This window comes from Anguilla anguilla, chromosome 4 (genome assembly GCF_013347855.1).
Source record: "Anguilla anguilla isolate fAngAng1 chromosome 4, fAngAng1.pri, whole genome shotgun sequence".
NCBI classification, from domain to species: domain Eukaryota; kingdom Metazoa; phylum Chordata; class Actinopteri; order Anguilliformes; family Anguillidae; genus Anguilla; species Anguilla anguilla.
The window spans coordinates 14,723,480-14,835,353 of record NC_049204.1 but is presented as its reverse complement, the minus strand read 5'-3'; the positions used below and the strand labels follow the sequence as shown (position 1 = coordinate 14,835,353).

The 111,874-nt window shown below is 40.2% G+C and overlaps 6 protein-coding genes and 2 long non-coding RNA genes across 16 annotated transcripts; 4 read left to right on the top strand and 4 right to left on the bottom strand.

Annotated features, from left to right (window-relative positions):
• Positions 1–739: 739 nt before the first annotated feature.
• LOC118224738 lies at positions 740–19,637 on the top strand. 2 transcript variants are annotated; one of them, XR_004764692.1, is made up of 4 exons: positions 740–921; positions 1,879–1,993; positions 17,785–17,990; positions 18,138–19,637. It is a non-coding gene; the product is annotated as an uncharacterized LOC118224738 (long non-coding RNA). The 2 variants fall into 2 exon arrangements; XR_004764691.1 differs by having other exon boundaries at positions 17,785–19,637.
• Positions 18,477–31,799, bottom strand: LOC118224737 (divergent protein kinase domain 1C-like). Its single transcript, XM_035412399.1, has 4 exons — positions 31,189–31,799; positions 21,771–22,514; positions 20,636–20,800; positions 18,477–19,063 (listed from the first exon to the last, which is right to left on the bottom strand). Exons 1-4 carry the CDS (start codon positions 31,375–31,377, stop codon positions 18,806–18,808), a joined length of 1,356 nt encoding a protein of 451 aa, XP_035268290.1. The 5' UTR covers positions 31,378–31,799; the 3' UTR covers positions 18,477–18,805.
• A 1,617-nt stretch (positions 31,800–33,416) lies between these two features.
• On the top strand, positions 33,417–47,474 carry LOC118225635 (AFG3-like protein 2). Its single transcript, XM_035414368.1, has 17 exons — positions 33,417–33,652; positions 34,916–35,018; positions 36,540–36,608; positions 37,558–37,688; positions 37,823–37,975; positions 38,252–38,326; positions 38,794–38,918; positions 40,352–40,625; positions 40,935–41,072; positions 41,399–41,552; positions 42,624–42,731; positions 42,923–43,048; positions 43,388–43,498; positions 43,856–43,971; positions 44,966–45,166; positions 45,472–45,666; positions 46,450–47,474. The coding sequence occupies exons 1-17, from the start codon at positions 33,560–33,562 to the stop codon at positions 46,690–46,692; spliced, it is 2,415 nt and encodes an 804-aa protein (XP_035270259.1). The 5' UTR covers positions 33,417–33,559; the 3' UTR covers positions 46,693–47,474.
• A 1,049-nt stretch (positions 47,475–48,523) lies between these two features.
• On the bottom strand, positions 48,524–52,066 carry tubb6 (tubulin, beta 6 class V). The gene is made up of 4 exons (XM_035414369.1): positions 51,874–52,066; positions 51,192–51,300; positions 50,750–50,860; positions 48,524–49,858 (listed from the first exon to the last, which is right to left on the bottom strand). Exons 1-4 carry the CDS (start codon positions 51,928–51,930, stop codon positions 48,795–48,797), a joined length of 1,341 nt encoding a protein of 446 aa, XP_035270260.1. The 5' UTR covers positions 51,931–52,066; the 3' UTR covers positions 48,524–48,794.
• A 1,257-nt stretch (positions 52,067–53,323) lies between these two features.
• cidea (cell death inducing DFFA like effector a) lies at positions 53,324–58,051 on the bottom strand. 3 transcript variants are annotated; one of them, XM_035414371.1, is made up of 5 exons: positions 57,904–58,051; positions 56,530–56,668; positions 55,405–55,557; positions 54,754–54,926; positions 53,324–54,352 (listed from the first exon to the last, which is right to left on the bottom strand). In XM_035414371.1, the coding sequence occupies exons 2-5, from the start codon at positions 56,647–56,649 to the stop codon at positions 54,250–54,252; spliced, it is 549 nt and encodes a 182-aa protein (XP_035270262.1). In that variant the 5' UTR covers positions 56,650–56,668; positions 57,904–58,051; the 3' UTR covers positions 53,324–54,249. The 3 variants fall into 3 exon arrangements, with proteins under 3 accessions (XP_035270262.1, XP_035270261.1, XP_035270264.1); XM_035414370.1 differs by lacking the exon at positions 57,904–58,051 and adding an exon at positions 57,556–57,738; XM_035414373.1 differs by lacking the exon at positions 57,904–58,051 and adding an exon at positions 56,969–57,054.
• A 2,538-nt stretch (positions 58,052–60,589) lies between these two features.
• Positions 60,590–67,857, top strand: eci2 (enoyl-CoA delta isomerase 2). 2 transcript variants are annotated; one of them, XM_035416214.1, is made up of 10 exons: positions 60,590–60,745; positions 62,171–62,333; positions 62,582–62,680; positions 63,476–63,661; positions 64,114–64,183; positions 64,486–64,588; positions 64,750–64,870; positions 65,253–65,342; positions 65,731–65,874; positions 66,286–67,857. In XM_035416214.1, the coding sequence occupies exons 1-10, from the start codon at positions 60,693–60,695 to the stop codon at positions 66,439–66,441; spliced, it is 1,185 nt and encodes a 394-aa protein (XP_035272105.1). In that variant the 5' UTR covers positions 60,590–60,692; the 3' UTR covers positions 66,442–67,857. The 2 variants fall into 2 exon arrangements, with proteins under 2 accessions (XP_035272105.1, XP_035272106.1); XM_035416215.1 differs by lacking the exon at positions 60,590–60,745 and adding an exon at positions 61,555–61,750.
• Positions 67,858–69,392: 1,535 nt separating this feature from the next.
• Positions 69,393–95,124, bottom strand: LOC118226187. 5 transcript variants are annotated; one of them, XR_004764980.1, is made up of 7 exons: positions 94,823–95,114; positions 89,629–89,698; positions 89,438–89,537; positions 71,850–77,852; positions 71,183–71,230; positions 70,898–70,964; positions 69,395–70,489 (listed from the first exon to the last, which is right to left on the bottom strand). It is a non-coding gene; the product is annotated as an uncharacterized LOC118226187 (long non-coding RNA). The 5 variants fall into 5 exon arrangements; XR_004764978.1 differs by having other exon boundaries at positions 69,393–70,489; positions 70,898–77,852; positions 94,823–95,116; XR_004764979.1 differs by lacking the exons at positions 69,395–70,489; positions 70,898–70,964; positions 71,183–71,230 and having other exon boundaries at positions 74,078–85,123; positions 94,823–95,124.
• LOC118226185 (inhibin beta A chain-like) lies at positions 91,145–104,065 on the top strand. Its single transcript, XM_035415592.1, has 2 exons — positions 91,145–92,053; positions 101,467–104,065. The coding sequence occupies exons 1-2, from the start codon at positions 91,621–91,623 to the stop codon at positions 102,258–102,260; spliced, it is 1,227 nt and encodes a 408-aa protein (XP_035271483.1). The 5' UTR covers positions 91,145–91,620; the 3' UTR covers positions 102,261–104,065.
• The last annotated feature ends 7,809 nt before the right edge of the window (positions 104,066–111,874 follow it).

Genomic DNA, 111,874 nt, shown 5'->3' with positions numbered 1-111,874 from the left:
ACAATTGAGCAATGGCAAAAAAGTCTCTGTGTCTTACATAATGTTACATATAAGCATACACTGCTAACTTCAGTCGTAAACCCTATTAGTGTTCATGGCACTATTTCACAGTTGTCTTACCCTGAACATTTTTCTGTGTGGACATTAGTTGTTGTTTTTTTTTTTTTTTAAAGAATGACATCAATATTTCCTTGGGCCTTGATTTGTTTATTTTCATAATTATTCACTGTCTTTATCAAAGTACAAGTAAACAGCTACAATGGCAAGGAGACCAAGCAGTGCCACAGCCCACAGGTGCAACAATATTTTACATATTTTTCTAAAGAAGCAGGCTGATTATTGCAGACACCAAACATCAAAATTAAATAAATTAAAGAAACAGTCGCTAAGGATTTAACGTTATTGAACTGCTACTTTTTGGCTGCTTCTTCTGCATCATCCATTCAAGATCCCATGGTTATATTTCAGTTCAGATTTCAGAAAAAAAGCTTAAATGTGCATTATGTTATGCCTTTCATACAAAATGTAATTTGTGTGTGTGTGTGTGTGTGCGTGTGTGTGTGTGTGTGTAGTGAAAATCTGAATTCTGCTTCCTAAAATAGATTTTAAAATGTACAATCTTAATACTTTATTTATCCAAAGAGCAGAGTCACCACTTCATGGTCTCTGGCAGGCTGCTGTTGCACTACGTCCTTGGCATAATAAGTGGGCTGTGTCTAAGCAGGTTCAAAGTGAATGCTTCCTTTGTTGCTTTAGTCTGCTTCTGCTTCATTCTTCACTCGGAAGAACAATCAGAAATGGGAATGCGAACTGAAGGAAGAAGCTAAAAAGTGCCTTTGTCTCCATCTTTCTTCTCTGAACCTGTTCCACATTGTTTTCTGTGGCATGATTTGAAAAACAATATGAAGAAAGTGTTACAAGGTGGGTCCTTCTAAAGCTCATGATTTCAGCCAGTTTTTCAATGAACAAAGTGTACTTTTGAATATGAATATCTGCATAGTCTTTTTCAGTTCAGTTCATTAGAATGACTTGGTTTATTCATGTGTTTGTCATAAAGTCTCACAGAATAGACTCGGTCAACAAGAATGCAAGATTTTTCATCTAGGGCCCTGTGCTAGATGTGCATTACATCAACAGGCCAGATTTTTTTTTTTTGCTCTGCAGATTTGAAACATGCTTACTCCTATGAATAGCAGACTTCACTTTTTATTGCTGTCATTGTTTTAGATATAGGATGCTGACTTGACATAATAACATAACCTTCACGAATAGCATCTGGGAAATGCTTATTTCTTCATTAAATGAAAGTTGTCAGAGCAGCAAGGTGAAAACATTCTACTGGGACTCTGTGCTGTAGGAAATATCCTTTTGATTTCCTGATTTATAGCTTTACATTACAATTTCATATGAGCCAAACCATATTTGATATATTAAAAAATAAATATTTTGGCGCAGTGATGGCCACCAGCCTGACAAATGGTTAAAATGTCCCATTGGTTGTTAGAATTATTTATTTTTTTATTTCTGATGCTATAGAGACTGATGGTATAACCTATAGGTACATTTCTACAGAAGGCTGTAAAGACCATGGTATGTGTTCAGTGATTCCATATTGTTTTCTTTCTTTCTTGATTGGCTCTGTACTCCCCAATTTTAGATTTGAAATCAAACAATTCACTTGTGGTTAAAGTATACATTCCTTATGTCAGATGTGTTCAATTATTTCCTTAGAGCAGGTATAGGGGAGCTTTCAGTATTTAGTTATGATTCTGGCCTGTTGATTGCCATTGATGCCGTTTGTCAACATGAGGAGAAGAGATTGTCCCAATGAAAGTCAAGGAAGCCATGATGACACAGAGAAACCTTCTGTGTCACCAGGCTAACCAAAATCAACTGTTTGGAACATCATTAAAAAGAAAGAAAGCACTGGTGGGCTCAGAAATCACAATCAAGTTATCTCTCAACATGAAGATCAAAGAAATGTCAATGACAGGTAAGTAGGCCATCATTGGGTGGAAAATCTGAATAAATGGGAGACCATGGTAAACCACTGTAGTGGATGAATGGATGAATGTAGTGGATGAGTGGATGAAGAATACTTTCAGTTGGATCCAAAGACCCCCCCCAACCCCATTTATGTGCTATGGTTTGGTGGGGATGCTATGCTTTTGGCATCTATGGCTGCCACAGGTACAAGCTCAATTCTCTTCAGCAGCAGAATGAATTCTGAAGTTCAAGAGCATCTTATCTACTCACATTCAACCAGATGCCTCAGAAATGATTGGACGGTGCTTTGCCTTGCAGCAGGACAATGACCCCAAACACACTGCCATAAATTCAAATGTTCGGGGCCATAAAGCCAAATGTTCTTGTCGGGTCAAGTCAATCACTCAACCTGAATCCAATTAATATACAGTACGTTTCACTTGCTGAAGACAAGACTGAATGCAAAAATCCCCGCAAAACAAACAGGAACTGAAAATGGCAACAACACAGGCCAGGCATCACTAGGGAAGATATCCAGTTTCTGAGGATGTGAGTATCCTTAAATTAAAACTGACAGTCTGCACTTTGACCTCATATTCATTCTTACATTTCAAATCCAATGTGCTAGACTATAGAGCCAAAACAACAAAAATTGTGTCACTGTCCAAATACTTCCAGATTGCACTGTAAGTTGATTGATTACTGATTTGTAGATAAATCTATATTTTACTATAGATCAGTGAGGCAACTATGCACTGAAATAGCTTTAAATGCTTTTCTTGCCAGAGCTTGCCTGGTAAGTTGAAATCGATTGCAAAAGTACAAGTCCTGGCCGTCTGGCACCCCAGGCAGGCACAGTCAAGCCTCAAAGTATTTTAAATGATTTCAAGATTATCTGAGATGGGTCTGCTAAAAACTGTAAAGAATAACATTCTATTGACTTCATCAATAATCTATTGATCCATAGAGTAATGCTGTGCTACCTCCCAGTCCATCACATGCAATCACTGTGCATTCAGATTGTAGAGGTTTTCTCATGATCATGAGAAAACAAATTTATAACATGTACACATATACATTATATGCTGTTATGTAAAATTCACATAAACTGTACTATAGAGGTTTCAGCAAGTCAGTGTCAACTTTTCATATTAGAATATTGAACTATTGAACTATTGAAGCTCCCACTGAGGGCAAAGTGAATTAAATTAAAGCTTAAGATTTTACGGTCCATTTTTGTGCCTCACCCCATGGAGCATCTTGCATGCTTATGAAAATGACACAGGGACAGAGAATGGCTCAGTTCACCCCCAGCCCCCCCTTTCCCCAAACCCTGAAGTTCCTGAACAGTAACATATTGTCTCTGCATGGATTCTTTCACTCACTGACGACCTTTCAGTGGTTAGTTTTGTAAAATACATTTTGAGTTCAGATGCGAGTCATACTGGTTGTTCCATGCAATACAGTTTTATTGCTTGTGTCTTGAGGTTCAACAGCTACTCAAGGACAATTTCTCTACAGGTTTGAACTTAAAACATGATGACTTGCTTCCTTACAAATGCATTAAAATGTGAATTGTCTCAAAATACCAAATGGGATCATATATTTTAGATATGTGAAGTAATGTGATAATTTAGAAAATGTTATTTTATGTTATATTCAGTATGTCTTGTTTGACACCTCCTTGTACTGTATGTGCTGTGTCAATTAGCCCTATTAATTAATTAACTTATCATAGAAATGTGCTCATCTGAAGCTTAATCAGTCAAATAGTTTATACTCTATGTAATAACTTACATTGATTCTACTAGCCTCGCTTACAGTAAATGACTGTGCTGCTAGGATAAAACATCTATCGGCGAGTTAATTAAGTATCATTAAATCCATTAGGAAAAACTTCAGCTCGGGAACATTTCTCGGTACACCCCTCTTAGTAAAAAGGATAATCTATCTTGTTCTCAAAATAGTTCTCGACAGCCACTGCATTGAAATATATTGAAAAATCATTAGGGATGGTCATTTCGGTAACATAAACTGGACTTTAATGCAGATTTTCAGCTCATGCCTATTTTCCATTCATTTTAGCTTTCTGTACCTGTATTCATTTTGTAATTTTCTTGTTACACGTTTAATAATTCCTGCCATATCAGCTACGTAAGCTTCCTTGGATAAATAATATATCAGACATACTGATAAATGTAGACTTGAATCTTTAGTGTAGCATGATTCAGAACATATTGTGCTGGAATAAAGAGGTTAGAACAAAAGCACTTTGGTGTTGAAAAAGGAATACATCACTTCTGGCGAGCTGTGCTTCTCAGGTGAGATGAGTCTGACCTGGGGTTTTCCTATCATTAGCAACCTGTCAGCGCCTCCATTCCCTCACAATCCCCCTCTCCGCCCCCTCGGCTGCGGCTATCTCAGCCGAAACCTAATCGCGCCGGTGCTCAGGGAGATAGCCGGCCAGATGCGGAGGCTGCCAAGAGATACTTTCCTAATCAAGAGATGTCCCCTGTGCCACATTTTACCCTTCCTCGCAAATTTCCCCCTTGGGAGGGGGGATGGAAAAGCTCTCACTGCCTAAAGTAAAGAAGTGTAGGCCTGGGATTTGCGCAGAAATGCCTCCTGTCATAACTCAGGTATTTCTACAGAGGGTTTGTCCTGAGAAACAGATGATGGCATGAATTATGGAGCAGGGGGTCAGGGAAATAGCTCATATCCCACACCGCCTGACATTTTTGAATATTTCCAGACTAAGGAGTTCCAAACTTTGCACTGCAGATATGTGGTAACCTTCAGAAAGGCATAGAAAAAGAAGAGCAACTGGGCACTTCTAGTTAGTTTCCCCATGGACCTCAGGATGCTCTTCTGCATAGGAAAGGGTAATGAGCTGATCTGCTTCGAGGAACATGTTAAAATAAGAAGAAGGAAAAAAAGACACTCTGCATGATTTATTAAAGCTTTTTCTTCTGAGTAAGTTCTTGGGGTCATTTGTTCTAATCAAGCTGAGTCTACCCTCTGTCATGACTAAGGGCCTTGTGAGCTCCACGCTACTCAGACCGAATCTCATCAACACACCTCCCCCTCCCTCATCTTTCCCACAGAATGGAGAGGCAGCACCACAGATAGTGCTGTCAGTTGAAACGGTCTCCGGCCTATATTCCCTGTTAAATCTGATGGAGGCGAAGGTCTCGGATTTCTCCCACAGCTCACCGGGTTCCACTGTGTTCAGACTCTGGAAGAATAGCAATGCGCAGGGATGTTATGGGTCGAGGAATGTGGAAAAAGGAAGGTCAGGTGAAAGAAACTGCTGTTCTGTAGTTGCTGCAGTGTCTGAAATTTTCAGTGTCAATCTCACTGTAAAAAACTCAGTGAGGATTGGCGAGGGTTAATCAAATTCAGGTAAATATTAAAATAGAACGGCTGTGTAACACAGAAGTAAATAGGCTTGCAATTAAAGAATCTCAGGCGATGAACATGGTTCATTACTGCGGTAAAAAAAAAAAGTACTTTTTGGAGCCACAGAAATGTCACTCCAGGCTTTCCTTCACTCTGTTGGAATCTGTACACGTGGAAACTCGCAAACCAAAAATTGATGGATTTATTTAGAAGTGTGCATTATAATAATCTCCTGCTATATTATGTTGAATGCCTAGGGCTTGTTTTCGATTCCAAGGCAACGTTCATTAACCATTAAATGATTTGTCTCTGACATCAAAATCTTCTGCCTGTTTGAAAAGTGATAGAAAGCAGGCCCATTATAAACTGGGCTGTTATCAGGCAGTTGTCCTTTTAAAGCTGAACAATCAAATATATTCTGCACTATCAGGATAAATCATCAACCAGATGTTAAAGCCAGATATTCACAGAACTGGCTTGTTGTAAATCCAGCAGACCTGGCATCTGGAATGCTGAGCGATATGGCATAATGGTTAAGTTGCATTTTGATGAGATTTATTTTAGCTGCCCTGACTCAATAGGAACTGAGTTTGTATTAATTAACAGTCGGTCTGATTTGACATATTGAATGTGACCCAGTTACACTCCCTTAGAGAATGAAAAAGCCAGAAAAGCCATTTTGCCTTATTAATGAAATGGGAAGGGGAGGTGAGGGTCATACAGTTTTCACAAGTCTACAAGTCACTTCATTTCATCCAACCATTTTCACACCAATGGCTATGGCTGACTTGTAGATTCAGGCCCTATAGTAAACAACACATGTTCCAAGAGAATCTTAAGTCTCGTTAAATTATGAACATTTTTGTAGTTTCTTTGAACAGTAGTAGACATTAGCCTACAACCTACAACCTCTCCAGAATCTAATATTTTGTTAGCACCTTCCCATTTAGATAACTTTGTAAAACACAAATGTATGTCTTTCATTAAAGTAGTTTTTGAATAAAAATTTAATGTATTAAATTTATTGTGTTGGTTAAGGGGAAAATATGTCAATGCATTAAGATTTATGATGAAAAGTGGGGTGGTGGTGAATACTTTTTGAAGTATGTGCACGTGTGTGTGTGTGTGTGTGTGTTTGTGTGTGCGTCTGTGTGGACATGTGCGTGCCTACTCTGTGAGACACAGTAGAAACCTCAGACATTGAGTGTTACAAAATTTTCCATGGTTTTCAGACAACTGTGTGTGTCCATGCACACAAGCTGTTCTTTTCTTTTGTACATTTCTGAACAGAATACAGCATCTACAGTTAGGTTAGGTGAGTTCACACACACACACACACACACACGCACACACATTGTGTGTGGGGGGGGGGGGGGGGGGGGGGAGAGAGAAGGAGAGATACTTCATTTGTTGCAGTGATTGAAAACATTGCTGTGTTCACTACAATTGGCTCCATTCTTATTTCTGAATTAGGTTACTTATTGTTTTCTTTTCAAACCAGATGGAGAATAGCTATTATCCACATTAGTAGCACAGTAGGTATTTCTTTCCACATAAATCTGTCCCAATGATTTCTAGGAAACACCCCACGATGCAATGTGTTCAATTCACATGCAGACCTTATGCAAACAGACACAGGATCACAGGAAAGCTCTCTCTTAAGAGGAAGTACTGCACTCTAATACCACACATTATAATGAACAACATATATTTTTGTTCAATCCAAGATAAAATCTTTAATCCACTGCCCAAACCATTCAGATACAGTTTTGTACAGTTTTCATATAGGTTTTTTCACACTCCATCGAAGATAAAGCAAATTTAAGTGAAAGTTTTTTTCAGAGATAATAATTGACCCCAGAATTTGGGTCCATTCTTTTTGCCAGCATTAATGTAATTCAAACATATCACACATTCTGTCATGGGTGTCCCTATCCCTATATTGGCTCCTAAACAATATCCTTCTGCCATTTGAAGAAGGAAAATGCATTTAGTGCAAGTAAAAACTTTATATCGAACGATGGCAAGGACACTGAGGTTCCACCCTGGTTCTAAGTGCACAAAGCCTTTGCTTGTGCCTTTGTTGTGGGGCGACATTTCTCCTACATCGCTTGAGTGGGTTGTCCGGGAGACTCACTGTTTATACAATGAGTCAATTGTTGAGTAGAAGACCATCCCCTCGGAATAATAAATCAATTTTTGATTTGATTTTCTCCCCTTTTCTCCCTCTGCAATGTTTAACGCCCTCCATCTTTGCCAGAGAACACTTGTTTATTGCCTGTAGAGCCTGTATGTTGTAGCAGCGAGGCATGCTTTTCTCATTTTTTTATATTTAGACGGCCAGCTTGAGATTGCTGGGATAGTTACTATCAAAGGAATTGGCAGTGTTGCGCTGTTTCTCTTCATTCCTTTAAAGGGAAGGCTCTCTGGTTCAACTTTCAAAGGAAAACCTTGATGAAATTTTCAGTACCTTTTCAAGTATTTTTTTATTTATTTTTCTTGTCAATCTTTAATGGCCCCCTGCTTTGCCCTTCCTGGAAATGGTTGTATACTTTTACACATTTTCTGCCAAGAAATATCATTTTCTTCTGAAATCTGAGAATCTCACTTATCCTTAAAAATCCTCTCCTCTTGTCTATTTTCCTGCTCCTTAAAATGATTTTCTTGACAATGTGAGCATTGCAGGCAGAAGGAACAATTGGCTGGGGAAAAGCTATGAACTGAATGCTGAATTCTTGGCACCAATATTGCATGGAAAATAAAAAAACTTGTGTTCAGCAGGTCACCCAGGACAAGTGATTAATCACACATCCACAATTATCTTAATTAAGTTGTCAATAATGTGCTTTTTTGTGTTGATTTGCATTCTCTTGTTCACTCCTTCATTAATCACACCACCATCACAACTGATTGGCAAGAGGACTTAAACCGGCTGCCAGTGTAGTGCCAGAATGCCTGCTGCATACGCACTTGTTGACATGTGTCATGACCTCATTAATCATGAATTTCCCTTTGTTGAATGCTCCTGTTCATTGTCATTTCAATTGGTGGGATGTTTATGTATTACCCAGGATTAACCACACCCCAAAACAAACAAGCCCCAATGATGACACTCTCACACATTCCAGATCCTCCCTGCACATTCTGCCAATCCCTTTATCCCACAGAAGTACAAAAGAACACGTCTTCCACAGATTCCCTGCACCATCTGTTTGTCTTGCCCATCCTTCTGAAATCTCTGAAAGATATGTCTTTTTTTAAATACAGCATTCTAATGGCCTTTAATGGTTTGCTGCTCAATTAAAATATGTAGTTGATAATCAAACTGAATGGTAAAAGTAAAACTAATAAAACTCATGAAACAGGAAAATGATGAATTATCAAAACATTTTCTAAATTGGAGGAAAAAATAGGGCAATAATCGACATTACTGTACTGCCAAGGCTAGGAAGCTATATGGTGACCCTCAACTGACTACCAGTTTCACAAATAATTTCCCACATGTCAACAACAGTAACACAATAATATATTTAAATTACAGTTCATCAGTCCTTTCAAGTGTTGGAGTCATTGCTTGTTAGCTGGAGGTGATGGGCCACGGCTTGTTCCCAACTGCATCTCAAGCCTTTGACAGTAATACACGCCCTTTCATGCATTATTACATTATTTGTGTTAAATTCTTTGATACCCAGAGAAGAACCAAGATAAGAATTAAAATGTTAAAAGCTTTCCGAGATCTGAAATGTTTTCAGACATGTTTTGTTCTGCTGTTTCTCTAGAAGGCTGCTGTGACTTTGAAGTGGAAAAAGGTCTGACACATAACAGAAGCTCCCTGCATAACTGTGTCATTTCTTGCACCCTGAGGCACTCAATGCTGTGGAATGACACAAGTGTTTACCGAGATGCTGAATAATTCAACAAAGCTGCTCTACAAATTACCCATTTTCAGGATGTCCTTCAAGTGCACAGCTGTCACACATTATCCCATGAAGTTCTTTGAGAAGTGGCACGAAATGGTCACGCTCAGGAGCTTCAGCTAATTCAGTGATATTTTCTCACCTCGGGAAAACAAAAGGGCATTAGGCAGCCTGCACTGACCTTCGGAATGTGTTCCTGCTGATCCAATGGCACTCCCAGAACACTGCCGGTGACCAGGGAGCTTCCAGATCCAAAGTCATTGTAATATACAGATTAGTTCTACGCACAGCTGCTTAGTTGCTTATTCCTAACCCTTGAACCAGTGTCCCCCTGGAACTAGTCTTTTACCGGTAAAAAAAGGGAATATATTTTTTCCACATCTCTGTGGATCAATATCTATGAGTTTTGACCACTGAACTCTCAAATGTTCATTTGTTTTTGTACAATAATATCCCTACAATAATATCCCTCTCTATGTAGTTGTGGATGGACTCCTCTTGCTGACACAGTCTGATCATATCCTGCATTGACATTCTCAGTCACTTGAGGAAGAGCTACTCTTCCATTTTTCCTCATATATCGCACTAATGCATGGGCATCACGGTCATCGAATGTGCACTGTCAACAACAATTTCCTGATGTCTTTCCCATAGATCTAACTGCAGATGTCACCTTACTCAGTGTTCCTATTGAAACACGAGCCTGTTGAGCTGTCTTTGTGACTGAAGCACCTGTCATCTGTGCCCTATTATAGGATGATAGCATGATAGGATGTTAATTGCTTAATTGTATCATGCAGTAAACCTGTACGGAAGCATCAACATTTGTTTGCTTCTCCACTCATTTATTGGGGTTTTTGCTGTAATTTGTCACCCATCTGGATGTTACTCTAACTCTTAGGTCCTTTGTAAAGTCCTAACAGGCTGAATAAGAAGTGGCAGCTCCTTCAGGGGTCTGTTGTCTTTACAGCCTTATGCTGACATGCTGTGCAATATTTTGTACCAAGTAGTCTGACTGAATTATTTTAATGCATGGATTACTCTAACGATTATGGATTGTTAAAGTTATATCTGTTTTGATGCCATGTGTTACTGCTAAGGACCAATCATGAGGAATGTAAGTTTTATTTATTTGTTCCTTTTCAGCCAAAAAAAGTGTGTAAACGGCTTTTGAGAACAAAAGTTCTACTTGTCTACACAAAAGCACAGCAAGGCCATCATAAAAGGAGAGAGTTTATCAGTCAAACCACAATACAGAACATAAAAAAATAATTTATTAAAACAAGTACATGCATGAGTTAAAAAGCATTCATTTGACTATTAGAGTTGGCATACTTCTAAAACTTCAAGGCTTTATTCATTGTGTTCTAATCTGTAGCAGCTGCAGACCAAAAGTTTTTGTTGCCAGGAGAGCTTGGGGACTTTGGGAAACAGAGAAACAAGGTGTTGAATCTGAGATTGTACGATGATAGGGAGACTTATGTTTTTCCTTTTTTAGTGTCTTAAAGATTAGTGCATGCCAATGGGCATCCTGTCTATGCTGGAGTGAGATCAGTTAAATAGAGAAGTATGTGATGATGGGTAGAGGAGGGGGTTCATGAAGAAAATCTTTTTGCTCAGTTCGTCCAGTCCAAGGCTGTATTTGGAAGCCTTTTTTATGGATGGCATCAACAGTCTTGGGTTGGCAGGATTCAGTTTTGACAGATTTGCGGCTTTTTAAACAATGAGCTGAGCAACGTTTTTTCATTTAGAGAAGGCTTTATCTGGCTTTGGAATTTATTTAATTAATTTATGAATTTAAAGGGAGTCATGTAGCCATGGCAATATATTTGCAGTGGACAAACTTGGTAAATGGCCAAAATGGTCCGTGTGAGTACTGGAAAAGGAGTAGTGGGCACTGTTTGTCAGATATCGTTTAACATGAAAGAACCTAAGGCATTAGTTGTTGTTGGGTTACAACATAACACACAGCTCTGTGCTGGATTTCTTTGAACTTTAATTCTAATCTTATGCAGCATGTCTAATCCTAACTAATGAAAAGACAGTAACAATCAGGCTAAAACTTGAGAGTGAATATAGTTTCTTAGTGTTTAAGTGTTTTTGAAGTTAACAGAAAGAAGACTGTTGATTTCTAAAACATTTTCTATTCATTTTTAAATTCTTTGCTTTTTGTTCTGGGTGGTTCACAATAACCATTAAATAATTATATGCTTTGGCCTTAGAACTATGATGCAATCTTTCGAAAGAATAAGCAATCAGTAAACTAATAATTGAAGCCTTGTGCAAGACAGCACCTCCAGGATAGTAAAATCACTGCACTTCCAAGCCAAGACTAATGATTTTCTGGCTTAACTCAATCCCCCTTCTCTCCATTAAGGAGAAGTGTTCTCTCAGTGGGCAAACATATTGTTTTCACCACTGCTGGGAAGCAGTGTGGATTTGGAGCCTGTGGATTTAGCTAATAATATTTTAGAAACTGGCATCATATTTATTGTATTTTATGTTTCTTCAACAAACTCCAGGTTCATGGTCATTTTTAGATGAAAGTGCAAGATGTTAGCATTGTAATTTTTAAACTATTTATTTCATGCCCGTTAATGGTTATATACATATCTGTAGTGATGATGTCAATTTCTAGTCATTTTAGACAAGAGTCACTACCTCAGTTGATTGAGGCCGCATCGGAGCACAAAGATAAGAGGAAGGACAGTAGCAGTCTCCCCCCTTTTTTGACCCTACAGCCCTATGACCAGAGAGATGGGGAGCGATAACCTTTGGCCTAGACTTAAAAGAGGTCGAGGACATTATGGAAGAGTGGTGAGTTGTGCGATCAAATAACATTTAATGACCAGCTTCTCAGAGAAGGCATGCTGTTTCAGCATTTGCTGTGCTTCAAATAAAAAATTGAAACAAGTAAGAATCACAGTTCAGCAATTCTACCTCTTGCATACAGAAACTCTAACAGGAACTAGGTTATATTATTCCAGGTGCTTCCGTTACTCGAGGGCATTTATAGGCTATGCTTTCAACAGCTGGGGACACCTGATTAAATCTTACATTTTATGATATCTTGTGGTATTCCTTTCCCTTTATTTTGCTTATGGCTGATTTTTAAGATGATACAGAGACATGATTTTCAGGTCTTTGCCGGATTGGTGTACTTGAACAGACATTGAGCAATGTATCTGTTGAATTGGGGAAAGTGGAAATCAGTGACCTGGATTCTCTGCTGGACCTGACCCATAACTCCTTCAGATACATTTTTTCCCAGGGGGTGAAAAAAACCTCTCAGAAGCTGATCGTAGCCTGTCCTTGGCTGAAAGAGCGAGTGGTGCATGAACCGTATGACAGTACTGATGGTAGAGAATAATTTCCAACCCCTGTTAAGAGATTCCAAATCGTTAATCTCTTATTAATCTCACTCAACTTGCTTCCAGAGTAAACAGGTACTAAAACACTCATGTGCATGGGTTACTGCTGCCCCCTGCTTTTCCTGGATCTGGCTGCAGTGTAAAATTCTCAGGCCTGATTAGTGCCCATCTGGACCGACCCCTGGCCCATTTATAGTCCCACTTGAGGATTGAAGGAACAAACCCTCGCTGGAAATTCAAAGAAGCAGAGTTAACGTGCAGCTGCTGCTGGCAAAAAGAGAGGAAACTCATGGTGGCAATTTGGCCAGCCACAGCATTTTATTGGCACATGTAGCCATATCAACGATGTAAAATAAATAAATAAAAGGATCTTTAATAAACTATAAAAAGCACATAAGATCAGACTAAAGGTCAATACTTCCCAGAATGATCTTTTTAAAAACATTATTTATTATTTTATTGATACTTTAATTGTTTATTAATATGAATTGAAATTTATGCAAACATTTAAGATAAAATCACGAACTAGAATGTTAGGAATCATCTAAACATGTTTTCATATTAGACTCAGAAATCCCACAGTTCAATTCAAGTTACTGCAGATTTAACTTGTGCCATCACATAAGAACATCACAGAAAGATCCTTCCTTGTCGTAAAAAGAGAAGAACAATAGTCTGTGCCTTGTGTTCTCTGATTCTCTCCATTTCCAGGATTAATTGGTATTCAGTCAAAAAAAAATACAACCCCTTGTCCAAATGTTTCTAAAAGTCTTTTCCCAGAAACAATTCTAACCAAGTACATGCAATTGAACACAATTATACAATCATTATCTTGAGCCCCAAGGGACTCTCTCCCCCCTCTCTCCCAGTCTCTCTCTCTCTCACTTTCTCTCACTCGCTCTTACCATCTCTGGCACGCACATGAAAGGTATTAATTAGGGAAGTTAGCTATTTCATTTGAGACATAAATTACTTTGGCAAAAATTCAGCTGAATGAATACGTATCATGTAGAGAAATATGCTTTGTGAATCAGTCCAGATTAGCTGTCTGAAACATAAATGATGACACAGAGATATTCACAGCAGGGAGCAAATAGAGTGGAAAGCCTGCAAAAACATCTTGCTTCGTTTCCACTGGCCCATCTTAGTGTAGTGTATGTGTGTGTGTCGCTATGGTACACACTTTCCGACTAATGTTGTAAAGAAATTATGATTGCCTGTAGCTGAAGTGTTTCTGAATCTGGGATATCTCTTTTCCTGTACTGCCTATGCTTTCCTTCGGTCTGGTTTCAATCAATATGTGTTTTTAATTTGTATTAATTAATGCAAGTGTTCTGTTTCCTTTCATAAACAATTTTGGTGATCCTTAGCAGTTTTTTTTTTTTTTGACAACGAAAAAGTCGTATTTAATTGTGAGACAAATTTAAGGTCAAATGTTAATTAAAACCAGGATTTTCTCATTGGTACAATTGTTCCCTAGATATTGGCTGAAAGAAATCCTGATGCTTACAGTTTTTTTGTGTTCATATAGAACAGACCATTTAAAAATGATTGTTGAATTTGACACTAAATACAAGCACATCTTGCCTTTTAAGGAATGTATTTTCTTACGCATTTTTTAATTGGTAATTATACATAGACTTGGTGTACAGCTCAAGAGACACATGTATTTTTCCTGGGATGAACTATTGATAATGCATAAAAGGACCATACTACCTAAAAGGGAGCAAGCACTGAAAGTCATTGCTGGCTATGATCTTTTACACAATGTAAACATGCCTATTTCAGCTTGGCTTCCTTGGGCTGCAGGCCAATGTGCTGCAGTATGGATAGCTGGCCAACTTACTGTCGGCTCGTGTCATTTTGCTGTGGAAACGCCTCTGACTTCCCTCAGGTAGAGCTACTCTATGCAGCAAAAACAGGTCATTGAGAATGCCTTGGAGGAAGGGTATGAGGCAGTGACAAAATTCAGGCTGGCCTTTCACATTTTGGCTAGGTTTCACAGCTGCTCTCAGCTACATTAATTACCTTAATCAGTGTCACAGAATGATAACCGTTTCTATCCTCCATTTTGTCCTCTGTCACTCTCAATCAATCCAGAGATTTAATGGACAGTAAAATAAAAATAAGAATATTGGATTTTAGAGATCATATCTGATAAAAATGTTAATGTTGACATTTGACATTAACTTTCTTCTCCTTACAATTTCGCATTCAGTACAAGGAGGCCTAATTCATCACCACCTCTGGTTGATGGAATGCTGGGTAAACAGTATACTATCTCCAAGGTCATGTGTTTATTTAAGAAGACCCTGCCAAAGGGCATGGTGAAAGGCAGTTAAAGTGCCCTTAGATCATGTTCTCCATTTTTGAAACCCATTAAGATCATATGGGTCATATAGCTAACTTCTGCCCTTTTAAATTGAGAGAGTGCAATGAAGTAACAGAGAGACAGCTTCGGGCAAATCTCTTGAATGGCTAGCATTGAAGGTGAAAGGGCAGAATTTCTGACATAAAGGTGAGGATGTATTATGGTGAGTCACGGTGCATTATGGTGTATTAAGTTGCAGAAGCTTTAGACTTCAACGTGAAATCGTCCGATTTTGGAAAATGCTTACATTGCTTACATTCATTGAGGTCACTTTATATGTAGACAATATAGCTTATTCATTTTTATAAGCTTTAAATGAAATGATTTTAAACCAGTTTTCCGATTTAGCACTGTAATTAATTTATTAACAAGAGTTTCATCAACATCTCTGATTGTTTTTTTAAATTAAACGATTACCTGTTTTTCTTGGGTAAAATTTAAAGTGTTTCCAAATTAATTTGGCTGGGTAATAGTGGATTCAGGTATACTGCACAGTAAAACTTGCTTCCTTATATTTTAGTGTTCACTGGAAAATAAGTTCCCTTTCTGAAATGTTTCTGCTGAGTCCACCTTTTTCACTGTCAGTAGTTCAGAAATATGTGGTCATTCTACTCATGAAAAGCCACCGTGTACAAAATTATACAGACCAACTGGGAAATGATTTAACACAGTGCTTTGGAATCCAGGTACGTACATCCAGGTTGACTACTAAATACATACAGTGTAAAAGATTAATCCTACTCTCCACAAGATGAGTTTTAATTATAGGGCTTTCTTTTTTCCTGAGCAATTAAGGAGTTCTGTTTCAGTGAGCTGGGTGTTCTGCATAGACTGTCTTCAGCACTTCCAACATTTCCTGTCTAATAGAAATTATACATAAAAGGCTGTGAAGGTAATAGAGTACTGAAGGTGATAACACACATTGACCACACGGAGGTGGTCGGTCATGTGCTGTGACTCATTGACTGAATTAAAAACATTGGCAGTATGTTCACATTCATTTTATCTTTCGCCTTTAAAAAACCTTTCCAAGCTACATTAGAGTATGGTTTTTACAGGTATGTGGATTAATGAATTAGCCGGAGACCTTATCTCATTAAGAATTTCTTTTCATCCCTGGAGGTAAATTATGTGCAAGACCAGACAAATTTGTCTTTCACCAAGACAGCTTGTTCAGCTCATCAGGGATTTTCCTTCCTTTTTGAGAAACCAGGCTAAGCTTTCTGAGTGCAGTACTTGATGAAACCTTTCAGGTGAATTATATTTTCTTTCATTCTGATGATTTAGCTGTCACCAGACAAGTGAACTTTAGCTGCAGTGCCAAAAGAGAAAAGCGTATTGATATCTGATAGGTCTGGTGGAAGGCATGATTATATCAATGATTACCCATTCATAACTGTGTTGAATGCTGAAACAGTGCTGAAGATCTTTATGTTCATATACAAATATTGTACACAAAAAAGAAATTCAGATATTTTGAGCTTCTCTCATGTGTTGAAAATTTTTTATAGCATGATAAAATAATTTTAAAAAATATTCCTGGCTCTTCTCTAACTGAACATAAAAAGATCCTTTCAGAAATGATGGACTGCTTGTAATCCTTATGACCAATCATATTTCTGTTTTGACATCGGCATTCAGATGGTATTTATTATTGATAAATTGCATGAATTCTTCAAACACCATTTTACTGACTGTTCTCATCTCCCATTGGCTAAATGCCTAAATATGAAATTTAGATCTAAAGAAAGAATTATAATTGTAAAGAACTGTGCAACTCGCATGTTCTGTCACGTTTCAGTAGCAGTCATTCTGTTTGAGAAAATAACCTTGCTTCAGGGTATGGTAACATTATACCACAAATGTTCTGAACGTTTAACCTTCGGGCCAAGGGTCCAGAATAATTGTTACTTCGTGCTTCTACCCCAAAACAGACAGTGTTTCTTAAGTGTAAACACACTACTGCAATGATTTACATCTTTGGTTATTTACCTTAAAACTGTTTGCTTTTTAGAGAAACAGTTTTATTCTTCCCACACCTGCACTGGAGAAAATTAGCATGACTATTGTACGACATGTATGTTATAAATATGCTACAAAAAAAAAAAAAACATGATAATTTCACATTAAATGTATTGGTCTGTAGTGCACTGGTAACCTTTGAGTGTTACTTACCGGTGGCACAACAGTGCTAACATGCTGGCTTCAGTTTCCTTCCATAAGAAATAAAATCTATGTCTAACGCAATACAGTTTGTTTTTAGATTTCCTCCTCTTTGTTTTCATTCTGTTCCATACCATGTTTTATATTGTATGTAATATCAATATAATAGTAAGTTAGATTTTTTCTTCTGTTGACTTTCTTCTGTATTAATATCCTAATGTCGGAAATATCCAGAACTCAGTTAGTGATTTGTGCTAGCCCCAATCCAAAGGAGCTATAATAAAATATGATCACTGTTGCTCCCTTTAGATGAACAGTGTATGTCATTCAGGCCTATTTAAGCAATTATGCAGTTCGTGCAAACTAATGCAATTTTGGCTGATTATGACATTTAAATAGTGAAACAGTATTCTGGGTTATTCTGAATGGACTGTATGGCAAGATGAAGGCAGAAATGTGATGGCCTCTCCTTGCTTGATCTCCCATTTACAAGAGGAGGTGGTATAAAGTAGGCAGTGAAGCCCACAGTACTTTGAATCCAGGTTCGGCCTGTACTCTCATCTTCCATGCATGACAGTGACCTAGCTGATGACCTCCGCGCACACCGAAATGCACTCCTGGTGAGAGGAACCCACCGCCCACTCCAGCAAGCCTCATCCCCCTCGGGGCAGATCAGAAGCCATCATTACCATAGAGACTGCTAGTCGGGATCTCCGAGAGCTGCGAAGAAAACTGGGACAAAAGGATGTAAATCACAAGTAACAGGCCGAAGTTCATCGGCAGGTGAGGAGTCCACTGTCCCTTGTCACATTGCCCTTGTGATGTGTTTAGTCTTCCCTTGTTGCTTAGTCTCTACCCCTCCCAAACCCCCCCTGCTGCCCCCTCCTCCCAACCTCCCCGCCATTCCCTTGTCTGGGAAATGAGCCACAGGGCGGTTGGAACCGGATCTCAATTTCGCCCACTTTCCTGAACCTGTGAAATGAGGGAGAAGAGAGGATCGACATGACCCCTTCGGTTTGAGGAGCCCAGCTGTGAAGAATGCAACACAGATGCTAATCTTTGAATTTCCTGTCCATTCCCCCTGGAGGGCTTTGAGACACTGTGTCAAAGAAAAGGTGATCCGACTGCAAGTATCTACGGTTATTGGTAGCTATACAACTGAAGGCATGCTAACGGCCGAGGCTTAAATGTCAGCATTATGAAATGGTTAAATGAGTGTATTTTGGATGTCCAATAATATGGCTGAAGCACAATAGGCAGGAACCCTGATGATTCCCAAAATACATTTTATTTGTCTCAAAGGTTTGTAGTGGTGAGCATGTTATCAATGGCAGAACAAAATATGACATAACTCTTTTATGCTCATTTCTCGACTACTCCATTTTCCAAAATACAAATTCAGTTATTGAACCCATATAGTATCTATCAGCAGTTCTATAATGCATTAATGCATATCTCCATCACTGTCCCTGTTTTCTTCAACCAAACTCCAAATGATGCATTGAAATATGCCGTAAAGTCCCATCCTTCTTCTGTCTTAGCAGGCACATGTCAAGATGTATGTCAGCCCTGCAGTCACAGGGAGGCTGGTTAGTCTGTTAGAAGTTTAGTGCTGTGTGGGCATGTCCCTCTGCATCCCCCTGCCCGTCTCTCTGTCTCAGGCCGTCCCGGAGGAGCTGTTTTAGGAGGGTGAGCAGGCGATGCTGGATTGTGCGGCTGTGGTCCACCTCCTCGCCCTCCGCTGTCTCGGCACAGTCCTGCACCGCCCGCTGCAGCGCCACCTGCAGGGGGAACCCGGCTCTGGCACCCAGCAGTGTGGGCGAGAACCAGTGTCTGAAAATCTTGTCACAGATCACCTGGGGAATGGAGGGGAGAAGAATGAGCTAACTGAGGAAAGCTAATGTATTACAATGCCTGTCTGAAAAGTGAGGGATTTATGTCATTCTGTGGGGATGGTGCAATAAGAACTAAAAATGGGTAGAGCTAGCATGTGCTGTCAGAGAGGAATGCTACTTTTTTTTGCTAAAGCTGGGCAAAGACTTTTGACTGGCTCATGCAAGTCAGTGTGCATAGCACACACTACAGTAGCTCCATCGATTTCTGAGTTACTGAAGCCTCCCTTTCCAAACACTGCATTTTCCCCCATCGCATATCTTGCTTTTGAAGCACTATGCTGCTAATAAATCTGCGATGTCAGCTCCTTGAAGTCTAATAAATGTTACTCCAATGCAATTCAAGGTCACTCGTCTGTCCTTTTTAAATGTATTTTCTGCCTGCTTTAAGAAGCTTATGCCATGCAATATTCATGTGCTTTCAATGTAAATTATTTGTTATTGTTGCCATCAGCCATACTGATTATATACTGCTGAGAGTCTGAGTCACCGTTTCCCATTCTCCTTGTTGAAGACAAATAAACAGGGCTTGCTGAGAGTTGTGATGAGTGTTTCAATTCCACATACCTGTGGTGCATAAATGGGCCTTGTCAAGATGTGCCTCACAATTAGCTTTGCCCCCTGGGCTTTTGGAAAATAGCAAAGAATGAAGCAAAGGGAAGAGTTTGTGCGCTGTTGCCCTGAGAAGTAGATTAGGCACTCTTTCTGCGGACAGACTGGAAAATTGCAGAGTTCCACTCTATAAATCCAGTATCAGTGTTTGAAAGTTATCTGCTGCATAAAATTTCAAATTCAATTATGCTAATACTTAATCAAGTGTATGACTGGCATGAAACCTTTCAAATTTAATTATGGGAATACTCAATCAAATTCAAGATTGTAGTGGCATAACTGAAGTGATTGGTCCCAAGATTCTTGTCAAATAGTGATGTGTCTCTTAGGACATTGCTATATGGCAAATTAGGAAATGATAAAATGTATATGCTTTGAGTGTATTAAATTACACCCATCTGATTCAGTTTAAACTTTGAAAAACAGTTTCTACACCAGATACGCATTCCTATTTTCTCTTCTGCTTATGAAATGTCTTATTGTAATGTTCAAAAGCATCAACACAAACACTTCTGACACTGACCAGAAGATCAGCATTGTTGTAAACAAAGGAAACTTTACTGAAGTCTAATTGTTATTTTAAAAGTATAATAAGGCTGAGTATAATGACAATTTGTGTCAGTTTCATAAATCACTTTAAATATAGTTTTTTTTCTCATCATCTGCATGCACACATGGGCTTCATTATTTTATGTTCTTTGTCACTGAAGCCAGACTTTGATGAAAGTGTTTGATGAAATATATTTGTAGACCCAGCTGACTTTATAATGACGATAATTATCATAATCAAAACAAACAACAAGGGGTTCAAAAACACCTGCACATGATAAGAATTGAGCAAGAGAATCGGCAGGACTGATTATATGTATCTGAATTTTAAGACACACACTTTCATTACACTGTTTCACTGCCTTTATTGCCTACCTGGAGGTTGCTGTTAATTCGTTTTGAGCCGCACTTGTTTTTATGCACATCGCACTTCGAGATGCAGTCAAAAAAGTTGCAGTCATCGTCACTGGTGCAGTTCTGCTCTAGAATGTCCTGCATTTTGGGCTCAAAGAAAGCCATGTCTACATCAATGGCCACTACCTGCCCAACAGCAAAGACAAAAGGGGATGAATATAAAAAACATGTAAGGCCAAGCCATAGCCAAATGTAAATGCAATTTACAGTAATACAGAAACCCAAAGAGCATGGAGGCTTCCCGTCTAATGTTGAGCACTTGCTCAGTACATAATGAAGGGCTACAAGCATCTGGGACATGCATTATGAAAAATAAGCCAGTGCATGACACAGTATCTGTCAAACATGTTTCTAAATTGGATGCTATAAAAATTTAATTAATACTTGAATATAAATCAGGCCATTATTTCTATGTGCCCTTAGCAAAATCCCTCTATATGACAGCCCACAGATACACCAGGTGGGAATCTATCCCTATGAACTGAATGCAAGATAAAAGAATAAATGTTATCGTGACATTACCACACTGATGTCAACAAACATGGAGGAAAAGAGAAAAGAGAGTCATAAAATATGAATGCAAACATATTTTACTGTAATTACATGGCACACAATGAGGCTGTGAGCCAGGGTTTTGGGCTTGTATTGATGGAGCCCTCTGGGTATTCATTTTGTAATTGTGACTAATTGTGACTTTGTCAGCTTTTATAGTAAATAATTCATAATTATGAATAATGGCACCATATGCTGTGCCTGTACCTGTAAATTTAAAAAAATGTATTTTACACGTTCATTTACACGGAATATGCATGCAAAATTGCCAGAACAAGAAAAGCAATCACATGTTTATAGGTGTGGCTGTGTGTGGAAATAATAATAATTTGTAATATATCATTGATGGCACTGATAATATTTTCAGCTGATGTATTATGCTATTTTATCTTTGGCAATAAAAAATCTAAGTCATCTTTTGAATTATCAATGTGAGTAATCCTTGTGATGGCCCTGTATGTGAATGAACAGAATGAAAGCTAATACATATGACTGATGGTGGTGAATGGGTGGAAAGCAGAGTATCACTTGGCCCAGCCCTCACCGTGAGATCCTTCCTGATGGCAAAGTTCTCTGGCTTGATGTCGCAGAGGTGGAGGCGGTGAGAGAAGTCATTCTCGAAATGCCGCACCATTTCAAGGAAACTGAGGGCAATCTGGTGCACCATGTCCCTCTCCATCCAAAACCCATGACCTGAAGAGAAGGAGCTGGAGAAGGAGGAGGAGGAGGTTCCATCCCCTGCTGACCCAGACAGGCCTGAAATCTCCTCCAGGGAGAAGAGGTTCTGGTTCCAGGCGTGGCCGGCGATGAGGTACTCCACAGCGTAGAAGTGCCCGCAGGACCCCAGCACCTTCACTACATGCCGACTGAGGTCCTGCAGGATTTTGAAGAAGGCGTACTCCTCCTGCTGGAGCAGCGACCAGAGGGAGGCCAGCTCGGCGCGGGAGTAAGGCCGGCCGCGCTCCCGCAGGCGCTGGCTCCACAGCTGGGGCACCGTGGTGTTCCGCACCTCCAGCCCCAGGGAGCTCTTGATCTCCAGCATGGCGTAGAACACGATGTCCATGGGCGAGAGGTCGGGGGCGTCCTGGTACTCCAGCAGGCTGAAGCTCTCGTAGGAGGAGAAGTTCTCCAGCTTCGACTTCAGCACGACGGGCACGCCGCGCCACTTGGCCTCAATCACCTTCTTGCCGTTCTCAAAGTACAAGCAGCGCTTGTACTCAAGCTGCCTGGTCACACACAGGTCCTCACAGAGGTCTCCTGTCAGGACGCCCTGTTTGTACTCCTCGCACTGGAAGGGAGACAGTGAACAGAGGCCAGCAGCACGTCAGCCTTGGATTGTATTATTACTTGTATCATATTACATTACGACCTGATGCTATTTAAAATGCATATGCTATCAATTTTGAGCAAATGTTTTGCGTTTTCATACAGGTACTGCCAAAAACTACATACTACTTTTCAAAAACCATGGTTTTTAATTTACTCAAACCTCAGGGTCAGTATTTTATGCTTTCAGGGTTGACACCGAAAAGATCTGGTAATCGTTTATCTATTTATTTGAAAATCCCATTTTTCTTTATTCCCAAATAAAGAAATTTGCTTTCTTGCGTTGGAGCCACAATCTACAGGGCTCAGTTTGTGTTCACTTGATCACAAAACCTGGTAAGGAAAGTGTCATAGAAAAGCAGTTTGGCAGTTATTTACCATTTACATTGTTGCAGCTGTTGCTTCAGAAGAGGTTAGTCTGGCATAAAACAATAGTTATGAGATGATCTCATCAGCATCTTTGATGATCACATCAATTCCAGAATTTCTTTAAGATCTCAAATTGCCCTTGGGTATGAGTTTGTCTCTTTAATCGGTTCTTTCTCACATCCTATCGAACAACATTTCAAAAATGCAGCCCTCCCAGTAACTTCAATAATCTTGATAATGGATCTTTTCATGGAAACTGGAAGCATTTACTTCTTTTGATTTTCAAAATACTCTTGGCCTATAATATTAAGACTCTTGGGTTTAAACTATGGCAGCAATCACTAATAATTTTTTTCTGGCCCCGGTGACTAACTTAGACTTCTTTTATATGTTATGGTAACACCCTTCAGTGAAGATCCTAAGGGGAGGTAGATAGTAAGGGAGGGAGGGAGGGAGGGAGTGGGAGCTAGAAATGATTTGTGTTTGAGGAGGATTACATTAAAATCATTTTCAGCCACATTCCAATGTAAACAACTGTCTTCATGAGTCCAGAAGGATGGCTAATGGCTTTAACTATGTAGCATTAGCACGTTAACAAAATGTATGTTTTCCTTGGCATGATCCATCATGATGTTTTATTAGCAGAGATCCTTCATTTTGCTCCCATTCTTTTCTACTCCTTCCACAGGTTAGGTTACATAAGCACAGACAGAGGAGTGTTTATTCTAGAACTAAAACCACAATAATTCAAGTTATTACACGGCTTTGTTGAATGCTCTATTATGATCGGTCACTTCTGGTATTCTATGGTAAAATATTTCTGAATGATGACTGCTGCTATGAGTAACAGACTGCTTTAACTTACAAATCACTTTGCAGAAAGAAGTGCACTTAATTTACAAATTAAAAGACAGTACTTCACCGTTAACTTACTCCAGTACTCCTGTTTGCCAATACTCCCGCATAGGTCTATATTATCTACAAGAACACAATAGTAAATTTTTCAAAGAAATTTTTCTTTAAAAAAATAAATAACTCTATTTTGTGTCAAATTGTTGACTGATTTCTTTCAAAAGGAAATTAGTCCTGTGACATACGGGATAATCCACTTTGAGGTGGTCAGCTAATGTGTAATGTAATCTGTTTTTGACTATATGCTCTTCTGTCAAATTCTAGACATCAGCTGTGGTTTTCCTAGGCACTATATTTGACAGCTGTCTCTCGCTTCTGTTTCGCCTTCATGTGAACTTTGAATACTTTTTTTCTATCCACAATGGCATTTTAATTGTATTTTCCAAGTAAACAACTATTATGATATCCATATAGTATATTTTACCTAATGAATGAGACCAGTTACCTAATATAAGACATTATATAAGACCAGCCACCAAATATAAGACATTGGAACATTGTTTGTCTACCATTCAGGGTAGGAATGATACCTCTTCCAGAAAGAGGCTATAAAGTTAAAATAATTTTAATAGCCTACATTCATTGCTGGCATTGTTTTTTTCAGATTTTTATGGTAAATCATTAGTGCCATATCTGAACAAATTACCTTCGTGGTTGGTTCATGTGAAACCATTTCAATGTTTGGAGTATTACAGGAATTGTATGAACTTAGGGATGACCTGAAAAGCAACATAGCAGTGGCACCGCTGTAAAGAATTTGCGAGCTGACATTTAAAAATCATTTGGTTTTGTGCTTGTTGTAAGTAATTTCCCAAAAGGCCACATGGAAGACAAAGTTAGTCTTTCTTATCAGATGCAGTAATCTACTTGCGGTCAGTCGGAATCAAAAGAGGTCTTTGTTGGACAGGGCCAGGCATCGAATCAGAAAGAGACACATTCCATATTCTTTCAGCTCATATATATTCAGCATACAGCGAACAAAAATACCTCTTCACACTCAATATAATTATGAAATTTCAGTTGACATTTGCCAAAATCAAGCAAAGCACATTATGTATGGATTTCTGATCTCGAGGGCAATTGTAGTTTAGACTAACTTGCACAGAGGTGCATTTCAGTTTTGATTAATAATTGAACCTGAAATATATTTACAGCTCGCCCTTCATCTTCTCAGAGAAAAATGTAATATCTATATGTGTTGCTCATATGAGTAATATATAAAGAAGGACTTCATATTTGGAGACTTTTTTTAAAAATTACACCCTGGGCACTCTTATTCTTATAAAAGATACTGTTTTTTTCTTTGTTGTGAGATTTTTTCTTACACATCCAGCATTTGGAGTTCAACAGAAGAAAGCTTGTGACTGCTACTTATTGAAAAAATAAAGGGCTGCCCAAGAGCTGGTCAGTGTTGGCATGCAAAGAATGTCCTGAAATGGTGGTCCAGGGTCTTAAATTTCTCACACAGTTCTGGATAAAATGAGTGAGTGTTGAAATGCAAAACTAAGAATAGACCCTTTGTGTCTGACAACTGTGTGACTATTAGCATAAAAACATATATAGACATGCAAATATGGCTTAATATTCTTCTACTTGGAAAAAAAATGAACAATCCAGGGATTATTTTCAATCTCCAAATACCAGTTGAAGTTTCTGCAATAGAGGACTGCTTCAGAAATGCTCTTTAATTGTATGGAATGCAACTGTGAAGTGGCATTTTGAGTGGAAAAAATTACAATTAAATGCATTCATCCCTAAGATGACAAAAAAGAATTGTGAGTAGCTCGCTTTATCATGGTTCAAGGCCGTATCTTAGAGTCGAGTCAGAAAATCCCCCAATGATACTATCCATTTATACTGTAAATTGTAGTGGGGAAAGAGACCCAAATATAATCTTGATGAGAAACAACTTTCCAAAGAGACAAGTTATGAAGGGCTGGGACACTGAAACACTACCAATGTGTACTCATACAGTACAGACAGAGGCTTATCTTGCTGAAGCTTTTCTTTAACAATGGTATATGTTCATCTTTGGTATATTCATTTTATGAGCAATATATTTAATGGAACATTTGAGAAACGTAATCTAGCAGTGCTTGGGATAGTCTCCCCTTTGTTTATTTATTAACATTAAACAATTTGCATTACAGTTTTCAGTAAAAGTGACAGAGTTAATAATTTGTTCCCCTTCTACCACACTTTTTTTGCATATGCAAAATTGTGCTGAAATTATCTTTCCTCAGTCTCCCTTTGATTCCCTATAATTCTCATGCTGGGAAAAACATGCTCTTTGTACCTTCTCAAAGCTTCTTGAGCTAAACCCCAGCATATTTATTTTTTCTGAAAATGTCTTCGTGGAGCTGTGTAGCGGAAGATCCTGCCTGTTTGCTTGTCCTCCATTACAAGCAGTTTGCTTTACCACTCGCTCTGTTTCCTACAGTATAACACAGAAGTTTACTTCACTGTGGCCTTTCATGCATCACACTGTAGGTCAGAGAATAACCGCATAGCCTGTTAAGTTCATTACCACTGATTGGTTGTTTCAGGGAAGTTTGAAGAAAGTGAGACTTGCACACTTGCTATCGTGCTCCGAAAAACAATAAAGCTTCAATGCAGCACAGTTAACATTTCGGCTCAGACACTGTTCTGATGAAGGCTTGCTGGCTGACATGATGTTAACTGTGCTGCATTAAAGCTTTATCATATTTTTGGAGCACTATACTAAGTGGGCGAATCTCACTTTGTTTAAGTTTTAACACTCTTTTGACTATTGGGCTGGTGTGCATGCATTTAGCTACTAGGCTGGTGTGCATGCATTTCTTTGGACATTACAATTGTTTCAGGGAAGGATGTTTAACTAGCCTTTATACTTCATAATTTGATTATTATAATGTTATAGGGTTGATTCAAACATTTAAGAAATGACTCCAGTCAGAAATGCATGTATGTGCTCTAGACAATAAAACATCTGTCAGGCTATTGCAGGGTCTCATTCCTAACTTGATACTCTTGAGATTGTATTTTGAAAAAGGAAAGGAGTCCAGCCTTGCATTTCTTTCCAGGTTTAGACAGGTTTGTGACAGATTAAAGAATCACTGGCTCAGAGTTTGACAAGATCCTTTTCCCCGTGACTAACTTCATGAACGATGGAGTCTAACTAAGAAATGATGTCATGTAGATCAAATACTCTACAGGCATTTGAATTTGCACACCCCTGGTCACTTCAAGTATCTGAGGAGATTGATGAACTATTCTTTGCCAAGTCATAAATATTAACATGCCAGCACACAGAGTTAGGTTGGGTCAATGTCCTGACAACTAACAGATTCTGACGGGGGAAGGACTGTATTTTTTCACTAAATGATTTCCACAGACTCCCTGTGGTTTGGCAGCCTCACCCACCATTACTGCATTCAGCAGACCTGTCGCAAATACAGAGAGGAATTCCAGTATAAACAGACTATTTCTGCCTGTGTGGCTGCACTTCACCTCGAAACATAATGCATTCAAATTACAACTGAAATATAATAATACCCAGGTTAATAACATCTATTCAGAACTCCACTTTTGGGAATGGCAATTCCTACATTGCGAATAACAAAAGAACGAATAATGAGGTATTACAGTCAAAGGAAAAATAGCCTATTGAATCCGTCTAGAATGGCTTCAATCCATGTACTGTTTTTACTGTCCGTGGTATATAAATGAAAAATACAGTAGCCCTACAGCAGCCATACATTAACGTGCCAGGAAAAAAGCTCTGTGCCATCCATAACTCAGGGGTAGAGAACGGTAGCTGAGACCTGAGAGAACAACGCTGGGTGTGCGCACAACAGATGGCGTGATCATTAAAACAGGGACAGGCTGCCCCTTAGCTCCGTCATTTAAAAATTAGGACATTGATTGTACTCCGAGCAGAACTCCAAATAGGCTATAAATATACTTTGAAGCGACATGTGTGCACTGCTCAACTACAAGGGTGGCTTGCTCCCAGTTTCACCGGATTACAGTCTAATGAAGGTAATATACTGAGCCGGTGTCCTCACCCACTCCCTGGCTCCCGTGTCTGTCTTTGTAAAGGAGATTGCCCGAGGCTCGTCTTTGTGTGTGGGGTAAAAACAGGCTCAGGTTGTGAAGAACTCTGACTGCTTTTTGTTGCACATCACAAAAGGGGCGAACTGGCGGTTACAGCATGAAAAGAAAACACTTAAACGGAAGTAAATAATACAATAAATAGTATGTATGGGTCGGAAAAGAAAAATCTGATAATGTGAGAAAAACAGGTGTGTGACATGCAACGCTCTACTGTAATTATAAAATCAACCCAAAACATTGGAAACCTAGCTTCCGAGGCAACTGCTTAATTTTGAATTTAATTAAATTAGTTAATTAATTTACATTCTAACACTCAGCATTTACAAATCCATTACATTGTTTTTTGGCTAATCTGTGGTGTGATATGGTGTTAAAATTGATATCATCAGAGATTCAATCCAAGGCTACTTGATGTATACTTCACTGCATTACTGGGACCACAGATTTAAAAGTGTATCTTGGCAGATGAACAGTAGAAAAAGGTATTTCCATTTCCCCAAGCAAGTTCCTGTTATCTGAAGATATGCTTACTTAAAACTCAAGAAACCATGGAAATGTGAATGGAACCAAACTGAATCACATTACTTTTTCTTCATCCAGCTATGACAGAGTGCAGCTGTTTGCTCTCTCTCTCTTTCTCTCTCTCTCTCTCTCTCTCTCATTTTTACCAGCTGTTGTTTGGATTTGTCTTTTGGCACAATGCATGGGAATCAAAAGGGGTTTTAAGGGATTTTAGAAACATATATTAAGGTGAAAAACACTTCTTTAAAAGGAATCCAACATTGATAAGCAATGTACAGTACAGTACACAGAACCATTGTAAATAGAATTATGAAATTAAAACTCAATGCACTGGAGTCTGCCATATATCTCCACATATTAAGGATTCATATGAAGAGGAACTGATACATTTGACAACTCCACTACTCTCATTTTTTTATTCTTTCATGCAATATTGTACCAGGAAAGTTTGTACACCTGGGAAAGCCACTTAATCTTGCCTGAGTGCAGTCACAGCTGGCTAAATGTCTTTCAGAAGGTGAGAAAATATGGGCAATGGGAATCACTCCGAATAGGAATGCATGCCGAGCAGACAGGAAAAAAAACATTACTGCATGAAGTAATATATACAGTAAGCAATGTATATAGAAAAACAGTAACATATAAAGTGATTCCTTGACATTTGTGATGACAAATCTTGCCCAAATTTACTGCTCAAAATTAAAAATGAAGCCAAATGCAGCCTTCATAGGTCATTTGAAGCTGTGGTATCATTTCACTGTCACTGGTTACTGCACCCACATTTGCCTACAAGACCAACAATAACACACATGAAGCCAGCATTTATATTGTGTTAGTTTTGCGAAAACATACTTTTACCACGGTCAGCGTCACACCACCAGTTTATATCCTGGAATAGGTGCACAGATTATGAAAGAAAAACAACCCCAGATTTAGTTACGTCTCGCCACGGTAGAAATTACAACATTCCCATGCAGTAAATTCCTGGCTGGTTGACCGACACTGAGGAGATTTGACAGTGGTTTGAGCTTGACAGCGTTGAGGTTATGTGTGGGAAGGCCAGCTCAACTGCAGCTCTGTTGCTCTAGGCATTGAGCCAAAAGGAGTCACAGAAGCCCGAGTCTCGGTTTGCAGTTTGACCCATTTGTCTTTTCCATGCAAATTTGTCATCAGAACATATTACAGTATGATCACACTCTGAATGCAGTGGCCAGCTGGTGGAAATAGTTTGAGATCAGTTAACACATGTGCGAATGCCCATTTGAGTGATTCATATAACAAGTAATAAGAACATTAATTCTCTGTTTTGTTTGCTGATTACTGCTGGCTCAGTTCAGCTGGTCACTCCTAATTTTTTTCTTCACTTTTTTTCCCCCCCAATCATTTTGCACCTGCATTACAGAAATGTAAACCCCAAGGGCTAGGTTGTGCAAGCTTTGAATCTTTTTTAATTACTGCGTGTTCCTGGCTCCTGAATTAGTTCCCTCCACCTATTTTCTGATGACATCATAATATTCTGCTTGCAGTTTCTAGCTTAAGCTCTTGCTTTTGTCGTTAGCCTAATCTTTTCACCCATGGTCTTCGAGGTGGAACTTTACCACATTTCCTAGTGGATTGCAGTGTAAGTGACTAGTGTTAGGCATTACCCTACAACCCTTCTCTTTCTCTTCTTTGCTTTCTCTGTCATTTTCAGATTTTTGTGGCTTTTAGTGGAAAGATATATTTTTTTTCCCCTCTTAAAATTCTGTTGCCATGTTTGGGATTTCATATAGCAGGGAGTCTTGCGCTTATAAGCTGTGGTGCACAACAGAGTCATTAGCTTGTTTCTGCTATTTCGTGCTAATGTAAGAACAGATGTTAAAACTGTCAGTGCACAATAAAAAAAACACACTTGTCATTATGCATTCAGCTGAGGCATCAATCAATCATTTTAATATTGTGTGCTATAAGGTAAAATTCCTAACAAGGAAAAAAAGGTGAAATTCCAATATCATTTCACCATGACTTTTTCTCTGGACACCAACCTACAGCTAATCCACAGGATGTCCATCTGAACACTCTGTTGATTGCATTATTTCAGGTTTCAGTGCACCTTTTTCACAACTAAATTTACTGTCCATTAACCCGCTTGACAGGCACATAAAGATGCTGTTGTTAAACCTAATGCATGCATAATTAGAAGACTGTAGCAGACAATAAAAACAAGTCCCCTTAGTAAACATCACAGGAGCGCCTTGTTTCTCCTGGTTTTTGAAGCAACTTGATTAAAGACATAAATCTCACATGTGCAAAGAGGAAATACAGAGGCAATAGTCTGTTTCTACCACCTCTGTTTTCATTGATCATTTAAAAGGAACAGTGCATTAAGTTTTTGTACAAATTAAATAGATTCCTTCTTGCCCTCAATTGTTACGGTTTCCTGAAAGCTATCTGTAGTAAAATTTTATCAAGCAATGTCGGAAAGAATAGTGTGTGAATTTGACCTCAGTGTTCTCACTTGAAACTGTTTTTGACAACCTGAACATGATTTTTGTGAGAAACAGAAAGACTGCATGAGGTTGTGTGAGTGTTTTTAAATGTTTCTGTGCATGAATATTCTAAGGAAATTCATGTGTAGAGAGGAGTGCACATGTATATGTGCATGTACAGACAGTACACACAAACACACACACACACACACAGACACACACATATTTGGTTTTTAAGAAGCATAATAAAAAATAATTGAAAGCCCCTACCACTCTCTGAAGGACCTGCTTGCTCTTGTCGTCGGTGCAGAAATCGGAGAAAATGGTCCTGTGTACAAAGACCAGGCCATTGAGAAACACCCAGAACCCGAACCAGAAGAGGGCAAAGAGGAGTGTGGTCCTCCGGAAGACCCTCAGACCCAGTCGCCTGAGGATGCAGCCCCGTCTGGGTGGCCACATTGCCCTCTGGGATGACCCACCCTGGCTGTGCTCCCACCCCTGCCCCGGCAGCTGCCCTGGCTTCTCAGGAGCGAGACGGCACCGGCCTCTCCGCAGCCACTGCTGGCATCTTTATGAGAAGTTGCCATCCAGCCTCCCGGAGTTGAGGTGCAGTGGCTTTCTGCTCATAGAGCTGGCTCTCTCTTCTCTCTCCCTGCCTGCTTCTCATGCCTGCTCGCACTTGCCTGCACACACACGCACACACACACACACACACGCACGCACACACACTCACACACACACGCAGGCACACACACACACAGTGGCGTCCACTCCCACCCCTTCAACTCCTCCTCTCTCCCTGTGCTCCTTCCCCTTCTGCTGAATGGATGCGGTTCCCTGGGCGTGCTTCAGCCACTCTCTGAGTACTCAGCCAGTGAGCTGGAGAAACGCATGTTTTAAAAAGTAGTCTCTCCCCCTGCTGTCTCTCCCCTCCCTCTCTTTCTCTCATTCTTTCACACACATACACACACACACACACACACTCCACCATGCTGGTCAGCCTCCCTCCCCCTCTTTTGGGTTGCATGGACAGCCCCTTTTTGTTTCCAAGGCATCGGGTACTTTACTTTGGCTTTCCCTGGCACACTCTCAGCCCTGTGTGCTTGCCAATGTTCACTGAACTCTCCTTAACATTTTCTCTATTTAGGTGTCTTCAGTGAGGGAAATAATGGTAAGAAGACTGTTCTGTAACTGGGCCTGTTGACAGAATTTCATTTGCAAATGGAAAAGTAATGGTCAAGACATTTTCACACTTTCAAATGAAAACGAATTTCATAGTCACCACATAATCGCTCTTGGGTGCTCAAGTTACACTTTGCGTCTGAACTAATAAGGAAGTGCATCCAAAAATGATGAATGAAAAAATAAAAAGTGCCACTCTTTTTGCATTTTTGTTCAGGTCTCAAAATAATTAGAACAATAACAAGGAACGTACTGTTTGTGTGAATGATAAACTACTGATTAGACTTCTAATCATTTTCCAAAGAATAAACCAGCGACATACCAAATGAATGTGAATATTTATACATTTTTTAGCCCTCCAACTTTAATTGCCAATTAAGTAGCCTAGTCCCATGTATTTCACACAGCTATTTGCCAGAGGATGAAACATTCAGCTCTTTGGTCTAATTAACAATATCACCTCATCAGTGATTCTGGAGGTGTTAATGATTTGACACCACTAATTGCTGAATTAGCATAGATTTAAAATGTCCTTCCCCATCCATAACTAACCTTGCAAAACAGAATGTTTTCTTTAAGAACAAAATGATCACTTGGCAAAAACAAAAACATGGATGTTCAGTTAATATTCTCTGTAATACACTGTTACGTACTGTGTGTGCCTGTGTGTGTGTGTGTATATATATATATATATATATTCAAACGCCATGACGTACATTTTGTATTATACATTCTATTTAGCAATAGTTATTTTTATAAAGGCTGCGTGATTAATTAACATGCACTAGAATGTGGCTGATGCAATCACGTATATAAACCAATTTTAACACTGAGTATGTTATAAAATGTTTTTTTTATTTATTTTTTTCTTTGTGTGTGTGCGTGTGTGTGGAAAGTAGCCTACCAATACTAGTTCTACATTGTGCAACTCATTGTATGATAACATTACAATATTGCCATCTAGTGGTAGCTCTATGTGTACTTAAATAACAGGTAAATGTCATAAATATGAATGTCTGTCCGAAACAAGTTATTCCAGATGCCCTTAAATAGGACAACATTAACAATATCAGACCTATCATTTAAAACTGCCATCGTTAAGTTGGCAAGTAGGCTTATCGCTTGATGACGTTTAAAAGGGGATTGTAGTAGTCATTTTATTGTACGAATAACGCACTTTCTTTTAATACACCTATTATATGTCGTGCCGTGTGCTACTGCAACCCATTCTACCTAAAAATTGTCATACAATTGTATATATACAAGTCGCTTGCCTGGAGAGAGGGGCGGAGATTAGGCTTTACAACGTGTGTCAGTTTAGAACAAACGTGATGACGTTTGGAGAACAACATGGCTGAGGGAGGCAGAAGTAGCTTTCATAATATTAATACAATAATAGAAAAGACAGACGATTCAGATGTAGACTTTAGTGGGATAAATACCACCGCGTAGTGTAAAGATGGCCCATCGTTATCTCTTTCTGTCGAGGGGCTGTGGGAATTTGTTAAAAAGCATATTATCACCAAATAGCGTCAGACAAGCACGGCTTGTGGTAAGTTCAGTGCAAGTGCAGCTTTACTCAGTTTTACTAGCGTTAGCTAACAAGTTAACTTATCCTGATAGTTTACTGGATAACTATGTAGATCCGTTTTTTTTTTTTTTTGACGATTTACTGAGTATTGTGACATTTTAAGGTGTTAAGCCTATGAGTGTTGTATTATTTGCGTGCATAGTCTGCCTATTTGCTGATTGCATTTAAATGCCAATGCAATGGTTGGGTGCAGCTAGTTAGCTAGCCAGATAGTGAACGCAGGCAACGACAGGCTTGAAATGTTGTCCTGTGTAGCAGTTACTTGGCTAACGTTAAAGCTTGGTATAAAGACATTTCAACCAGAACATCGATGGTAGCTTAATATAATTTTGCTAGCAATCTGAATCTTTCTTGATCAGTATTTTTCCATAAGTACTTTATGTTGGATCGTGGTTAAGAAAGGTTTTGCAAATAAATCTAAATGTTTGATTTGAAGTTGGCTTTGTAACCATTTCTGGTTGATATCTCGGCCCCAGTTTTGCCAAATGTCATTACGTGGAAGAATGACCTGATATAAGTCTTAGATGCACAGCCTATTGAGCAGACACTTTATTACTCAAGTGAGGTCATAAAATATTGCTCCATTTGTGCATTTTCGGATTAAGATGGTGTTCAATTTGTAAATGCAATTTAATGTAAACAGCCACATTGGCTTGCAAAGTTGAAGGTTTCTAACGAAATTAGGTCCAAGCAAACGTTATTGTTCATTAAAAAAGTCATTGTCATCTTATTTTATCCATGACTGCAGTGGCAAACTTGGTTGGGTCCTGAATTAAAAGTTTTTTTCCTCTTTAAGAACATGACCCACCGTTTCTGAAATGTAATGCAACTGTGCTTATTATCTGTTTTAGTTATGTTAGTCTCATTTTTGATTGTTACAATTCAAGTAATAATGGTAAAGATTGCATATCATATGAATTTACATTTACATTTTGACACTGCATCCTTAATAGTCCTGCCACTATGTTAGGCCTATGTGATTATTGGGCCGCATGTTATTGACATTGCTTGAAGAAGTCATGAAGTACTGCAATTAATGGAATCTGGAAAAAAATGTTCTGCAATGTTCCTTGAGGTCAAATCAATTTAGTTCAGAAACAGCCATACCATTGTGATTCTATGGCTTTGTGAAATAGTGCACTTCTTAGCTTGCTGGTTGATACAATTATTTTTTTCTACAAAACTTTGTGACTTGGAAACATGTTTTGTGTTTATTTTTGTAAGGTCTCAGGACATGCTGACAGTCTGCTTGCTGTGAAAAGGGGAGGGGTGATTACCAATGTCTTAGGTGCACATAGAAGATTCTTGTGTTCAAAGCCTCCTAAAGGTATATCAATACATGTGTATCCTCTTTCCAACCCCACCTGTAAGAGCCTGACTTTCATCCATGAGAGTCATTATTTGTGTGATCACTTGCATATGTAATCTTAATATCAGTGTTTGTGATGAACAAGTCACTAGCTGTCATTTACACAGGGATAGCACAAAATATACAGAAAGTGGTATGTTCAAGAACGATTCTGCAAACATACATTACAAAATTTAAAATAAATGTGCGTACTAGAGGAAATTATCGCAAAACTTTCTCATCATGCAAATATTGTGATTGGTACTCAAGATGCAATATATAGCCTAACTAGTGAAAATTTAGAGATTTCCCAGCAGCCTGAGTCCAGTTAAATTTAATAAACAATAATATAAGGTACATTTAAATGTTTTTAATCTAGCCAGTATGGAATGAATATAAGTAAGTTTACACAGACATTAATTAATGTTTGTGTGTTATGCAAATTTGCAACAATGGGAAATAAGCATAATAAGTAGTAAATAAGCTACTGCAAAAACAAAACAGAACATTTTATTTGAAAGGTTTCTGTCATCATTCTGAAAACATCCAGGCCTATTTGTTTCTAGAAATGATCTTCTTGATTGTAAGTCAATGCATTAGGCTATAATTGACATTGCTTTGTCAGAAACGGGCCCCTTGTGCCATGAGGACTTGGCTGTCCCATGTTCAAGCTTCAATCTAGCCCTGTCAAATCAGAAGGGACACCAGGAATGGGCTCTGAAACTGTAACTCACTCCATTTGTAGAGCAGAAATATAAAAGGAATCTAGGGAATCCCTTATAGTGAAATACAGCACATTTTCACTGCTGGAAAAAGCAATAATGAGAAAATTAAAATAAAGCTTAATGTTTAAATAACAAGGCCTTCCTCTGCCAAGTGTATATTTTCTGTTCTGTTGTATTCAAGGGGCTTTTAAGCATCAACCGGCTGACGCCTCCATTAACTGTTATCACAATACCTTTCACATTTAAATTTGAGGAATGGAGCCATTCAAAGTGCAATTAAGCTGCAGTTCAATTTAAAGAAATTCATTTAGGCTAATCAAGACTATTTTTTCCTTAATTTATTTGACACATTTTTCAATACTTTCACCAAGGTGAACTAATAAAATTTGAAATAAATGAATAAATATGAAGGAGGCACGATGCTGTTTAGGTTAAAACAAGCGGGTATGCTTTTTTATGTGACTTCTCACTCCTGGAGTTTATGTAATTTGTGTAAATGATTACTAGGATTTGTGATTTTAGGAATGGCATTGACTTTTAACCAGGAGCTAAGCCAATTTAGTCCTCCTTTGCTAGAACAGAGGATGAGTTTGTTTGCTTGTATGGTTGTTTGTCTGTTGCTGGTTTGAGTGTGCACAGGATAATTAAGTGGATGGATTTTTGTCGGAAGCTGGTTACATGAATATCTGTAACACAAGGCACTAAAGCTTTTCAGTTCTCATACAAGGAGTGTGCAGTGTGTTGGTTGAGTTTCTCATTTTGGTTATTTCCCCAGGATTCGAGAAGTACTTCCCCAATGGAAAAAATGGCCCCAGAACCAGTGAGCGCCAACCAGAGGCTAAAGGTATTCATATACTCTATACTGCCCTCTTGCTTTTGAGGCTGCAACTGCCTGACTGATTAGCTGTGCTGCAATCCAACTGTCACCGCAGCTTCTGAAGTTCTCTGTAGACTTTTCATCCTTTTTGGCAGTCACTGTTTGTTTACATAGTCTGGCTATGAACTGAACAGCAACATGACCAAGAGGGCTTTTAAGAGCTACCCAGAGACAGCGATAAAAACAGACATTACCACTTCTTGTTCGTCTCCCCAAAGTAAATGAAAGCTTCAAGAACAGAGCTGTGTTTCTGCTTCAGTTACCTTTTTAAATCGCTTTTTGTATTTCGGAACAGAAAGGATGAATAAACATTATGGTTCAGCCATCATTTTGGCACAAGGCTTGAACATGCCACTGTCCCGAGTGCAAGAATCTGACTTTATTGTTAGTGCTGGCTGAAGACAAGCTGCTGGTGTGGGTTTACGAAAGGATAGTGCATTGAAATGTTTACACCACTGCCAAGTGCACATTCAACTGGGCTTGTCTTACAGCTGGCCTGGTGACCTCTCGCCACAGTGCTTCAAACGCCTCTTACACAGGTGCATTAATGGAGCTGTAGCGGATGGCTTATCTGGAGGTTCCCCTATGTCCGGAGTGTTTGTTACTCTTGTGTCTGGTATTTTCATCATGCATCATTTCCTAACATCATGAACCTTCACCATTTCCCCCGAGCGGTTTTTGTTTTCCCCAGTCCCATCATAAACCCACCAGATGCACACGTACTTGGACACAGTCTTTAGTTTTGTTTTGGCATGCTGTACTCTTCTTCCTAATTCATTGTACATATCAAAGAGTCTTGTTTACTTTAAAATAGTATTTCAGAGGGACAATTTCCTCTCAATAAAAATATGTCCTTACTGAAGCTGCTCCTCAGAGATTTGATTGGCTGTGTCTGTGGGGTTTTTTTTCTTTCCAGAGGCCACTCCGACAAATGGGCATAGCGCCAATGGGAGATCGGCTAAAGGCGGAGGCGGAGGCACTTCAGGAGGCGGAGGAAAGAAAGGGGAAAGGAAGGAGGACTCTACCTGGTGGAGTAGATTGCAGAAGGTTAGCCGTAAAGCCAACCACAGTACTGCCAAATTCAGCCATGACACTCGGCATGAATTTATGAATGCAGTTAATGAGTTATGTCATTAGGCTTGCCACACATGCTCTGAGCACACGATTAATCCTTTGTTTAGGGGGATGTGCCTTGGGACGATAAGGATTTCCGGTTCTACTTTCTCAGTGGGGTAGCCTTCTGGACAGCGGTCAGCTACTACTTCATTTTCCGAAATGCTGGCAGTGAGGTCACCTGGAAGGACTTTGTCAATAATTATCTCTCCAAAGGAGTTGTAAGTGTTGAATCTCAGCCCTGAGTTTAGTATCTCTCATACTTTTGTTCTACTGTTGTGTGCCGAGTAATCAGTGTCTTGATGTTTTCAATACTTTTCAAAGGCCAGTTTAAATAAGCTCACGTTACCTGGTTAATATGTGTATTTCTCTGTCCCATGCTTCACTCCGAATGCATCCTGAGAAAATGATTGATTTATTGCTTCTGGTAGTTTTGTCCAGGACCAGTGATACCTGCACTTGTATTGCTAAAACTCAGACAATCCATCTTTGTTCAGGTGGACAGACTGGAGGTGATTAACAAACGCTATGTCAGAGTAATCTTCCCCCCTGGAAAGATGCCAGTTGATGGAGTAGGTTTGTTGTTTGACCCTTTTAAAATGTTTCTATGACAGGTTCAACAATCTCACATTATATTTGCAACCACACAGCCATAGCACCATGTTTCCAGCTACTACCATACCACAATATACCAAACTCCTGCCAAATGGCTGAAGCTAAGCAGGTGTGGTCTTGGATAGTTCTTCAGTAGGACACCTCCAGGGAAGAAATAGAATTGGTGGGCCAATAGGTCTTTATACCAAATAGAACCCCAATGCCATGCATCATCATCATCATCATTAGATCTTCCATTTCATTCAGTGCCCATAGAAAGCAAACTGTATGGTCATGCAAATTTTGTTTATAATTGTTAAATCTAAATGAGTGGACCTGTTTGAACATAGCTGAGGGCTCAGGGAGCTGAAGGTCACCTCAGCTGTTGATATCTTAGCAAGCCTACTAATTTACACAGCGACCTTCTGAACTTCTCCTTGTTCAGCAATACGTGTGGTTCAACATCGGCAGCGTGGACACGTTTGAGCGCAATCTGGAGACGGCACAGGCTGAGATGGGCATCGAGGGAGAGAACAGGTTGCCTGTGGTCTACTCTACAGAGAGCGATGGGTAAGACCAGACTGTGCTGCGCGGTGCACATTGGCGCAGCCTCTATCATCAGTTGATCATGTGGCTCTGTGCGGTTTGCATCCAATCACCAAGAGCAGAGTGTAGCATGTGGCTCTGTGCCCTGTACTATTCGTTATGAACTTTACTTAGTGAGAGAATGTAGCATCTGGGTTTAGAGGGCTGGTATTTTGGCTTTTTTAATCTGAGACTACATTACTGCTCACGTGATGAAAGGCTGTTTTAACAATTTTATATCTTTTGGTTGAATGGGCAAAGGTGGGAATTTAAGACAGTCCAGTATGTTTTTGTTGTTTAATTTTTTTGTCAGAGATTAATATTATCAAAGAGATCATTTTCTGTATATTGTGAAATTCTAGAAGAGAATGTGAGTGTTTCCAGTTTGTACTCTAGAGGGCGCAGTGTCTGTATGAAATGAGTTGCTGCCCCAGTGCACAGTTTCCATTCATCACATTTAGTGGGTCAGCGTCTCCCTTACAAGGCAATATTTCCATAACCCCAGTCTGGGATTCAGCACACAGTCACGTTATCTAAAATCCCATAATAGGTAGCAGGTCCTCTAGTAAAGAGGATTGTGGGAAGTTCATATTTTACAGCTAGCGCAGTTTCTAATCATCAGAGGTTATTTCCACCAAATGTATTTCTCTGAATGTTTATCTTACTTTCCAGGGCATTGGCTAAAGTGAGCAAGCACTAATTATAACTACAGCTTCATTATACATTATAGCTGCTTTATACACTGTCTTACAGCCCCAGTGAGTTGCCTTGCTCCACCACTTACAGTACAGAGCCTGCTCATGTGCTTGTAACTAAGCAAATGTAAGACTGGAACTGTTGTGCAATGCGAGCACAAAGGGGGGGGAGTAGTGTTTCAGTGTGGAAAAAACAGGAAGGATAAAAGAGATTGGCTAGAGAAATAGTGATGTGACTGCAGAGGCATTCTCAGAATGTCTGCCCGGCGCATTTTGGCTGCTCGGCCTGGCGGAGGAGGGTTGTGGCAGACCGGGAAAACGAGGTGGTCTCGCGCCGCTACCCAGGCTAAGCTCTTAGCCCTGAGAGTCTGAGCTGTGCACTGCGCTGTGTGCATCGTGCGGCCCTGTCCCACCCACATATTTTAACATCTGTCATGTAAAAGTGCATGTCCGCTTCAGACCTGTGGGGGCAGAGAAACAATAAAGAGCACCATGCAGTCTAAAACCTAAAACTAGTGTTACACTGCTGCTAGTACTGCTTGTACTTGCGGAGTGGATTGGAGAATTAATGTGATTTTCCAAATCCAATGCCATGACGTGTAAATAGTTGTGCTCAACATTACAGACATGCTTAGTTGTGCCACTTGGTCACATCCGTTCACACAGCCTCTGCTTCTGATGGTTGTTCCGTCCACTTTGTAATGGAGCTGGGTGCCCTGACAGGTCATTTCTGTTGAACATGCTCCCCACGGTGCTGATCATTGGGTTCCTGCTGTACACGCTACGGCGGGGCCCTGCGGGGGGCGGGCGCCCTGGCCGAGGCATGGGCGGGCTCTTCAGCGTGGGCGAGACCACCGCCAAGGTGCTGCGCAACGAAATCGACATCAAGTTCAAAGACGTGGCGGGCTGCGAGGAGGCCAAGCTGGAGATCATGGAGTTCGTCAACTTCCTGAAGAACCCCAAGCAGTACCAGGACCTGGGGGCTAAGATCCCCAAGGTGAGAGACGCGGAGACACACACGCACACACACATCACACACAAAACACACTCCCAGACAGAGTCTGCAGGACAAGACATGCTAACAATTTATGTATGCTTGTTAATATAAAATGTCTGTTAATATAAAATATGGACATTATCCAGGTAGCGTAAACCCAGCGCTACACGTACAAGTGAAACGGAACTGACGGAAAGCAACGGAAAGAACCTGCTTTCTATCCCCGTCACCATGCTCCTGTTTACTGAATAATGTTTCCTCCTGCATAGACTTCCCCCTCTCACCTCCCGTCTCTCCTCTCCCCATTAGGGAGCCATTTTGACAGGACCTCCTGGCACCGGGAAGACTCTGCTAGCCAAGGCCACCGCCGGAGAGGCCAACGTCCCCTTTATCACTGTTAATGGCTCTGAATTCCTGGAGATGTTTGTGGGTGTGGGGCCAGCCAGGGTGAGGTGCCATGCAGCGGCATAACTTATACTCATAGTGCTGAAAGTTGCAAAAATATGGCACTTTATTTTTTCCAACTTCACTATTAGGAGAAATATATACAATTTAGTGTGGTTTATTGCTTATGTAAGCTATATAAGATATAAATTTGAATGAGAGCTATATGCATGACTGTTCATATGCTGAACTTTTGCTGGAGTTTTTTGTCTAATGCTTTTATGGGGAAAAAACTGTAATAAAAGAGGCTTAAAGGAAATGAATAATTTGATGAAGCAAGAATTTGAGCCCTCTTCAACTGAATAAACCCAGCTTCCCTTGGTGCCCAGGTGCGGGACTTGTTTGTGATGGCCAGGAAGAATGCCCCCTGCATCCTGTTCATCGACGAGATCGATGCGGTCGGGCGCAAACGGGGGCGGGGCAACTTTGGGGGCCAGAGCGAGCAAGAGAACACCCTCAACCAGCTGCTGGTGGAGATGGACGGTGAGCAGGGGGGTGGGCGACGTTTGAGGGAGGAAGGGACTCAGTGACGTTTTAGTTAGCATTTCAGACATTTAATAGAGGGACAGCATTCCACACTAAACAATGAAGACCCACCACTGCTGTCTGTGTGTCCAGCGCAGTCCAGGATTCAGCTGACTCCTCTGTCTTTCCCAGAAACCTGTGCTCATCACTACTGTTGTCTAGGTTAAATCTCTCTAAATCCATCTCTCTGTTTTTCATTCTCTTGCTCACTCTTTTTCTCCATTGCTACCTCCCTTTTAGCAGTCTAAAATAAAGTCTTTACATTGTTTGTTATTGATATTTTTTTATTGAAATCTAGCTAAATTGTATGTATTGTGTTTTGTTTTTATGTAGTCCTCCTATAGATTCCCTAACAGGCTTATCTAGTTTACAGTTAATTTTAGCTTTTCAGTTACTGTTGTGCCTTACCCTATTTTATGCACTTGCCTTCTCATCGTTAGTATGTCTGGATAAAACGTTGGCCGCAATATACTCTACATGGCCAAAAGTATGTGGAGACTTCACATCCAACATCTCACCCAAAATTATGGGCATTAATACAGAGTTGGTCCACCCTTTGCTGCTATAACAACCTCCACTGTTCTGGGAAGGCTTTATATTAGATGCTGGAGATGTTGGGGCATTGCTGCAGGGATTTGCTTCCATTCAGCCAGAAGAGCAGGCACTGATTGAGTGATTAGGCCTGGCTCGCTGTTGGCTTTTTACAGTTGATCCAAAACGTGTTGGATTTGGTTGAGTTCAGGGCTCTGTGCAGGCCAGTCTAGTTCTTCCACACCATTCTCAACAAAACCATTTCTATATGGACCTCGGTGTGTGCCCGGGGGCATTGCCATGCTGAAATAGGAAAGGGCCTTGGGGGAGGACAGAATTGTCCAGAATGTGATTGTATGCTGCAGCATTAATATTTGTCTTCAGTGGTACCTAGGGGCCTTCCCAAACCATGAAAAACAGCCCCAGACCAAGGCACGTCCAGATATTTTTGGTCATATAGGGCATTTCATTGTGGACCACTCTCTTCAACCCACCCAGGGTTCAACACAACTACAAACGTTGTGGTGCTGGCAGGGACCAATCGGCCTGACATTCTGGACCCGGCGCTTATGAGGCCTGGGCGCTTCGACAGGCAAATATACATTGGTACAGTCACAGTCTTTTCCTTCACTTTTCTGCTCTGTCTGTCTTGTACTGTACTAGAAATAATATAGTGCATTCTGTTCATATAGAGCCTTTCATGATCTCAAGGGTCTTCACAGTGAAATGATTGTTGCTGTCATTGTCAGGTGTTTTAGTTTCTCTCTTCCCTCACCTCTTCTTTTGGTTTTTCGCAGGACACCCTGACATTAAGGGTCGGGCCTCCATATTCAAAGTGCACCTTCGGCCCTTGAAGTTGGACGCAGCCATGAATAAGGACTCGCTGGCCAGAAAGATGGCTGCCTTAACCCCAGGCTTCTCTGGTGGGCAGTGCGATGGACAGTTTCTGGTTTCTTAGCTTCATTATCTTTTCTCACAGTTTGGCTACCATGTGTTTTTGTTATTTAATTATTTAATTACTTATTATTTCATTACTTAACTGTTATTTAACCGGTTAGGTTTTTGGTGTAATAGCACATTACTGTTTGCTTCAACCTGGCCGGCTCTGATCTACGTTAAATTTAAACGTGCAGTTTTACATAGTTACTGAAATCTCTGCTGCAGGCCTTATTGAAGTAGCACTGTGATTCCTCAGTTGTCTTTTGTTTCTCAGGATTTTTTTGTAACAGATTTTTCTCCCTTTTTCCCTTTAACTTTACAAGGTGCCGACATTGCTAATGTCTGTAATGAGGCCGCGCTGATTGCAGCTAGACACCTCTCAGATGCCATCTGCCAGAAACACTTTGAGCAGGCCATCGAACGTGTGATAGGAGGTGAACACATTTAAGAGCCTTGTGCACCAGGTCTCATTGTATACAGCTGTAATTTTGATATTTTGAGAACTGGCACCAGAATTCCCACTGTGGGGAAGTTACAGGGATGGAAATTGCATTTCCAGTGCATATCTGAAATGCTGCAGGCCTTATAATGCAGTTTTCTTACCCTTCCTTATGTAACAACTGGGACAACTCCAACTGCCATGTGTAGGGAGTGCTGTTTTCCATTCCTTGAGCTGGTACACTATTAATGATCGACTCATAGCAAACTGGTATTTAATAACATGATGTCAGTTGGTATGACCTGGTGAAATGGGTGCACACCAGGCAGTCATCTGCATTATGAACATGCAGGTCTTGAGAAGAAGACTCAGGTCCTTCAGCCCGAGGAGAAGAAGACTGTGGCATACCATGAGGCTGGGCATGCAGTCGCAGGCTGGTACCTGGAGCATGCAGACCCCCTGCTGAAGGTTGGAGCGTCAGTGTACCTCTCTCCTCCCCCCAATGTTTTTATTCATATTCCTACTGGTAGACCCATAATCTGATGAAGGTCCCCATGAAATCAAGGTTGACAGATGAAAATAATGTGGTGTATTTGGACTGGTGTTTCCAGAGTGGCCCAGTTGACGAAGTTGTTGGGATATAGCTGTGTAAAGATTGGTTATGTCTAGTGATACCTTACTTTGTTGCAGTATTGTTTGTATGTTTACATTACACTTATTATTATAAATGGTCAGTAACACTGATGCTACTCTTTCCTCTACTGTATGTCGCTCTGAATATGATTGCAATGCATACTGTGCATTGTTTTCTTGAAAAAGAGCTGGGTGAAGTACATTGTGGCCTCAGTTTGGCTCTGACTGAGAATCTAATTGAGGTGAAATGGCAGACAGTTCTTTAACAAACTCCCATGTTACGCAACCTGAGTTTATCTGTTGAGGTTGAAACCTTGCCTGAATGTCTGGTCTTTCTCATGCGGTTTAGTCTTCCCTCCAGAGGCACACTTTACTGCCCTCTGCTTAGGCTTCTTGAGTGAGTCCTTCAAAGCATAAACATCTCACGGCTAATACTTCAAACAAAACAAACCAACCAGTAAGGGGACACATTCTATCAACACAATACGTTTCCAATAGCAGCAGTTCAAATATTTAAAATAGCTTTTACCTTATATGTGAATGCTGTACATTTATGTGAAATTCAGGAATGTCAGTGAGGAGATTGGCCCATCCCCGTCTGGTGTGACTGGTTTCAATGAGTTTTAGAGATATTTGTTGCCAGATTTGGACCTACAATACTTGGGTAAAATATCCAAATAAAATAAAAATATCCAAATAGTGGCCAAAATAATTTGACAGATAATAACTTGTGAGCTTTTGTTTCAAACACTTACAAACAGGAACTACCTCCCAAGTTTTTTGAAATGCAAAAGTCCCCCCCCGACCTTATTCCCATTGGCTCCTCCAGGTGTCTATCATTCCGCGGGGGAAGGGGCTAGGCTATGCCCAGTATCTGCCCAAGGAACAGTATCTGTACACGAAGGAACAGCTGCTGGACCGCATGTGCATGACATTGGGCGGGCGTGTCGCTGAAGAAATATTCTTTGGCAGAATCACCACCGGAGCACAGGATGACCTGAGGAAGGTCACACAGAGCGCCTACGCTCAGGTAAGGGCATTATAGAACTCCTTATAGAATGAGCACTTGTATAAGGGTACCAAAGATGCAGACTTGTAGATTTGTTCCAAAATTAGGCGCAGTATGGACCTCAGGTTGGTTGATGTCCCAACAAATTTGTTATCCATTTTCAAGCCTTTTTACAACATGAAAGAATTGTGATCTAACACCCAGAAATCAATGCCTTATCAGGATGGCCCAAGAGAAAGAATATCCTTTCTCTTAATATGTTTGATGATTGCCAATATTGTTATCACCCAAAGTGCGGTCTGACTCGTTCGTGTGGCTGTCCTCAGATCGTCCAGTTTGGGATGAATGAGAAGGTGGGTCAGGTGTCATTTGACATCCCACGGCAGGGCGAGATTGTGCTGGAGAAGCCCTACAGCGAGGAAACTGCACGTCTCATTGACACAGAGGTGCGCCACCTCATCAACACTGCCTATGAGCGCACCCAGGCCTTACTCTCCCAGAAGAAGGCTGAGGTGGAGAAGGTAAGGAGACGTGCTCCTCGCAGGTCATGTAAAAGTATCAGTGTCATGTGCACTTGCATGCACATAACTATTTTTCAGCAACATTGACTGTGTAATGCGTCGTCTTTTTTTGATAGTGATTTCTCCAAGAATGGTAGATTATAAGCATCTGTCCGTGCATTCAAGCCTATAATTCTCTTCTTGCAGTAAGTCATTTAACAGAGTTTGTGCATTAAAAATAGTGAATTGGCACTGAAGCGATCTGTTGGGCATTTGTGGGAGTTGTAGTTCATCTTTCTGACAGCATGTAGTCCACATGCCCCTTTGGTTATGAGGCAACAATGAGCAAAATGTGGGGTGAAAATGCAGAAATCGAGAGCTATTATTAAATCTTAAAGTCCACAGCCTTTTCACATTTTGCCATCACTTTTTGCCATCTCCTTCATCCTTCACGTCCAGCAGTTGTATCTCACAATTTAAACGGCAGTATTTATGTAGTTATCACATTCAGTCCATAAAATCACAACTAATGAAGTTTAAAAGTGTCAAGATATTATTAAAGACTTTTAAAATGAAGTGATGAAGTTACAGTGCAGTTTTTCTGTTCAAAAGTGCCCTCAGGTAGTCAGCCAAACACCTGCAGACCTGGACAGGAAGTCCCATGTACACAGGAATGTCGGATATATTTTTTGTTATGGACCATGAAATGCACTTTTTTGTACGTCGCTTTGGATAAAAGCGTCTGCCAAATGAATGTAATGTAATGTAATGTTATGGTCAATCATGTAACCTCCTGTCCCCTAGGTGGCTCTGCGACTTTTGGAGAAAGAGGTTCTGGACAAAAGTGACATGGTGGAGCTTCTTGGGCAACGTCCATTTGCAGAGAAGTCAACCTATGAAGAGTTTGTGGAGGGCACGGGGGGTATGGAGGAGGACACCACCCTGCCCGAGGGGTTGAAGGACTGGAACAAGGAGCGCGAAACGGAGAAGGAGGAGAGCACAGAGGAGCAGATCGCTCGACAGATCACCGGCGGAATGCCCTTTTGAACTCCTCCCATGGCCCAGGCTGTGGGATAGGGCATGGCTTCATCTTCTCACGGAAGCCCAGACTCAGGGTATATCGTCACTTGATAAGTGTTTATGTTTACTTTCATGTTGTGGAATACAGATAAAATATTTAAAATGTTTGGCTGCTTTGTGGAAAAATGTGTCATTTGAAGAACATTTTTTTTGCTAATTTAATCTGCTTCTGTGAAGTAGACAAGTCTGTGAATGCCATTGTATAACTTTGAGCTATTACTATAAACACACAAATGAAGTGCATTCTTCAGAACGAAGAAAGCTAGTTTAATGTATGATATGATACAAAGCATAGCTTGCCCGGCAGTGGAGCAGTTGCTGTTTTTAAGCAGACATCAGTCCTTAGACATCATATTGTATGCGAGTGATCGTAATGGCTAATGCATCATTGTGCAGGTAATATAACGATTGTGATCATTTGACAACACGACAACACAGACATGCTACCCTGCTTCTGGCACATCTCACTGCCTTGCTGTACAGACTTGGCTCTGACCTGAGGACAGTCATCAGATGTCCGTCATTCAAATCTACATCCCGAACGTTCCCTGTTCCTTGAAGGGCAGAGTTTAAGTCTCACCTGCTATAGGAAGCCTGTCTGTTGTTTTAATTAGTTAAATGATGCACTAATTACATCACTGGTTGTATGGATTTGGATGTGATGTATGGATTTGGATTAACGCTATTTCTTGGAGGAATAAAAATCAACAGGCCTTCATTAAAGCCAGATTTTCTGTCCGTCTTAAGTATTTTTCCATACTGATATACTGTGTAAATTTTGTTTTGTTCTATTGTGTAAATGTTGTTGAAGCTTTGTAAAAATATATTTGGGGAAAAAAAAGATGAAGAAAAAAACAATTGAATGAGCATCAGCAGTGTTCCACTTGTTATTTTCCATCCATTTCAGCATTCAGCACAATAGAAACATTGTTAGCAGAAATATCCTAAATATCCTCTGCATTGTTAATTGAACAGTACTAAGCACAGAAACCCTTACTCAGCAGTTGTAGTTAATGATGGGGGATTTTGTCCTGACTATTGAGGTCTCTATGGCCTCATGGGCAAAGGACCAAATGAATGTATAAAACGTACTTTGCCTTGAAAACGAAGCCATTACTTTTCACACTTGTGGTATATCAGTGAAATGGTGCACTGATATACCAGGATATGACATCACACAACCAAGTTTAAACATTTTAGAGTCTTCAAAAATGTGTCACCAATAACAAAACTACATAAGACAAGGAAGCAAGAGGAGCAGTATATTGGTTTCCTACAATGAATTTGCTCTTGAAGAGCACGCCTTACATTTTATTTGTCTGATGGATCCTTACATGTAAATACTTTTGTTTTTGTTCATTAAAATGGCGATCTGCCTTAGATCATTTTACATTTTAATAAGATGGATGACCACACGAGGGCTTTTCCACCTGTAAAACACATATCAGGCTGTTCAACAGACAGCAGTAGCATTTTCACCTAAGCACACACATAATTGCCTTGTTCTGTATTTCAGTGTTGTTTGGTTGAAAATAAGAAGTGAAATGAACTGTGTCAGCTGTTAATATTAGTACCATGTGTGAACCAAAACATGAAGCAAGTCGGTGCTTGAGTAGCTGTTAAAATTTGAGGAACATAGTTTTCTATTATATTTGGTTTGACTTTTAAAAATGTGTTTTGTGCTCAGATTCTCTTTGTTTAATATTAGCATTTTGTTTAAATATCTGAAACAATTCAGTGTGACAAATATGCAATAATGGACGAAATCAGGAATGGAGCAAATACTTTTTCACGGCACTGTATTTCATCGGCAAAAATTTATTTGGTTAATATTGTTCTGGTAGGAAAATGCCTCAGATCGCATGACAAGTTTGTCTGCCTTTGCAGTGGTTTTATTTTGCATAAGTGTTCATGTTGCTGCGTTGAACAGTCATTATACATTCTAAACTTAAAAAAAAAAAAACATTCACAGCTTTTAGACACGCATGTCACAAAAAAGAAAATCTGTGTATTCTCATAGGAAAAAATGCCTTTTAGGAAAATGAAAAAAGTCATGGCTCTTCTTAGCTTCACTCATTTACTTCCTCCTCATCATCGTCAAATGTCTCATCTCCATCATTGGCAGTGGCCTCCTGGTACTGCTGGTACTCCGACACCAGGTCGTTCATGTTGCTCTCTGCCTCCGTGAACTCCATCTCGTCCATGCCCTCCCCGGTGAACCAGTGCAGGAAGGCCTTACGGCGGAACATGGCGGAAAACTGCTCGGAGATGCGCTTGAACAGCTCCTGGATGGCCGTGCTGTTGCCGATGAAGGTGGAGGCCATCTTGAGGCCGCGCGGTGGGATGTCGCACACGGCCACCTTCACGTTGTTGGGGATCCACTCCACAAAGTAGCTGCTGTTCTTGTTCTGGATGGCCAGCATCTGCTCGTCTACCTCCTTCATGGACATGGGCCCGCGGAACACGGTGGCCACCGTCAGGTAGCGGCCGTGCCGCGGGTCGCAGGCCGCCATCATGTTCTTGGCGTCAAACATCTGCTGGGTGAGCTCGGGCACCGTGAGGGCGCGGTACTGCTGGCTCCCGCGGGCGGTCAGGGGGGCGAAGCCGGGCATGAAGAAGTGCAGACGGGGGAAGGGCACCATGTTGACGGCCAGCTTGCGCAGGTCGGCGTTGAGCTGGCCGGGGAAGCGCAGGGAGGTGGTCACCCCGCTCATGGTGGACGACACCAGGTGGTTAAGGTCCCCGTATGTGGGCGTGGTGAGTTTGAGGGTGCGGAAGCAGATATCGTAGAGCGCCTCGTTGTCGATGCAGTACGTCTCATCTGTGTTCTCCACCAGCTGGTGGACGGACAGCGTGGCGTTGTAGGGCTCCACCACGGTGTCCGACACCTTCGGGGAGGGCATGACGCTGAAGGTGTTCATTATGCGGTCGGGGTACTCTTCGCGGATTTTGCTGATGAGAAGGGTGCCCATGCCAGAGCCTGTGCCACCGCCCAGGGAGTGGGTGAGCTGGAAGCCCTGAAGGCAGTCACAGTGTTCGCACTCTTTCCTCACCACATCCAGCACAGAGTCCACCAGCTCTGCCCCCTCTGTATAGTGGCCTTTGGCCCAGTTGTTCCCAGCACCTGTCTGCCCTGCAAGCATCGAAACAGAAAGGAAACTTAATATTTCACCTCCCACACCTTCAGCCCCGCTCTGCCCCACCCACAGCAGGTGGAGGACATTTATCATGACCAGCTGCAGTCTAGGGTTGAAGTGAAGTCATGTAATCCTAGTGAGTAGGTTAATTCATTTCATCAAGGAAATCTCAGCTCTCTTAATGTGTTTCAGTATTTCAAGTCAGCTTAGCATATGCAACTTGGTTCTGTGCATAAGGATTATTTCTGAAACATGGACCTCTTACATATATTCACATTAATGGTTGACCCAATATGCATTGTCACTTACTGATTGTGCTCAGTGCCATACTGCCTCCTAGTGCATTTGTATTCATTTCCTGTATGTGTAAGTGTACTTGTGTTAAGTGAACTAGTGAAACCACAATATGTGTGAGATAAGGTGTATTTTTGTTACTTTTCTAAATATTAGACTGATTTCTTTCCAATGCTTATGTCGACACACTTCCTAGGCTACAAATATGTCATTTGTAGCCTAGTTGTCTGTCTGCTAATTTAAGAATTTTTGTTGTGGTTTGTCTATCTACAATCTGTTTTACTATATCCTTTGTTGGGTGAAACTGGTTTTACATATAGAAATCTGTTTGATACGTTTTTATATCTTTTGTTAATCTTGCTAAATCTAAATTGTATGTAACAGGAAATTATTCACTTAATTAAAGATTTAATTAAGCTATGCAATGTTCAATATCATCGGTATGTGTCATTAAATGACATTAGTAAATAATGCAACCTTGAAGTACTCGGTCAGATATACATAAATTAAGGCTTAAGTGAACCACATAGCCTACAATAAAGCCAAAATTATAGTAGGACTGCAGGGCTGATTCTGTCAAGGACTGTGCTTACCAAAGATGAAGTTGTCAGGTCTGAAGAGCTGGCCAAATGGACCAGATCGGACGCTATCCATCGTGCCTGGCTCCAGATCCACCAGAACTGCCCGCGGGACATACTTGTGAGCTAGCACAATTACACACAACAACAACAAAACAAACATCATTATTAATTTACTGAGAACATTAGGGCAAGACAAAGTGAGAAAAAGACTGCAAAGACAGAAAAAAACATTAGGCGAATCAATTCCAACCCATGAAACTTTTAAATGCTATATAACCCATTAAAAACTATATAAAAAAAACTATATAGCTGAAATACACTAAATATAATTTTCTTTTTTTCAGGGAAGAGGAACTTATCATGCGAACAGGCGAGGAGAGAAGGGGGTTACAAGAAAGATGATTCACACACTCTGACCAATGAACAGTTCAGTGACTGTGACACACCAACTTACACGATGCCTCGTTGTAGTACACATTAATTCTCTCGAGTTGAAGGGCTGAGTCACCGACATAATTTCCTGCGGGATCAATGCCGTGTTCATCGCTGATAACTTCCCAAAACTTCAGAGGAACAAAACAAGAATAGTGACAATTTTTCAATGTGAATTTGGACACATATAGTACACTATCTAAATGTTTTTGGGAATTAATGATTCATCGACTGCCTCCTCTAAGAATAGACGGGTGAAACGTCCAGCTGCTAAAAATTCTTGAGATACTCATACTAAGCTGCATGCAGTTTTTGCCACTCCCTAAAGAAACTCAGGGAACCGTTACAGTCTTCCGATAAATGAATACGGTCGTTTTTCATTATTGTCATAACGTTAACATTTAATGAAGTAGGCTAAATTATTATAAATGATTGAATGTATTATTAGTACGGCAGTTATTACTCAGAACTAATGAAAGTACATATTATACATGCACACAAATACAGCCTATGTACATAATTTGACACTATTATCAGTTAAAGTTAGCTAATAATTTAATCGCAACAGTAACTCTACTATGAATTCTATAGGCTACCCCAGTTTACATTTATCCAAGTAATACAAAAACGGTCCTCATATGACGAAAAATATCTTAATAAGGAAACAATCAAATAAAGTTTATTAAGAAAAAACCAAAACTTGCCTTTGTTCCGATTTGGTTGCCACATTGACCCGCTTGTATGTGAACTATTTCCCTCATTTTCCTTTGTGTGTTGTTATCCAAGTCCAAAAACACAACTGGAAAAGTGCAATTTCGTCTGATGTGCCCGACTTGTTAAATGAGACCGCTCAATTCTTGTGCTCCCCGGTTCAACTTAGAGTCCACACCCCGAAAGAGAGGGCCGAACCTGTAAATGACTGACAAGCCTCCTGTGCAATCACGAATCAGCTGCCGTACGTCTACATAGCTACGTCTGTCTCTGAAGTTCTTCTAAATTTCCGCCTCTGCGTGCGATAGGCATAAAGAGACAGGATATGAATAGAAGTTGATTCAGTTTAATTAAGTGGGATATAGGTATATTTGCATACAGCATATACAGCCTGGGTAGGAAAAATGAAAATTTATGAATCAGATATTCATATTCCCTATGAAGCATGACTTGTCTTTACCCCTTAAGAGTAATTGTTTATATCACTATAAATTAATGTGAGCAATACACAATACATTCTGAGGGTTCAAGAAAGGTAAGAAACCTTTGACAAGAAATCCAGCCCCTTGTTGAGGAAAGGAGAGCAGGACAGTTGAGGAATGGCAGAGCTTTTGAATATAACCGTGGCTCATGAGAACCATTTCACAGGTCAATTAATTAGTGCCAAGATGTGACAGCTATGTAGATATTTTCACTTTACAAAATAAAGCATGCAGGATTTTACTGCCTTCATAGATGACCGCTTGCCTCTGTAAGAAAGGATGAAACATTTTGACAGCTAATATAATCAATGTCTCCACCATGTCAATGTCATGTTTTGTCTTTTTTGGTAATTATGAAATGGCAATTCTTAAAATACTACTTTGAGTAATTTTGTGAAATGTTGATTTACTTTGGAATAGTTGTAGGTGTTGGTGTACAGGTGACTAACACAGAGTAATGACCAAAAGTCAAAACCTGCAGTGTCAAATGTCAAATCAAGCCCTACCTTTTTTTGGCTTCTCTCTATAGTAGAAAAGCCAAAATATGTTTGCGGAAAAATAACTGAACTTCAGTCACCCCTCGTGTAATTAGAATACTATCCCATATATCAGATCAGTTTATGGATTGATTTTTATGTCACTTCAGGCCATGGTGCAGTCTGCTTCATGCACAGTGTCGCTGGGAATTTAAAAAAAACTGTACGCAGCCACCATTCCCTATTGTTTGTGCATTCATGCCACTTCATCAGGGGGATTTTAGTGACTGGCCACACACTGCCTGTCAGTAGATGCTCAGATTACAGTGATAAGCAGCCCAACACTAAGAAAGTAATTTCTGTGTCAAAACAAGTGTGTTAAGAGTTTCAGATGAGATTCTAGGGACAAGATTTTACAGTTCCATTTTAATGGGGAATGCAATACCATCTGCTGAGAGCCAAGAAAGACCAGGGAAGCAATCCAGTACAAGGTCACAGGAGAGACAGGCCTGCTAGGATAACAAACTTTATTCAGATTTATGGCGCAGCACACTACAGGGGTGTGTTTGTGTTTAGTACTGTGAATGGAAAGTGCATTCCATTGTGATGTTAATAACATCACAAAATAAATGCAGGTGCAGAAACACTCAAATTGGTCTCAAGCCAGCTTTACCCTTAAGAGGGTTTAGAGGCCTTAGGCGACCTACTATTAAACACTTTTGTGCTTAAATGCTCAAGTTTGGCTAAGAGCTCTGTAAAAACACCAAATACAACAGTGCAGTCAGACCAGTGCAAACATCCTTCCCAGACAATTCCAGACATATACCCCCAACCAATAACACTTTTTTAAAAATAGATGACATAATTGGACAGTAACTCTGGTTGGTATAGCATAAAAACCTATTCAAAACACTTCATCTACTGTAAAACTAAGCAGGTCACTCCTCGGTCAGGAATGCATGTAACAGCACTTTAAAACAGCACTTAAAGACCATCTTCATCTTTAAACACTATCATGACACTATCATCACATCATCACAACACTGACATGGATATATAATTCTGTTCCTCTATTCAAAGACGGGCACATTTAAAATGCAGTGTGCCAACTACAATGTGGTTTCACTGACTGCAACTGAGCTGTGACTTCAAGGGGTGGATATGAGCGTTGGATTCATCTTCATCCCAGTCACAAAGGAGTCGTGGCAGAAAAACAACAAATTGTCAGCTGGACTGCAATACTCCATGAAAATGGCTGTTTGAGGTTTTAAATCATTTAAAATTTCTTACTTAGGGAGACAGTACACAATGTTCATTGGCAGCCAGGCTCAGTGTATTCCTTTGTGTAGTCCATGGTGCTTCAGAGTCAGAGAAGCTTGGTTTGGGCCGACAGTCATACCACGATGCCACACTAGTACTCATCTTCACCGATGCACTGTAGAATGTAGGAAGAGCCACACAGAAGTGTATGGCCTACTACACGTGCCACTTGTGTCAAGAATCGCAATAAGCACCTGGAAAAGATACAGCCATGAAACTGTATGTCATATTAGTAATATTTTCAAAATGATCGTCATCTATTCGTTTATTTCAACTTATTTAAAGAAGGCAAAGAGGGTTTGTGGTTATAAAAAAAAAAAAAATAAATAAAAAAAAACATACATAAACAGGTCTCACCTGGGTAAAGATTATTTTTTTCAGCCAAACTCAACTATTTTAACCAATTAACTAAGGTTAAAGGTTCAAAATTTTGAGTTTCATTCTAATAATAAAACTATCTGGATAGGATTCAATCAGTAGCTAAACTTATTATAAACTGAACTTATTATGCTTGTTGATCTTGTTGAACTTATTATGCTAAAGCACAGCATGACACACCCAGTCTGTTCAATCCTGAGAGCAACCAATTACTCACTTCAGAATGTGCTTGGCCCCCATGCACTTTATATCATATGACAGTGTGTAGATCTCATACAGCGTAGCTCGAATGGTCAGGCAACCAATGAAATCCCTCGGGTTCAGCTTGTACAGGTCAAAGCTCAACTTGGCGATTCCACTTCTTTTGGGCCGTCTGAAACTTGGGAGTCCCTGTGATTAGCAGGGTGAGGTTAGTATCCTGAATGCAAATTTAAATTTAAATAAACAGGGTACAGATATGGCAGAGTAAGCATCACTGGCTCTACAAGACAAGGGTTGTTTTCTTACTATCCCCTGATACAGACTAAACCATACAGGTAGTCAATTTTAAACGTGACAGTTTGGACCTCTTGTGGTGGGATTAGGAATGACAGAACATGGTAGGGTTTTTTCCCTATTGAAGTCAAAGTATTGCAAAAGTTTTTAGTCAGGAACACAAATATCAGCCAGCCACTTTAACTTTAACGTTCAATTAAGAGCATCATTATCAGTCACACAAGTTAGTGCTGAGTATCTGAAAAGGTTTGTTCTTTAAAATTGCTGAATGGTGCGACAGAAGGAAATGGAAAACCAATCAGTTGATCCATCATTTGAAGAGAGGCACAATGAATGAAGATATACTAAGGCGTATATCAGAGTCTTCCATTACCTTGCTTTGTGTCCATATCTGCCCTTTCTCCAGCACCATTAGCAGAGTGTTAGCAGGAAGGGACTGGAAGAAGGCTTCTGTGTCCACCACTGTACCGTCCTCCTCAAGCACCAGCGTCAGGAACTGGAACACCACCAGCAAGCTGTTTGCCGCCTGAAGAGAAGAGAAAGGGCACCTTTAGTTCATGCACCACTGACCAAACATATGGGCCTCCAATGATGGTTTGACACACTCTGTGACAGGAGTCCCCCACCCAGGTCCTGGAGAGCCACGGTGTGGTTTCTGTTGTAAATCAAATGATTGACCTCACCTAATTATCTGATGTAAATTACATTTTAATGTGAAAACAAAAATCAGAAAAATGTGGTTCTCCAGGACAAGGGCTTTGGTCTGTTCTACATCAGGAAAATGTAAATAATGACAACAATTAATTCAGAGCTAAAGCCCAGAATGATCTACACAATACATGCTGTAGGCATTTATTTGGACAAATTCCAGTGGGCCATATAATTGATAAAAATTAAGAAACATTTTATACCCAACGCATTACATACAGTACTTTCAATATATACAGTAGGATATTCACAAATCCTCCCTCAAGGTCACAACAGCCATGTCCCCAATGTGGGATCCAATTATGCAGCCTTTGAATAGAAACACATTTCTCTAACCTCCATTACAATGAATATCTGTCAAAAGATCTTCATTACAACACCACTAAGGATGATGAATTTACAGCCAGCTGTGCCAGAGTGAAGATCTAAACAGCAGATCAGAGGCATGGAAAAGCTGAGTAACTTATGTAGGCACAAGGCAATAACTGAGCATTGGTAGCTAATAATACCCAAATCAACAAAATTACTTAAGTTGCCGATAAGAAATGGTCACACTTATTCCTACCCAGATGAAGAATCATCCAGATCAAAGCAACCTTTCCTTGGTTTTCTGAGGAACAAATTGTGGAATTAACAAAAAACTGTTTTCCAGCAGTTAAGCACTGATGCAGAAGTGCCACCCTCTATGCCTGAATGCCTTATTTCATGCCTAGTTTTCTTCCATAGCAACACTGCAATCAGAAAATTATATATTCGCAGTCAAATCAAGAAGATCAGACGGGACCCCCACCTTTTCCAGAAGCTCATCCAGCGAGGAGGCCATCACAGTCCTGCTCCGGCAGCGGTTATGGGTGCAGACTCTAAAGAGGCGGGGCTGACGTGCAGGTAGTATTTTCCGTGTGAGTGACATGCCAACTGAGGATACTGATCTTTAAGGGGGGGCGGGGAGAGAACAATTTTTAAAATCATCCATCTGTAATGAAACAACTGCTTGCAACCATAAGTACATATGTCAATACCTAATGCCAGTCCATGGTAATGCACAGTCCATTTACCCAATCATAAACAATGTAACACAATGTAATGTCAAATGCGAATAATTTAAATGGATAGACTGTATGCTTTTCCTAAGTACAGCTGTAATCAATCATTTATTTAACCTTAACAGGGCTGAGTAACAAGATCTCCAGAGTGATCCCTGATAAGGTACTATAACCAAAGTTGTATACCACTTATGTCTGTCCTCCAGGCCCATTTCTGTGTTGGACTGATGGAAGGATTATGCCAAACACATATTCAGAGACTGATTTGGCGAAGGACAGAACAAAGAACAGTTCCAGCAGCAGCTGCTGCAGTGACTCCCACCTGGATGACCTATGGTTCTGTGTAGCGCGTATAGTTTTTCAGAAGTCACAAAAATGTCGAAACGAAGTGCAATGCATGGAACGCATGTTGAATCTCCGATTAACTGGAGGGTTCAAACAAACGACGCATTGGCAACTAACGCCTCTAACCAGCAGAACGGATAAATCAAAGTTATAGCTTCACTGTAGGCTCCATATAGGCTACGTTTTTAATCGAAGTAGGTACGTACAAAGTAATCTTAATTGTCGGTGGAAAATAGCCTATTATACCTACTGGCCATATAAATCAAATAAAAAACAAACCGACATCTACAATAATCACTTTTAAGTTACATCCCACGCAGCGGTATGCTACTTGCCATCAATTCAATTTGCGTAACACGTAAATAGTCAAGTTATTTAAAAAAAGAAAAATAATCAAATTCCCATCAGACTACCTTCAGGCAACTCACCTCACCACAGATAATGGGGCCAGGGTTTTAGCATACTCCATAGCTGATTTAGGCGAATCTACAAGTTAAAACTGAGGGAAATTTTCAAAGCAACGAACACAAAAGTATGGACTACTCAATAGGAGACCTTTATCCCACAAAAGAACTGGACTGGGAGGTTGCTGTTCTAATTTGCAATAGCGCAAAAATTTGGCAATCACGGATAGCAGGCGTGTAAGAAATCAGTTTCGCAACATTACTAAAACACAATTGGTTGTTTGTCCGTGACGAGAACAACACAGTGTAGCGCTGCGTGTGATGAAGAAACACAGAATTCGTAACTTTACTCATATCACAGAGCAACCTTACCTGGTTTACGTGCAGCTTCAGATCGAATCTCTGGCGAATGCTCATGGTGTGTCACAAGTTTGTGTTTTGTTGTAGGCTACTTAAGATCACTTCATAGAAAACGTGGGCTGGTTTTCTTATAGGCCTACATTTTAAAATATGATTTAATTGTGAATTGAGTTTGATACGTGGTCAGTAGGCGTAAGATATATTTTGATCATTATTTATTTTGAATGCTAAATATGAATGCAATCTGACTGAACGCTGTGACATGTGTATTCTCTAATCTACATCGCATAGTTTTTAACAGTAAAGCGAGGCGCTAAACATTTTGGCTAACCATTGGCTATGTTAATTTTATTTCTCAGAAGCGCCAGAGTTAATGCCAGTCGGTCATATGATGAAGGACCGGCGTCAAACCCGCCGCCATTTCAGTGAACTAAATCAAGCTAGCCGCAGAGTGATTTGAAATGCACCCACAAGCATCACGTACGTATTAAAAAGAAACTCGCGGATTGCAAAATTCTAATTCAGAAAGATAGTACACCGTATCATAGTATCACTCAAAAAGTATCATAAAAGTATAAAAGATTATCTGGTGTGGAAATTCTAAATAAAAGCACTTTAAATATCATACACTCATAAGATACCTGTCTGAAATGGAATTTGTATGTATAACCAGAGAGTTTAATTTTAATTCCAATCTATAATAGGTCATATTTTAATATCCTATAATATTTAAAGTGCTTTTATTTTGAATTTCCTCATTATCATCTTGGTAACTTTCTGAGTGATACTATGTGATGGTGTACTATCTATCTGAAGTCGAATTTGTCAGTAGAAACAGAGTTTCCTTGTAATTCCAATCTGAATTTGGTCTTAAATGGCAGATTTTCTCCACTGTTTACACAGAAATGGGTACTATGGCCCCAATGACCAAACTTCATGCACAAAAATAAAATAAAATAATGCTCAAAACTATGAGTGCATTTTGTTTATTTTCACACAGATGTCAGTGTCACTAACATTTGTGGAAAACACTTTACATAACTTTTCTCTTCAGGCACAATTTTTGGAACGTAAGTATGAATGTGCACAATGTATGTTTGTGACCTTTGCAAAAATAGCCTACTGCACATTTGGGGCAACAACACAGTGCTCGTTTTAGTTTCTGAACACTTAATAAGCTTATTTGGTGTTGTTGTTATTGTTAGCTATGCTAGTAATCCACTAAGAAGACGGCATTAAAATGGTACTCTGTCAGAAGCTTTGCTTCTATATTTTGTATTATATCAACAGTCTTGCATGTACTAGAAGTCTGAAGTTCAGAATATGGTTGGTAAGTGGAAGATCTAGACGTGCTTTTTGCATCTCATAATAAACCTGTTTTGTATATGACCAGTGTCAGGACACATTCATAGCACGAGAGCTGATGTCTCATGGGGAGTAATTAATGATTTGAAAAATAAAAAACAAATTGTTTGAAGCACCCAAACATTTGTAACATTGCCATCTGCTGGTAAATACATGGTGAGAATTTATTTCTGAACAAACTCACTGAAAGGATTCATCTACTACATTGACTTGGGGTCAATTCCAAGAAACCTCTACAGTAGTAAGGAAAATGCGGAAAAAATAGAGATAAATGACACGGCATGGTGCATGTGCTTTGTTTTTTTGCAATTCATATGTGTAATGATATTAATCATATGAATAATATTTTTGTTTGATATTATGCTATTAAAACATTTTATTGAACAATAAATATTGGCCAACATCAGTCATTTAAAAAAAAAATTAATGCAATTTTAAATTATGTTAATACTAATTTTAATGTGCACATACTGTACACCTCCTGTTGACCTCCTGTGGTGGAATTAGCAGAGGCAGCCAACACTTCCGCAAATATTGTGGGCTAACCTGGGAGCCTCAACACTGAAATAGCAAAAATTCCAGTTTGTTGTGACCTTTGGCTCAATAAGGTAAAAAAAAAATTTTAAAAAAATACTCCCATACTGTGAAGTGCCTTCTTTTTCAAAATTATACATGTCAGATTTGTGATTTGTCATTAAGGTTCAATTTTATTGGTAGCTGGTGATATGTGTGTTAATTGGTGAAAAAAAGTCTATTATTGGTTCTATAATGCAAACTGTTCTTGCAAACATAAAAGTAGGCCATACAGTTTCAAAAACATAGCCTCAAGTTACATCATTTCATGAAATAATATCCAATAGTCCATGTCTGAAATTTTAATAATTGCATATATTCGAAAATATTCACAATTATTGATTACCAATGTATGATGCTTAGCCTTCATGGAGGGTTTCGTGAAGGCTAGGCATTATGGTAGTCACACATTGAAGCACGTACACGACATTAAACATCCAAGTTTTCACACAAATGGATGTTTTATTTAGCGGTAGTGAGACAACCACTTAGCAAATTCTTGTGATTAATTAATTAATTACATTGCTTCTTGAAATGGTTGAAGATATATATTTGATACTTCGAATCTAACATTACTTCGTTAAATACATCATCCGCCCAATAGTTGGCGCTGCACATTTAGATCTACTCGCAATATTTTGGGGTGGGATCTTCTACAGTCTATGGGTGGGACACGCGGGGAGCAGGGCCAATCGCCGACATCTTATACAGCGGCGGGTTTCCTTCAGTCCAATAGTAATGATAAAAAATCAGAGAGGGTGGGATTATAGTTTTATATTGCATTGTCACTTCGTCAGATTGACGCATCCTCCAAGCTACCTCGAAACTCGACGAGTAAACTTTGTGTCACTGACCTCATTGGCATGGCAGTTTCGTTTTCCTTGGTTTCTCCGTGGCGTTTTGTGAGATCTGCCAGGTGAAAATTACAGTTATATTTGGAATGCATATACAAAGAATATGCAGTTGTACGTGTTGGTTATCTGTGTTGAATTTAGGACCTGGCTAGCCAGCTGTACATTGCTACATTAGAGGTCGAAACAGAATGGTCACCGGTGCCCTTTCGGGTTTTTCCTAGGTAGTGTTAGCAAAGAGATTCGAATCTCTTTGGTGTTAGCGGCTAAAATTAAATGGCAAACGATAAACAAAGCTTGCTACTAGCTAAATTTCTTTATGGAAAATAATAATTTTGTTAGCTGGTAGTGCGCTTCCTTAGTAATTGGCTGACGGTGGATTGTTCAGTTCGCAACTTTTGCAGCCACTTAGCTGGAGAGTTCTATTCGGTAGTAGTTTCCATTACTATTTTTGCATTAATTCGCTGACTAGGATTATAGGCCTATGTGTGGTTAATTTCACTGTATCTAAGTGAACGTAGCTTCTTAAAGTATTATGGGAGTTTTGTAGTATGCGACGTCTTAATTGCTCGTTAGCTTGGTTGCTAGTTAGCTACAAAGCACTTGAAAGGCTTATTGTGTGCAACGATCCTGACCTTTGGCACAATTAGACTTCAAGACTAACGTGTATGTCATTCGTTGCACTTTTTAAACGGTGGTACCGGTGGTGTATTTTTTAGTCTCTGGGTGGTACATACTCAATTTTTTTCATCTAGAATTTGACATTGCAGACATGGAACATTTAGTAACATTTTATTTTAAAATATTATCATTTTAATCGTTAATTATGTTTATGTTGCTATTGATGTTTATTTGTATACCTTTAAGACACTAGATAAACAGAAAACTCGGATTTCACTTGCCTTTTGTTACATATTTTATGTAACCTTATGATAAAAAAAGATATGTTATATTATAGCCTGCTAGTCACTGGCACTGTAGTATAATGGGTTAGGAATTGGGCTTGTAACCTAAAGATCATTGGTCCGAATCCCGGTTTGGACACTGCCGTGGTTGTACCCTTGAGCAAGGTACTTAATCTGCATTGCTTCAGTATATATCCAGCTGTGTAAATGGATGAAATGTAAAAAAAAAAAAAAAAAAAAGATGTAAAGTTGTGTAAGTAGCTCTGATAAGAGCGTCTGCTAAATACCTGTAATGTAATGTTTTGTCACTTAAAAGTTTTCTCACGGTATTGAGTTTTAACTTCAAATAAACTTAATGGGCAACCCATTAATTTGTCTAATCTGTCTGAATTTCTTTGGAACAATTTTGGATGATCAGAAAAACAGACACACATCATATGCTCGACACCTTTGCTAATGGTGTGCTCGACAGTAGAATCTGATGTGCATTTCTAGGAATATAAGAATTGATGCATTTATCTCTGATCACAGGCTTTCATATTGTTGCATTCAGATGACAAATAATTTTTCTTCTTCTGTGAATAGGCTAATACAAGGGCTACGGATCCCAGCTGTCCAGCTGCACACAACTGGGTCAGTGATGGGGGTGACTATGGAAGACTTCAACCATGCCAAGGCCCAGCTCGGTGCATTGAAAAAGGACCCAGGCAATGAGGTCAAGTTGAAGATATATGCCCTCTTCAAACAGGTGAGACCATCCTGGTGTATCTCGGCCCAAACGGGCAATCCTGACTTGAAACAAGGTACGAGTTTGGCTGAGTGAGATTGGTCCACAGTGTCTAAACTTAACAGGGATGGCAAAAACAAAAGCGAAATTGCAAATGTGCTTGGTTATACATAGTTGTTAAGCTCTTCCATTGACAGTTCTCTTTCCCTATTGGTCCGTTGTTTCCTGCCACGTCCCATTTTTCCTGTGTTCCTGTTTTTTTTGGCCAGGCTACTCAGGGTCCTTGTAATACCCCCAAGCCAGGCATGCTGGACTTTGTCAACAAGGCCAAGTGGGATGCATGGAAGTCCCTAGGCAACGTGTCACAGGTAAGCAACAATGCTGTGTCATTATGTATTAGCTGCAGAAACCTTAGTCGTGAACAATGGAGGGTTATATGTATTTGCATTGTTTTGGCTCCCAAAAGACTGCAGGGTTATTGCATTGGTTTAAAAAAAAATCAATAAACATGATTACCGCATTGGAATTTGGAATGTGACACAGGTGAGAGCTCAAACATGATATCCTGCCCACACACATGAGCTATACATGTGTGTGTGGGCACACCCGTGCACTCTGTTAATGAAGCATATCTGCAGACTACACACGTTACTCACATTGGGTGTGTTCTAGCAGTAATAGTAAGTTATAATCAGCTGATCTAATAAACATTGCAATTGATTTCTTACTGTTATTGCCTCTTGCTGCATACAGTGCTATCTTCGAAATTTGCATTTTTGCCATTTTAGAAGGAACATGAGTAATGTACATAAACAAATTACATGACACGATTTTCATGTCATGCAATTTGATTATGTACATTCATCTCATGTTCCTCGTAAAATGTCTAGAATGCAAACTTGGTTAGATAGCATTGTAAGTAGCAAGAGCTACTGATTATAGCTTACTATTCTTGCCAGAACAATCTAATAGCGCCGTGTAATAAATGTTGTGCATTTTGTTCACTTACCTTCCAACATGTTCATTTTATTTTCTCAGGGGTCAGCAGCAGTATATTAAAATTTTGCTGGTATTTAAAGGGTTAGAGTATTTCAAAGGCATTTTTTGACCCACGTCTGGTGTGAGCTACAGTAGATGATAGCGGTCTTGTTTTGCTGTCTCAGGATGAGGCCAAACAGGACTACATCAATCTGATCTCTTCACTCGTGGCGGCTGAGGGGCCTGCCCAAGTTGCAGCAAAGCCTGCTGGGAGCGCTGCTGCATTTGAGACTCTACTGGTGACTACAGAGGACAACATTACCACCATCCGCCTCAACCGACCCACAAAAAAGAATGCCATCACAGTAGAGGTGAGTCCAGCCTGCCTGGAGCTCCACATTGTGTCCTTGACTGCAGTGTTTATTAATTACTGTATTACCTTTATGCTTTATGGTCTTGTCTGTGTGATAACTAAGAATATTATAAATGTACAGAAATATAAAATTATTTAAATGCTAAAGATTTGTAAGATTCAATTAAACTCCAAATCAAGTACTTTCCAGATAGTTGCAAAAATGTTGCGAAACTATTAAGATGGTGCCAAGTAGCTCAATCCTGATGAGCAGGAATGGTTCACTTCAATAAAGACAGAGAAGAACTCACTAAATGGTGAACCAAGGGCCTTAAGATGGGGGAAAAAGTCTGAGCATCCCTGCTCTTAAACGCAAATTGAAAAATTAGAAGTGACTGTATATGTACTCATATGCACAAATGAAACGCAACAAAAACCTTATAGGTGATATATTTCCTCCATTTCCTCCAGATGTACAATGAGATTGTCAAGGCTCTGGAGCTTGCAGGAAAAGATGACTCTGTCATCACTGTGCTCACTGGTAAGCCAGCTGCTGTAACCTTCTCGATGTCTGTGAAAGTGAGAAATCCCCTCGTATCTCCATCTCACTGAATACCAGTAGATCATATTTTGTGTACTTAAAATTTTTTTTTTAATTGTCCCCTTAAAAGGACACTTGGCTTGTCAAATACTGTGGTCTACAAATAAAATGCTAGCGAATGTTTTGGAGAAATTGTAATCTGTCTGCCTTTGACACTCCTGGTGAATAGACTTGTGCTGACCTGCAATCTGGATATCATGACATTTTATGTATATGTAACATTTTTTTGCCTATACTCCTAGGTAATGGAGATTTTTACTGCAGCGGCAACGATTTGAATAACTTCACGAATATTCCGGAAGGTGGAATTGAAAAGATGGCAAAAGACTCTGGAGAGTTGCTTAGGTAGACAACCATACCAAATCCAAGAGCAATTTATGGATATACAAGTGTGCGTGTGCGTGTTTATGTACGTGTACTATATGTATGTATACATTTTCAAAACAATCCAAGAGCACTTTGTGTGTATGTGTATTTAACCATAGGCTTTGAATGTTTCTGCGTAGGGGGTTTGTGAAAGCCTTCATTGACTTCCCGAAACCTTTGATTGGTGTCATCAATGGACCAGCCGTTGGAGTGTCAGTCACACTCCTTGGACTCTTCGATGTGGTCTATGCAACAGAGCGGGTAAGGTGTCGTTTGTGATGTTATTTTTGCCATGGCATGTGTATTTGAGTGGGGTTTGTTGAACCGCCTGATAACATCCCATTTAACTGTATATACGTTAAGCTCCATAGTGGTTAAGACAAAGACGTATTTTTAAATTGATTCGGCACTGTACTGAACAATTTTATTCCATAAAGTGTTTTTATATTGTTTCAAAATTCCGAAACTTTTCTGCTTTCTGACTCTTGACCTAAATGCTAACGCTCTAAACTTACCTAGAACTAAATTATAACCCATTTCATGCAAGATGTTCTGCAATTACTGTTGGCAGTCTATCTTTGTGGTGCTGCTGGAGGACTTGGACTTTTGCATTTAATTTCCTCTTTTTCCGGGTGCTTCACAGGCGACGTTCCACACACCCTTCAGCCAGCTGGGACAAAGCCCCGAGGGCTGCTCCTCCTACACCTTCCCTAAAATGATGGGCGCAGCCAAGGTGAGCGGCATTGCCTTATCATCTGCCTAGCATCTACCTTCTAAAGCACAGATATCAACGCATGGACTGAGGCATGCACAAGAATAATGATGTGTATGAATTATAAAGTCTCAGTCAGTTATACCAACCTGCACTTACAGTGCATGTCATAACTATAGCTTTGTCTGTCTGGTTTTTGCATTTCGTAAATTTTTAGTTGTTGTTTTTTCCTTTACTGTTTTCTGATTTTTCTCTAATCATTTCAAATAGTTTTTTTTTTCTTTTTCTAATTGCACAAGGTAACGTAGCATGGCATTCTAACTCTCGTAAATTCTTCCGCCTAGCTTGACGTTCCATTGTCTTTGATTAAAATGAAAAATCATTGAGCTGGAGATTCTTTGCTTCCCAGGCCAGTGAGATGCTGCTTTTCAATAAGAAGCTGACTGCCGCAGAGGCGTGTGAGCGTGGCCTGGTCACGGAGGTCTTCCCTGACAGCAGCTTCCAGACTGAAGTGTGGACCAGACTCAAGGCCTACGCCCAGCTGCCTCCAAACGTATGTGTTTCCTTCTCTTACCGCTAATGTGACTGACTGGTCCGAATGCCGTTAAATATATCATTTTGCATGCCATAGTTTCCAGAGAAGAGTGTGCAATGTCCAGAGAACTTGTCTCTACTGTATTTGGTACATGAACAGCCATGAAATTCTGGAACTGTGACCCTTTCAGCTGCCAACCAGTATATGTAGACCTCTGTAAGTCTAGAACATTTAGAATTTTTCTGACTGTAGTTACATATGGTTCTGACTGAGTAAAGACGATAAACTTTCTAAAACAAAATCAATCTGTCTGTACGAAGTTTGTTTATATGTAGCATCCAATAAAGAAGAATTGCCAAGTATGTTTTCTGTAATTGCTCATCCAGGTAATCGTACTTTCTCTGTGCCATTGCTTCCCTCTCCCCACAGTCTTTGGCACTGTCCAAGCAGCTTATACGCATGGTGGAAAAGGAACGACTCCATGCGGTCAACGACCAGGAGGTGGAGCGGCTGGTGGAGCGCTGGCTGTCTGACGAGTGCATGAACGCCATCATGAGCTTTTTCCAGTCCAAAGCCAGGCTGTGAGACCAGGCCCCAGCCCAAGGAGCCACGCCCAGAGTGTTCAACACCCTCAACCGTCCCTTAGACTTTACAGCACAGATGTGTGCTCTTTGCCAGTTGACGGTACTAACCGAGAGGGAACTTAATATCAAATGCAGAGGTTTTTAAATTTAAAAAAAAAAATGCCTTAATATGAAGTTTGCATCCACCTTTATGCGCTGTACCCATAATTCTAGGAGTACCAGAGATCATTCATAATTCCATGCTACATAACCTTGTATGTTACAGTAGGTTCCATATTCTATAAGTGGAGGAAACTGCAAGTGCAAGAACTAGGGTGAGCAAATGAGAAGGGAATAGAATCTGGACCACATGAGATGGAGATGGCAATAGTGGACTGTGCTGTGGGGTTGTTTTGGGGGGGAGGGTTAAGTTGAAGTTGTGAATCGACGAGGGGTGAGGGGGTTCTTGGGGAGAAGATGTCATGAGGAAAACACAGAAGTCCTGGTGGCTTGTTTCAAGCACTGTATTGGGTAAATGATTACATTCAGAAGGCAAATGCTGTAGATAAGCACTGAAGACATCCTCATATTTTCATACTTAATCAAGAATTGCCTTTAAAAAGTGTTTCAGATACTGTAACTAATAACTGTCCAACTCCATATTTGGCAGACAATAAAGTTGGGACTTTGAATAGACTCATGCAGTAAAGCTTGAGTAGGAACCCTTGGAACCTCCATCAGATATTAATAAGCTGCTGTTTTTGATCTTTGTTGTCAAACCTTGTGAAGTCACTTGCTGTTAAAGACTGCGTCTACTTAAATAATGTTTGTAAAGATGGTAACAGTAAAAAGATGAATTTCTGATCAGAGAAGAATTATTTGCTACTTTTATAATAAGCTGCTTCATCTAAGGTGACAAAGAATTGAAAACTTTTTTTTGGATGTGCAATGTTTTGTCATGCCACACATTTGCTTATTTAGATCGTTCATAGGTCAATTCATAATCTACTTCTGGTAATTGTAATGCATAGTAATGTTTTTTGAGTGATACCAGATGACACTAAAGTCGGTACAGGTAGAACAGTAGTTACCTTAAGCCAACTGTGATGTCCTGTTTTTGCTACAATAACATGGACTGTTAAGTGCGCAGGTTCACTCTCAACTTACAAAGTAGCCTTGTTACCCCAGAACAAAGAGAAGTACATCAAGTAATTGGGTGGCTAACTTCTGGAAGAAATTGGTGGAACTGTGCTTTGTGTGTCAGGGGACAGTCCTAGTCTTTACTTTATTCATATTAATCTGGTGGAATTATTTTTTTTTTTTGTCTGGAGTTTCTTTGCTGAGCTGTTAACATCTCTTACATTTGCTTCTTTGTTGTTCACTCATGGTCGTATCGTAATAAACATGGTTTCACTGAAACTTGCAGGTTCAGAATCAGTACAGTAGATGCTGTTTGCCTTTTTTTTCCTTCACGGGTATAACCAATTTTCAATGCTCTGTGTCTTAGCTGTACATTTATAGCAGGACTAGTGGGTGTGGGTGGGTCGCGATGGTGGGACCAAGGGCACATTATACCACATTCAATTTTTTGCTCTCTGTACTTCTTCCACAGATTTAAACTTTTTAGTATACATTATTCTTTTTTTTTTTCTTTTTTTTTTTTTTTTTTTACCTTGGCTGCATTTCAGCTAAATGGGATCGGTTAGGGTTCAACAGCAGTTTCACTTCACTCAGGGTTTGCGTCTTCACTTTCAGGTTACAGGCTGTGTGCTGTCCACTGCAGCAGCTTTGAGTCCTCCAACGCAGCTCTGGTTAATTCAGCCAGCGGGTGATTTAAAGCCTGATGACTCTTTTTTTATGTTAGCAGCTGGTCATTCCTATTTTATTTTGAACGGTTTCATAGATGTGGTTGAAGAAATGTCTGCTTTCGGCAAAACAAAGCTTGAAAAATCAGATGAGGCAGGCATTCTTAGGTATGAGTTTAATGACTGTCATTAAATAGGTTACTTTGAACATCGGATGCTAGAAACAAATTGAACAAATGACTTGAGAAAGTAAGTTTAGAACATGGAATGGAATTTAGAATGTTTTCTGTTTTCCATTTTCCATTCCTTAGTCTCAAAGCTTTTTTTGAGAACTTTAAAAGTACTCCTAAAAACTCCAATCTTTCAGCCAGTGGTTAAACCTTTGAAAAGAACATTCAAGATGCTGCTACAGAAAGTATGATGCACAAGATACAAATGCTGGCTTGCACGATATCTCTGAGGAAATGCTTCAGTATCTAGTGAAAACGGGCAAACTCCAAGTGATAGGGTTGGAAATGTTGTACTCAAACCATCAAAGAGGGGTTTTGAAATTCTGTTGCTTTCCAATAGAGGGCACAGCATACCAAAAGTAGAAGCGGATGCTGAAAGAGCTCCGTACACATAAGGATACATTGGATTACTGCCCTCTATCTGTTCTTCAGCATATTAAAGGAAGCAAAGCAAATATGAAAAAATTGTAACCTACAATTTTTGTGCTTCAATGTTACCTGCAGGATTTATACATTTTTTTTAATACTGGTTGAGGCAGCTGTTCAACTGGCTTCAAAGCTGAAGTCAGGCTCCTTATGATGTAATCACAGCAGAGATCTGCTGGCCTCCATGTTAGCTCAATGTGTATGTTTGAACCTGAACGTGATCTGGACACACATTCCTCATTTATTAAAGACAGGACTGAGTTACAGCTGCACAATAATGATTCTTCCTAAATTTTGAATCTGTTGAGGTGGTTTGGATGTGAACATCATGTGACTGGCTTTATTCAAGCCCATTACTGTAAATTACATTCTGGAGTACATGAAACTATATTTTCAGTGCAGCTGTTGAGAAGCAATTGAGATGTCAATGATTTGATGGAAAATAGTTATGCTCACACTTTGGGAATAGTACAATTGATCAATAAAGTTTCAATGATTCAATGAGGAAACTATTGAACAGTTGCGGTTAGCTGATAAATCTCATTGTGGCCAATGCCATGGTCACAGTTTTGGTCTTAGACAGATACATGGTCATGGTACGGTCATGGTCAAGGCAGTAAGGAGCATTGCTTTCTGGGTAGACGATGCTATTAGTTTGAAAAGCATTTAAAAGTAGATAAGCACTAGTCTCAGTTTTTACCTCAAAAGCCATTAAGTCAGCTATGTTTGTGCACAGACATTCTTAAGAGTTTGACTTACAACTTATAACAGCAATGAATTCAGACTAAATATACAATCTGAATTCTTTGCCCTACTTTCAGAATGGTATGGGATTCAAACAGTGAAGGCCTGCTTTTGTGAATTGATAGTAAGATAGTGCCGAAATTAAAAAAACATATTGGTCACATAAGTCAGAATAAGGACTGTTTTGGTCAGCTAAGAATTCTGTACATCCCAGAACTGCAGGAAAAAGCCATAAATTAAATGTACATTTTACAGGTTATATAAAAATGCAGTTCACTGTTTTTTCCATGCTATTTCTAGCATGAAACACTTGATTTAAAAAAATTGAATAAATAATGTGTTAGGCTTCTGAAGGAAGATACAGTAAATTAATTTGTTTTCATTTCACTTCAGACTTCCAGACTGTGCTGCTATCAAGGAATCATACTTCAAAATTCATTACAGCCTCAGTAGAGAAAACTTACCACTACAGAGGTAAGAAAAATTATTTGAAATTTTTGCTTCATTGGCATTATTTACACCCTGTATACCGTACAGTACCTACTGCATCAAATAAAGTGACACTCCAACAGGGCACTATTGAAATATTTTGTAAGAAAGCATGCAAGTTGTTTGTACAATGGTGTTTGTACAATGTGACATCTGTGATTGGTGGCTCCCTGGACAGAAGAGTGCTGGCTACTGTAGTGAACAACAACAGGAAGGAAGCCAGGGGGGGCCAAACGGGCGGCAGATAATTGTGCTGTGGAATTCTATAGGGGATACTGCGGCAGGAGCCTTCAGGGGAGTCAGACACCATGATGACAGGGTTCTCAGGCCGTCCACTCAACATTCTTGTGGCTATGGTAGTAAAAATCCAGGTAACCTTGGAGGGAAATGTAAAATGGAAGTTGGACGTGGTCCCATTGACAATACGGTATGGTATATATGGTACTAGTCGCTTAAATGCTTTATTTTTATGATTCAAAAAGCACTTTGACTAACTATAAGAAATTTGAACCTTTGGAAATGGATGTTTGGACATTAACTTTGAAAAGTGTGGAGCTTATGTTCTTGCTTTCCCCATAATTAATTTTCAAATAATGAATGGCCTTTTCTGTAAAACACGAAATAAATTTGAAATTCCGAAAGATATACATGAGGTAAAGGACTCAAACATTCCTGGGTGAAATTTGATATGGCTCTTGATGTGGCTATTTGAACTCAAGTTTTCATGACATCAGGGATGACTGATGATGGAAGAGAGCATGACTGGGGGGGGGGAATGACATACCTCAGCAGGTTGATATTCCATGCCTCCCACCACGGTTCTTTGAAAATCAGGGCTGAGCTTGTGCTGCCTGTATGAATCACGATTAGGCATTAGTGGAGATGGCTCACCATGGACAGAGTTGGGAACATATGGTTTTGAGTGGTGTTCAAAGAATTCCCCTGCCCAGCTTAAAGATAAAATAGATCTGCCCTCTGTTCTGTCTGATCACTGGGACTTCACAGGTGCTCACAGGGCTGGTGTTTCTCATATTGTTTAGGGAAACCACATATGTTTTGCGTATCTCACCTGTTTGGCTAACCTTTTACTGTCTGGCAGCGTAGAATAATAGCCATTCTGTAGGGAAAACATTGAGATGAATCAGACCCAAAAGGTTATATCACCTCTATCGAGATATCAGTACATCAGACATCAGTATTGTGTGGATAGTATTGTGCAAGGCTTCCCTGACTACAGAATACTGGATTGGAGGAGAAGAATCACGTGTGATTTGACAACATGTAGAAGTTAAAGCTGAAGCATAACTTAAAAGGTCACTGACTCATATCCCTTTGTTATCTCTCTAATTCAAATTGGGAATCCTTGTGACATTATTCATGGAAATGTTAACTGTGCCAAAAACTGTGCTAATTGGATGGCTACAGTAATATAGCCACAGGAAACTAATTGTTTGTACAGACTGACTGAACAATAAGTCCTTACTGTATACTCATGTTAGTAGATTTTCCCATCAGTAGCTTTATATATCATGCTACATTCTTTTAACAGATTTTTTCATTCACAAATGCACTGGCACTGCACGGAAAAAACTGCAGGGTATTAAGGAATCCAAGAAGTTTAAACTAATGACCCGGACCATCTATGGCCACGCCCACTTTCATTACGACACTTCCATTACATCACACCAGTGCCTCGTCCACATCTGACTGGCTAAGAGACTATGCTCCTCCATTACCCTGCACGGAAACTTGGGTGGCCACAGAAATGTGATGTTAATGTGCCTCTGAAAAAAAAAAGAAACGAAAAATCAAAAACAACACTTCACGCCCTGTTCAAATACTGCCAAGCTTCATGTTTCAAAAACAGGGGCATTATTCACACTCTCTTTCTTGGTTAACCTGTTTTTGAGATAATAACAGACCTCAGTAGGAACCTTGCTCCTTGCAACTGCTCTCCCTACAATTTTTTCTGCAGTGTAATCGTTTCAATAAAAGAACCATAGCCAGTTCGTTCCCTAAATGGAAAAGGATGAGCCCTAGAACACACAGGTAGTGGGAATCTCTGTTGCTCATGAAACCCTAAGGTTGGGTTGGGAGAACGGTTACAAATTTGGATGAATTCTGAGATAACCGTTTTTCCCTGCAGATTCTGTGCTTGTTCAACCGCCCTTTCCTTTCTAAACTAGATACCAAATCTACCTCATCTACCTTTGATGTGGCAGAAAAAGAATAACGTGTGTATATAGATCCTTACTGGAATATTTTGGAAAATTATTTGCATTTTCTCACTTATCTGAGCAGCCGGCATTTAGAATTTCAGAAGTCAAATGGCTGCTATTGGAGACAGACGCTTCCATTATCTAGGAAGTTACTAACTCTTATCTCATAACTTCCCTTTCAGCGAGACCATCTTTCACAGCTACGGTTCACCCGGCACCCTTTCAAACGCTTCATCGAATTAATGGCTGGTATTTCCACTGGCGCTTGGGTAAACATGATAAGTGTTTGCCGCATGATGCCACAGAAAGGGCCTCCTGCTCAATTTTGAATGGGGTATGAACACAGTGACCTGGGCCATGGACCCTGAGGATTTGGAGGTAGAGTGACGTTTGATAAATAAAAGCCAGAGGTAAAATCAGGACAGCCGGTCCCTAGTTGGTTGAATCATTCGTGTTCCAGCCAGACTGCTTGCTGTAATGGACTGGTACAGTTTTATAGCAGAACACACAAGGCCACCAACAGGTTCTCACTGCCCCCCATCAATATACAGCATGTCAGAGGAACAGTCACGCAGTGTTGCGTGCTTTTCTATGTTAAAAGCATTTTTACAAATTAAAAAGGTGCGATATGTTTGGATTCAGGGTAATTCAGCCCTTACCACAGGGGTTTATATGACGCGTTTCATAAAATAGTATGTTGACTACACTGCAGACAACCAATAAGCTGTAGTGGGCTTTGTGGCCTGGTCTTGCCATTATCATTTCTTATTTCTCTTATGAGTTGAAGGACTTTCCACTTACGTAGTTTGTCAGATAATATGAATTACCTAAGCATAGATGAAACTTTTCTCACAGGTCGAGGCATCTTGATTTATCGTTTTCACACTTTTTGAATTGGTTTCTAAATGTACACATCTGTAAAAACTGCACTGAACCAGAACTTCCAGGAAGTGAGAAGCTCATAAGGAGCATATACTGAAATTGCAGATGACACACATAAAAATAATCTGAGAAAGTTTTCTGGAGTGAATCGTTTATCCTTGCATGAAAACAGTATGAATACTGCTTTAGGAAAATCTAGGAAAAGGTCCTGTCTCCGACATAGTCTTTTGGGATTTGAACCCTCAGCCCAGTCGTTACATGCTGAGAGCTGTGGCAACTTCTCCACGCTGTTGTTCCCCCAGTGACGGATGGCCGTTAAGCCTGTCACCACCGCTGATGAATGCACCGTACCCCAAGGAAGAAGGTGGGGGGGGGAAGCTTGTCAGTCTGCTGTTACTTCCAGAACTGGAGACCCTGCTGCAGAGGGTAGAATAACAAGAGAGGCGGCAGTGTGGAGCAGTGGTTATGGAATCGGGCTTGTAACAGGAAGGTCTGCGCATCCGTGTCCCAGCGGGCATACTGCCATTGTACCCTTGAGTAAAATGCTTACTCTTGTAAATATCCAGCTGAATAAATAGACCTGTTCAAAATGGCAGCCATGTAAATCAGCCAATAATGTCATATGAAGACAGGGAATGAGCTTAAAAATTGTTTTGAAAGAGGAATATGATGGAAATGCTCTCTAGTATTTGGCAATGGGCTTCTGGTGTGAAATCAAATGCATCATCTGGCATTAGAATCACTAGCAATATTAGCTGTAACAATTTACAAAGAGATGATTATATGTAAAAAAAAAATTTTTTTTAAAGCTTGATATGGGAGTACTTCTCATGCAAATTTTGGAAATGTTGCTAAACCCATAATTGAAAAATAAAACGTTTTATTTAACCGTGAGTTATTTATACAACAGCATATGGAATCTGGCAGTGAACAATTCAGCATTCCTGCCTCCTACACACAGACCCAGACCTGCATGCTTCCTGCATTTGCTGATGAAAATACAACCTGCATGTGTGTTCATTTAGAAACCTTTATACATTTAAACACTTGACATAACCTCTCACAAGGGCATGAGCTTTGGCTTGTCCATGCAATATCAGACATGTTTTTGTGGAAATCTGGTCACAAACGCATTGCTCGCAATTGTCATTCTGGGCCGCCACAGAGCAGGTTTTGGAAGGTTTCCACAACAGACGCCCTGTAAGTCGAGAAGGGGCTCGTTGAAGGTGACCGTGGGTGGGGGTGGAAGGGAAGGAAGGCCTGCAGAGCGGCGTCCTGGGACATTCCTGTCGGAGATGACTGATGTGCCCCGGGAGGGAGGCCGCCGACTTCACCCCAGGCCGACCTGCTAGCGCTGGGGCTCTCAGGTTCACATTCGGGGACCACCAATGGGGCTCTGGGGGAATGATTAGGGCAAAAGGGAAGGGGGGAAACGGAACTGGAGATAATCAGAGGGCTCCAGGGTCCCACTCGTTGCTGGCTGTCCAGCACATAGAGCCTGAGCAGTTTTACAGGGGAGACTTCAGTATGGAAGGTTTATTATCTTGCTTGAGTGATTTAGGGACTGCAGGGAATTACATACAGGCGAACTGCAACATTGCTCTCTCAAATTACAGATTTGTGTCCATAAACTTTTCACCCAACTTTGCAGACAGATGATTTTAAAATAAGTAGTACACATAAAATATGTTCATACTGTATCTTGCACAAAACTAGTTGTGTATTATGAAGGTATATTGGCACACAACCGCAACACATGCACCCTGAAAAATTTGACTGAAGTGATTGTAAAGGGGCTGAAAATAGTTAAAAACCATGAATGATCACACTTTCACCAAATATCTATTCAAAATTATGTCAATAACTATAATAACACACATTTCAAGTCATGAAATCCATATTGAAAAAAACCACAGGACCGCCTCAACACAGCACCTCCCTCCTCAGCTCTTCCCAAAACATCACCCACAAGTAAACAAACACATGTGCCTAGCGTGGCTACATCTAAATCTGATCAACAATGTCCACTGATGTCATTGGGGGAGGAAGAGGATGATCCCAGACAAGGGGTAGAGGGAACAGCCCCAGCAACAAGTTCCAGGAATTTGCAATTGGAAATAACATATTTTTTATCTTTTTCATCTCATCTACACTTTCCTGCACTGTTCCTAGCTACACATGCAGACAGTCAAAAACACAATGTAAACACAACATAATACATTCCCTAGACAAGTGTGTATGGTAGAACTCTGCAAGTTGCCCAAATGTTGAAGCCTCTGTGCTTGGAGTTTTCAACTCCCAAAAACAGGGTGGCTGCTGAGCTCTCAGTTGGCCTCTCCTGAGTTAGAAATTAAAGGCAAAAGCAGCACCCTATCCTTGTTGCTGCTCTCTGTGTAAATTAATAACATAAGAGAGCTTTGGCTACTTTCACAGTACTTAAAGTAAAAACAGGGCAGTTAGTGATACATATTCACTGGAGAGTAGATCTGTTATAAGTTTTGAATTGTGGCTGAACAGTTAGCATGTTGAGTACAATTAGCATGCTGAGTAAATGATCAATGATCCCCAGCTGAGGGAATTAATCATACTCTTATTGTCTCTCCAGGGGTGGCCTATAGCAGATGTTCACATGCTACCTCACGTCTCTGAACTCCACATTCACCCCCCTCAAAAGTCCTGCAGCAACCTTAGCCAACTGATAGGTATCAGTCATATTATCTTAGTCACCATTGTAACAGGGGTTAGTCTGTGGCGAGTTTCAAACTATGGCCGTGGTGCTCAAGAAGAGTTATGTTTTGATCTTCAAGATAAAGATGGTCTCCAGCTAAGGGAATTAATCAAGCTCATTGCTTCTCAAGAGTTGACGTCACATTCTGTGGCGGATGTTCATGTACTAATGCAGTGGTTCCCAACCATGTTCCTGGTGAATCATTGTCCTGTATGTGATGTTTTCATTTCAATCCTAATTTGGCACATCTGATTCTACAGACTAGCAGCTCATTGAGATCCCTAGCAGTTAAATAAGGTGTCCTTTGTTAGGGTTGAAGTGAAAAGCAACAGGACAGCAGATGACAGGAATATGGTTGGGAACCACTGCACTAATGTATGTATGCACTACGTTATCCAGAGCAACTTACTGTATATAAGTGCATACATTTGGGTTTAGGCAAGAACAGTGCTGATCCTAAGCTATGACAACAAATAGTAATTGTCAATACATAATCTTTCAACATAAATTAGATACCAGATGCCATAGGAGGTACAAGAGGGAAACAGAGAATGTTGTATTATTAGGAAAAAAATTGGTTAGGGAATATCATTTAAAATTTTGGCCAGAATAGAGACTTGATTGACAAGAGGGCCCCTTTAGGAAGGGGGACAGTAAGTCAGTCAGGGAATGTGTAGCAGAGAGGGCTGGCAGGAGTATAAGGCATAAGGTTTGCAGGTAAAAAGGTGCTGTTCCTCTTGATGTACAATAGAAGAGTGTCCTCATTTTTTAATTGGTCTTGAAATAAAATTGTATCCAAAATAGTGGCTTACACTGAAAACCATTAGTTACTCACTAGCTGGGTAGCTCGCTCAATAAAAGTACTGCTTGTAGCGCAGGAGTGAGCACCACAGTCTCAGATTGAATCCGACCCGTGCCACTGCAAACTGTGGCTGGCAACCCCACAGGGGTGGTACATAATTGACTTCGTGTCACTTAGGGATATGGGAGGGGTACAGATGGTAAAAATAGCATTGTTCATTGCTCCAGGCCATCCAGGCGTCTGTAGCTAACTCTCTGTGCACGTGTATGAATGGGTCTCCTCAGCCCCTGGTCTTCACATGCCTGGCTTGCGACTGTGGTGTGAAATTATGTTTGAAGTGATATTTAACTTTGGTATAACACAAGTCATTTTATTTGTGTAGTGTGAATACTAGCAACATCAGAGGTCCCTGTTGACTGTTAACGGCAGCCCCATTCCTCCCGGTTTTCCGGTTCCCTGTTCCCTCCCATTCATTTTCAGGGCCTCACCGAAATTGCCACATAAAAGAAAAACAAGATCCAGGAAAAGTTTTGTTACTTTCACTGTATCCTTGAGCACAATAACATATTTACATGGGCACGTGCATCTAACTATGGTTTGTTGTATTTCTAAGCAGTGGCCAATCTGAAAATTGTTTCTCTGTTTATAGCTAACCTAAGCCTGAAAACAGTTTGAAAAAAAAAAAAAACCTGAAAATCAGTTCAAAAAACCTTGGACCGTTTGACGTTAATACTCATTTTATCAACCTGTTATCCTCCAGAGATTGTGTTTTAAAATGATTAATTTCGGCGAGGTCACAAAAATGAAGCGGAATGAACTGCAAGCCGGAAAATGGTCAACAGGGACATTTCATGTTGCTAATATTCATGATATGCAAATACAATGGGGTGAGCTCCACAAAAGTACTTGTGTTATACAAAAGTGAAATATCTTTCTAAGTTCAAATCCAAGAACATTTTTATAAGCAAGACTAGAGATTTGTATTTTATTTGGTCCAGACTTGCTAGCCAGTGAAGGGAGATGAGGAGAGGGGGATTTGTGTTGTTTTGCTGATTGTAGATGAGCTGAGCAGCAGTATTCTGAATGAGATGGAGTGACTGGCTGGCACCTGCATGGGAGACCAGAAAGGAGACAATTTTAGAAATGTACAATCTGGTCATTTAGCAGACATTTTAAACTGAAGTGACTTACAAAGGTGCATTTCACATGATAAGCAAACACTTAAAAGCTAGAAATAGGTACAGTCACAATCATAAGTGCCAACATCAAGGTACTTGCCTCAAGGCCTGTGAAATAAAGGAAAAAAGGTTAGTTTTTTTTACTTGCAGCAATGCAGTTGGGACAACACACAGACCTGAATAATTGTTAGCATTCGTAGTGGGGGAAGGATGTTGTAGAGAGGAAATCGGTAGCTATGTGTTACTATTGTGATATTCTCAATGAAAGACAATCTGTTATTCAAGACTACACCAAGATTTGTTGGCAGCCAAGGATGCAGACACCATTGTGTTACTAAGGGGGATGGACAGATGGGGGGGAGGATATATCTAGTAGGTAGAGTACCACAGTTTTGGCAAGACCAAGTGTAAAATCTTGACTGATCATCCTCCAGCAATCCAACTGCAGCGATCATTTAGGCAGGCTGTGATACATGAGGCAATGTGTTCCTGGTGGAATAGCTGAGCTGTGTGTCATCAGCATTGCAGTGGTAGGAGAAAAAAAATTGAATATATTTTTAAGATGAGAAATTTAGTCTGTAAGGAAAGTAGGAGGGGGCCAAGAATGGAACCCTGTGGGACTGCGTTAAGACAGTGGTCCTTCCTGAGTTGTCATATCTTCATAGCTACACATGCACAGTTGACTTAGTGATGCACGATGGAACTTAAAGCCTCCCTTCCCTTGGTAATACTACTGGCCACAGTCAACACTGCCATGGTCTGGATAGGAAACCAGATTGTGGAGTATATCGTTGTAATAGAACAGTGAATTAACAGAATGAGCTACCCAGCAAGTTTATAGACTGCTGGGTACAAACTACTGTGCACAAAATGTTCTTAGCCAGCTTTCTATATAGGAATGTTTTCATTGTCTTCAATATTAGCCGCAACAATATTCAAATAATGTTTGGCTATATATAAATAGGATCACATGTCCTATTTGTTATATACATTCCAAGCCTGGCCATATGCCTAGAGCATAGAGCAGTTTTACAGGGGCTAACTCTTCTGGCTTCAACAATATATTTAACTCCCAATTCAATCTGCTTACTGAAGGAGCAGGCAAGTACGCAATAGCCTAATGTGCCAACAATAGTTTTGTACATTCAAAAACCAGAATCTGGAACTTTAACAGCAATGATAACAATTCCAAATGAATTAGAGGACAAAGTGAAATAGCTAGATTTTACTGGCTTTTTACAGGCTTTATCATGTCAAATGTTTGCATTCTGCCTGGGGGAATAGCTTGTTGTTGATTAGCAAAAGCTGAAATTTTGGCAAACAAAGTGCTATGATGTGAACTGCAGCCTGTGCATAAAAAAAATAAAAATAAATAAAAAACTCAGAGAATGCATAATCCCCTTAAGAATGTGTTTTCATGACCTATAGACAAACCCCTGAAAGCTGCTGAATTATGACATGGTATGTAATTATAAGCCACAGATATGCATGGGGCATTTAAGAAAGTCCATACACCGTAGCAAACTGTCCTGTATAAGGTTGGAGAAAATCCCTTAAGAGCATTGACCACTTTCATTCAGTATGATTCTCACAGAACAAAACACAGGGTATTTAGCCTTTGTGTGAAAACACTTTATTGTGTGCAATGAGCCCAGGGTCATTTCAGGCCGTAAAGGTTTAGCTGTTGACGTCTAGGTGCTTTCAGTCCTTAGAGTACTGCCATTGCACATAGTAGGGTGCTTACCTCAAATGCCTGACTTAAAGATAGATTGATGGTTCAATCCCCCAAAGACTCACTACTGATGTTGGTCTGAAGAGACAGCATTCATGTCTGTATTCTTTATTATAATTGTGTAAGGCATAGTTCAAATGAAATTAACCTTGTTTTCCTTGGATACTTGGGTCAACTCTCGGATACTGCCGAACTTGAATACACTGAGAAATAAGTGATTTGAAGTTCAGATTCCACAAGATGGCACTTTAGTGACCATTCAATCTCACTTGAAAACCTCACTTCCCTTCATCTTTCCTTTGATTGTCCTAAAACAGATACATAGCCAGGGTGATCATGAGAGATCATTACTGGGAAAACTATAAAAGCAGTTATTCACTAATACTACTATTACAACTAATAATAATAATAATAATAATAATAATAATAATAATAATAATCTGTTTATTTGTGTGTTACAGAGTGCAGAGATGATTTCAAAATCAATAATACAATCATTGGTTATCATTTCTTCTCTTTATGATTCACAAAATGTTTTAAGTACATTGGGGATATCTTGTGAGGCTTATGGTCTTATGGTTGTGACAACAAATGAGTACATCTCCCAGACAAGCTTAAAACATATTTTTGTTCCAAACAAGTTCTGTCAAAGTCAGTTCCAAGCATGTCACATACTTGCTTGCAACATCCCCTGATGGCTATCATTTAGTCATGAAAAAAATATGGAGCAACATGTCAAATACATTTACAAATAAAAGTAATGAAATGACAGGTGTGTTTACTATTGCTAACATCCCTGATAAAAATGAACATTAACGACCGTCCACAATATACATTCCGTATAACTTTAGTATTGAGACCAAACTAAAGCTATTCTTGCATGGCATGCCCCTTGTGACTTACAATAACATTCAAGGAACAGCCCGGAAACTGGACAAATGTATGACCAGGGAAAATTTACCCCACCTTTCCAAAAGTTTTCAACAAAACATATAAAATAGGATCATGCCGTGCTCTTACAATTTAACAATTTGATTTAAAATCTTTATTCTCGTTACATTACCAACATAATTCTCATCATTTTAAAAAAGTATAAAAATTTCACTTAAAATATGAAAGAACTGTGACGTATGCTGACACACTATACGTACGCAACACGTGTTTGCATGTACTTGTACCGGAGGAACACGTGTAACACTGAAGGACTGAAATAAATGTATCTGTGTATCTGATCAAACACCTTCTGCCATGCCTCACTCTGTACCCATAAACCCCTGCTTTGCGTGGTTCCGCTTCCCACGCAGAAGCTGCTGGGTGGGCAGAGTGCTGACTGAAGTCTGAAACACTTACTGCATCTTGGGTTGAAGAGACTGCAGCTGCTCTGTGTGTGTGTGTGTGTGTGTGTGCGTGTGTGTATACGCATGCATGCGCACGCATACATGCATGTGCGTACATGCGTGTGTCTGTGCGTGCGCATGTATGCTGTGTGTATTTTCCAAGGTGGCAGCCCCGGCTCTATGAATAAAACCTAAATTAAAGAGGTTGTGAGTGGCCGGTGAATCAAAGCCCAATGTAATGCTCCAAAATAATAATATTTGTCAAGGAAACTAGCACCTCAGGGCATGCTGTGAGAGAGGAGGTGAGAATGGTGCTTCATGCCAGGTACTGAGTAAATGTCCTGTTTTAAAAATTGACGGAAATATTAGGGCAATCTTTGTATTGGTGACTAAACCTACGTCGGCATCAAAAAAGGGCAGACACTACCTCTAGCAATGATGTCATGCTTTCCTGTTAGGACCATCTGAAAAAGTACAAATCTAAGAGCTTGAAAGTGAAGTTCCAAGCAGTGCAGTCACTCACTGCTTTCCTTGTTTGATGTAAGCTTTCACTGGTGTTCAGGACACAAATATGCAACATTGTAGTTCAGTACAAACATCCTATAGTGGAAGCAGGCAATATGATGAAACAATATGGGCGGCATCAGTCGATAAAGTTGGCAAAACTGTCTCTTCATCATGGTCCTAACGGGTTGTAGGGTCTACCGGCTGTTCCAACAAGGCAGTAATAAATCCCCTAAGTAAACTACTCATATTAAACTGGTTTCCCTTTTACACTATACACTTGGTATAATACCCGCTCTGTATTCCGAACATTCAGGAGGAGACAGATGTTTGATTCTGGGGCAGATGTGTGAATTGAAGCTTTCTGGCGTTGTTTATGCCCGGGGGCTGGGGGAGTGGGGGGATTTCTGGTAGATTTTAGGGTTTTCCTTAACAGAGGGGGAAAAAAATAAATAAAAATCTTGCGCATGCATGTACACTATTTTCAGTTTGTCTCAGCTCCCCATTATTATATGAGTTCTGACATCTCAAATGAGCAATTAGGTACCCCTAAACAGTGACAAAGCCACATTTTGCAAATCATTCTTTCTTCACATGAAAAAGAATATGTTAGCTATCCACCGGTGACTGCTATTCAACTCTGGAGTGCTCTCATGGACAAGTAAATTGTTGGGGGTATATGTGCTTATCACACGTGTAAAATAGTCTGAATATGATATCCACCTCGCAGCTAGACAACAGAGGAGGAAGAGTCAAAAGTGTACCTAAACTTGGAACAGGGACTGTGAATAAGCTGCAATTTCCAAGACACTGCACTTCTTTAACAGAAATTTGTTATTCACATATTGATGTTGGTGTAAAATTGTAAAAATCTATACATTTGTATATCTAATAACAAAGACTAAAAGGATATAAATTAAATGAAGGAATGTAAAAAATATTTTACGTTTTAAGTCTGTTTTTATTTGTCTTGAAGAGAGTATTTAAAATTAATTCCAGTCAATTCCCTTTAATTTTTAATCTTGTGAATTCCTGTCCCTTGGAATATAACCACAGTTATGCTTCAGTTTATTAAATAGCAATATGTTAAATAGGTTAAATGGCAATATGTGAGTCCGCTCAAAAATGGCTTGTGAAGTCAGGTATCTGACTATTCAGCATATGAATTTGCACCATCTGTATATACAGTACTTTCACAGTCATATATCAGCTGGTCCTTCTCTGTTTCCAAAATTAATTTAAGAGTACCCGTAAAGCTGTACTTTGACCCACACCCCCTGTGTTGCTACTATATGATGCAGGACTAAGAGACAGTGGCATATGTGACCAATGAGAGTAAAGGTGTGTTAGAGGGTAAGCCAAACTAGTTACGTGCAATGTGTCTATCAAAGGGTGCTTCAAATGCTGGGTCGAGCCATGGCTTAGGGGCTTTGGAGGGAAACACCAGAAAGTTCAGTTGCAAGGCCCCTCTTTCATGTTTTGATATAATATATGACAGGGAAGAGTTCCCTTGAGAACAAGCCATGATGTTTTCGGTAGCACGTGCACTCATACACACACATTCACAAACTCACACACACACACACACACACACACACACACACACACACACACACAAACACACACACACACACACACACACACACGTGCATACACGCACAGCATTTCTGAAAATGTTTTCAAAAGAGATTGATTCCCTGTATGTTCCGTGCCTGATACCATGGCCCACTTTAAGTGCACTAGGTCTCCTTGCTGAACTTCAGCAGTGAGGGTGGTGGGAGTACAGAGACACATATATGTCAACTTCCATCTGTGGAAAGTACGACAACCTGACAGAGGTGCAAAGCCTGCCACTTTTCCAAGACCCAGACTGACTCCCCTAGTCTGTGTTTTGGTAGAAACCTTAAGGTTGAAATGTTTGATTACCAGGATAGCCTCAAGCTTTGTTGAACACCCACGGCCTTATATAAATGACAAAAACAATGTTCTTCTGAATGGCAACATACTCATTCTGTTGATGTTTGTTGACATACCACACCAATGTGCGAGTGAGTGAGCGAGAGAGTGTGTGCATGTGTGCACATGAGTGTGCGCGCGTGTGGGTGTGTATGCAGTGTTTGTTTTTCCAGTGATATCTCATTGACACATTTGACCAATTTGTTTTGTATTACAAGTGAAGAAATAGTACCCAGCTGCTACCTAACCACGACTTAGTCAGTGATTTGTTAAATTAAGCATGTTTGTTTCACGTACAACACAAACTCACTGAACTGTTCAAGCTGCTTAAATGTAACATTTGAAGTTAATGATGTGAAGTGCTGTTGAATGAATTTTGGCCAAGGCTGTGAAAACATTTTCTACATAAATGTACCTTTGCAGGAATTATTTGTGAAAACATTCCTAAAATAAAAAAAGGCTCATAATAAAATGGAAATTAAAGCCATGCATAAGTTAAGAGGAATCAGCTGGTAGACGAGTGTAATTCTAAATGTTTCTGAATAATTTCCAGGAGCTGGGAAAATGAAACAGTTCCACCAAAGTGGAAAATAGATATTGCTCATTTCCAGGAAAAGTGGCTTGAATTAAAGGAAATAAAGTTTTTAACCACCAGTCTAGACATGAGGCATGCTTTTCTAGGACAAAATGTATTGGAAAGTAAAGCAAATGTTCTCATACGTTTCCATATTAAACAGATTCTCCTGAGAACATATATTCTAAAAAGGCCATCTATTTTATCCTTTACATAAATGCACACTGACTAGCTTGTATAGCCCAGGTACAACAGCTCACTGCCCAATAACGAATAGCTAATATGATCAGATATGATTAGCTAGTATATACCTCACAGAGTCTTTCTTTCAAATCTAGCAGGAATATTTAAATATGAACAATCTTAATAGTGAAAGCACATAATATTGGCTGAGGCACTCATAGTCATGAATAAAAGATATCCCAAGCCTAGCTGAGAAACTGCAAAACCCTACACATGACACTTCACCTGGACTTCCCCTATAAAGCAGCTGTGCGAAGGGACGCCCACAGCAGGGTAATTACTCCCAGATGCAATGGAGCGTCACGGAGCAAGTTGTGATGAGGTCAGGTTTGGCAACCTCATAAAAACGCAGAGGCCATGACGTCTTCCTTGACCGACACCTCGACTTTGACTCTGTTTCACCAAAATGACAATGGCCCAAACTGACAGACATCTGTTTCTCGACGGTCCCTTTGATATCCCTAAAAAAGGCCCTTGAAGTAGTGAGCATCACTTTGAGATTGACTTGGTGGGAAAAAGTTTCATTCTTGGCCAGAGGCCAAGAGAAGAGAAAGGCCCCCATGGATGTTCACAGCACGATGCTTTATTAGATCATTGCAGTGTGTCATTGAGCCAACACATTAGTGTCATACAAACCACTCCAGCGCTCAAAAGCAAATGAAGACAGATTGCCAAAAAAAAAACCCATCACTGATGCATGAAAAAGTGTGAATCAGCTTTGGATTCAATAAAAAAAAGAAAATAAAAAGTAAACACGAGCTTGTTACAACCGGCATGGATTAAACAGCAGCTGCTCCCCTCCAACCACAATTTCCTCCTCTTCTCTCCACCTTTTGTCGTGCGTTTTTGGATGAGCTGGAGGAGAGATGAAGGCAGGCGGTTACGCAGGAGGGGAGCTGAGTCGCTGTGGGTTAAACTGACGGAGCTACAGGTGAGAGGCTGGGACAGACGCAAAGGCGAGTCATCGGGGAGGAGGGAGGAGGGCGTTTGCGGCCCTGCGGCGGGAGAGGGAGAGAGAGCGAGGGATTCCGCTCTGGCGTCACTCTCCGTCAGCCTTCGCGTGAGCCCCGCTAGCTGATTCACGAGCGGAGACCAAGCTGTGCGCATGGAGAATGTTTTCATCACCCGCCTCCCCCCTCTCTCCGTCTCCCTTCCTCCCTCCCCAGCCAGAACACGGCGCCGCCCACAGACACAGAGCAAATCGCACACGGAGATCAATGAGGCATGGAAAACTTTTTTTGGGGAGGTTATCGTGTAATGTTTACCCAAACTCCTCTCTCTAGTTCAGTTGAGTTTCCTTCTGGTTGCCTACTCTCACTTTCATTCTTCTTCTCAAACATTTTTATAAATAATGGCCCCTTTTACAACAAATTAATAATTAACAAGCCCTGTGTTTGTTAGTGCGTTTATGAACGAAAAGGGTCTTCTCTCTAGATTTCCAACGTGAAAAAGAAAACGCTTTGTTCAGTTGTGATCTGAAGCAGGTAAAAGGTGAAGCAACTGGAAGTCACAATGAACAAAGAAGTCATTGAAAATGGGCACATTGGCACCATGTTGAGAAAAAAAAATCACAGGATTACTGGAATTTGCCCTGTTGCGTTTCATTTTATGTGAAAAAAGGCAATTAATCTGATCTTGTAACAGAAGAAAATATAGACTTTTTCCTTCGGTGAAAGGGAACATTACCATTTTACTCCAGACCACCGGATCACAACACCATTTACCCGGGGCTGTTGACCTCTGGCAGCTTAGAACGGATACAAAAACATTACAGAAGGGGAAATCCGAGTACGCCAGGGGTCATGACGGTCAAGATGACTAGACAAAATGATTTTAAAAGTGACATGGCAGTCTCTTCGCTCGCAGACTCTGAACAGGCAGGCCGGTCACCCCCCTCGCTCCCTTTTTTACCCCAGGACCTTCCGCTCTCCGGCCCTGCGTCACACCTCCCTGTGGGAGACTAACACACCCTGCACTGTCTGGGCTACGCATCGTCACTCACACCGCAGGTTCAGGGGTGACAAAGGGAATGCGTGTGAGCGCATGAGTGAGTTTTAAAGGGCCAGACACATTTAAGAAAATCTGTTGACCCGGCCTCACCCCGAACTCGGAAGAGCACGCTCTGCCGCGGTATCAGATTGCGGTCTCTGCTGCCGACGTTCCGCGCCTGAAAGTGAAAGGCCTCGTCTGTGCCTCTGAAGATGTTTGGAAGGCGCCACGCTGGAGGAACGCGTCAATCTCACCCCCATTTTCTCAAAACGCAATCGGGTATCCAGTGCTGTACTCTGTGCATATACGTAGCAGAGCCATATAGCATAAGAGAGCTGGGTCTTTAGCTTATTGTGCTAATTGTACGCCTGTGTGCTTTATGAGGATTATGATTCAAAACCTGCAGCAGCCCTACCTCCACTGCAACCACTCAGATTCATTCTTAAGATTGTGTACTGTGATATCGGTGGATATCTGCACCAGCTCAGATAGATACTTGCCTGGGCCTGTTATTACACACATAAATGATGCTTTCCATGACAACACCAACATTGAGGACCGTAAAACATTGGGCAGTATCTAAAGCGCTCTGTCCTGACCCATTTGTTTAAACTCTGCAATGTGCTTTTGGTGTCACTTGCAGTAGAGAAAGCAAACTGATTTCAGGCATGCTCATCATTACAACTGACTGGAATGCAGTGTAATGACTTCAACACTTTCAGGTGCTGATCCAACATCGCATATTCATGACACACACAGCCCTTGCAAATGTCTGCCTTTGCTAAAAATAAAGAACTGCATGAACCACTCATCTGTGGAGTGTTCGATGTTATCTCAGTGGTTCAAGAATAGTTCCTTGTTTATAAGGGTGGAAGGGTGGGAGGGTAGATCAGTGATTAATCTCTAATTATGGTTATCATTAACTTTCTAAACTTTCTTTTTTTAATTCTAAAATTAAAAAACTATGAGTAAGACTTCATGCTGAACCTGATCCTTTCGGATAAATGTCATTAAAGTATCAGTATCATCAGTTATTTCAGAATTAATTAGCAGAGTGGATATGACTTTTCCAACATATTGCAGTATAGAAACACACACACACACACACACACACACACACACATTTATGGCACCTTATTAGTACAGTTCATGAACAAATATGATGGAAAAATGACACTCCTGCCAGGAAACACTGATAGCAGAGAGCAGAGACAACTTAACACAGTAGAATAGCCTACGTTTGGGGAGCCATTCTTGGGGGGTTGGGGCAGGTGACCACCCCTTGCGAAACACCGGTATGACAATACAAAAGGTAGCAGTGCAATCTGGGAGATACACCACAGCCATGGTCAGGGGATGGTGGTAGTTGCACAGTGGCCGTATGCTTGCAGGACCAGCCCATCTATGAAAGGTTCCATTTGTGTGCGTTAACCCCAAACTGAAGTCTGCCAAGACAACAGGCTACAGCGGTTAAATCAAATTGCAGTCAGTCCCGCAAAGACTGAGATAAATGTAATCTAAGTGGTACCTGGTGCTACACTGAGTCCCCAGTTTTGTTACCAGGCACAGACAATACATCTGACATGCCCCCGATGGGAAAGAATCGATGTTGGAGAGGGTGTGGCTTCATTGAAAGAAGGTTCCGTCCCGTGCCCTCACATAGTGTTTGAACGGAAAGATGGTGTAAGTCTAAGCGCACATCTGGGGAAAAAAACACTATATCGCTGGCCTTTTTTTGGAGGATGAAAAAACCCACCATCCGATGCTTAAATTTTATGTTAATGCGCTCTGCTCTGTGGCAACTGTGATGAACAGTGAGATTTGAGTAGCAGCTTCTTACACTGTATAGTTTGCTATATCTCCTCAAGCATAACATCTTTTTCATGCATGATGGGTCCATATTTGTGGCTTGATGATCTCTCTTTTTGAGACAGAGAATGGTTAGCTGTGCACTGTTCTTGGCTTGGCTTGCCAGGACCAGGGCATACGGTCCTGGGCTGGAGCCCCAAGTTCACTGGCGCTTTCCACAGCAGCCAGTGTCCCTGAATTCCCCACAAAAGTCACACACACCCAAACAAGTGGGAAAGACACTGAGCTAAAAGACCTGAGGAGAAAATGCCCGTGATGACTGTAAACTTATTCTTCAGTAATAAGCCTGGATTTGCTGTAACTGCACAAAAGCCATTTATTTCTGCCTTTCTGTGCTAGAGCCTGCAAATTAGCATCACTAGTGCTCTTCAGATAGACCCATGACAGACGCTCTTATGCCCTCTGCTCTTCAAATTGCCTACTGACGGAGGTGGAATTCCACTGTTATGATTTACGTAAAGTACTTTGTTTAAAGGTACAGATGTCCACCTCACATTTAAACACACAAGCACAGACACAGTGCAGTAACCCTACAGATAGAGGCCCCACACCTGCATAGTCCTTCCCACCCCCTATGTAAATCCTCCAGCCACCTGTCTCCCTAAATGCATCAATTCGACATCAGGACATTACAGCTGCATACACTTGCAGGGAAACATCCCATTTAACACCAGATGACACAATACAAACCAGCTGACAGTGTTTAGTTCTCAGAATGTTCCAGCAACGTTCGCCAAATTTATCCAGTTTCCCAGATGTCCCTTCAACATTATCTTTAACTCACAGGGGACATTCCAGGAGCAGCTTTAGAATGGTTATTCAGTTTTGTTATTTAAGTTTTAAAAGAACTTTAATTGTGATTGCCCATTCTTTCTCATTTTGACAGACATTAGACATGCTAAACATATCTGCCTTTTGAATACTTTTCTTTGGAACATTCTGAAACGCGTGTGACAAGTTTTTTCATGATTGACTGGCAACATTCCGTCAAGGAAGTGAGTTTGAACGCAATATACCACGCACATTCTTTCTAAGACTTTAATGGAACTTGTTTGGAACAATAAACATGTCCAAGGACTGTTCGGGGAAACATTCTCATCACATAACATTGTCCCACAACCGAACGGGACTCTAACCAGAACCTCCCAAAACATTTTGAAAACATCTGCGCTAGCTGGGAATCTGCCTCACGTTGCACTGCGCCACTAATTCATAATACCTCGCAGAAATAAGGAAGAATGATTACTGACACTCTCACGTGGCTTTCATGGTTTGTAAGCTTGTGGAGAACAGATGATGTCCTGGACTCACCTGCTGTGTTTCATGAAGCTCCAAGACCCAGGGGCCACAGCACAGTTTAAAGTCATTTCAGTCTGGAGCACAAGTCGTAGGAGCCAAAAGGGCTAAGAGACTTTAAATGAGGGAAAGAGTAAAGTCTAAAAAAGTAAAGAAAGAAAACGAGCAAAAGAGGTGGCAGATGGATGGAAAATGCTGTGTCTTACCACACGAGGGAGCAGTTGAGTTAAATGTCCTTAACTGTTCTGCCATATCTCACAGTGCTACCAACAGGTCCTGTGTAGAGACGGAATTGCACCCAAGACAATATAATTAAAAGAGTATTTATTTTCATTCCTCAGAAAACAGACTGTAATTTTGCGCAAATGAGAACAAAAAGAAATGAAAGCAAGTTAATCTGTGTTGTGCCCAATTTTTGAAGAATGTTGTTCAATACAGTTCATTTGAAATGGTTTTATAACATAGACAAAGACATGAGTGCATATTATCTCACTCTTTTATGAAATAAAGGACATACACAACTTGGCCTTTATATGTATGAGTGAAGAAGCATGAGAGAAGATGTACTAAAAAAATATCACTGCATAATAAGGTCAAGGTGCCCTTAAACATCCTTTCAGAAAGGATCAAAGTCCTTTCCAAATCAAAGTACAGTCCAGTATGTGACTGTCAATAAACCTCTGGAGCAGGCAAGTGCCAAGTTACCCAAAGTACAATGTCCCTTTGATAAAGCCCCCGGAGTGATTTAATGTGAAAGAATGTTACTTTAACAGAGAGTCTTTCAACAGAGAGTGAAAAAATCACTTCCACTTACTTGTAATATTACTTTTTGGGATATAGATGACCCCACATACATGACACACACACACACACCTCCAATTTTGCCAGTGATATCAGGTCATGGCTTGCATGAATGTCATGGACAGTCCCAGAAGACTTCCCTCGGCAGATGAAAAAAGGAAATCTCCGAGCTTGGCATTTCCCGGTGGACCCCAGTTTGACATGAATGAATCACAGATGAAGCCACACAAACACAGACTGAACGCATCTACGCCTCCTGAGTTATGCACGATAATCCTCTCAGCTCAACTGTCGTGTCACAAATATATATATATATATATATTTCTAAAGATAGTGACAAAAGATTGATATATATCTAAAATCATTTTTGTGTTCTTACTGGTAAAGCCCTATGGTTATCATTTATGTATTGTGTGCCTTTAACAGCAGTACCTACTTGCCATAGCAGTGAGCTTAACGTTCAGAGACAGAAGAGGATCCTGGGATCAGCCAGGGATCACATTTTTAAAAACTGTCCACTGGCTATTATTATATGCATAATCCTTCTCCTTCTAACAGTGTATGACTTCAAGGGAACTATAATTATTTGACTACACCAAGTCAAATTATTGAAAAAGACCAAACTAGGGAGTAAAAAGATCAGTTGAGGTGACAAGGAAAGAAAAGAATAGCCTACTATAAACTATTTGGCATGATCATTTAATGATAAACTCTCTGTCCACTTTAACAGTGGAGTAAAAGTTCATATCATTCACTCATAGAAAAAAAGAAAAGCAAAAGTTGGTTTAACACAAATGAGTCAGAAATAGTGATATAGTAATAGAGGGATTGGGAGGGAGAGAGAGAGGGAGGGAGGAGGGAGGGAGGTATAATTACAGTGGGAGAAAGAGAGAGAGGGAGAAGTTCAGACAGAGAGGGAGAGAGAGACAGAGAGAGAGAGAGAAACTAACCCTGCCCACTTCCACAAAACCATTCAACTGCACAGTGAGCACTGCGAGACCTCTCCAGAGCTCTGCACATCCCTGGGGCACCTCTGCTGCTGACTGCCCTTCTCATACAAACTTTCCAAGGAACAGACAAGAGACCTGCTCTTCTCCAGCACAGCAAGACCAGACCAGCAGACCTTCCCTTCACACAACTGTTTCTCACAACTTTTCCTTTAAAAAGGGATTACACTTCTTAACTTCTTGATTAGTTTAGCTTCTACTTTTTTTGGCTACACGCTTTCACACCCGCATCTAAATATTTGTACTCAGCCGCAAATATATATTTGTCAGTGTCTTCTGAGGGGTGGGAGAACTTGTGTTTTTGAGTGTGTGAGTGTGTGCACGTGTGTGCGAGTTCCTCTTGCTGTCAGTTTCCGCTACTCGCTGTCTCCAGCGCAGCCCTTGTACGGGATGTCTCCTCTGCCCCTGCTGAGTGGATTTTTGTTGCTCTGCTTTGGGATTTCGGCCGGGGGCTGCACTCCAGCCCCTACGGGCCCTCCGCAGGCGGTCGGGGGAAGCGAGCAGGCGCAGCCTCCCCCCTCGGCGACAGACTGTCCGTCATGCGCGTTGGCCCAGCTGCAGAAGGACTCGCCTGCCGCAGAAAGTCAAACGGACATGGTGGAGGCGGTGAAGAGGCACATCCTCAACATGCTCCACCTTCAGGAGCGGCCCAACATCACCCACCCGGTGCCCCGCGCCGCCCTCCTCAACGCCATCAAGAAGCTGCACGTGGGCCGAGTGGGCGAGGACGGCAGCGTGGAGATCGAGGACGAGGGCCAGAGCCGAGCCGAGCTGAACGAGCTCGCCGAGCAAACCTCCGAGATCATCACCTTCGCTGAGGCAGGTGGGTGGCTCAGGTGTTGTGTGGTGTGTTTGTATGTGTGTGTGTGTGTATGTGTAGGTATGCGTGCGCGCGCGCATGTGTGTGTCTGTGTTTCCAAAGGGACTGCTGCACAGTATTAGCAAGGTGTGGACACTAACCCAGTCAGACAGGTTTTTTAAATCTTATTCTTTCAAAGGACAAACTCTCAAGGGGTAGGGGCATTGAGCTTATTTCCACCTGCAGAACTTAAGACCTGTTGACTTAGAGCGGGGGGGGGGGGGGGGGAGAGAGCAGAGCAGTTTAGGCAAAGCTGCGATCTTTTCTCTCTTTCCGTGACTCCCCGCTACCTCCTGCTGCTTTAAAGAATCAGTCATTATCTGTGAGACCCTCAGGGTCTTGGCGCTGGCGCGCGGGTTTTCTAAGTGCTGTGAGGCAGTTAGAACTAGCCTGCAACGCTCTGAAGCAACAGTGGCAGCGAAGAAAAAAAACAAAAAAAACTTCTTTTGACAGAGAGCTCTTCGGGCTCAAAAAAGAGAACTCATTCAGTTTCTTTTTATTTCCTGGGGCAGTTTAAAGAGCATTGATTGTCAGCAAAGTTGAGCACTCAAAGCTGATGTCAGTAACTCTGATGATGTTACTTCTGCTGTGAATTCTATATGAATTGGGTCTGTGTCAGAGAAGAAAAAACAGTTTGCAAAAGTGCACAAGAGGTAGCACAAAGTTGGCACAAAAGTGATAACCTTTTTTTTCCACTCACAACCAATTTGATGTGTAACTTGTGCTGCTATAAAAAGAACATTTTGAATTATCTATATACAGGGAAGGAAAATAAGAATTACAAATCTGTATAAATGCCACAAAATCAATGGCATTGATATGATTCTACAAGAAACCTAAACCCATTTAGCAAGTAAGTTTTTAAAGTCTTTAAATTAGCAGAATTTATGAGGCAGCAAACAGGAGGTTGTGGTGCCTGGGTAAGGAGAGAGTGGGGCAGACAGAGAGAGAGAGGGAAAGAGAGAGAGAGAGAGAGAGAGAGAGAGAGAGAGAGCATATTGAAGAAAAGTGCCAAAAACGTGCGTTGCATGGCCGAGTGACACTTGCTCTTAGTTTAAGAGCCCTTCACAAAATAGAGAGGACCCTGCTGATTAGCAAAATTAGCAGAAATCCCCTGAAGTGCTGCACTTGTGAAAAAATTTCCCCTGGAATATTGCATTTTGATTTAAACAATTTCACCCGCTCATCTGATGTCAAGTTGCTCAGAGCACATTGCACAAAGTAGAAGACTGCATACTTTTGGAGCTTATTCTTTAGTTGTAGCTTTTAAACTCTATTCTAACATTTGCCAGGTAACTTCTGAAAGGTGTGATTTAATAAGGATCATATGATGTGGATACTCACAGATGTCATTAATAGGTCTTTTAAATGCATACATTTAAAGATTAGACGATAAAAACCTGAATAAAAATATGAATAATAAATATTGACAATTTGTTCAGCAATCTAAATCACTGGTCCCTAATACGTAGATGAAAACTCTTGCCTGTAGGCTAATTTTATCGTGAGTGGTAGGATATGTTGCACGATAGGAATTAACTAGCCTACATTTCGTTTGACGTCAATTTATTCGGCAGAATAATGCTTTCCTTACTTTTACATGAAGCAGTGCAACAAGCGGGAGAGTCCCAAGATCAATCCCCTCCCGCTACTTTCCAGTATTACTACCATGCGTGTCGCAAGCTGGAGATAATGACTAGGCTACTGTCTGGAATCTCCTCGCTGGTTTTCATAATGATAGTATAGCCACAACTGAAAGCGCAGCTTGGTCCAATATTCATTTAAGCAGAAACAAACCCGCGTACCCCATTTTAATTCAAGCGAACTCTGTTCATGCTAGTATACATTACTGGCGCCACAGCAAGCGACGTGCCACACCGCAATGCTCCGATGAAAGCGGGACGCATAGAATGCGCTTTGGCGCATTTACCTAAATAATGCATGTTCTTTGTTTATCATTATTTCATCCGTAGGGCCTAGTAGGCTATATCTGTGTAAATGTCAAGCAGTATACCACGGCTTATTTAACATTTGCGAGCGGCAGCTGTATTATTTAGACGCTAAAGGCTTGAGCATTAGCATTTAACCAAACGGGTGAAATTATTGAGTAAGCACCAGTAATAAATACTACTGGTGAGAGTGCAGAAGCCGAGAGCACAGCACAGCGTGATGTTGGCAACAGTGCGGGACAAGCGAAGCAAAATAGGCTACTATTAGCATATGAGCGGAGTGCAAAGAGTGCATTATGCAGCACAATGCAATGCAATACAATACAGTAAGGTAATTCGATATTAATAGCTAATACTCCATATTTTAACTCTTACATCACTTGACTGCACGAAGCCATGTAGCCTGCATACATACCATTGGCTAATTCAACGGACACGTTTGCCAAATTCCGATTTCAGCTATTTTGTTGCAACTGCATAGCATTGTCTTATAGTTCTTCACAAATGGCATATTAGCCACGCAGGTCTATGCGATATATATTTTATTGTGACTTAAAACGCAAAACATCGAACGTAAATGGCGTATTAACAGCCCCTATTCTGCAGATTCCTGGCTCTGCAGTGAGCAAGCGAGATAAAGCATTTTCTTGTGTTACCCTCAACGTCCATATGTCTAATATCAAAACCGAATGGACACATACAATAATTCATATCGTTTGTCAATCAGACTGACAGCGTAAATTATGACAGAAATCGCTTGTGAAATCAAATACATCGTGCTTACCGTGCCTCGATTCCTATTAAGATCAGTCTTAAAAGTCCTAGTAAACCTGACCAATTGGGTTATTTTGCCGATTCTACATCTCGAAAGAAATATAGCTACTCCTGCGCTGGTAAAGAACTTGACCTATTTGCATGCTTTTTCTCATGCACACCACAAGAGGGTACAGTTCCAAATACCGTTTGCATATAATAGAAAATATCTGTTTATTATTACGCACAATAAACAAACAATCTGCAAAATTACACCAGCTCTCCTTGGTGTGCCCGATGATTCGCCAGTTTAATCATTTTCATTATCACTCCTGCCATTCATACAAGAGTGAACATGTGCAATGTTACTTTTGTCTCATTCAGATGAGTATTTTGAAGAAATCGCATTTAAAAAGTGGTCAAAACCTATGTCGACCACCTGTTGACCAGACCGCGTTACGTTCTGAGCTATGGATAAATATTTCATTATATATACACATGATCACATTGTCTTGGTAGGCCTGAAATGATATTCTTGGATAATAAATCGAGACAAGATCAGAACAATACAGTTTTATTTACACTCAGAATTGCTTAAATTTACATGTTAAATGACAATGTCATACCTTGGATTTGGTGTCTGATAATGAATACCTCCAACCTGTGTTCAAAGTCCGCACATCATGGGGTTCCACCACAGAAAGAGCATGTGACAGCATATTCCCTATTTTTGTTTACTTACATAAATACCCATAATAGCTCCATTCTATAAATAGCCTTTGAATGAACCTTAGATTAAAAGAAAAAAGGGCTCTTGCACACTTCCGCTGGGGGCTTTCCTAATCAAAGACTTTGCAAATCAGGGGCGTTAACGATGCGCCTGGGATGGTGGGTTCAAGTCCAGCGATCCTGCAGGACTATTTACCCCATATAATTGCTTCATTCATTGAAATATGGGCCCCAATAATTGTTTCGGGCTGTGGGGTTGAACTTGTTGAAAGGACCGTGCTTACTGGGTGAGTGCAGAGTACTAGTAGTGCCAATTTCACTGTGATCTGCTCCTTTGAATGGAGCAATTAATTAAACACAGCATAATTAGTGAAATTCCAATGTCCACATTGATCTTTCTTTTGCAATGTCCTCAACCTTAGACTGTTTTTGCTGTGCTGCCAGGGCAATAATACAGTGTTCACATAGCAAGAGGTGCAAGTTACCTGGGATGGCTTTGTGCATAGTCTTTCCATCATGCATCTGTCCATGCATTAAGGGATGCAACATTGCATCTCTCTCTCTCTCTCTCTCTCTCTCTCAGAGGAAAGATTCAAAGGAAATGCCTATATGTACTGTATACAGAATAGTAGTATAAATAGAGTATAAATTAAATAGATTATATACCACTATTATTTTTTTTGCTACCTTTGATCATCAGATGAAGTGAATAAAGTGAAATGATTAACTTTAATCTTTATTGACTAAATCCCACTGTATTCATTTCTGTTTAAAATACAAATACAGTATAACAAATAGGCCAACAGAATATCCAATAAATAACTTTTAAAAATGAGGGCCCTATGTTGACAAGTTGGCATCGAAACAGGAATGAAGTCAAACATTGACAATATGTTTGCACTAGCTGCCACAACAAGACAAGTCAGTTTTATTTGGCTGATATGCCTAAGATTCACATAGCCATTCACGAAGGCATAACAGTCTTGCAATGGCTTTATGAGTACACAATACAATGGTGATCTTCCACAAAACGTATAACTGTGATTGTCAATGTTTAAACTTAACATATGCTGCAGCATACAGGAAAGTGAACTACATGCCATTTTGTCTCCCCACAGCATCAGTAGCCCTGAGGCATAGAGGTAACATGGTTACAGCCAGCTGACCGAAATACTTGCTGCTTGTTGCAAGTTCCTCAGAAAAAAGCATTGCGTATTGCCAATTATAGTAACTAAAAGTAGTCTGCCCCCAGGGACATTTAAGGAATTTGCTATTTTTGCCACTGTCAGTAGTGTGCTCCAGCCAAATAGGAAAATATTGATGCATGTTTGGCATGTTTCACCAGTGCCCTTCACAGTATCCCAAATGAGTAACTCTAGTGCTTTTCCCAACATCTTGTAACAAACTCATCCTAGAGGCCTAAAATTTTTAAGTCCAAGCAGAATAGGAGCACATGAAACCTTGGTGACAGGCTATAGTTCCTTTTCTCAGACTTTAGCCAAAGAGAAACAAACTGCTGAGGCTACATTTCAGAGCATTAAGGGAAAAGAAGGAAAAGAAAAAGAGTCTAGACAAAGGCAGACATTTATACATATTTTCCCATATCTTAGGCTGTTAAATTAAAAATAAACTTGAATGTCTTGGGAACTAGTGTCTGAAGCTGCATGTCTTGCTGAGCTGGATAGGCGCCGGTCACACAAGTTCCCAGGATTCATGATTAGAAAAGAACACTGGGGTATGTTTGTGGGTTTGTGGGAAGACTGGGATATGTTTGACCCAGCACAAGAAATCACATGTTCCTGTCAGGTACTCATCGCTTTCCAAACCTTTCCTAACTTCTTACAGGGACCTTCTGGTACTTAAGCAAACATAAACACAAGTATTGCATACCGTGGGTGATCCTTTTTGCTATGGTTATGATATTGCAGTATTTATAGCTTTTACATAATTTAACTAGCTTGCGCGGTTGTAGTTGCCTTACATATTTATCTCACAGGACTTTTATTACCATACAATATCCCGATATATCTCAGACCTAAACCAAAAATCCATTGCTTAGGAGACTAGGATCCAAAACAGTCTCCCTGACAGGGAAAGTAGGTTAGGAATTTCCTGCTAATGCCAGTAAAAACGGCAGCACCTTAACTGGACAAATCTGTGCTGCGGTGAGGTATTTTCTCAGCAGCACCTTATCCAGCACTCACATTCCATGGCCGTAACCAAAAATCCCACAGATTTTTATTTTCTAAACAAGAGGGCTTTTTAAAATTTTTTTATATGAGATCAAGCACAAATGTTGAAGTCGTTTCAGTAAGGAGCAGTGGTGAGACCATGGCACTAACAGGGAGGGTTGTAATTTCAGTTCTTAGTGGGAGATTGATGCTCCACACTTGAAGAAATACCTGGGTGGCTTTGAGAGAAGACTCAAGAGAGTTTGGGACTGACCACTATTGTACTGTGCCTTCTCTCCTCTCTCAATCCATTCTGACACACAATCAGTGGATATGATGCTTATATTTGGTACTATAGTTGTACCCTTCGGAGTCATGGTGCATACTACATAGCAAGTCAGTGATGAGCATCTTATTTGGTCCTTTGCTTTGCATTATCAGTCAGGATAGGAACTTCATTTGAACTTGGCTTGCATTGACTTTCCATGAGGAGACTGCCTAAATATGCTGAAATTTAACAACTGAGCTCATTAAGCTTACCAGGCTTGATAGCTACTTGCGTGCTACAAAAGCAAATATTCTTTGCTTTTTAGATAATGCATTTGAAGTGACCATTACATATGTTGTTAGCCTACTTGCTCATGTAGAGTAAATCAGCAGAATAACTGCCTTGTAGGTCAATAACAGGTACAAATCCGTCTATTGTGGCAATTTTTTTTACATTTATGCTATGATAGCTCAAATGGGTTGCAATAACCCAAGAACAGCACATGGAGCAAGATGTCCACAAAAGGGAGTTTGTATAATCAGAGTTAATGACTTAATAGTTATTTTATTTTGCCTTTGAATACTAAAGTTGTTCACACAGCTCATAATGTTTGTATGTATGTATGTATGTCTAGCACTGTAAATGTATGTGACCAGGAGCAAGGTGTGATGCACTCAGTAAAGGAAATGAAATTTCTTTCATCACCAATGCAATCTTCAATTGTGCCATATATCAGCCTTCGATTCCTCGATGCAGCTGCCATTTCTCTGCTTTGAGGAAGTCTCAGCCTTATTGCTGGGTGATAGTCTCAGCCTTTTTGCTAGGCAATACACCAGCCGTGCTCATAATTCATCTCTCACCAGCAACAAGCCAGAATGTGTCCTGTGAGTGAGCAAGGGCCACTTAGAAGGAGGGAAAGAGATGCAATTTTTAAGTTAAGTGGGGTTACGTGACCAAGGACGCAGTTGACCTTTGGCAAGCATATGCCACTGATGATCCTTAGCAGAGAGCCCCAAGGCGTCTACAGTAAGTGCTCTCCTTCAAGAGCAGGGCACTCGTGAATCTTGAAATGTCTCCCAAAGCTTGCCCCACCGGAAGAATGTATTTGCAATCAGGAGAACACTCTTCCTCTCTAATGAACCCCCTGTGCCCCACCCCCCCATCACTCACCAAGAGCTGGAGACCTCTGGACAGATTAAAAATGTAATCTGATCCTTCTAATTACAATTTACTAAACCTGCTCAAATAATGGCTTTGACGTTTTGGGTTGGACTAAAGACACAAAGAAAACGCCTGCTCTTTGTGCACCTGATTTTGTGATGTTTTCTTAATGGGTGGCTCTAAATTAGCTCATTTTAAGCTCAACCTAGCATTATTGTTTCATAGCATTATTGAGTTTGGATTCATGTATCTGATATTGTTAAGTTACACTACAGAGGTCAGTTGTAATTTTCAAATTATACAGTTCATCCTGACAGCAATGTCCCAGATGGTGAGTCAAACCTGCCAAAAAACCAAATTCAATAACCACAAAGTCTGCCATAATTAACGTCAACAAGAAATATGAAGTATGACCTGCAACATTAATGCTAGAGCAAATAGTGCTGGGAAGTAGCAGCTTAAAGGAAATGGGTGTTTATTTATAGTCCAAATGCTAAATTAGGTAAAAGTGATATAACAATGAATTTCCTGTAACCAAGTCCAATAGATTGTTGAGACTGTTCCTGACCATTGCGTTTATTATTTTAGATAGAACATGTTGGTTTTAGTTGACATGTGTTACTGATGGTGAAGGATCGCTACAGAAACAGGCGCCGATTTACCTGTCGTTATCACACTGGATGAAATCAAAGAGTAAACCATTTTGAGATGTCCAACAAATCGTTTCTCAGTTTCACAGGAGAGCATTCCATGCCACACAGAATGAAACAGCCCCTGGGGGAGTGATCAAAGACAATTATCTGTCAAGTTAAACTGGATAAAGAGCAGGATTATTGAACACATTAAGAGGGGCAGTATTTGGACAGGAGAGGAACCCCACTGACGGTTCAGTAAGCTGTCAGGTACTTCTATCCATCAGGCCCTTGAAGACAGGGGAGGAATGTGTAAATGTTATTTTCCATCGCAGTGCCGGGGACAGCTGTGCAAACTGTGCTCTTGCCGCTAAACTGGTGTTTATTGTTGAGGGATTACTGCACATCTCTTTAGCCTTTTTACAGCACATTCAGGAATCATGTAGAGCAACAGAGCACTCAAGCTCTGTTCTTGTGAGGATGTCTTTAGTGTGGGGTCCTTTGATGAGGACTGGATTTGTATAGCTTACGTAGCAGTAACAAGTTCAGAGGTCATTCCCCGACTGACTAGAGAGAAAGGGAGACAATGACTGCATGGTGGTTAGAAACCAATTATTGTTGGCTGTACTTTGCTTGTCATTCACCTGCTGTGTTTGAACAGATCTGTCACTACTTATCATAAACAGGACAATTTGATGCCTTTGTCATTCTCACAATGTTCCATAAATACAAAAAATCTTTTTAACATTTTAATATTCACTTTACCAAAACATACAAGAAGGCTCTACATGTTTCTCATTCAATGAACAATACATTAAATGTAGTAAGGTATAATGACACATTAAATCTTTCAAGCACACATCTGAAAGTTACAAATCAAGCAAATTTGAAGAATGTGTGTTTTTAAGTCACAACACGTGAATCTGTTGAAATATCACTTGAAAGAACTAGTATAATCACAAGCATGGTGTACAAGGAATTGGAGTCACAAAAAGAGGACTAATTCAATTGCACTTAGATCTATTTTAAAGGTATTCAAAATAGATTTACCATAAAACTCTTTCAATGAAACCCACCCATTAATGACTAGAAGCAGCACTACCTCTAACAGTATGCATTAAGTAGATATAATACCTGGTGAGAGACTCACATCAACCAGGTTCTCCTCCAGTCCTTCCCTGGGTTTTCTTGAAAGTTCATGAATGAAAGGTATTATTAGGTTAAGGGAGAGTCATCATTCCCTATTCACATGCACAGCCATATACACAGACGGATAAGCACAGAGTTGTTTACAATGGTTATCTGAAGTATGGCTTTTAACGGAAGGCACTGTACATGGAAGGCACTGCACGAGCAAACGTTTTTATCTTTGTTTATTTGTGCTTGAAAACTTCTTTGCAATTCAGCACAGACATATTAATGCAATATTTATTTGCACGGTGAGAAGTCCTTATCAAGGGAGGTTTGCATAACTTAGAAGGCTGCATGTTTGCTGAAGTAATTCAGGTTAAGGACCTGAATAATAAACTCTTTGGAGTTCCTTAACCCCTGTGCTACACTACCTCCATGCATATGACATAGATCTCAATTGTTCTTCCACAGCAGTCTGTCACACAGTGCTGTCTGCCGTCAGCTAGACAGCCTTACAGAGCTACAAATATTGCTTAATTTTGCCAGTAATAGTAATTATCGTTATGACTTTCCCTCCTTCCAGGAGACACACCGGATGCTGTGAATTTCCAGATCTCCAGGGAAGGCAATGACCTGTCCCTGGTGGAACAGGCAAATGTGTGGCTGTTCCTCAAGCTGGCTAAGACAAATCGCAGCCGGGCCAAAGTCACCATCCGCCTGCTGCAGCAACGGCAGGGCCCGGACGGGCAGGTCCAGGAGGTGTCCGTGTCCGAGAAGGCGGTGGACACGCGGCGCAGCGGCTGGCACACGCTGCCCGTGTCCCGGAGCGTGCAGGAGCTGCTGGAGCGCGGCGGCAGCCTGCTGAGCCTCCGGGTGTCCTGCGTCCAGTGCGCCGACGGCGGGGCCTTGCCCATCCTGGCACAGGCGGCGGAGCGGCTGCCGCAGCCGCAGTCTCAGTCGCACCGGCCCTTCCTCATGGTGGTGGTGCGGCAGACGGGGGAGCACCCGCACCAGCGGCGCAAGCGCGGCCTGGAATGCGACGGCAAGATCCGCATCTGCTGCAAGAAGCAGTTTCACGTCAACTTCAAGGACATCGGCTGGAGCGACTGGATCATAGCGCCGCCAGGGTACCACGCCAACTACTGCGAGGGCGACTGCCCGAGCCACGTGGCCAGCATCACGGGCTCCTCCCTTTCCTTCCACTCCACCGTCATCAACCATTACCGCATGCGGGGCTACACCCCCTTCACAAACATCAAGTCCTGCTGCGTGCCCACGCGGCTGCGGGCCATGTCCATGCTCTACTACAACGAGGAGCACAAGATCGTCAAAAAGGACATCCAGAACATGGTGGTGGAGGAATGCGGGTGCTCGTAAGGTGCTCGGCGCGGGGGGCAATCGCCCTGAGAACCAGTACATTTTAAACAATGAAGAAAACAAAGGAGAAGGAGGGAGAACGAGAGAGGAATTTCGCAATCCCCGTCCCTTGAAAGAGACTCGCTACGGTTTTTTTTTTTTTTTTCTGTTCGTCTTGTTTTCGGGGACTGAATGACGTGACGCAGATTTGTTTTCAGTCATTAGCAAATCCAGTGGGTGTATGTAACTCTGAGCAGTCTCTGTGGCACTTTCAGAAAAAAAAAAAAAAATGAATATATAATATATTTTTGTTACAAAAATTGAGGGAGCAAGAAGGAGAGAAAATATTTATGTGGCCGAGGTGCAGTGGTGTTCCTCCTTCTCGGCACTGCAATAAAGAGATACCGTGTGGATGAGGTGCCTGACAAATCTCAAAACTATGCAACGTGTCAAGTATTATGGTTTTAAGTTTTTTCTTCATTTGTTTTGTTTCTCATTTGTTTTTGAACTGTTTACCTATTCAAACAAAAAAGAGTAAAACCTTTTGATACTTTTTTTAAAAAGTATATTTCATGTTTTTATTGTTGAGAGATACTTGAAAGAAACAAGTTTGACCAGCTGCTGGAGCCAAACACTTCTCTTTATAATTATTTTAATTATTGTTATTATTTTTTATTATTATTGTTATTATTATTATTGTTGATATTGTTTTTTTTTTGGTTTTTTTGAAGTAACGTTTTGAACGTTTACAATTTGCACTATACCAACATTCTAATCAGCCTAGTCACAATTAAAAACAGGTATCGGAAGAAAGGGGAGCTGCACTTAAGGAAGGACAACGTTTTTGAGCACATTAGAGAAAATTAAGAAAAAAAAGGAAAGTGAAGATAAATATTAATTTGAGTACACATATACACATATGTCTACATATATTCTTTTATTTTAAACAACACCAAAGAGTTTGTGTGAGTGTTTGCCAATTTTCAGTGGAAGGTTGTTTCAGTAAAGAACTTTTTTTTTCTTCACAAAGATGTTGGGCTCAGTGAAGTTATCGACACCACATTTTCCTCATTACCACAAAGAAATCACTCACATTCCATTCCCTTTCAGATCCAAGTGCATTGTTGTACTGGTATACTTTTTGAACAGCTCGTCGTTATAAAAGCACTTATGTCCAACATTGTAGTGGTGTATTAAAATGAATGTGCATACTTAAAAAAAACTTTTTAAATGTTTTGAAATACCCCATATTGCCCTTTTATCAGCAAACAAGGAATTTCTTTCTGTGTTATCACTGAGTACTGGAGCCACCTATCCTGCCCTAAGGCACACTTCTGCATTCATTTCTTATTGTTGTAAAGACTTGTGTTTTCTGCTTCCTGCATTCAACACTGTACCACTGTGCAATGTCTAATATTAAGCAATTTTAATATTTTCCATACAAAGTTTGCTTTGCAGTATGGACTGAAAGAAATTCAGAAATTACCAAGATGTTCATTAATATGGATATGTATAAAAATCAAGGAAAATGGGAAAAAAAGACAAAAAAAAAAAGAAGAAAAACACTCAAAAAAGGAAAAAAATGTGGTTGTATGTGTTTTCTTTACTCAAGACAAAAGAAATGACACTGAAGAAAGTGTTTGGACTAAGACTTAAATCTTTAAAAAAGACTATTTTTTATTCTGTATATATGGAGATCCAGATACCATTATGTCGCATTGCTTTGTTGTACAAATCAAAAAAAATGTGCTTGTGGCTATGTTTTCTATCTAATTTATTTTACAGTATTTTTTGCTTCACCATTAAAGCTAAAGGGTTGTACACTACTATGTGTATGTGTTCAAATCATTTAAGTAGTTTGTGAACACAGCATCACTGTGTTTGTGTGTGTGTGTGTGTAAGGAGTTTATTGCCTGTCCGTAGCAACATGACAGTGGCACCGGCAACTGGGAAAGGAAACAGCTGTGGAGACACAGAGTGTGTTCCTTCTCCCTCAGCACTACACTCAGAGTGTCAGCACGAGCCCCCAGCTGCATGTAGACCAGGCCTCAGTCACAGTGTGAGGGCAGCTGCTGACATTTATAGAGGGACCAACTAGGCCGTGGGCAGGGTGTTACACCACTGGAAGAATTCAGCACAAGAGTAAACACACACTCTCACAAGAATGTGAAGCCATCCATCTGCAAAGCCTGCGAAAACCGCTCAGTCTGATTATTTCATTTGTAAGATAACATAGAGATAACGCAAAACACGCACTTTGGTTAATTGTATATGAATCTCAACCTTCATGAGCTCAAGGTAAGTGATTGTAAAATTTTCAGGACTTCCTTGCACACAAACACAAATTCTGTCATTTCATACAGTTTACCTGTAAGAGAGCAACCACGATGTTACCCACTTTTAGATCTTCTAAGGTACAATTCATAAAAGTATTTGATGGAAGGTGGTGTTGGGATATGTTGGGACTGTTGAGCAAGGCAGCAGCAAGCAGCCCTAGGGGAGTGTGAAGTGTAATTAAAGCTTTTTTTCTTTCAGTAAATAAATCTGGCAAGCTCCTGTACGGTCCCTATGAAAAGGGTGCTAATTGACCCGAAGTGGAAAACAATCCCTTTGTAAACCCCTTTAAATACACCCCTGTGGATTTCTGTAAGGTTATCAGCACACCCAAATGAAATCCCAAAAGGCATGAAAGACAATATTAAAGAGGTTTACCCTGGTTGACACCTGAGTGTGAAGTACAGGTTAATTCAGTAATTGGTGGAGTTACACCATGCTGCAAAACTGACATTAGCATTACATTACATTACATTTATTTGGCAGACGCTTTTATCCAAAGCAACGTACAAAAGTGCATTTCATTGTCATGGACAACTACAAAACACAGGTTCAATAAGATACTCATTTCGTACAGCTATTATTAGCCATGAACACTGTTTAGATCACACAGTGAACACTATTCTGACCTAACTTATGCCAAGCAAAACTAGGGAGAAGAACAATCTACAATATTAGGACAAATACAAATTACCAAAAAGTGCTGGAATGGGGGGGTACATGTATCATGAGTGTCATGAAAGGGGGAATTTAAAGTGAAATGATATACAGAGTGGTGGTAGTTAGTCCAGGTATATTCTGAAGAGATGCGTCTTCAGACCATGGCGGAAGATGAGTAGTGAGGGAGAGGTTTGAAGAGGGACAGGGAGTTTGTTCCACCACTGGGGAGCTAGGGTGGAGAAGCTCTGTGATCCCTTTACTCGGGTGGGAGGGGGTACAAGGCGCCCTGCTGCTGCAGAGCGGAGTGGTCGAGCAGGCATATAGAATCAAATCATGTCCTGCAAGTAGATAGGGGCCATTCTTTTGGCTGCAGTGTAGGCAAGGGTGAGGACTTTGAACCTAATCCTGGCAGCGACCGGTAGCCAGTGGAGTGACCGCAGCAGAGGAGTGATGTGGGAGAATTTGGGAAGGTTGTAGATGAGTTGGGCAGCAGCATTTTGAATCATCTGTAGTGGCTGTATGGCACAAGCTGGCTTGCAACGATTGAGTTGCCGTAATCAAGGCGGGAGGGCACCATAGCCTGGAAAAGCAGCTGGGTGGAGTGTGTAGTCAGGTATGGTCGAATCCTTCTGATGTTGTACAGAAGAAATCTGCAGGATCGTGATGTTGCCTTGATGTGCTCCTTGAGGCCCAGCTGGTCGTCCAGGACCACCCCCAGGCTCTTTGCAGAGTGAGAGGCAGTCATTGTGATGCCATCAAATGAATGGCATTAAGCATAAGTGTAGTATTTCATTTTAGTTATCATGTCATTTTGGCAACAACCCAGGACTGACTTTTTCACTAGAGACTAGGTTCTCCTCTGTAAGAAGAGTAACAACCTCAAAAGAAAATTTGATAGTAATTAATGAGGGAAAAATCAAGGAAAGTTGCTGTTCCAGTCAAGAACTGGTAGTAAGTGGGAACATTGATTCAGCCTCAATATGAACACACATATTAGGCTATAATCTGTAAAACAACACACTTCAAGCTATATATCAAATTAAATGTGTCAATAAACCAAGGAGAAATAACATATAGTTATAGGAATATTTTTCCAATTTGTTCAGAGCATAAAGACAATCCTTCCCTTTCCATTTTATTGCAAATCCTTTAAATGACTTTGGATCTGGAGCCAGAAGACATTTAGAATGCCATGTATTGCCATATATGTTCGCATCAAATACACCATGTTGAGCAAGACTGTAATATTATTATTATGGCACATAATCACACTGGTTTAGCTAAAGAAATTCCAGTATAAGCAGGTGCTGTCCATTGACTCCCATCTGAACTTCTGTTGTTCTTTGCAGTCAGGTGAGGCTATTGTGCAGTACATATAAAAGTATTTATGGAAGAGGTACAATAAATTTAACATTCTGGAGATGCCATTTTTATATCCTAAATTTCCCAAAGGATATCTGGACATTTCTAATGTCAGCCGACGTAATGTGATGCCAAAAGACTCATAAATCTAGGATTTAGGAGTGACAAAGAATGTTTCACCAGCCAAGACAAATATTAGCAATACAGTTGACATAATGATAGAGCTACGTGAAAAAAATCTGATTGCTTTGCAAGTCTTCAGTTAAAATGAAGGACTCCAGGAAATTCAGACATCCAGAATGCTGTTGCCGTCTCCCTAAAAATAATTAATTTAGCCACATATGGATAATCCATCATGTCTTGATTTGTCACATCACAAATGACAAGAAGAATTTCCTGGAGGGCAGGAGTGAATAGAAGGTCTTTTTAGTCCTGTCCAGACTAGCAACAGTTTCATGCAACGTATATTAGCTTCTTATGCCACAAATAATTGTACTATATAAAAAGTCACAAGATGAACAGTTTGACCTGCACTGTGCAGACCCTTTCACCCCTCGGTGTCTGGATACTGTTTCTGCTTTTTCCAACAGCCAGTTAGAAATAGTGAGAGCTCCAGATGTCATTAACACTACCATAAGAAGTTTGTGAAAACAAATATTTTGTGTTAAATTGGGAATATAGAAGGGTCTTGTTGAGGATAGAAACCAACTATTGCTGTCTGTTTTATTTTCTCTCAAACATAGCTCTTCAGACATACAGTACAGAGCGTCCAAAGCCTTAAATTAGCTAGGGACACAACAGCAGTATTTCATGTGTTACCACTTTTAATAAAAATAAAAGACTGGAAAAGCAATCTCTTTGTCAAATAAACACTACAAACATATGGATCTCTAATCAAGACTTTCTGTGGTCATGTAGCTAAGACAAGTCTGTCCTAAAACTGCACAGAGAATAACATGAGCATTGGATAAATTTCATGATATAATGCCGATGTTATTGTGGCTCCAATAGATGTACAAGGGGTATGGCTGGCAGTACAGTTTATATAACTGAACGTGAGTACATTTAAATTGCAGGGATTATTCCCGCATAATGAGCTTGGTTAGAGAATGTTGCGCAAATAACCTCAGATGACCACAGTGAGTCTTTTGTGTCAGGGAATTTCATGTAAAAAAAAAAAAAAATCTTCCTCATGGAATTGAATAATTTTTCTAAAGCGTTGTTTTACTTCACTGTATCTCAGTTCTGTGTTGCTATCACAACAGGAAGCTTCAACTGATCATATAATAAAAGTACATTTTTTATTAAAGTACTACAAATTTAATGTATACTGTTTTAAAGTATTATGTGAATTAATGTATTTGTATATTAATCATGTATTTTTTTCTGGGAAACATTGTTTATTCCACTTTTGCTGACTTTTAAACATAGAAACTTCTCATACAGCTCTGTGCATTATACATTTCTCATAACTCAACAATATCATGTGATTAAACCATAATGTTGATTTGGCAATGGAAATGTGTGGTGCACACACAGATTAAACAGATCTGATAATTTGCATAAGTTCGCAACATTTAGGTGCATTCCAGAGAATGGCTGGGATTCAATTAAAATTTGTCCTTGATGTTGCCTTCACAATCACACAGTTCAGCAATCACAAAAACTAACTTGTCAATCAGAATTTGTGAAGAAAACATGTAATGCTGGCATTTATGACAGATCACCTTCAGCTACAGCTAGTTAAATTCCTGATGTTCACTGACTGTTAAAAATTATTCAACTGTGAGCTGAACTTCAAAAAGTGAAGTGTAAATGTGTAAAAGTGCATCACTCATTCAGAACTACACATTACATAATATTACATCAAGTTAAAATTTGTTCAGTGCTCTTGGTGAGCCACTCTCTCTCTGAGTACTCAACTACCTAATGCACTTAGTGTTGGAAAGACATCGGCCAGAATTCAGAAACAAAACACCGGTCAAAGCTTTGACTCTTCAATGCATTTGCATTGAATGTTGAATGAATCCAGGTCAAAGTGGAGGGCAAAGTCGTCTATCTCAAAACAAAAGTAACCTTCGTAAAATCACTGACGTTGCCCATATCCATCTTTTGAGTGATGTTACATATGTGATGAATGCTTTTATTTTTAAACTGTATTATAAGTCTTAAACACCAATGCACGTATGCCTGTGCCTCTTCACTCAGTGCCTATCATAATGAATTTGAAGAAGACTTTCCTATGTAAAACTGCCTAAACATCTTGATTCAGATATCCTGTCAGAAGATTCCGATAGGAGTTCATGTAAACTCAATAGTAAAACAACACATTTATGTTTCGGTTTCCACTATAGCCTGACTTAAATTAATGAATTTTAAATATTTTTCATTTTTAACTATTTTTAAGGATGATTATGACAGGTGTAAGAAGTATTCTCCTGGCACCCGGATTGTACTGATTGTTAATATTTATAGAGGGACTTATTAAAATTAAAAACATTTCCCCTATTAAATTCCAAAGAGCTTTCAGAAACAACAATTTGGGAACTTCCCTCTGAGCACGCATTTAAAATTCTTGTTGCATACATGTCTGTATTCTCCATTAAAAACTGCAAATAAATTACAGATGTGTGAGTGTGGGTATTTATCAAATAGACTGTTTGTATAGCGCTTTTATCCAAAGCGCTTTTCAATTAATGCCTTTCATTCACCAGAGCAATTAGGGATTAGGTGTCTTGCTCAGGGATGCTTCGACACGCCCGGGGCAGGGGATTGAACCGGCAACCCTCCGACTGCCAGCCAACCGCTCTTACCTCCTGAGCTATGTCGCCCCACACCCCACAGAACATCCAAACCCCGTCCAAATAGTCAATTAATCTGTTCTAAGGTGCCTCCTTTGGAAGAAAGCTAAGACTATCCGTGGGAAGAGATAAACAAATAAATTATGGTTATAAGTAATATCTGTACCAACACAAAGCTTCAAAGCGCGATTACAACCGACATTAAAGAAATTGCAATTCAGGCTTTTTTCTTTGGTGTTTTTCCTATCCAGTCAGGTTTATATGTTGAGTGACACAATATTAATCATATTGTCATGATGACAAAGCATACCAGAGGAAACACAATAATTTGAGGTTGTTTTTTCTGTGTGTCATGGTAGGGGCACTGAAGCACCACAAAAAGTCTGCTGTCTAATGTGGGAAGATTCCACATCCCTCTCGACCCTTAAAATTCAACCATTCCAGATTGTTTTTGATATTATCATGCATGGTTTGCAATAATATAGCTTTCAAGGATGGGAAATTGATGATTGGTATCTTTGACTTTTAAGTTAAATTAAAATGGATGCCACAAATAAAGGTCAATTTGAATAAAATATGAAGAACATGCTGAAATGTATCACTGATGAGCACAGATCAATGAGTAAGGAGGGTACCTGATTTGACATTCCACTATCAGTGGTATAATATCTACAGCACATGGTGTGAACATATTCCTTATGAATGACATTACATAAAATCTTGGCTGTTTTGACATGGCTTTAGAGAATTCCCATGTCTTATGGGAAAACAACTTTGGCTAGAGCTGCATGGCTATTTGAAAGAGAAATCCGTATTTCTTTTTATCTAAGAAATTATATTAATTTGAATAAAGCAGAGATGTTACATATGTGAGCTTTGCCACAATGTTTCATCCGGAAACTCCGTTTGTAATTGACTGTAGTTGCCATGTGGGTATTTCAATGTGTTATATGCATTGCGTCATGGGGAGATAATACTTCATGCCATCGAAGTAAATCCAAAATTATACTTTGGACATCACGTGCTGTGCATAACATGTACTACTATACCTGCCGTGCCTCCAAAGGCACATTAATGTAGGCACTAGTGCAGGCATAATGATAAAAAGCCAAAGTAAGGATAACCATATTTGAGAGATTCATACTGCTGCAAGCTGAACATGCAGTACAAACAACTCCTCAAATATTATTTTCAATTTGTTCTCAAATGCAATCCTGGGTGAGTAATTAATTCATTTTCCTTTCACACACATAAAACTTCCAGTAGTAATTGAACAGGATTTATGGTAAGCACAACTGGACACCATCTCATTTTCTCATTTTTCATTTTTTGCATTCAAACTGAGCTGCATGTACTCACAAAACTGTATCCCACAAATTCTCCCATAGTGTTCATTCATGCATCAAACTGTACCAGCACAAACCAACTTTCTTTGTCCATAGATGGAAAATGATCAAACATTTTCAGTCTTGTGGCGATTATACTGCTGTTCTGATTAACATTGTGTCAGATTCCCTTTACAATGGGGTGTAGCCATGGCAAGACAACCCCTTCTTGGACAACAACAAAATGCCCGGGCTCTTATTGGTCTGGCTGGCACATGGAACAATAGTCCCAATTACTGAGTGCACACAAAATGTCTGCATTCAGGCTGCATAAATTGGCACACTATTACATTCTAATATTGTTTTGTAAACAGTAAGTGATAATCACTATAGCGTAGTAAATCTGCATCAGGATTGCAAGTTAATTTCAGATAAAACATTTTCTACAGCAATTTAGAAGTTTAGCCTGTGTGATGTTATTGTATCATTGTGACCTTGTCTGAATAACTAATTGTTGCTAGTTTGCTGCAGTGGCAGATGCTAAGAAGCTCAAATACTAGGGATGGAGGGAGATGCCACTATTTGTATTTGTATCTGTATTTGTTCAACCAAAACATAATTTGTATTTGTATTCGGATAACAAACCGGAAGTGGGAGTGTCGTAAATGGGAGGTGTGTAGAGTTTAACACGGAAGCTATATTCAATTATTGTCCTTCAAACTGTGAAGGACAATAATAAACAGGAGTATATAGTTGAATGGATGTGTAGGGATCTGTCCAAACTAGATGTATCAGTGATATTCAGATAAGAACAGAACGGTCAATATCTGTATACAGTTGCATAAAGTGTATTTGTATTAGAATTTTAAAATACTCAAACAGTATTTTAACTAATGTGGAATGATACCACCACCAACTGATAATACGCACTTGTGTACGTCTACATGAATTAATTGTCAATATGACTGTATTTTCCTTACTGAATTTTCATGCATATATTTTAAATAGCATCCACAGAATCTCAGACCAACTTCTGGTACATAATGTCAGAACATTTGCAGCTGAGATAAAGTAAATGTTTACTTTATGACATGCAAATGTGACCTTAGCATGGTTTTTTTAGAAGACTTGGGCAGTAGGTAAAATTCAATCC

Excerpts from the sequence above, each read along its gene's own strand:
- LOC118226185 (XM_035415592.1), top strand. The coding sequence starts at position 91,621 with ATGTCTCCTCTGCCCCTGCTGAGTGGATTTTTGTTGCTCTGCTTTGGG. Across the intron at positions 92,054-101,466 it reads CATCACCTTCGCTGAGGCAG|GAGACACACCGGATGCTGTG; the intron begins GTGGGTGGCTCA and ends CCCTCCTTCCAG.
- eci2 (XM_035416214.1), top strand. The coding sequence starts at position 60,693 with ATGGCAGTTTCGTTTTCCTTGGTTTCTCCGTGGCGTTTTGTGAGATCT. Across the intron at positions 62,681-63,475 it reads CCCTAGGCAACGTGTCACAG|GATGAGGCCAAACAGGACTA; the intron begins GTAAGCAACAAT and ends TTGCTGTCTCAG. Across the intron at positions 64,589-64,749 it reads GACTCTGGAGAGTTGCTTAG|GGGGTTTGTGAAAGCCTTCA; the intron begins GTAGACAACCAT and ends GTTTCTGCGTAG.
- LOC118224737 (XM_035412399.1), bottom strand. The coding sequence starts at position 31,377 with ATGTGGCCACCCAGACGGGGCTGCATCCTCAGGCGACTGGGTCTGAGG. Across the intron at positions 22,515-31,188 it reads AGCAGGTCCTTCAGAGAGTG|TGCGAGGAGTACAAACAGGG; the intron begins GTAGGGGCTTTC and ends TCTCCCTTCCAG. Across the intron at positions 20,801-21,770 it reads CCATCAGGAAGGATCTCACG|GTAGTGGCCATTGATGTAGA; the intron begins GTGAGGGCTGGG and ends GCTGTTGGGCAG.
- LOC118225635 (XM_035414368.1), top strand. The coding sequence starts at position 33,560 with ATGGCCCATCGTTATCTCTTTCTGTCGAGGGGCTGTGGGAATTTGTTA. Across the intron at positions 37,689-37,822 it reads GGTGGAGTAGATTGCAGAAG|GGGGATGTGCCTTGGGACGA; the intron begins GTTAGCCGTAAA and ends TCCTTTGTTTAG. Across the intron at positions 43,499-43,855 it reads CATCGAACGTGTGATAGGAG|GTCTTGAGAAGAAGACTCAG; the intron begins GTGAACACATTT and ends ATGAACATGCAG.
- cidea (XM_035414370.1), bottom strand. The coding sequence starts at position 57,596 with ATGGAGTATGCTAAAACCCTGGCCCCATTATCTGTGGTGAG. Across the intron at positions 55,558-56,529 it reads TGGATGAGCTTCTGGAAAAG|GCGGCAAACAGCTTGCTGGT; the intron begins GTGGGGGTCCCG and ends TCTTCTCTTCAG. Across the intron at positions 54,927-55,404 it reads AGATATGGACACAAAGCAAG|GGACTCCCAAGTTTCAGACG; the intron begins GTAATGGAAGAC and ends TGCTAATCACAG.
- tubb6 (XM_035414369.1), bottom strand. The coding sequence starts at position 51,930 with ATGAGGGAAATAGTTCACATACAAGCGGGTCAATGTGGCAACCAAATC. Across the intron at positions 51,301-51,873 it reads GCAACCAAATCGGAACAAAG|TTTTGGGAAGTTATCAGCGA; the intron begins GCAAGTTTTGGT and ends GTTCCTCTGAAG. Across the intron at positions 49,859-50,749 it reads ACCTGACAACTTCATCTTTG|GGCAGACAGGTGCTGGGAAC; the intron begins GTAAGCACAGTC and ends CGATGCTTGCAG.